Source organism: Melitaea cinxia, chromosome 25 (genome assembly GCF_905220565.1).
Source record: "Melitaea cinxia chromosome 25, ilMelCinx1.1, whole genome shotgun sequence".
NCBI lineage: Eukaryota > Metazoa > Arthropoda > Insecta > Lepidoptera > Nymphalidae > Melitaea > Melitaea cinxia.
Genome location: NC_059418.1, coordinates 11,893,699 through 12,037,877, shown reverse-complemented (window position 1 = coordinate 12,037,877; position 144,179 = coordinate 11,893,699). Strand labels below are relative to the sequence as shown.

The window sequence follows — 144,179 nt, the reverse complement described above, 5'->3', positions numbered from 1 at the left end:
CGGCCAAGGATCAGGAGCTGGTCAAGGCAGCGGCCAAGGGCAAGGATCAGGAAACGGTCAAAGCGGCGGCCAAGGATCAGGAGCTGGTCAAGGCAGCGGCCAAGGACAAGGATCAGGAAACGGTCAAAGCGGCGGCCAAGGATCAGGAGCTGGTCAAGGTAGTGGCCAAGGACAAGGATCAGGAAACGGTCAAAGCGGCGGCCAAGGATCAGGAGCTGGTCAAGGCAGCGGCCAAGGACAAGGATCAGGAAACGGTCAAAGCGGCGGCCAAGGATCAGGAGCTGGTCAAGGTAGTGGCCAAGGACAAGGATCAGGAACCGGTCAAAGCGGCGGCCAAGGATCAGGTGCTGGTCAAGGTAGCGGCCAAGGACAAGGATCAGGAAACGATCAAAGCGGCGGCCAAGGATCAGGAGCTGGTCAAGGCAGCGGCCAAGGACAAGGATCAGGAAACGGTCAAAGCGGCGGACAAGGATCAGGAGGTGGTCAAGGTAGTGGCCAAGGACAAGGATCAGGAAACGGTCAAAGCGGCGGCCAAGGATCAGGAGCTGGTCAAGGCAGCGGCCAAGGACAAGGATCAGGAAACGGTCAAAGCGGCGGACAAGGATCAGGAGGTGGTCAAGGTAGTGGCCAAGGACAAGGATCAGGAAACGGTCAAAGCGGCGGACAAGGATCAGGAGCTGGTCAAGGTAGCGGCCAAGGGCAAGGATCAGGATACGGTCAAAGCGGTGGCCAAGGATCAGGTGCTGGTCAAGGCAGCGGCCAAGGACAAGGCTCAGGAAACGGTCAAAGCGGAGGCCAAGGATCAGGAGCTGGTCAAGGCAGCGGCCAAGGACAAGGATCAGGTAACGGTCAAAGCAGCGGCCAAGGATCAGGAGCTGGTCAAGGCAGCGGCATAGGACAAGGATCAGGATACGGTCAAAACGGCGGACAAGGATCAGGAGCTGGTCAAGGTAGCGGCCAAGGGCAAGGATCAGGATACGGTCAAAGCGGTGGCCAAGGATCAGGTGCTGGTCAAGGCAGCGGCCAAGGACAAGGCTCAGGAAACGGTCAAAGCGAAGGCCAAGGATCAGGAGCTGGTCAAGGCAGCGGCCAAGGACAAGGATCAGGAAACGGTCAAAGCGGCGGCCAAGGATCAGGAGCTGGTCAAGGCAGCGGCCAAGGACAAGGATCAGGAAACGGTCAAAGCGGCGGACAAGGATCAGGAGGTGGTCAAGGTAGTGGCCAAGGACAAGGATCAGGAAACGGTCAAAGCGGCGGCCAAGGATCAGGAGCTGGTCAAGGCAGCGGCCAAGGACAAGGATCAGGAAACGGTCAAAGCGGCGGACAAGGATCAGGAGGTGGTCAAGGTAGTGGCCAAGGACAAGGATCAGGAAACGGTCAAAGCGGCGGCCAAGGATCAGGAGCTGGTCATGGCAGCGGCCAAGGACAAGGATCAGGAAACGGTCAAAGCGGCGGACAAGGATCAGGAGGTGGTCAAGGTAGTGGCCAAGGACAAGGATCAGGAAACGGTCAAAGCGGCGGCCAAGGATCAGGAGGTGGTCAAGGCAACGGCCAAGGACAAGGATCAGGAAACGGTCAAAGCGGCGGACAAGGATCAGGAGGTGGTCAAGGTAGTGGCCAAGGACAAGGATCAGGAAACGGTCAAAGCGGCGGCCAAGGATCAGGAGCTGGTCAAGGCAACGGCCAAGGACAAGGATCAGGAAACGGTCAAAGCGGCGGACAAGGATCAGGAGGTGGTCAAGGTAGTGGCCAAGGACAAGGATCAGGAAACGGTCAAAGCGGCGGCCAAGGATCAGGAGCTGGTCAAGGCAGCGGCCAAGGACAAGGATCAGGAAACGGTCAAAGCGGCGGACAAGGATCAGGAGGTGGTCAAGGTAGTGGCCAAGGACAAGGATCAGGAAACGGTCAAAGCGGCGGACAAGGATCAGGAGCTGGTCAAGGCAGCGGCCAAGGACAAGGATCAGGAAACGGTCAAAGCGGCGGACAAGGATCAGGAGGTGGTCAAGGTAGTGGCCAAGGACAAGGATCAGGAAACGGTCAAAGCGGCGGCCAAGGATCAGGAGCTGGTCAAGGCAGCGGCCAAGGACAAGGATCAGGAGACGGTCAAAGCGGCGGACAAGGATCAGGAGGTGGTCAAGGTAGTGGCCAAGGACAAGGATCAGGAAACGGTCAAAGCGGCGGCCAAGGATCAGGAGCTGGTCAAGGCAGCGGCCAAGGACAAGGATCAGGAAACGGTCAAAGCGGCGGCCAAGGATCAGGAGCTGGTCAAGGCAGCGGCCAAGGGCAAGGATCAGGAAACGGTCAAAGCGGCGGCCAAGGATCAGGAGCTGGTCAAGGCAGCGGCCAAGGACAAGGATCAGGAAACGGTCAAAGCGGCGGCCAAGGATCAGGAGCTGGTCAAGGTAGTGGCCAAGGACAAGGATCAGGAAACGGTCAAAGCGGCGGCCAAGGATCAGGAGCTGGTCAAGGCAGCGGCCAAGGACAAGGATCAGGAAACGGTCAAAGCGGCGGCCAAGGATCAGGAGCTGGTCAAGGTAGTGGCCAAGGACAAGGATCAGGAACCGGTCAAAGCGGCGGCCAAGGATCAGGTGCTGGTCAAGGTAGCGGCCAAGGACAAGGATCAGGAAACGATCAAAGCGGCGGCCAAGGATCAGGAGCTGGTCAAGGCAGCGGCCAAGGACAAGGATCAGGAAACGGTCAAAGCGGCGGACAAGGATCAGGAGGTGGTCAAGGTAGTGGCCAAGGACAAGGATCAGGAAACGGTCAAAGCGGCGGCCAAGGATCAGGAGCTGGTCAAGGCAGCGGCCAAGGACAAGGATCAGGAAACGGTCAAAGCGGCGGACAAGGATCAGGAGGTGGTCAAGGTAGTGGCCAAGGACAAGGATCAGGAAACGGTCAAAGCGGCGGACAAGGATCAGGAGCTGGTCAAGGTAGCGGCCAAGGGCAAGGATCAGGATACGGTCAAAGCGGTGGCCAAGGATCAGGTGCTGGTCAAGGCAGCGGCCAAGGACAAGGCTCAGGAAACGGTCAAAGCGGAGGCCAAGGATCAGGAGCTGGTCAAGGCAGCGGCCAAGGACAAGGATCAGGTAACGGTCAAAGCAGCGGCCAAGGATCAGGAGCTGGTCAAGGCAGCGGCATAGGACAAGGATCAGGATACGGTCAAAACGGCGGACAAGGATCAGGAGCTGGTCAAGGTAGCGGCCAAGGGCAAGGATCAGGAAACGGTCAAAGCGGTGGCCAAGGATCAGGTGCTGGTCAAGGCAGCGGCCAAGGACAAGGCTCAGGAAACGGTCAAAGCGAAGGCCAAGGATCAGGAGCTGGTCAAGGCAGCGGCCAAGGACAAGGATCAGGTAACGGTCAAAGCAGCGGCCAAGGATCAGGAGCTGGTCAAGGCAGCGGCATAGGACAAGGATCAGGAAACGGTCAAAACGGCGGACAAGGATCAGGCGCTGGTCAAGGTAGCGGCCAAGGACAAGGATCAGGAAACGGCCAAAACAGCGGCCAAGGATCAGGCGCTGGTCAAGGCAGCGGCACAGGACAAGGATCAGGAAACGGTCAAAACGGCGGACAAGGATCAGGCGCTGGTCAAGGCAGCGGCATAGGACAAGGATCAGGAAACGGTCATGGTTGTGCAAAATTTAGAGAATATGGCCATTACCAAGGTTATGGACAAGGGTATAAAGTAGGATATGAACAAGGTTTCGAGCAGGGATATCAAACAGCCATCTACGAATTAGCTCAAAATTACCATTGCGATTATCATTACAATTCCCAACATAGTTACGCCTACTAGATTCTACCAAATTCACCGCTTGCAAGCTGCGAGCCAGTTATGTTGTAATAAAAAATTGTCATTGCTTTTTCTTTAAATTTGTTATCTTGAAATTTTAATAAATGATTTGTCATTATATGTTTGTTTCATTTTTCTTACATTTGTTTTCCTCAAAATCTCTTTTGAATATCTTTTACGGCTTCGTCACGTGATATTTAGGAAACTAGCCAACCTGTCGAACTTTTTTATTATTATTTTTTTTCTTGAATATAATAATTATATATGTATATCGAAATAAAATATAGGCTATGTATCAAACTGGACCAAACTGCACACAGTTTGCAAATTAGATTAAAATCGGTTAAGAAGTTTAGGAGTCCATCGCGGATAAACAACGTGACTAATTATTGAAGTGTATTCAGAACAAGCTTAAATACTGTGCCACCTTTGACAAATGACACAAGTCGAAAATCATCATTTTACAGGCGAGCCAAAAAAAGATTTCGAAAACTTCCAAGTTCACTAACTAAGCGGGCCACAGGTTCAACCAGAGTATCCTCATTTATAGAGTAAAAGATTATCTTTCAATACACATTTAAAAAGTTTTTGTAAATATGTAATTTTAACAGTACTTTACGAAAAACACTTTTGAGTTGTATATCTTTTCACAATTAATTCATCCTTAAATTAGAAGAACCTTAAAAGTAAGGTTCTTCTAATTTAAAGTTCTTCTAATTTAAGGTGCTAGTACCGCAAATTCCAGTGATTAATCTCTGGCAGCGGACTGCTACTTCGTACATTCAAGTCATTAGTATGGAAAACTCTTGGCTTGCTCCTAATTGAACTGGTAGTTCTAGGCATGGAGCGACTGAAGACACAGTTCCATAGAAAAATTATTTTCCATGGGATCAAGAAGGGTGGGGATAAGAATGAAAATGTGCAGAGGTTCATTACATTGTTATCCAACCAGATGAAGATATCTGCACACCGTATGGTAGAATATGTTTAGACTATAATAATGCTAATCTTGTACAACTTCAACACAACCTTCTTGCAAATAAACAATCATCATAATTATTATCTTATACTATTAAACGAGCAATTCTTGTTCGCTTGAGCATTTATTTGAGCAGTTTATATATATATATATATATATATAATAAAATTCTCGTTTCGCGGTGTTTGTAATTAAACTCCTCCGAAATGGCTTGACCGATTCTCATGAAATGTTGTGTGCACTGGGTAGGTCTAAGAATCGAACAACATCTATTCTTCATCCCCCTAAGTAATAGGGAGAGGGGGTTTAAGGGGGTTAATAACATATATTCCAAAACAACGTTTGCGGGGTCAGCTAGTATATATAGTATATATACATATAGAATCTGAATCTCGGAAACAGCCTACAATTTACATGAAATTTAGTATGCGGGGAATATCGGGGGAGATAAATAAATCTAGCTAGGATTCATTTTTAGAAAATATCGTTTTATCTCAGTTTTTGGACAGTGAAAAAATGGCTACAATATCGTTAGAATACGAAGGTAAATTTCACACTTGTCAAGAAAGTTGTACTAGCTCAGGTGGAAAATCGGCTGGTCGCGACCGACCGTAAAGACCACGGTTCAAATCCTCAAATTTTCAGATTGATTATTATCATTTTTTTTTTTCTAATTGCATTCGTTATTTTTTATTTAAATAGCCAGTTCTTATTTTTTATTATTATATTGGTAAAATCGAAAAATATTATTCATATTTTATCATTATTATTTTTTAATTATTTTTTATTTTCTTTATTTATTTATTGATTTATTTATGGACAGCCAGTAGCTAATACAGCAAATCTTATATCTAATACTAACACTAAATAACAAATAAGGTAGCTGTACTGCCTATGAAGGTGTCACAGCATGCTTAAATCTATGAAATTTTAACTATGCCTTAATCTATAAAATTAATTAAATAGGTATATTTTACTTACAATTTCTGTTTTAACGTCATTTTTATTAGACTCTCTTAAAAAGGTTAACACACTCTTTCTGAAGCTCTGGACACTATCATTATAAATATCGACACTGCCACATAACTGGTTATGTCCTAATTAGTCGGACGGTTAAAGTGTGCTTTTGATTTTTTATATTTGTTTATATTTTTTTATTATTGTCAGTTAGAAACAAATTTTATTCATATTTTATAAATGTGTAATTCGTATTTAAATATGATTTCCAAAAAACATGATTTACTAAAAATACCGAGCTAAACTCGGTCACCCGGGTACTTATCATTATATGTAAGAACAGAACACCTGGTTCTTAGTAGTTGAGCTTTTCTAGTTAGTTGAGTATGAAAAGAGAAGCAGCTCGCCCTATACTTGTTAGCTTTTCCGATTCGCAACTTCGTTCTAAAGCATGGAAAGAGAAAACTAGCTTGATGGGGGCTAAGATCACAATAACAGAACGGCGCCACGGTTCGCTTAAACCGAATATAAAAATCATCGTATCAAAAATTTCGATCTAGCGGGTACATCGTTCCATAGCTTAATTGGCTAGAGCGCTGATACGGTCAGTCGGAGACGCGGGTTCGAACCCCGCTGGAGCGGACAGTTTTTGATATGATATTCAACAATGTTAAGAATTCCTAATGTGTGGGTAACACAAAAATAAAATCGCACATAATAACAGTTTTTCACGAAACCCCGTCAAGAGATCTTTGTGACGGCTCGCATTCATTTCGATATGAAGAAACCCTGGACAGCTGAAGGTGTTTTTGTAATTTTGCTACCAGATAAGTTCCGGAAGAAAGTTACCACTTTATCAGAGTTGAAACAAATCATGTCGCAACATCCAAACAGTGAGCAGTCTTGCGATAATAATAAATGATTACCTTGTATATGCATAGTTCATGCAGTCGTCTTATATATCGATATTAAGGGATAATCGATCACTTGGTAAATGTAAGTATAAGGTAATCGTAATATTTTAGTTCCTTTTTTATCTTATTGGTTACCTTGCCACATTTTAATTTACGGTGAATATCGTACGAAATTGTATATAACAAAACATGAAAATTGTAAACTTTCATCTGTCAGTTGTCAAAATAGTTGAGGTAGCGTCATGCAAATTGCGTTTCGTTTCACTGTAAATTTTATGTCGCTTGAAATGTAGTAGTTACTATATCGTATATACTCTATACATAAAACCCTACGACTCTTATATAAACTGTAATAATTATCAATTAAAGCAGTAATAAATCATCTTTGTAAAGAGTAACTTGCTTTATTCATAACCACCTCCCTTCGAAACCTAACCCCGTAACGAATTCCATAACTACTACACTTCAGCCCATAGTAACCACGCTGGGCAGGCGGGTTGGTGACAGCAGGGCTGGCTTTGTCACACCGAAGACGCTGCTACCCGTCTTGAGCCTGTATATTTCAAAGCCAGCAGTTGGATGGATATCCCGCCATCGGTCGGCTTTTTAAGTTCTAAGGTGGTAGTGGAACTGTGTTCTTCTACCTCTTACGACAGCCTATGGAAGAGAGGGGGTAGCTATATTCTTTACTGTCGTAACCACACAGCAGAGAGAATGTTTCTAATGTGATGTTGTAATTAAACACATTTTTTGCGCATATATTAAATTTATTTTATTTTGTATTTAGTATCAGCATTGCACCCGTATTCTTTTTTTTTAAATTATTAGTTAAGAAACGACTAGTATGACATGACAGTTTTTGAAACCTTTTTCTACTCTCCTGATCTTTGGCCGCCATTTTGACCATTTCATGATCCTTGTTCTTGGCCGCTGCCCTGACCAGCTTCTAATCCTTGGCCACCGCTTTGACCGTTTCCTGATCCTTGTCTTTGTCCATCACTCTTATCTCCATCGCTTTCATTGGATTCATTCCTCTCGTCTGAGTCGTTGTCTCCTTGATCATCATCAGGCTTGTCAGCATCCTGGTCTTTCACTGGACTATAGCTAAGACTTATGGTGTTCTTGACGTAGCCTTTCATGTCGATGACTCCTTAAAATTCGTGAATCGTTTAAAGGAGATGGATACGATTCCATACATTCTTGGGCCAAAATGTAATGAAATGAAAATGGTATCAATTAATGCATTTAGGCTTATTGATCCCTCGCTGGAAATTATCTATATTTTGGCTATCTGAGAGTGGAGTTATTAGACTTTTTGTAAAAGTGAGGTTATGTTACAATGTCTATAAAAACCCCGATCGCTAAGTTCTTGTAGCATTAATGTTTGTAATATTTAGTAAAGACTATTTGAAAACTCATTACAAATATTGATATACACTTGAAACCATAAATAAATATCAAGAATGGACTCAGAATGCAACGGGAAACAGTAAACACGAAACGAGTGACGGACAGTCGGACACAGTATTACTTACCAGTATATAAGTGTATAATCTATGGTATTACTGTTAGTAAGCTGTCAAAGCTGTCATTAAAAATATGATTTATTTTAAATCGATACGAAATCGATAATCATTTTGGTTTATAAAATATTATATGATATTTTCGATATTAATGTAACTTTATTTAAATGCACATAATTGTTTACAGCTTTAATTATGCATCTAAATATCTTGAGTTAATTAACTAGTGCAAACATTTTCTTTTTGAATTCTGTAATCGATTATAGTGGAATCGATACCCAAATAATTTGATGAAAACTATCTTTCTCAATTTTCTCCGCTTCTAGATTCAGAATTGAGCTAATATTTTATATTTTAAAATAAAAAAATATGACCAATTTTTTAAACAATATCTCTTACTCATTACATTTTGGCCCAAAAGTCCCCATCTCCTTTATGAGCTTGTAAATTTATTTGTTACAAATGACTACTACTACTTTTAATTATGCTTAGGTACGAGTATTCGTTTGTATTATAGATATTTTCTAACCAATGAAACCGTACTTGATGAGGATTGGGTGGCAGGTCTTGAGGACATCGACTCCGATTTCATCGCAGACTGAAAAAAATAACTTAAGCTAAGTAATAAAAATATAGTTAGTCTCCTTCTAAGTAAAGGCATATGGGGGGTCTTCTACTAATCACGTGATATTTTCAGCAATTTTTAACCCCCAACCCCACCGTCAGTGATGTGTGGTGAATTTTTAGGCTACCAAAAAAATTCGTGTATATTTGAGAAAGGTATTGAAATTTCTAGACTATAATCTTTAAATACAGATATAATATGATTAAATTTTGGTAAATAAAGTATTGTGAAATTAGGGTTGCGTTTAAGCAAAAACAAAACACGTGGTATAAGCATTACAGCCCTCCTTTGATATATTTCGGAGACATGCACAAAGAGAGAATGATTTGACTTATCCTTCAATTTCATGCCTCCGACTGCATATTATCTACGACGTTGCATAAAGTTTCGAAGGACTACCGTATTATTATATTTTAAATGTACAGCACAAAATGTTTAATATTGTTTCTATTTATTTTGCTGACTTTGTGTGCATATTGAATTTTTATCTTGTTCCAGCTTTTTCAGTTGATTTTCTATTAGTTGTTCTTCACGCAGGTGGGTTTTTTGTTTTTTTTTTAATTATTATTTTATTTATGTCTTTTTAGTCAGACAAATTACGTAATCGGTTCAATTCATTAAAACAGTTTACATCATGTGGTTGATTAAGTAATTTTTTAGGGTCAAGAGAACTGATAGCAAGCCCGGAGAAAGATCTCACTCTGCTCAAAGCAACGTAAGCCTGACCTTTAGCAAATAGGTGACTGCTTAAGTCAACAACTATAAGTTTTAATATAATGAAATTATTATAAAAATTATTTGTTTGTATTTGGTATTATGTATTTGTTATTGATTTTATTAATGAAATTGTAAATTGGTGTGACATTTATTAATTTTTATTTGTAATTTTAATTGTATGTTTTTTTTAACCATTGTATTTTATTAGAAAGGCTACACCCCGAAGTTGATCTTCGCCTAGGAGGCGCGTTTGGCATGGCATAGGCGTGGGAAAGAGCAAAGTCCACATTTTTTAAACTTTAATATTGTATTTCTTTGTTAGTATTACGGTAATAATAATCATGATATACCTTTTTAAATCCTTGTATTGTGCCCTTCAATTTGATACCCATATTGTAGTATTCGAGAAAAAAATTTTTTTTTCATTAACTACAATGGCTTCGCGCAGCCGCCATGTTTGAGTTTTTTTAATGTCACCTATCTAAGAACACTTGGGCAGCTAAGACGAACTTAACGATACCTCAATTATGTAAATCTGTTCAGTGTTTCTGGAAATATGAGGTAGTAAAGAATATTACATACAAACATACATACAAGATACGCGCGAAAAACATAACCCTTCCTTGGCAGTCGGGTAATAAAGAAATTGACTAATTGTTTGATTGATTTATTTAGTGGCTGTGCGGTTGAATCATTGTTGGTTGATCGGTCGGTCAGTTGATAAGTTTGTTGGTTGATAGGATGATTGGTTAACTAAATTGTATTAATTAGTTGATTTAGGTTCATTTCACAAAAGAATACATCAATTACTCACGAGAATATTCTAATGCCTTTCCAATAACTCCGATGGCGATTGATACTGAAAGCAAATAGATTCGTTTAACTGTAAAGGCTTGTAAATATTCTGCTTTCTTGTTACAACTAGGATGGCAAACAAGGTTCTGGTCTGCCTGATGCTAAGCGGTTACCGTATACTATGGATGCCTGTAACAAGAAGGATCACAAACGCGCTGCCGACTGTATCCAGACCCTCCCCAGGAGCTCTCTACCTTACTCAGAGGAACACAACACGACTCAAGAACTGGATTACTTAGCTGTGATCTTCTGTCATCATTCCAGCCTATCACAGTCCACTGCTGGACATAGGCGTCAACAACTTCACGCCAAAAATGGCGTGAACTCATGTGTTTTGCCCTTAGTCACCACGCTGAGCAGGCGGATTGGCGACCGCAGGGCTGGCTTTTTCGCACCGAAGACGCTGCTGCCCGTCTTCGGCCTGTGTGTTTCAAAGCCAGCAGTTGGATGGCTATCCCGCCATCGGTCGGCTTTTTAAGTTCCAAAGTGGTAGTGGATCTCCTAGTCGCCTCCTACGACACCCACGGGAAATGAGGGGGTGGATATATTCTTTACTGCCGTAACCACACAGCAAATCTTCTGTAAGGTCTAGGATATTCTGCTATGCCAAACTTAATTGGCTTTCTTTGTATCCGTTACCATTATATATTTTTCATATTTTATTTAACAATTCTTTCGGGAAATGTTCATTACATTTTAGTTATTCATCAAAGATGCTTATCCTACTACATTAAGCTGTATGTTATTATAACAATATGCAGCAAGTTATACAATAAAAATAACTTCCTCCTACCTTGTATCACCAATTTGCTGAAGGTGTTGGCGTTTAAGCTTACACGATCTGAAAAACAATAGAAATGGTTTTAATATTACATAAGCGGTATATGGGTTACAAGATTCCCACTCTTTAAGAGGGTAGTATAAAACGCCAAACACGTAAAGGCACCCAGTAGTAACGGCCTACACTTTTAAATGAGGTAGGGCACAGCAGGAATTTTTATGCAAGCCCTTGTGGAAAAATTTATCTCAAATTTAAACTTTATATATGAAAACTAGCTGACCGCGCAAAAGTTGTTTTGCCATATATGTTATTAACACCCCTGTGAAAAATAAATATTGACCGATTCTCAGACCTACCCGATATGCACACAAAATTTCATAAAAATCGGTCCAGCCGTTTCGGAGGAGTATTGTAACTAACATTGTGACAAGACAAATTACTTAGTATAAATAATAATTTTAAATTTTTTATTTTCTCTTCAAAACTGAAAAAAGTATTAACAAGTCAAAGAAATGTTTAATATGATTTGATAAGTCAGAGTTATTGGAATATTTGGGACTCTGTAAGGAGAGTTATTAAGAAGAACTGTTATTGGTATCGTTGCTCGGCTACGAAGAGAGCTATTAAGAGTTTTTCTGAGTTATCAAAACTTTGATTTAATTTGACAGTAGTGTCGGAGACTAGCCCGATCAAATACACGAGATTTATATAATTATGTACATAGATCTATAAAAATAAATAAAATTGGAGTGTCTGTTTGTTATATTAAAATAATCTCTTTTAAACTAAATGAATATGGATGTATAAACGGTACGTATACCAAAATAACATTTTTTACAATTTTTGTCTGTCTGTCTGTTTGTTCCGGATAATCTCTGAAACGGCTGGACCGATTTTGACGGTAGTTTCACTGGCAGATAGCTGATGTCATAAGGAGTAACTTAGGCTACTTATATTTTAGAAATTTATTTATTTTATAATTCTGCGAACTGAATAATATTTTTTTTTTTAAGTTTCACGGTCACGACTCGCGGGCACAGCTAGTATATACGTAGCTATATAAATATATATGTACTTACCATCAATAAGGAATGCAAGATTCCAGCTGATTTGGAATATTACCCTTTCCCTTTCGTAAAGCGGTGCACCTGAAAATGAAACAAATTTTTTACTTTATAATAAGTGAAATAGACAAAATCCCCTTAATGTTGTTTAAAGTTATATCAATAAACTATTTTGTATTGAATATTATTTATTTAGGCTAGACTTTAGATTAAGTGCCGCCATTTTGAAGTTAGTTAGGTTAGGTTAGAGTTTTTTTTTTTTTGTAAAGAAATTATGGCGATAAAAGATCAATTTTGAGCTTATATAATTCGACGGCTCTTAATCTAAACTTAACTTTATTTATATAATAAGAAGCATCAACAGAATTACATTAAAAAACTTACATGCAGTCGCATAAGCAAGTGGTCTTTTTTTTTTTAAATATATAGACTAGCGCTTGACTGCGATCGCACCTGGAGTCAAGTGAAGATGCAGCCTAAGGTGGTGCGCGCTTGCCTAGAAGATGCCTATTCACTCTTGATTTAAAGATACCCAAATTATAGTTCGTTGGAAAAACGGAAGCCGGAAGGGCATTCCAAATTTTCGCGGTGCGTATTAGGAACGAGGTCTGACTATTCTAAAAGTTTCAAGGGGTTTGAGAAAAAAAAACAAAATAAATAGCGTAAAATTTTGACTAGCCCGTTGGCGCAGTTTGTAGTGACCCTGCTTTCTGCTCCGGAGGCTGTAGGTTCGATTCCCAGCTCGAGTCTGAGTGTAGTATTTATACATGTATTTTTATAAGTAAGTTTATCGAAAAAAAATGTACCTATACCAGTCGGCTGCTACCTATAACACAAGCATTAAGTTGCTCACTTTAGGAACAGACGACTGTGCGTGGGTGTCGTAGATATTTATTTATTATTTATAGAATGAATGGAAATTCATACTAGAAATGATAGCTTTAATTTGGAAATCAAGCGATTTTAACAGTTTTTTTTTCTTCCAATAACATTTAATTGTTTAATATTCATAATTTCTTTAAAAAAATATATGTATATAGTATCGAAGAAAACTTTGACGTAACAAAATCTAATAAATCAATGAACGCCGGCTGCATGCACGAAAATCAAAAAGCAACACGGAGGAGAGTAGCCATGTACAGGCGTTCCCCTCTGTCAAGGTATAAGGCCAAATGGCCATATGCATACAATAAAACTAGTTGCAGCCGCACTGATCACTAGACTAAATCTAGTTGCGCGATTGAAACAACGTCTTTCAAAAAATGCGAAATTGTTCTGTTTTTTGCTACAAAAAAAGATCTGCCACGTCAAATTTACTAAAACATGACGTTACCTTTCATACGTAAGTATTTTTTAATCACATTATTACTTGTATACTTCTTTTAAACCTTTTTTAAACTTAAAAATTACAAATATTATCGGTCGTGTTGACTCGATTTGTTTGCCAACACCGGCCGCTCGCCCTCATACAATATGCGGATCGGTCGAGCGACTGATCGGAGTCTATTTCCGAGAAGTCACTGTCGCCGAGCGATAGTGTTGTTACCGGTTTGTTTGTAGATGGTTATCTATAAAAACGGCAAAGGCAAAAGAGGATACAGACATTTTTTAGATTTTGATTTATTTAAAATATTATATTGCTAGCTTTTTTTAATAAACATAATTATATAATAAAATTGCATTAAATTAAATATAATACACGTATTATGAGTATTAATACATTTTACTAGAATAACTTAATGTGAACTTCGACCATAATGTTCTACATAAAAATTTAGCAGGTTTTCTAAAAATCCAAATTTAAGGGATACATGGAAAAAAATGTAATAACAGATTAACCTGGACGCCCACAAAAAATAGTGTAATTTGTTCTGATCATATCATATCAATACCACTTCAATAACTTTCAAGTGTTGGCGAACAATAGAAGGATTAGTCGAGTGCACCAAAGCAACACTAACGCCACACTGTTTTTGTCCCGTAAGTTTTTTTTTTGTTATATGTAGAAGGTGATCAAGACATAGTTCACCTTAGTCATAGTAGTGAAATGAAGCTTAGATTTATCAACTTTGAAAATTAACAATGTCCATCCTTTCAGAGTCATCAACAAATCATTCAATCTAGCAGATGACAAGCTATCATCTTATGATACCATTAGTGCTACGCTCCCTATTCCTGATTCGTTGACATCACCGTGTACATCATCAACTCCTCAAAATGTATGTTAACTATAAATCGTTTATTGTAGACTGGCATTGTTTGGCACAACAACGTTGCACCAAACGTATTGTGACATAATTATAATAGTTAGACATATGCTGTCGCGACACTTTTTAACCGACTTCCAAAAAGGGAGGAGGTTCTCAATTCTACTGTATTTTTATGTATGTTACTTTAGAACTTTTGACTGGGTGGACCAATTTTGATGATTTTTAATTTAATAGAAAGCTAATGTTTTTTATGTGGTCGCGTTCAAATTTCATCGAGATCTGATAACAACTTTTTGAGTAACCTTTGACAAGGCGTATATATTACGTATATTGTATTACTTGTCGATGTAATTGAAGTCAGTTTTTTTTTTTTTTGTTTGCGAGCAAATACAATTATTGTAGATAATGATGTGTTCTACAAAGTCTTACTACATTATATATTTCTATTATCAGTAATTTTTGCAGCGTACACAATGTAAGGAATTTTTAGGTTATTTTTTTATCCCTTGGGTTACATTATTGGAGTTTTAGTAAGGATCCCTAATATTTTTGAAAATATAGTATAACCTATATCGCTCAAGGATAGTGTAGCTTCTCAACGGTGAAATAATTTTCTGAATCGGTCCAGTAGTTTCGGAGCCTATACAATGCTAACAAACAAACAATCAAATCTTTACTCTTTATAATCGTTTATTTTACATGAAGATGTTTGATTTGTAGTATATAATAAATTAAGTCTATTTTTATAATAACATCTTACCTTTGTATCACTTTAAAAACCTTATTTTCCTAACCGAGTACTTGAATTTATCGATAATGGATATCGACAGTTGTTACAACCACGGCTGTAAGCAACTTGTCAGTGTAGTTGCGGCGGGTACTGTAATGACACAGAATGTATCTATGTGTGTGTGAAAAATGTAAGTGTTATTTTAATTTAGTATGTGTGAGTTTCGTAGTGACAGACGATTATTTTTGTGTGGGAATTAGAAAAAGTGTGCATGTGTGTAATTTCCCCCCGCAAAAAATGACAGACAGTTTTGTATCGGTAACAAACGCAATGGCTACTCCCCTCCGTGTTGCTCTATGACGAAAATAGATGACTCGTTGTAGCGTTTAGCTCATTGTCTCGTTACGCTCATTATACGATTGCACTGCATCTATCTCTCTTCCACTCCATTGGCGTACGCGTCCGAGAAGATGTTTTGTTATGACACTGTCACGTTAAACTATCGTCCGTCAACCAACTTTACAGACAACCAATTTTTTTTAGAAAAAAATGTAATTGAACTACCCACCTTTTTGTTTAGTGAAATTACCAATGTAAGTGTTTACTTGTTCAACTGCCTTGTTCACTTTTAATTCGTTACATATGTCGTCCACATCGTGACCGATACCTTTGACTCCGAACTGATCGAAGTTTCGGTAACAAAGGTACGGTTGCTTATGGAACTCTGGAAAAGAAAAAGAAAAATAAAAGTGTGTGCGTGCAATGCATACACGACAGAAGTGTAACTTCTGAAACGTCGCAGGAAGGTGGGCCGTTAAGAATTGTTCTTTCGATGATTTTCACGGTCTCGTGTCGTAAGCGCCTGAAAAACGCGTCGCGTACGCGTTTTGAGCAGTAATGTATTCTATCACATTATCACCCCACATTTGAGTTTGTTTCTTTATTGTAACGTATTTTTGTTTTATCGCGTTTCAGATCAGGACTCCAAAGAAGTTTCACTTCAAAAATTATTTACTCAGAAAATGTTTACATGTAATGAAACGCTTGTTCGAACATTCTTTTAAGTAAATGATACATCTGTGTCAGGATGTCCTGCTCTTCCGTAGACAAACACAAAGAATTTAAATTCAACATTATAACGATATATTTTAGAAAAGAGTTCTAGACAATTGGAGAAGAAATTTGATTATATATTTGCACTATTGTAAAGAAAAGGAAAATTAAAGAGAAAAAAGTATACAGTAATATGATCCTATTTGTTACAAGCACACCTATGTCCGTCTGTATTCACGGGTCATAATATCCTCCCCAACACCGTTGCCTAGTAGAGACCGCTTGTTAGCGATAAGACCGCCAATTGTACAGAGCTAAGACTATATTTGAGATTGCTGTACAATAAGGAATACTTATAGATATTTTCATTAAATATTAAAATCCTTTCAACGGAACTTTACATTGACAATAATAAAGAGACTTACTGTTGGAACCATATTTGCAGACACTTATTCTGGCGAGAGCGATACCAACTGTAAACAAGAAGTTGGTTAGTTAAAAAGAAGAATGTGTTACTATTTCATAAGTAGTGCACTATTATTTGTCTGTGGTCTTCTGTCAGGTGCCACAGTGACCCAAAAACACTTAGAGCAGTGTTATTTAACTGTGGTCTGTCGTAAGACTGAGGTACTTCCCCAGTCGAGGTGCTCCATACTTTCAGCAAGATATTATCAATAAAGATTAGTTACTTATTACGAAAGTGATTACTTACTTCTGGCTACGAGTGATCCCACTGAAATAGAAAAATATATTTTTAATGATCAATATGTTTAATTTGGCTGACGACGCGTTGACGTAACGGTCACAGCACTGGTTTGTGGTTGTTGCGCTGGCGGTTGGGGTTCGATCCCCGCACATGACAAACATTTGTATTTGCCATACAAATATTTGCTGTGGTCTAGGTGTTGGTGCAGTCCTTGTGGGTCTCCCCATCGTGCCTTGGAGAACACGTTTAACTGTCGGTCCCTGTTGTTATCATGTACACCTGATAGCGATCGTTACTCATAGTAGGGAATTTATCCTCCAACCCGCATTGGAGCAGCATGGTGGATTAAGCACTGATCCTTCTCCTGCGTGGAGAAAGATGCCTTTGCCCAGCAGTGGGATATTAGAGGCTGAAGCATATATTTATTGTGTATTGGACATATATATTTGTGTATGATAACATTGGCTATTGTTTTACTCTACGTCAAATCATGATATTTTTAACCGACTTTAAAAACGAAGGTGGTTCTCAACAACAACAACACTCAATTAGACCGTATATATATTTAATGTATGTTTATTTATTTATTTATTTATTTATTTATTTAATTTTGAGGAGGAACAACAGCTAAAATACTTTCACAAATACAAAATTTACATAGAGACATAAAGCCAATAATAGTTCCCCACATATAGAAACAGAAATTACCACAGAAATACATCACTAACCACATATCACATTTTATCTCTAAGACATATCAATGTGTCTTTAATAGTGTTGTTATCACAATACCAACAAAATTAAAGAGAGTCAAAGAATGAGTCGCTAATCAACTTTCTAACAGACGCACAGCTAGTGTCAAAGAGGTCTATATCAAATTTATTCGCAAACATATTGAATTTATTACCTGCTCGCCAGAGAAAAGTATTTTGTTTATAGTTTGAGGAGACGGAGGGTAGGTAAATTAAAGGATTTTTTCGCAATGTTTTTGATGTAATATTAAATGTAATTTGTGACAAAAGTTCAGGACAGTCTATTCGATTTGAAGTAATATGAAACAGATAAGTCAGCGATTTCTCTTCTTAGTTCAAGAGGAAGAATATGGTATTTTTTACATAGGTTTACATAGTTACGAGAATCATACGGTTGATTTGATTTAAAACAAATGTACTTTAGGAATTTCTTTTGAATATTTTCGAGGCGTGCAATATAAGTCCCATACCTAGGATTCCAAATTTGCGAGGCGTACTCCAAGTGACTACGTACAAGTGAACAATATAATATTTTTAATGTTTTGATTCTAATAAAGTCCACCGAAGTACGCATCACAAAGCCCAAAGCTTTAGTGGCTTTACTAACTACACTATCAATGTGGGCATTGAAGAGGAGTTTGGTGTCATGTACCCAGGTCTCTAATTGTAGAACTCCTAGGGAGCTCTTCACCTTTTAAAATGTAATTGTGTGATATAATGTTACGCTTTCTTGTAAACGTGACGACGCTACACTTAGCTGCGTTAAGGTCCAAAAAATTAGTATTACAATAGTGTTCTAACCTATATAGGTCAGCTTGAAGCTTTTCAGCATCCGCACTATTTCCTATTTTCGCAAAAATCTTCATGTCATCAGCAAAACAAAGTATATGGGACGAATAAAGACATGAACTAACGTCGTTTACACTGATCACAAACAGAAGCGGACCTAACAACGATCCCTGAGGGACTCCACTAGGAATGGTTACCCAACTAGATATGTAATTGTTAATGACTACTGCCTGAGAACGGTTATCAATATAGGAAGAGAACCACCTTAATAGATCATCCCTAATGCCTACTTGACTTAACTTTTTTAATAGGGTTCCGTACTGGATACGATCAAACGCTTTGCTGTAGTCAGTGTAAACTACGTCAACCTGGACACCATCCTCCATAGCATCGGTTATAAAGGAGTTAAGCAGTATCAGGTTCGTTACAGTAGAGCGGCCCTGTAGAAAGCCATGTTGGTAAGGGCTGAAAATAGATCGCAGAGCCTCCGATAATTGACTGTGAACTATTTTTTCAAGCATTTTAGCTAGTATACACAACTTGGAGATCGGCCTATAATTAGTTATTTTCTGCTTATCACCCTTTTTATGAATAGGGGATATATAAGCACTTTTCCAAATAGCTGGAACTACACATTCATCAAGGGATCGCTTAAACAACAGAAAAATTGGTAGTGTCAGGGACTTGGAGCAGTTCTTTAAGAAATGAGCAGGTAATTTGTCCGGGCCTGCCGATTTAGAAGTATCTAAGCCTAGCAGTAATTTTTCAACCATATCGGATGTTACACATATTCCAGATATATCCGATACGCTTGTGCTTGAAGTGACGGGGGAATGATAATCACAAGAAGTACCTGGTGTTAAAAAATTTGAATAGAAATAAGAAGAAAAGGCGTTGCATATAGACTCGCCAGTGTGATAAATATTATTATTATATTCTAGCATATTAGGAATGCCGGATGATTTTGATTTAGATTTATAATAAGACCAAAAATATTTTGGGTTTTCCATTATTGAATCTTCAATAGATCGAATGTAACGATCAAAGCAATCTTTTTCCATATGTTTAGCAGTAACTCGTAATAATTTAAAGGATTCCTCGTCATACCTGTTTCCGTACGCTTTAAACTTCCGATGGTATTTGGCTTTTTCTTTAAAAACTTTAACTAGTGACCGCGAATACCATTTGGGGTATTTTTTGTTACCAGACCATTTTGTAGGTATGTATTTTTCGCGTACTGAGTCAATTACAGTATAAAAATACGCAATGGATTCATTAAACGTCATTGATGAGAAAGTTTGGTGCCAATTGACACTAGATAATTCCGAGTTAATTTCGTCATAATTAGCACGAAAATATAAATACTTTTTATAACTACCATGTCCCAGTACAGACTCACAGACAGACGCCAAATCGATTGTCAATGCACCGTGGTGATGATCGATAGGTACAAGGGCCTCACTAGAAGCATCTAGTACTGTGACAGAGATACTACATAAATGTTCGGGGATAACTTCGTTGTTTAAGTACCGATTTGGATAATTCTTTTTTTTTTGTTGGAAAGGATGAAGATATCCCAAGTGTGGTACCATGATAAGGAAACCAGGATCTGATGATGGGATCCCAGAGAAATTGAGAAAAACCCTCTAAAATCCGCATTACTTGTTACTCAGTGAACCAATTTTGATGATTTTTAATTGAATCGAAAGCCGGTGTTTATCATGGGGTCACATTTAAATTTCATCGAGATCTGATTACAATTTTTGGAGTAATCTTTCATAATGCGTATTTATTTGCCGCCTTGTCTTACTTTTCGATGTAATTCAAGTCTGTTTTTTTTTTCGTTTGCCAGCAAACAATTATTAAGAATTAATATGTATATTAATAAATATTATTAATATTATATTACTATTATTGTTGTGTGTGCGTGTGTTCTGTGTGGTATATTGGAAATTTTATTATTTTTTAGGTATTATAGACTTACATCCATCGACATGGTTGTCCATATAACCGCCAAGTCCTTGAATTACTGTAATTAAATAAAAACTCTTTCTACACTTCTAATAACTAATTTAAAAAATCAATGAAAATAAAAAAAAATACTCTGTTTTAATTTTTGTCAATACTATTAATATGCCTTTAGTTGAATGAGTACTCAAATGAGTGTGCTTTAGACCACACGACTGAAGTAATACTTCTTTAGCTCCATCTAACTGATATCTCTCTCTCAACTTCCGTTCGCCTCACCTGATCACACTTTTCGTAACGCTCTCGTCATATATTCACCAGCTCACTCCCCAAGTCAAGTGTGCGGAAAAGAGTTTTACTTCAAAAAATTAATACCCATTTTTATTATTTAAGTACTTCATAATAATCTTTTTTTTTTATTAGTTTAATAGTCTAGTTATATGTACTAAATAGTCGTAAATAATTACTCACAGTGTGTCAAGAATTCGATGATACCATAAAGGTCTTTCGGTTTTCCTGAAAACAAATATTAATAGTTTAGTTAAATCGTGTTTCACCAATCCTGTCTACACTGCACTGGTAGAATTAATTCATGCTTGTATTTGCGATTCAACACGGAAGTGATGCAAGGGTTCTTCTCCATATGGATACGATTCATTAAATAATTGTATTCATATAATAAATTATTTATTTAAGAATCGTATTGTCATAAGTATTGATTATAATTAATTATAATTTGAAATGCATTTATTTTATTTTCCATACACATATGTTCCGTTGAATCAATCCATTCGATGGCATTATTAAAGTTGCTGATACAAATTGTTACACGGACAATTGAAAGCGATATTTTATAATTTTGTTTACAGGCAAACGAAGAAAAACCGACTTCAATTATATCGACAAGTAATGTGATAAACATCGGCTTTCGATTAAATTAAAAATCATTAAAATCGGTACACCCAGTAAAATTTTATGCGGATTTTCGAGAGTTTCCCTCGATTTCTCTGGGATCCCATCATCAGATCCTAGTTTCCTTATTATGGTACTAAACTATGGATATCTGCTTTCCAACGAAAAAAGAATTATCGAAATCGGTTCATAAACGACGGAGTTATCCCCGAACATACATAAATATATATATATATATATATACGGTCGAATTGAGTAACCTCCTCCATTTTTGAAGTTGTTAAAAAACAAAGTGCGTTTAACGTAGTAATTTAAGAAAATTACTAAATTTTTAAATTATACTTCTATATATATAATATAATAATGAATATATTTGTCAAAAGAGTAACTGCGGAGTTTCTTGCCGATTCTTCTCTGCGGAATCTAGATTCCGAATCGGTGGTAGCTTTACTTCTACAAATATAATAATTTATTTTAAAGTTTTTATTTGTACGATGTACTTGACGATTCAAAAGTGCTTAGGGGTGTGAAAATTAGATGTTTGCCAATTCTTAGACCTACCCGATATGCACACAAAATTTCATGAAAATCGGTCGATCCGTTTCGGAGGAGTATTGTTACTAACATTGCGACGCGAGAATTTTATATTTCAGTAATAACTCTAACACACGAGTATATTTGTTCACTTACCTGGCTTTAGAAGTTCCTTTTGGGCGTCGGAGTCACATATTCGTGGTGATGCTGTAAAAATAATTATTTAAATTGATTTATCAAGACATTGTTTACTTTACTTTTTTTATGTCACCTGGTCGGCAAATAAGCGTAAGGCTCACCTGATGGTAAGCGATTACCGTAGCTTATACACACCTGCAACACAAGAAGCATCGCAAGCGAGTTGTCGACCCAATCCCCAATCCCCCCAGGAGCTCTGGTCACCTTACTCACCAACAGGAACACAATACTGCTTGAAAGCAGTATTATTTAGCTGTGATCTTCTGTAAGGTCGAGGTACTACCCCAGTCGGGCTGCTCCATATTTTGAGCAGGAAATTCCTGCTGTGCCCTACCTCAGTAAGTATTTACACTATAATGATTTATTAATATTTGCTGCAGATCGAATTGAGGTAAAACTAATAAATAATAATAATAATATTTATTATATACTAGCTGCCCGGACAGACTTCGTTCTGTCAAAAGTTAATAGTATTTTTTTTTTTTTTTTTGTATTAAAACCTTCCGTGGGCCTTAAGGAACATACAAAAAATAAATTAGCCGAATTGGTCGAGCCATTCTCGAGTTATGCGCTTAGCAACATTTACTTTTATTTATATAGATAGATTAAGCAGGTGGAGTGACATTCAGTGAAATAACAATAATACACTTTAGTATACACCATTAAAATATTTAACAAAAATAATAACATAAAATGAAAGATGTACAAAGGCGGTCTTATCGATGAAAGAGCGATCTCTTAGATAGAAACTGAGGTAGGGCACAGCAGGAATTTCCTGCTCAAAATATGGAGCAGCCCGACTGGGGTAGTACCTCGACCTTACAGAAGATCACAGCTAAATAATACTGTTTTCAAGCAGTATTGTGTTCCTGTTGGTGAGTAAGGTGACGAGAGCTCCTGGGGGGGCCCCCGACCCAATCCCCAACCCCCCCGGGTTGGGGATTGGGTCGGCAACGCGCTTGAGATGCTTCTGGTGTTGCAGGTGTCTATAAGCTACGGTAATCGCTTTAAAAAACTTTGTTCAATTACTCAGCCCAATCTCTCTTCTCCTTCAAAAAATATCTTAAAGTACACTATTTGTCACTAAACACGTCATGATCGCCTTTATAGTATTTGTATGATATATTATATATTATGTAAGTATATCGTATGTTTATTATTATATTTATCTATATGTACTTCATTTAAATATTCTAATTCGCACACCAATTATTTGTTTACTTCCTAACTGTAGTATCTATTTTTTTTTATGTCACCTGGTCGGCAAACAAGCGTACGGCTCAGCTGATGGTAAGCGATTACCGTAGCTTATGACACCTGCAACACCAGAAGCATCGCAAACGCGTTGCCGACCCAATCCCCAATCCCCCCAGGAGCTCTGGTCACCTTACTCACCAACAGGAACACAACACTGCTTGAAAACAGTATTATTTAGCTGTGATCTTCTCTAAGGTCGAGGTACTACCCCAGTCGGGCGGCTCCATATTTTGAGCAGGAAATTCCTGCTGTGCCCTACCTCAGTTAAGTAAGTTGACGAAAATTTTCAGACACTTAATGAAACAATAAAATAAATTAAAATAAGATACTCACGTTTTATGTCTTCAAATGCTTTACTTATACAAGTTGAAATGGTGAATTTCTGTAAATAAAATATTTAAATTTTTTAATAGTTTAGTTAAAAGTGCGAACAATCTTCGTTGTTTGGTGGCGAAGGTGTACGTTTGTTAGCTGCACCAAAATGTAATCAATGTAAAATAAAAATATGAACCATACGAAAATTTGTACCAAAATGGCGACTTGTAATCTTTTTGACTGAACTTGCAAAAAAAAAATAACAAACGCGTGTTGTTCATTATTCCAAGCTTTGTAAATAAACTTTAAATTAATTTATTGATAACAGTAAAATAGTGGAATTTAATTACACACGCCAATTCCGTAGCTAAGAAATGAAACGGAAGATGGATAGGAGTTGATGGTCCGGGAGCCAGATAATATTTAAAAATTAAAATTTAAAATTAATGTCAGCTGGCTGTATCTCGGTGGAAAGTTCGTCAGCTGGTACCTTGAAAGATATAACAATAAAAGTGTATGTGTCAGCTCCGAGACACGACTGATATTTACTCCTTCAAATCGACTGTCTAAATAGGCACAAAAAGGTTTACTAGTCTAAGGAAAAGATTAATACCATATCAAATGGTAAGTAAACGAATCAAATAACGCCATCTATGGGATGACGATGGCTAGATGGCGCTATTAAAAAAAGATGTAACAAAAAGGTTTTTATTACTAATTTCCTCCCACTATTACACATTAATTTTCATTCATAGTAACATATAAGCTTATCATCAGGTAAATTTTTAGTTGATAGGAATTCATTGAAAATATAAATTTTTTTTCGTGTTCAATCAGCCAGCTGATGTATAATCCACCATATTATGGTCAGCTGACTTTATTTTTCCTTCAAGATAGGAGGTAAAGTATCTATACATATAATAAAATGGTAGGAAAGTCAAAACTGTGCATTTTTTTAAAAGAATACTTGGGGTGTGATCTACAATCGATACCGAAGACAAAAATATAGTTTTTAGAATTTTTGTCTGTTTGTCTGTATGTATGTCCGGGATAAACTCAAAAAGTACTGCATGGATTTGCTTCAAATTTGGCACCAATATTATTAAGGAGTCGGGTCAACATATAGGCTACATATTATCACGTTATCACCTACGGGGAACGAGCAGTGAGCCTTTATTTCTTCAACGCATTCTGTAACAACGTGTAATCTAAGGACGCATATTTGAATTTTGTTGTTATTATGTTAATAAGCATGCTATATAAGCTAAGTAACTTAGGCCGATAAACATAATTAAATGAATATAAGGAGAAAAGACAATTTTAAAGCAGCGCCAGCTATGAGATTTTTCTGTAGATATGAAATGTAAAGAAGAAACGGGTAAATGGATGTTATTTTAAAAGGTATAATCGTAGGTATTTTTGGTGCTGTATAGCGTTCACGCAGACGACGTCGCGGGCAGCAGCTAGTTCATAATATTAATAATATAATTCTAATGCATTTTACGAAGTTACGATTGGGAGGAAATTGGTCATGAAAATCTGTCACTGGCTCCCGGACCATAACGATTTTGTCTGCTCATTGTATTACCGCGTTTAAACGTATGAGGGTAATAATGATGGAAACTTTTTAGAAATTTTGAATTAATATAATTGTGTTTACACGCAAAACGTCGGCTTCAATTAAATCGACAAATAAGACGAAAATCTAGTCAAGTAAAAAGGCGTTATCAAACATTCATCATAAAGTAGTTATCAGATCTTAATCAAATTTAAATGGGACCGCAAAACAAGCATCGGCTTTTGATCAAAATCGGTTCACCCAGTCAAACGTACTGAGGTAACATACATAAAAAAATGCACACGAATTGAGAACCTCCTCCTTCTTTGGAAGTCGGTTAAAAAAAACCTTTTTCTCTTACCACTTTCTCGATTTCGCCACGATCGTGCCGGTAGTGGGAAATGCAAGATACCGTAGCAAACTGAAAAAAAAATGAAAAAATACTTGAAACATAAAACACGAAATTCTGGAGAACATCTTCATCACCTTTTTTTATGTCACTAGGTCGGCAAACAAGCGTACGGCTCACCTGATGGTAAGCGATTACCGTAGCTTATAGACACCTGCAACACCAGAAGTATCGCAAGCGCGTTTCCGACCCAATCCCCCCCCCCCCCCAGGAGCTCTGGTCACCTTACTCATCAACAAGAACACAACTTCTGTAAGGTCGAGGTACTACCTCAGTTTACCTAGAGGCATAAAGGTTTACGAACTATTTCTACGATCTTTGATTGACGAAGCATTGACCGCTGGTCACAGTACATGATGACACTGCACTGGCTGTTGCGCTGGCGGGCACGAGTTCGATCCCCACACACAACAGACATTTGTTACGGCCATATAGTTTGCCGTGGTCTGGGCGTTTGTGCTTGTGTACTGTGTCTGTTCCGGGACCCCGACACAGGAGAAAATTTAGAGGCCGGTGAGTGTGAAGCATTTTTTTATTTGTTTCTCAGACTAACAAATATACGCAAAATAATTGTATTTGCTCGTAAACGAAAAAAAACCGACTTCAATTACATCGACAAGTGATACAACGTAGATCGACGAAAAAATAGTCAAGTAAATACGCGTTATCAAAGATTAATCAAAATTTTCTGGGTGTACCGATTTTGATGATTTTGAATTTAATAGAAAGCTGAAATTTATCATGCGGTCACATTTAAGTTTCATCGAGATCTGATTAGGTACAACTTTTGGAGTAATCTTTGATAATGCGTATTTACTTGACTATTTTTTCGTCTACCTACGTTGTATTACTTGTCGATGTAATTGAAGTCGGTTTTTTTTTCGTTTACCAGCGAACACAATTATTATATACCTATATAGATATTAAAATAAAGAAGTAAATAAGTTACTTACTAAGGCCACCAAAACTAGAAGCTTGTCTGAAACCATTTTCACAATCACCACGTGAACATTTTTAAGAGAGGAACACAGCGTCGTTTTTATACTCTCCGTAACAATAAAATGTATGTTTATTTACATGCTAATGTTTAATTAAGTGTCCCTGAATAAAAAGTCAATGTTGAGTTTCAAAGATATGGCATGATAGAAACAGTTTACAATGAGTAGACGGCGCACGCGACATCACTTGTTTATTATGAGGTTTTAAATTGTTAACATTTTTGAAAGAAAACTTCTTTAAACTTCACTTGGGGACTAAGCTGGTGAATGCGTGACGTTAGCATTACGAAAAGCGTGATCGGGTAAAGCGAAAGGAGCAAAGAGGTGCGAGCGCACATTTTATTTCTCTCTTCCTCTCATAGCCAGTTACGTTTCGTATATCTAAGACAGTGCAGGCCTGTTGGGCAGAAGTTTTACTTCAGTCGAGTAGTCTAGAGCAAACTCGTTTTTCATACCTTTAAGTCTCAAGTAGTCTCGTGTTGCACGCGTGTGTTGCGTGTTGTGTGAGTAAGGAAGAGAATCGCTGGGGAGTTGGTGGGGGGGTCGAGAACGTTAATGCGATATTTTGTAATGTTCGTTTGCTACCTCTGTAATTAAAAAAATGCCCTTACCAAATTAAAAAATACTAACAGCATCGTGTTTCTTTCTAAGCTTTAAATACCTAAGTACGTAATAAGTTTACGCCCCATTTGTTTACATCACTTTGTGTGCGTTCCACTATACGGCCGCAACGTTTATAATGCCTATTCTATCGTTCCTTTTAAGTGACTTTAATCAAAACGTGGCGAGAATTTGAAAAAAAAACAAACTGTCAATGTCAAATTGTAAATGTTCTCTCATTCGATTCGTCAAAAACGCAACGATAAATTCACGGGAATCCATCTTGAATTAAATTTTACTCCAATTCATGCGACATAATATTAACTAACAATCCCCACAGCTGCCCGTTTTCACCATGCCGCCATATTGCGAGCACAGCGCTGACCTGACAGCGCACAAATATGCGTTCCAATTATAAAATTCGCCTACAAAGCCCACGACGTTTTTTTCGTGGTCGAGTGGTCGACGGCGTTGCAAGCCTTTAGTGGAACGCACACATTAAACGTTTCTTCACACAGAGAAAAGTTTTAAAGTATAAAAAACCGAGTTTCTGCATGGAAAAATCAAAATCAAAAATCACTTTATTCAAATAGTGTTCCAACAGCTGTGAATCGTCATTTCACATATAAAAACCATATTTGTCTTAATTTTTTAATTAATAGTTAAAAGCGAAGCAACCATCGATTCGGAATGTAGATTCTGCAAAGAATAATCGACAAGAAACAACGAAGTTACTCTGAAAAAAATCAGGACCATGACCCTTTTAAATCCTTTTTATTTTTTAATATACATATGTCAATGATATTTAAGCTATGTTAAAGAAATTAAAACATTTATATAGTTTTTAAAATAATTTTAGGGACTTTTGTCCTACACGGACACGCCAGTCCCATTGTAACTTAAAAAAAATTGTAATATGAATCGCTCGCTTCAGCCTGTAATATCCCACTACTATAGGCCTCTTTCCCCATGTAGAAGGATCAGAGCTTAATCCACCACGCTGCTACAATGCGGGTTGGCGGATATATTCCCTACTACGAGTAACGATCGCTATCAGGTGTACGTGATAACAACCGGGACCGACGGCTTAACGTGCTCTCCGAGGCACGATGGGGAGACCCCACTAGAATTGTACAAAATACCCAGACCACGGCAAATACCTGTATGGCCAATACAAATGTTTGTCATGTGCGGGGATCGAATCCGCAACCGCCAGAGCGACAGGTACAATCCATGTAATGTGAATAAATGAACATATTACGCTTCAGCCTGTAATATCCCACTACTGGGCATAGGCCTCTTTCCCCATGTAGGAGAAGGATTAGAGCTTAATCCACCACGCTGCTCCAATGCGGGTTGGCGGATGAACATAATACCATATGTAATATGAACGAAGATTCTACCGACCTATTTCAGTGAAGTTATTTTTCTTTTGGCGCGATAGGGAATAATGATGAGTAAATTTTTACGATGCGCCCGCACACTGTTCCAAAAAAACGGACGTCCTGAAGTTAGCTAGTCAACGAAGAAAAGGTTAGCAACGTAAAGTTAGTTAGACAATGAAGAAGAAGTTAGCGACGTGAAGTTAGTTAGACAATGAAGAAGAAGTTAGCAACGTGAAGTTAGTTAGACAATGAAGAAGAAGTTAGCAACGTGAAGTTAGACAATGAAGAAGAAGTTAGCAACGTGAAGTTAGACAATGAAGTATAACTTCTTACGTGCGTACATAAGTACACACACACTTTTTTTGCTTATTTTTAATAGCATAAGATTAATATGAAGGTTTCTATTAGTTTATCAACCTACTTATTAATCAAGCTATTAAATATGTGTGCCAAGGGTAATATATGTTGAGTTATACCTTTTTTGTGGTTTCAATGTTGTCATTATCATCATTACATAACCTTGCCCTAAACATTGTAACAAAGAAAAAAAAACGAAGTTCCTTATTATAAAATACTTACTAGCTGATCCCGCAAACGTTGTTTCGCCATATATATTATTAACCCCCCTTAACCCTCCCCCCTTTTAACTGTGTGGTTACGGCCATACAGAATATAGCCACTCCCTCTTTTCCCGTGGGTGTCGTAAGGGCAACTAAGGGATAACACAGTTCCACTGCCACCTTGGAACTTATAAAGCTGACCGATAGCGGGATAACCATCCAACTGCTGGCTTTAAAATACACAGGCCGAAGACGGGCAGCAGCGTCTTCAGTGCGACAAAACCAGCCCTGCGGTCATCAACCCGCCTGCCTAGCGTGGTGACTATGTGTAAAACACATGAGTTCGCGCCATTTTTGGCGCGAACTCGTGGAGGCCTATATCCAGCATTAGCTGCTAGCTAGTCAACTAAGAAGTTAGCAACGTGAAGTTAGCTAGCCAATGAAATATAACTTCTTACATACCACGTTGAATACACCTGTTCTCGTCCGATCACCGAAGTTAAGCAACGTCGAGCGCAGTCATTACTTGGATGGGTGAACACCTCCTCCGGTTTTTGTTTGTTTTCTAATTTTTTACATTTTACATATGATAAATTTGAAAATAAATAGAAAACTCTAATTTTAACTATTTACGGAAACTACCGTGATATTTTGAATTTATTTTAATTTAAATACAAAATGTATGTTGTTTTTGGTAAGTAGAGCTACCTAGCGCCTGCTATAAAAAGTACAAAGGCAGTTAGTTACATTATATCGATAGTATTCATTGCAATCTGATTAGATGACGCTAAAATTAAATATTTATAAAATGTCGTTAAAAGAATTTTGACGATATAATTTATTCTCATTGTAAGTTTTTTATAATTTAGCTTAACATAGAAATTTATAGATTACATTATGAAACTCAATGTTTATTAGAATAGATACTTAAAGTAAAGCAAGTAAAGCGTATTAAAGAAATTCGAGATACGAAATGTGGTCTAGTTAACGATAGATGGCAGTAAATAGTTCGTACAATTTCTTTTTTCAATTATTCAATTCGTTTTTTTTTTTAATTAGTTTGCCAAAGAAGTTTCCCTTCTGACATGTGTACTTTGTACGCATGCAATTTTTTTTTTTTTTTTTGAGTCATGAAACTTAACTTAGAAGCCTATTGAAAAGTAAAAATCCTTGAGTGTAATATCTGACAGTCACCGCTCGTGGACACATTAACCGAGTTAAATTGCAAATTATTCGCAGCTATCGGATCCCTCCTCCGCCTTCAATACTTCCTTCCTATACCTACCTATAATTGCGTTAGCACAGTCACTTCTACTACCAGTTCTTGACTATGCTGATCTTTTTTTTTATTTAGAAAACCAACAGCTTTACAAACAATGAACCTTACAGCTAGGTATATGCTATATAGTATAGCCAATAACAGATTTCCCTTAGATAATATTGATTACCTAGATCTTAAAGAGGAGCAGTTAAATAAGCTTGAGCTTTTCAAGAATCTCATCCTCTTAACTTTATTGTGTACTTTTCCATCCAAATACTCCTCCTTACCTAAAAAATCGGTTTGAGTTTCTGTGTGACACTCATGAGCGTTCACTCAGGTCATCTTCAACCTTAATACTCAAAACTCCTTTCCATACTAGTTCATTTTATTCAAACTCCTTTTCTGTTAAAGCTGTACAGCTTTGGAACTCTATTCCCCTTTCTATAAGGCTAGTTTAATCTTTATCCTGTTTTAAAAAATATCTAGAGGCTTATTTTTGTCACTTAAATCTTAAATTTCATCTCCGCAATATATTATGTAGTACCTATTTGTTTATGTAATATACAGGGTGTCCGGTAAAGAGTACGACGAAAAAAGGGGGAATTAGATGATTGGCTGACCTACAACATATTAAAAATTGCTTTAGTAAAAGTTTCACCGTTTTTAAGATATTAATTTTTTTGTACTTTTTTGGAAAAAAAACATTATCTATTTTTTGTTGCTGTGCATAAAAAATACTACATATTTTTATTTTTATGTCAAATACTCTCAAGCGGTTGATTTATTATTTCAAATACCATTTTCGGTAAATACAATTATGGAACGTCGATAAAAAGAATTAATACTTTGTATTTTATTTATTGAACATTGATTTACTCAACTTTGGTCTCCAGCCCTGAGAAAAAATGTACTAGACTGCCACTGCCTATTATAGCAATAAATTACCTGTTTTATTGGGAACTTAGAAAGGAATAACAATGGCACCTATTTTGAAAAGTAAAAAAAAAGTTAGAGAATTTTTACTGCTGTAAGGGAGAGTTTACCAATAACGATTAAATTTGATCAATAATTTAATTTCAATGCATAACAGTGTTACTACTGAAAACTTAAGTCAATTTAAGATTTCTTTGAGATTTAAAATAACATTTAATATTTATTTGTTATTTTCGGTATTAAAAGTCATGAATTAAACGGTATATTACTCAAATGAATCAGTGCGCAGTGAATGTGCTCAAAAGAGTTAAGTAACTAAAAGAAAAGTTAAATAAAACACACATTTAAGACAGGCAAACATTTTATAACAAATACTAAATATCAGTAACATTTAATAAGTGTTCAAATTGGTGGCCCTCCACACTGATACAGACTCTGCACCTTTTTAAACATTGTCGTTTTAATTTTCTAAGATTTAATGTTCAAATTTCTTGAGCAGCTGTAAATATTTGCTCACGTAAGTGTTCTTCGTTCTGTATTGTTTTATTATAAATTTTATCTTTTAAGCAGCCCCAGTAAAAAAAATCAAGGGGATTTAGATCGGGCGATCGTGGACTCTATTGCGCCCGATCGGCCAAGCCATCGGCGTGGTGCCGTTGGTCTGTGTTCGGCGTGGTGCCGTTGGTCTGTGTTCTCACTTGACGGCCGTAGTGAGCAGGGCAGCCATCGTGTTGGTACCACAACGTACGCCGCAACTCCAGCGAGACGTCTTGTAACAAATGTGGTAACTATCTCTCCAAAAACTCTAAATAATTCTCAGAATTAATAGTTAGCGGCAGTTCGACGGGTTCTAAAATTTGACAATTATAATCCCCGTCCACAAATTTATTTTAAACTGTTATTGTGACCGACCTTCTTTCATTTCATGCGGATTAAATGTCTGCCAACTATGGAGATTGTGAATATTGAAGTAACCGTCCTGCTTGCATGCAGATTCGTCGCTCCAAATGATTTTATTAAAAAAGTCTGGATCAGATCGGTGCCTGTCTAGCATTTCGCGGCAAAATGTTACTCTGTCGGGGTAATCCCTTGATTGCAAAGTTTGAACTTTCTGTACGTGATAGGGGTGAAACGCATGTCGTTGCAAGACTCCGTGGGCTGTGGATTTCGGTATCCCTGTACGTCTTTCAATAATTCTCACTGATGTTGATGGATCTGTTTCGACTTCGCTTAAGACAATATCATCGTCGAACAATGCAAGCCAAGTAATACAGCCATTACGTTTTCCAGGAATCCTTCCTTCAGAAATTGCAATATGCACCGAGCTTCACCATAAATTAAGTGCATATCCGCATATTCATGCGACGTGTACATACCGGATGGTGATGCCATGGCCAAAATTTAACGGAATCCAATCACAAAAGTAAAACAAAGTCCAAAGGTGTGCAAAACGTAGGTAAGTAAAATCACTTTCAACAATATCCAAATAGTTTTACAAATCAGAGTCCAAGTTCAAAGCAATTAGTTAATATGGAAACAAAACACGAGAGTTGCGAAGAGAATGAGCGCACAAGTCACCGGTATGAATCGTAATGACTAATTACCCCATACATACACTTAGAATTACCCTTTTGGATGTGAAGCCGTTTTGACTACGGTGCGAGCAAGACAGCAAATAAAATTTACACACGCAAAGAGAGATAAAAATAGTCATCGGTGTTTTAGTTTTGATAGTCAAGGTGAATGCAGGTAGTAGCGTAGCCTCATTCCTTTAAGTATTGTCACTAAATTATGCGCAAATAATATTTTTTGAGATTATTCAACGCTTTTGTAGATTTAAGCACGTAAATAATCAGTTAAAGTTTTCATTTTAATTTCAATTCCAATATCGGATTTAATTGTTAATGTCTTTCTACAGCCGAAAAATTACTTTTTTACTTTTCAGAATAGGTACGATTGTTATACCTTTCTAAATTCCCAATAAAACAGGTAATTTATTGCTATAATAGGCAGTGGCAGTTTTTTTGACATTTTTTTTTTTTTTAGGGCTGGAGACCAAAGTTGCGTAAATCAATTTTCAAAAATAAAATACAAAGTATTAATTGTTTTTGTCGACGTTCCATAACTGTGATTACCGAAAATGATATTTGAAATAATAAATCAACCGCTTGAGAGTATTTGACATAAAAATAAAAACAATATGTAGTATTTTTTTACGTACAGTAACAAAAAATAGATTAAAAAAATGTCTTTTTTTCCAAAAAAAGTACAAAAAAATTGAATATCTTAAAAACGGTGAAACTTTTACTAAGGTTATTTTTTAATATGTTGTAGGTTAGCCTTTCATCTACCTCCAGCTTTTTATGTCGTACTCTTTACCGGACATCCTGTATATCGTATATGTATGAAATAATGTATATGTAGTGTATATATTATCACTACATAATATAAAACAAAGTCGCTTCCCGTTGTCTGTATGCTTAGATCTTTAAAACTACGCAACAGATTTTGATGCAGTTTTCTTAGGTAAATAGATTCCACAGGAAGGTTTATGTGTATAATATGAGTACATGCATAATATAATAGAGGCTACCATGAAAAAAAAAAAAAAAAAACGGCATGTTTTTAGAATAAAAATGAAAGGACATGGGTTCATAAGCCCGTGGATGTATATCACTTGTAAAAAAAAAATATATATATATATATAATAGGGGAACAGTGATTGTTTTAGAGGTTTCTAATGTGATATCGTAAATAAACACATTTTTCTGCGCATATATTATATTTATTTTATATTTAGTATCAGCATTGCACCCGTGCGAAGTTGGGGCGGGTCGCCCATATGTATATGTGTAATTTACATTTTTTTATCTTTGAGCTAGTAACTCAACTGTCAATACGAAAGCTCAGTTATAAATAATATTTTTATGAGTGGTAAACTAACAAGGTATAAATAATCTAAGAAACAAAACTTGGAGGCGTGCCTTTACACTAACTTATGAATTTTTCTTTGGATTTTTCAAATTTTATTTCAAATGTCGGAAAATGTACCAAAGTACAAATATATATACAATAATAAAAATAAATAAAAAAAAAGATCAACAGATTTACAATTAAAAAAATCATTATTAACAATCGGTGTCCTCGAGTCGTAAGTACTATAAAATAGCTATACTCTAAGATCTCAGTCACAATTACATTAAATATTATTATACTTAAAAATATTTTAAAAATGTGTGTCAGCTCCGAGACACGACTGGCATTTACTCCTTCAGATCGACTGTCTAAATAGGCACAAAAAAGACTTACTAGTCTAAGAAAACGGATACCATATCAAATGGTAAATAAACGAATCAAATAACCCAATAGGGTTCCGATAGATGGCGTTATGAGAAACGTAACGAAGTCATTCATTCGGTATATAGTACTTTTTATATTATTCTCATACCTTATATGAAAATCGATTTGTAAGGAGTAGAATCCAATAAGGCCTAACAGGATATAACAAGTTACACTACTGATTACTTTCTAACTATTAATCATGTCCATATCTCTTTACCGACGAAAAGTCACTTGTTATGGATACAATTGGTGTTGTGTGGCACATGAGCCGAACTAACACTAAACCTAGTTAGCTATACGTTACTCATTACATTACAGTGAAATTTTGAAGTGAAACTTCTTAGAATCGCTGTGATTCGAATTTTTGATGAAACGTAAATGCGTCACGGAAATGAAACAAACAGATAAATGTATAGAAGAGAATGAGATAGAATACATTATGCTGGCCTACCTTTCTATGATTTTAAAGAAGTTTCGCTTCTGCCGTGTGTGAATTGCATGCACACACTTATTTTATTTATATATAAAAGCACCTCAGAATAAAAATAAAGGGCTCTACATAAAAAATATTGGCAAATTGATCTTAGCTTAGTACGAGATACGACGAATGAGAAGATTTTCAACAGACTTCGAAAAAAGGAACAAGTTCTTAATTCAAATGTACTTTGGTAAAAGTTGCTTATGAGGCATTGCAGAGGGGTACCCTAGGCCACAAAAAACGTCCGTAACGTTTAAAAAAAGCGTAAGATTTTTATGTATAGTGGCTATACAGTGTCTAATGTATAGTCTACGTGATGACTGTTATTATTATTGCAGTTTGATATTATTATTATATCATTCGATAATTATAATATATTTTTATAAATCATTGTAAATAAAGGTGTTAAGATAATTATTATGTAAAGTAGTTTTTTTGATTTTTATCGATAAAAAAATCATAACAAAAAATGTATATCCGAATAATTATTTTCTTTATACCTCGAATAGAACTTGAAATTAATATTTTATAATAAGGAACTTCGTTCCTATCTGGTGTCCCACGACACCACACGGTTATTTTTCACTACCCACATTGTATTACTTATCGATGTAACTGGAGTCACTTTTTAGTAGCTTGTGAGCAAATAATTATAACATACAATATTGATGACCAAACTTAGTACTCCACGGAGACAAATCTTTCCCAAGTCAACGGCTCATTTTCTTTCAAAACCCTGTGATCACCTTTCTCTTTAAAAATATGATGCGTCAACAGAACTTTATTACTGTAAGCAAGACCGCACGAACATTTATATTCATTTTTCAACGGTACGTCCTGCGTAAAATGATCGTACATTATGTGATTCATCATATGCCGCTGACGGACACAAATCTCCCTACAGAGTATACATATTTTAACCCGGTTACCGACAGACACACCACGGAATATCGTCACAATCTGACCCTTGCCGGCGATGACATCGTTTCTCGGTATGAAATACTTTTTATAGTCTTCCGTTGTTGCAGCGTTTGGATTTTTTCGCTTGTGATTATCCGCGATGTGCTGATTGAATAGTTCGGATTTTTTTGAGTTGTAACCGCACATATCGCATTTGAAGCAGTGCCCGCGGGTACTAAGGTGACGTTTCAATTCCCGTCTGTTCTTACACTTTGTAAAACATAATCGACAAGTAGAAATACTCTGAGCCATGTGCTTGTGGAAGTGTATCCACATTTGTTTGAGTCTTAATTTCACACTACATCGTGGACATTCTACTTTCTGTGTATTCTGATTTTTTATATGTTTCCGTGCTATGTGCACAATGAGGTGGGATTTATTAAAGAATATATCGCAGCAGTAATCGCAGACAAATATTTCACGTTCAACTCGGTAAGCGTTCTTCGAACTGTACAAATGATCAGTTTTTATATGGTTGACTAGATCTTTGTTGTTTTCGAACTCCTCTATGCATATCTGTAAATGAAAATTAAATTAATTAATAAGCGCTTCACACTCCACGGATCGCCCAGTAGTATTTTCTCCTGTGTTGGGGGTCCGGAAACACATACAATACACAAGCACAACACCCAGACCACGACTAACATCAATATGGTCGATACAGATGTCTGTCGTGAGCGGGGATCGAACCCGCGACCGCCAGCGCAACAGCCAGTGCTATAACCGCTGCGCTAACGCATCGTCAAATTGAAAAAGTTTTATCTATTCATGTATCATCATTACAGTCCACTGCTGGACATAGGCCTCCACAAGTTTATGCCAAAAATAACGTGAACTCATGTGTTTTGCCCATAGTCACCACGCTGGGCAGGCGGGTTGGTGACCGCAGAGCTGGCTTTGTCGCACCGAAGACGCTGCTGCTCGTCTTCGGCCTCTGTATTTCAAAGCCAGCAGTTGGATGGTTATCCCGCCACCGGTCGGCTTTTCAAGTTCTAAGGTGGTAGCGGAACTGTGTTATCCCTTAGTCGTCTCTTACGACTCCCACGGGGAGAGAGGGGGTGGCTGTATTCTTTAGTACCGTAGCCACACAGTACACATGTATACAAATAAATAAAATTGGAGGTCTGTTTGTAATATTAAAATAACCGCTTTTTACTAAATGCATATGGATGTATACACCGTACATACCTATACCAAAATATTTTTTTTTTTACAATTTTTGTCTGTCTGTCTGTTCGGCTAATCTGTGAAACGGCTGGAACGATTTTGACGGGACTTTCACTGGAAAATGGCTGATGTAATAAGGAGTAACTTAGGCTACTTTTATTTTAGAAATTTATTTATAGCCCTGCGAAGTGAACAATAACTTTTTTGTTAAATTCCATATGGACGAGGTCGCGGGCACAGCTAGTTAATAGTTATAAATACAATTATTTTGATTAAAAATGTTTATAAAAATATAATCTAGCCGGTGATTCGAAATACATAACACCAAAACAAGTGAACGTTGAAATAGCTTCCACAGAGTGTTGTGCGGTTAAGAGAGGGCTTGGCTAGTGTATAAACACATAATTGTGTTCGCTCGCAAACGAAAAAGAACCGACTTCAATTACATCGACAAGTAATACAACGTAGATCGACGAAAAAATAATCAAGTAACTGCGCGTTATCAAAGATTACTCAAAAAGTAGTTATCAGATCTCAATAAAATTTATATTTGACCACATGACAAACATCAGCTTTCGATTAAATTAAAAATTATCAAAATCGGTACACCCAGTAAAAAGTTATTGCGGATTTTCAAGAATTTCCATCAATATCTCTAGGATCCCATCATCAGATCATGGTTTTCTTATCATGGTACTAAACTTGGGATATCTCCTTTCCAACAAAAAAAGAATTATCAAAATCGGTACATCCAGTAGAAAGTTATGCGGTATAATACAACGTAGGTCGACGAAAAAAGCGTCAAGTAAAAACGCATTATTAGATATAGCTTGAAAAGTAGTTGTTAGATCTCAAATAAATTTAAATGGGACCAATTGGCACACACCACCTTTCGATTAAAAGAAAATTTGTCGAAATCGCTCCACCCAGTCAAAAGTTCTGATGTAACATACATCATCATTACAGCCTATACAGTCCACTGCTGGACATAGGCCTCCACAAGTTTACGCCAAAAATAACGTGAACTCATGTGTTTTGCCCATAGTCACCACGCTGGGCAGGCGGGTTGGTGACCGCAGTAATGGCTTTGTCGCACCGAAGACGCTGCTGCCCGTCTTCGGCCTGTGTATTTCAAAGCCAACAGTTGGATGGTTATCCCGCCATCGGTCGGCTTCTTAAGTTCCAAGGTGGTTGTGGAACCTTGTTATCCCTTAGTCGCCTCTTACGACACCCACGGGAAGAGAGGGGGTGGCCAAATTCTTTAGTGCCGTAGCCACACAGCACAGTAACATACATAAAAAAAAAAAAAAAAGAAAATAGTCGAATTGAGAACCTCCTCCTTTTTTGGAAGTCGGTTAAAAATGTAGCTATTAATACTGTATCAATATGATTTTTTTTATACAACTAGGTCGGCAAACAGGCGTACAGCCCACCTAATGGTAAGTGATTACCATAGCTTATAGACGTCTGCAACACCAGAAACATAGTAAGCACGTTGCCTACCCTATCCCCAATTCCCCCAAGAGCTCTGGTCACCTTACTCACCAGCAGGAACACAACACTGCTTGAAAAGAGTATTTGTTTAGCTGTGATCTTCTGTAAGGTCGAGGTACCACCCCAGTCAGGCTGCTCCATATTTTGAACAGGAAATTTACTGCTGTGCCCTACCTCAGTTACTCAGTTCTATAAAAAAGGTACATAATAGCCCTAATAATATTATAAAGAGGTAAAGTTTCTAGCTATGTTGGTCTGTAGGGGGTTATCTTCGCAAATACTGATCCGATCACGAAAATTCTTTCAACAACAGAAAGCTACATTATTCAGGAGTGCTATAGACTATATTTTATTTTTATATAACAAAAATTTAGTGAAAAATAATTGTATATGTAAATCAAGTCGGAGAAATACGAGCGAGATGAAAACTTTACTATAATAATTTATATTTGCATCACAATAATAATTAACGCCCAATGAAGTGGGCACGGGTCGGCTAGTGTATAATAAAACTCCACATATTAACATTAAAATAACGAAAATAGACTTCACTGTTTCTTAATTCGTATTATTTATACAGACTTAATATTGACTTACGCTACACACAGTTTTTCTTTTATTGAGCTTGTGTTTTAAATCCTTCATGTGTAACAATGATTTGTGTATTTCGACTTCGGTTTCACTGCTCCAGCCGCCTTCTGAACAATATTTGCAGCCGTACAATTCATCGCCACAAATATTATTGTGTGTATTGCCTTCAACTCTAACAACATCTTTTCCCGAGCGAAACATAATAAGGCTATGAAATTTATCAAATTAATCGTTATTTACTATTAAACGTAACTATAAAATATTTTTTATTGTTATAGACATAACTGTCCTAATTATTTTTTGTTTTTAATTAAGTTTAAGACCTTTTAGAATAGCTTCACATTTTATTGAATTTATCGGAATTAAATGACGTATAGGACTATACGTATTTATAATAGTGTTATGTTGTATTTTTTTTTTTTTTTTTTTTTTTTTTATGGACTGCACGTTAGTGCATTGCCAATGACGAGCAGGAATTAAGAAAAATGTTCAAAAATTGTGGATAACGGACAAGAGGAATTTATGAGAGGATTCAGAACAGGATAGGAAGAAACAAAATAATATATTTTATGATGAAAAGGAAAAAATAAAAATAAATAAAAAACATATACAGTATATTAAATGTCTATATTATTAAGAAATATATAATCCAATACAATTTTATATATATCATACTTTCTAGAAGACAATAAACAATTTATAGATGTAGGAAAAGGAATTTTATATTTAATCAGTGACTCTAGGAAACGGGTGCGGTTGAAAAGTGGACAAGAGAATAAAATATGGTTAATATCCCCCGTTTCATAACCACAAAAACAGGACGGACTGGAAATAATTTTAAGTCTAGCCAGATGGTGTGGAGAACAAGTGTGACCAAGTCTTAGTCTCGATATTATGCTACAGCCTTTTCTATTAAAATCCATATTATAAAACCATGGTTTTACCAAAATTTCAGATTGTAAACTATAATAATACGTTCCTTTTTGCCTACTACTATGATCATAGGACTCTTGCCACGACTTATCCATACAAAGTTTGGGCAAAGTTAATAAATCTGGGTAGGAAATTTTATATGGAAAAAGGTCACCACTTATTGTAGCTTCTCTAGCCAGAGTATCTGCTCTAACATTTCCCTCTATTCCACAATGGCTAGGGATCCAAGCAAGCGTTATTAAAATACCTTTCTCAGTGCACTCAGTTAATAATTGTCTAATGCCAAATATATAAGGATGCTGTTGTTTAATTTTAAAAGGATTCTTGACAAGAGCTTGAATAGAACTTAATGAATCTGTGAAAACTATGGATTTTTTAAGTTTAGCTAACCTGATATATTCTAAAGCTTTAAAAATGCCTAAGCATTCCCCAGAGAATACTGTACATTCAGGAGGGAGTTTGATTTTTTGAACAATATTATATTGAAAGTGAAAAACTCTTACTCCGACATTACTATTGGCAAAATGTTTTGACGCATCTGTGAAAATATAATGATAATCGCTAAATCCTGTTTTAATTATTCTTTTAAATTTTTCATCAGCCCTACAAGAATTTGTTTTTTCTATGTCAAAGTTTACAACATTAGGAATAGAAATAAGGGCATTGTATGAACAAGAGAAAATTGGTAAATTACAAGAGCTTTGAATTGGAGCGGAAAGAGATTTCAATTTAAAATAACTTGTAACTAAACACGGGTTTGGTTTATTTGTCCAATACGAACTATTAGAAACAAAGTAAGCAAGTTGTTGGAGCTTTGCAATAATTGGATGATCAGTGACTTGAAGGCAGCGAAAAAGGTATTTGTCTGCCAAATATTGACGACGTAAATGCAAAGGAGGGTCACAGCATTCAGCCTGTAAAGCATTGATAGGGCTAGTTTTCATGGCCCCACAGATGATCCTAAGACATTTACTTTGAATTTTGTCCAATGCTTTAAATCCCGACATAGACCCAGGTTCTAGCAAGAAGGTGCCATATTCTAATATGCTACGTATTAATGCGTTATATATCAATTTTAAGTAAAAAGGATGGGCACCCCACCATACACCTGCAAGACATCTCATAATATTTAAATTTCTCTCACATCTATTTATAATAAAATTAAAGTGAGGAGTTCCTGAAAGCTTTTCGTCTAAAATAATACCTAAAAATTTATGATGGTTTTTTTGCGGTATAATACTGTTGTCATAAGTCACTTGAAGTAATGGAGCTCTACGCATTCGATGAAAAAGAACGACGGAGCTTTTTGATGGTGATAAATCGAGACCATGATTATCTAACCACCGTTTAAGATAACACAGAGATTCCGTTAATTTCGAAGACGCATCATCAATATTATTTCCTTTTATGTATAAAAGTAAGTCATCCGCATATTGCAAAACATCAACATTCTTGTCAATTGCTAAGTCTAAATCATGGGTATACAAATTGAACAACAAGGGGCTTAAAACTGACCCTTGAGGTAAACCGTTGGTGAGGATTCTTAAATATTTTTGGTTATTGTTGTAAAAAATAATTGATCTATCAGTAAGCATATTTATTATAAATGAAATAATTTTGCTGGGGATTTTAAGACTAAATAATTTTTGTCTTAGTATTGATACAATTACATTATCATAGGCATTCGACAGATCTAGGAAGGCTGAAAGCACAAATTTATTTACAGAAAAAGCTAATCTTATATCCGAAGTATATATACCTATATTGTCGTACGTGCTTTTATTTCGCCGAAAACCAAATTGGGACGAAGAAAGAAGAGAGTTACTTTCTACGAACCACTCAAGGCGATTTTTAACTAAATGTTCAATTATTTTTAGAAGGACTGATGAAAGAGCTATGGGGCGATATGAGGATGGGAGGAGAGGATCCTTGTTTGTTTTTAATATAGGGATAATAAGTTGACATTTCCATTCTGATGGGATATTGCCAGACTGAAAAATAATGTTTATTATTTTTAGGTATATTGTCAAACTATTGTCATTAAGATGGGAAATAAATGAGTAATATATACCATCAGGTCCAGGGGCAGAGTCTGAGACATAAGATAATACATTTTTTAATTCCGTTTTGCTGAAGGAAGAATTTAATCCTGGAGATTCGTCATGTTCGTCTGCTATGCTATTTTTGTCTAATAGGTTAATATTTATGTTAACTGTTGGAGGAGCAAGTTTATCAAGAAAATCATTTGCTATACTACTGGGGAGTGATACAGAATGGGTTGTATTATATGCTGACTTGAATCTTCTTATCTTTTTCCATACATCTGATGGAGGAGTATGAGGAGATAAGGAGGAGCAGAAATTTCTCCAACCATCACATTTTTTTCTTTTGAAAAGTAATCTAGTACTATTTACAATATTTTTTAATGACAGATAGTTTTCCAAACACATATTGTTATTATATTTTTTTTCAGCCTGTTTTCTTTTTTTTATAGCTTCCGTACAATCTTTATCCCACCAAGGTGGACTAGGAATATGAGAAGGTTCATTTTTCACTGGGAAGATTTCATTAGCACTTTCAATCAAGACATCCGTGAAAACAGGAGCATCAATAAGTGTATCATTAGACAATAATTGTAGCAATTTTGTATCTACTTTATTACTAAATTGCTCCCATGTTTCTGATGTAACATTATTAAGATTATATCTAGGGAGCAGTTTTATGTTCTGTTTTGGTACATTTACATTATTAAAAGCACAAGAAGTGATTACAGGAAAATGATCACTTCCATAGGTTGAACTTAATACAGAACAAGTTAATTGTGGCACAAACTGTGGTGAACAAATAGTTAGGTCCACCACGCTTTTACCTTCAAAAGGCAGAGTCCGCCTTGTAGGCTCTCCAGAATTTATAATACACAAATTATTTACATCAAGAATATCTAAAAGCTTATTACCATAACTGTTACTAACTGAACTACCCCAGGACTGATGCTGGCAGTTAAAATCCCCTGTTATTATTAACGGCTTTGGAAGTGATGCTAAAATATTATTTATTTCGTTTAAAATATTATTAGAAATATGAGAAATATATACAGACACAAAACATATGTTATGTACACTTATAGCTAAAATAGAAAGTTCAGAACTATGTACAGGAATATTAATTAAACTAAAAGGAAGGTTTTTCTCAATGAGAAAGGCTACTCCGCCAAAACCATCTAGTCTATCTTCTCTGATGGTATTGTAATTTCGAAACCTAAGATTATTACTTGGCCTAAGCCAAGTTTCTGAAATACTAAATAAAAAAGGTTTATAATTATTTAATAAATAAATTATGTCGTTTTTTTTATTAATTACACTTCTGGCGTTCCACTGTATTATTATCTGGGAACTGTCCATTTTGAATTATATTTACGATACACTGTATTAAAGGGGCAACGATGGACGGTAAACTTTTGTTGTTTTGTAAATAACTCTGTAATAGTGAAAGCACATCTGAAATTTTAGCAAAATCATTTTTAGAGTTAATAATATCTATTGGAGTTGAATTTTTTTCAAATTCATTGAATGAAAATTCTTTTATTATATTTTTATGAGCAATTTTATCATAACCTATATTAGGCTTAATAGGATCCCGAGGTCTAGATATAAATGTTTTTTTGTATGATTTATTAGGATTTTGGCTAATATTTACTTCTTTACTAACTTCTGAATAAGATTTGTATGACGTTGGTATCTCTTTATTAGCCTCAGCATATGATACACACTTTTCAGCCATATGTACTTTAATGGATTTTTGCCTATTGAATTCAGGGCACGCTTTACTATTTGCCATATGGTTGCCAGAACATAAACAGCAAAAATAATTATCATCATTGGCATTGCATGACTCTGATGTGTGCTCCTGACCACACTTTAAACACCTAGGCTTAGACCTGCACTGCAATTTTGTGTGTCCATAACGACAACATTTGTAGCATTGGATTGTGGGAAAGATGTAAAGCTCGACTGGAAGAGAATTGTAACATATAAAAATTCTTTTTGGGAGGACCCTGCCATCAAAATAAATTACTACTGATTGTGTGGGCTTCCACACAGTAGCGCCTTCAACAACAGTTTTGTAATTTAAACGTCTAACCTTTACAACTTTACCACAACCAATAGGTGTAGAAATATTTTTTAAAATTTCTTCTGGGGACCATTCTATTGGCACACCCCTAACGATACCGATTCTAATAACATTAAAAGATGGTATAAAAGCGTGATAACTATTTTCAAGAAGCAGGCTATTATTTAAAAAAGAATTCGCATCTTTAAAATTATTAAATGCTACAGAAATTCGGTTTCGTCCTATCTTTTTCAAGCTGCCGTTAATAATATTATATATTTTATTTTTCATAAGGAAATCTCCGAATGTGATTGGGTGTAAAATCGTTCCATCGTTATCACCTTTTGTAATTTTTTGAACATGAATTAAATATGGAGACACGTCATTTTCATTATAAATATTTCTGCCTATGGGATTTTTAGAGACAGTGTTATCAGATTGGAGCTGTGATTGTGGTACCGAAACGGGGACATTTTTATTAATTTCATTTTTATTCGTCTCATCTGATTTCTCAGACTCCGAACAATGACAACCAACTTTTTGGTTTCCCGCGTTTTTTCTAACTTTTTTATTACATTGTTTGCAAATTTTATGAAGACGAGATCTCTTAAGTGGCTTTTTAGTCATAGAATGATCAGTTTCAATACTCGATTCATCGTAATCAATGGTAATAAAATTGCTAGGTTGCGGAATATATTGTGCATTAAAATCATTCCCGCCACCCGGGTCCGGAGGTTCGTTCATTCTATAAATATTTACATAGACTTACCAAAAATAGAAGAAACACAAACTAAATACAAAACTTAAACTAAATAACTAAATATATACACTTTACACCTGATCTGAACTATATTTAAAATAATTTTAGCAGTAGCAAGAAAAAACACAACCGCGCGCGTTTAAGTTTCCCGCTCGTCCCTTTTGGAATTTGATTTAATAACGTGTTATGTTGTAGGATAAACATTTACATTTACACCACAGAGTATAGTAATACTTACAGATTTACACTGAAGCCAGTGAAGCCTATAGTAGCAATGTGAATTGTGAAGAAATTTGCGGTTAGTTCTTCACATAATCGATTTTTGAATATCGATTATTAATGAATAGATTTATTTAAAAAATAAACTAACAATTTATTTTTGTAGTACATGCATATCTCACCTATGTAAAAAAAGTTCAGCATATATTTATTTTTGATTATTTTATTAATCACTTGTAAATCATAATTTGATAATAAAATCGATATCCTGCTTAACGATCTATAGTAAAAATAAAAATAATCGATTATTTATTAGACGATTTTAATGAAATATCATATCCCAACACAGACAAAAAATAAAAACAAAATTATTGGAATAATATACATATTTACAATTGAATAAACAAATAAAATTATTCTTAATCCTTTACTGTACATTCCGTTAGACTTTGGAATTCCCTACCATATGAAATTTGCGATTGCAAAACACTATCGTTACCTACGAAAAGAGTGAGATAATTCTACCTTAATCAGTCCTAGTCTAAAATCAATTTAATTAAGTGTTCTTATGCGTATTGGAATATATTATCGTATGTATTATATTATGTATCATATATGTGTATGCGTGTATGTATAAGTATCATATTATTTGTATCTACTTGTGTATACATTATTAAGTATGTGTGCATTTATATATTGTATAATTATTGTCACGGTTCCCCTGGTCTATTAAGGAAGTAAATAAAACCAGGGTACCATGAACAAAAAAAAACTTATTAGATTAATTAACCCGGTGAGGTAGAATAAAAAAAATGTACGTATATGGGCGGGGTCGAGCACCCAATTCACACAAGCTCCAAATGCAGTTCGGCTCAGGTACTCTCCTGGTTCGCCGTGCAGGTGATATTCCCGGGAGTCGCGTGGCAGGATTCCGCTATCGACCGGGGGCGGCAGGAACGGGTAGTTCAAGACCCGGCGGAGTGCACTCTCGTCGTTGGGGTTAGGTGGAAACGTTGAAATTGGTGACCCAATCGTCGAACTTGGTGACCCAAACGTCGAAATCGGTGACCCAATCGTCGAAATCGGTGACCCAAACGTCGAAATCGGTGACCCAATCGTCGAAATCGGTGACCCAAACGTCGAAATCGGTGACCCAAACGTCGAACCCTGGAACGCGCCATCAAAATATAAAAATAAGCGTTCCAGCACTATTTGCAAACATCCACGGCACTGCATTACAAAAGAAAGCACCTAAATTGTAGCAGTAGTGCCGTGGAATCATAAAGCCAGAAGCGGAGATAAATATTTTTTAAAAGTAGGTTAACTTATATTTAAATATACAATTATAATAAAAAATATTAAAAATGAGGGTAGACTTGAAAGATGAAATCTAAGAACATAATTGAGATGAGATTTATGCTACTGAATACAAATATTATATTTTACAATAGGCATGATTACTTGCATTAACTACATAAATTGCCTGCTATATAAAAATATACCACTTACCCAGTTTGGGGGCGATAAACACTGACACTTTAATATTTGTTGAATCGAGACAACGCTAAGCAAGGATCACACAATTTTATAAAGTACGGTTACGATGCTTAAATATATATTAGCCACCGTATAGAGACCGTAATAAAAGGTGTGATGTGCGTTAACTATTTCTTGAGACAAAATTCCAAAAATGAATGACGCGGCGGCGACCAGTACTGCCGTTTTTATAAGCCGAGACAAAAGATTCATTTGAATTTTTGAAAAAGATAAAATGTTGCCCGCGCGAATATATAAATGCCGGTTGATGAATTTATTATTTTTTTTTTGTAGAAAAAAAAATAATTTATGATAAAATAGTGTATCATAAATTACTGTAGATTATCGTTTCATTTAATTATAATAAACTAATGTTTTTTTTTTAAAGAAAAATCATTTCACGTATTTAAAATATTAAATTTAAGCATATTTATTAATAATGTACGTATATTTATTAATAATGTACGTATAACGTTACATTATGTATTTACAATATATTATATTTTTACTCTCAATATGTTTAGATTATAGACGCTAATTTTGCGACTGTTTTATAAGTTTCCTGTGGCAGGACTACTGGAAGAGATTCCATCATGGGATAAGTAGTGCCTTTGTACCAGCATTGTTTATAAGAGCTATTTCCTTTTGCTATCCTAGTGTACATAAATTGTTAAATAAAATAAATAAATAATTATTAATCATAATGTCATTATAAAAGTTATAAATTTATTTTAAAATGCAAAGGAGAAAAAAAACAGCGCTTGGTAACGATAATGTTACCGGTGACGTCACTAAATAAAGATGTTTTACCGACACCTCTTAGACGTTGCCGCTCCGTGCAAAAATAGTCGCGTGTTATTAGGGATAACTATAGATGCGAAGCCCGTTATTATTATTTTTTAACCAAGCACTTAAAAATTGACACACGAGTATCACGAGTATCACTTGTATCACGAGTTGCGCGATGTTGCTTGATGTTGATGATGAGCTTGTCGACTGGTGGGAAGGGGACGGGACACAAATCCGGATCACAAATTCTGAGGTGACATACCTACATAGAAAAATACAATCGAATTGAGAGCTTTCTCCTTTTTTTGGAAGTCAGTTAAAAATGTAAAAAAAATGGAATCTCTATGCTACGGATATCGGTTTTCACCTCACCTTGGAGTTGACTACACAATAAAAAGACAATTAACTAAAATTAATTTACCTTTTTTCTTAGTTGCAGTCGGATAATTAACCGTTAATAATCACATTTTATCAGTAGCTAACAATAAATTTAGTTAAATATCGGTAATTAGCGGGTTTTTTACTACTATGGGGATAGCTCAAAAGTTCTAGTCGAGTCTCAAATTAATTTAAATGGGACCACATGAAAAGCACAACTTAATAAACACAATAAAAAGTTCTAAGGATACACCATAAAAAAATTGTCGACGTGACAACCTCTTCCTTTCTTGTATTTATTAAAAAGTTGATAATTAACTAAAAACTCATTCATCATTACATCATCATTATTTCATCATTACATCATCATTATTTCATAATTACATCATCATTAAAGCCTATACAGTCCACTGATGGACACGGGCCTCCACAAGTTTACGCCAAAAATAATGTGAACTCATGTGTTTTGCCCATAGTCACCACGCTGGGCAGGCGGGTTGGTGACCGCAGGGCTGGCTTTATCGCACCGAAGACGCTGCTGCCCGTCTTCGGCCTGTGTATTTCAAAGCCAGCAGTTAGATGGTTATCCCGCCACCGGTGGGCTTTATAAGTCCCAAAGTGGTAGCGGAACTGTGTTATCCCTTAGTCGCCTCTTAGAACACCCACGGGAAGAGAGGGGGTGGTTATATTCTTTAGTACCGTAGCCACACAGTACAAAAACTCATTAATCACTCTTTACTCTTTATAAATTAATTTTCTCATATATAACCTTTAATTTAAGAAAGTTATATGGGGATTAAAATAAAAACAAAAATAGAATGGCAAGAAAATTTATTTAAAAAAAAAACGAACAAAATTTACTCAACCAACAATATACATATAAATTTTTAACTATTTTTTATCAGAACATGCAACACATTGCCTAGACGAGCTCATTCTATTATGTTGTTTGATTCCGATTTACATCCCACAGCTGGGCATAGTCCTAATTCCCCATGTAGAAGAAGGACCAGAGCTTAATCCACCACGCTGCTCCAAAGCGGGTTGTATATATTCCCTACTATGAGTAACGATCGCTATCAGGTGTATATGATAACAACCGGGACCGACGGCTTAACGTGCTCTCCGAGGCACGGTGACGACCCCTTGACTTACCAGACCGAAAAGATATATTTGTACAAGCACACACACCACCACACCACTTTAGGGGCTATCCATTAATTACGTGACACGAATTTCACAATTTCTGACCCCTCCCCTCCTTCTCACATATGGTCACACTTCAGAGACTGCCCCGTAACTTGTGTGACGTCACACATTTTTTAATATTTACACATTCGTTTCGACGATACAATTTTTTCCGTTTAAATTATTCATTAATCAAACATAGGTATGAAAATTTATAAAACAAGAAAAAAAATGAAAGGCCGTCACCTAACATTAGCCTCTGTCCTAAGTTAATCGTCAATGGGTATGTAGTTCAAATATTATGTTTTATTATTGACTGATTGATTAGTTTAATGGATTTCAGTTGTGACAGGAGGGCGCGGTTAATTCCGCCAATGTCACGTAGAGTGAAACACGAAGGAGATTGGTAGGTGCGGTTGGGATAAGTCTCAATTTAATTTTGAAAATAGGCAAAACAGACAGACTAACATTGTTAACCTTACCCTAAAACAACAAAAACATTCAATGTCAAACTGACAGTTAACATTTCGAAATGAGATGTCACAAAATTTCGGACTCCTCCCCACCCCTTGTCACGCAATGTCAAACTACGTCGACCCCACGTGTGTTGTCTTAGTTAAGTTTATTAGAATCAATGATATAAAATTATAATTTACCAATAAATTAAAATTAAATAATCATGTCAAATATTTTCAACCAACTGCAGTTTAAGCGACCCCACTATTGTACTGTCAAAAACGGACCGTTCCCGGACTTATACACTTTCAGTAGGTACTTGTCACTGGCAAAATCATCGGCGAAAAGCTGATGGAGCCATAGTCTTTAAAGAAGAAGAAGAAGAAGAAGAAGAAGTCGACCCCACCCCCCTAAAACGTATGACGTAATTTATGGATGGTCCCTTACCGGTAAAATATTTAAAAAAAAAAACAAAATTAAAATAACAATATTTAAAACTATCCTAACACCGATGTCACATGACTAAGATCACCATTTAATATGTACAAATTAAACTAATTTTTGGTAAAACCATTTCAAATGGAACTAACTTATAATTTACAATTTTAGAACCCGTTTCGCCGGTATCTGATATAAGGCGTGACGTGACGCATATCACGTAAGATATTACTAATTTTGTACTAAAACACAGTTTATATATATTACTAGCTGACCCCGCAAACGTTGTTTTGCCATATATACGTTATTAGCCCCTTAATCCCTTATAACTTAGGGTATGAGAAATAGATGTTGGCCGATTCTCAAATCTACCCAACATGCACACAAAATTTCATAAAAATCGGTTCAGCCGTTTCGGAGGAGTATGATAACTAACATTGTGACACGAGAATTTTATACATAAGATTTTCAAAAGAGTAACTGCGGAGTTTCTTGCCAATTCTTCTGCAGAATCTACATTCATATCGGTGGTACCTTTACTTCTAAAAATAATAATCACTTAAATGTTTTAATTTGTAAAATGACGATTCGAAGGTGCTTTTGAAGTCTAATTGAATAGTTTTTTTTATTTGCTTATCCAACAGATAAGTTTAATCTATAATATAAAAATGAGTCGCTGAATGTGTTGCTAAGCGCAAAACTCGAGAACGGTTGGACCGATTTCGCTAATTCTTTTTTTTAAATATTCCTTGAAGTACGAGGATGGTTCTTACGGAGAGAAAAATTCAAAAAAAAAAATTTTAAATTTCCTGAAAAAGTCTAAAAACAACACTTTTCTATACTCCCATACAAAAGATTTGTGATAATACTTAAAAGTCACTGTTAGGCGATACGAAGTTCGCCGGGTCAGCTGGTATATTTATATTTTTATCCATTAAATACCACTTTTAACTGTATAACGGTTGTGGGTAACTTTTTGATGGATTATGGGGATCACCATCGATTTGGACGATATGTTGAGATATTATATCAATTCGCATATATCAATATTAAAGCAATTTATTAATTGGGGCCGAAAATTTGCAGGATAAGCATTATCAGATATCAGTGAAATAGGCGAGTAACCCTTAAAAAAATTAAATTATTATATTTTGTTCTGAACAAAAGCTTATAAAATTACTTTGTATTGTGTAAATTCTTGCTGTGTTAAAAGGAACGTATTTCAAATACTGTACGACGGATTATATTTAATTTACAATTATTGCACAATCGTTGTGCGATAACACTGACAATTATAATCTTATAATATATATATATAAGAATTGTTGAATGTAACATTTGTTACTAAGACACGCAGTTACTGGGTAGCAATATCGATTGTTTCATTTGCACCTTGACAGCAATAATTGCACAATTGTTATCACTTGGTCATTGCAATTTTATAACAATATGGTTTTTTTTTACAATTATTAATAAATCTTATTCTTACTAAATACAATCACAGCCTAAACAAAAATACTAGGCCATTATCGATGACACTCTTACACACTACTTTGTTTTTACAATTTTATTATACAGTATGTTCGAGTCCTAACTGCGTTCCTTGAAATGGTGTTGTAATAGATAATGTTCCACGTGAAAAAATAATTACTAGCCCTTTTTTAAATTTTACTTTGCATGCGTTCTGCATGATACCTTCCGTGAACACGTAAATACGACTTTAAAAGGAAAATGAAAAGGAACTGCGCATTAGAAAGAATTTTTAGTCCTTGTTGAATGTTATTTATTGTAAACTAGCTGACCCGGCGAACTTCGTATCGCCTAACACAAACTTTATCGTATGGTATTAAAGTTCAAATTGACTTTTAAGTATTATCACAAATCTTTTGTATGGGAGTATAGAAAAGTGTTGTTTTTAGACTTTTTCAGGAATTTTTAACTTTTTTTTTTAGAATTTTTCTCTCCGTAAGAACCATCCTCGTACTTCAAGGAATGCTTTAAAAAAAGAATTAGCGAAATCGGTCCAACCGTTCTCGAGTTTTGCGCTTAGCAACACATTCAGCGACTCATTTTTATATTATAGATTATAGCCGTTCTTACGCTTGGACGGTTATGCAGAAGTATGTTGCCAGAGCAGCTCGTATATGAAAACAAAGTAATATTTAATAAAGGGTTAGCAATATTTTTTTTACACGGAACGTGACCTACACCTACAGAAACCCATATTTCAAGAACGCAGTTAGAAGTCGAACGGGTTGTATATTAACTGACTTCATACCGCCATTTTTTTTTCGTTAGTATAATAATATAGTTTTGTTTTTTCATTTTCCATTCTGTAATCTTTGTAACAATAACAACAGTCGTTCAGAGGTAAGGCGAACGTACGTTTCGGGGATTTATTTATATTTGCAAGGGGGTCGTTCAAGTATTACGTAAACACCGAGGAGGGTTAGCTGTGTGGCTACGGCATTAAAGAATATTGCCACCCCCTCTCTTCCCGTGGGTGTCGTAACTACATTACTACCTAGGAACTTAAGAAGCCGACCGATGGCGAGATAACCATCCAACTGCTGGCTTTGTAATACACAGGCCGAAGACGGGCAGCAGCGTCTTCGGTGCGACAAAGCCAGTACTGCGGTCACCAACCCGCCTGCCCAGCGTGGTGACTATGGGCAACACACGAGTTCACGACATTTTTGACGCGAACTTGTTGAGGCCTATGTCCAGCAGTGGACCGCAATAGGCTGTAGTGATGAGGGGGGTAGGACATTATAATTCGCTTATTTTTGATGACATGGGGGCCGGGGGGGGGTCTAGCTGGTGGTTAAGTCAGCAATATTTATTTATTACTAGCTGAACGTACAGACTTCGTTCTGTCAAAAGTTTATAGTATTTTTTTTTTTAAGTAATAAAACCTTCCGTGGGCCTTGAGGAACATACAAAAAAATAAATTAGCCGAATTGGTCGAGACATTCTCGAGTTATGCGCTTAGCAACAACCATTTTTATTAATATAGACTTCTGAATAGATATGCCAATAGATATATATGCCAGTGTTTATGTAAGCATAGGGGGGGGGGGGTGATTAAAAAAAAACTTAAAAATTACTAAAACTCGGCTTACGTAATACTTGAACGACCCCTAGATATACATTTCCTCCAAGGTACCATTATTGACTTATAAATTTATATATATTAGCTAAAAAAGCAACTTCTAGTGATACTGAGGTCTTCTTTACCGCGATGTTTCTGCCTATTTTCCACATACTGCTGGTAGCCACCTCCTAGAATGCCTAGTAATATTATGAGACCTACCGTCGAGTTCGATTTGAATTTCTTCGCGCAGTCCTCTGGATTGTCCATGTTTAGGGTATAGATCTGAGAAGGAAAGATTCTTGTAATTTTTTTTTTGCCTATTTGCGCAATTTGCTCTGTCCCCAATATCCCCGTTTTCTGCCCCAAAGGTTGTGTGCTCCGCTTCCTGCATACAAGCGTACGGCTCACCTGATGGTAAGCGATTACCGTAGCTTATAGACGCCTGCAACACCAGAAGCATCGCAAGCGCGTTGCCGACCCAATCCCCAATCCCCCCAGGAGCTCTGGTCACCTTACTCACCAACAGGAACACAATACTACTTGAAAGCAGTATTATTTAGCTGTGGTCTTCTGTAAGGTCGAGGTTCCGCCGTGCCCTACCTCAGTTAACATGTATGAATATAGTAATTGTGATTACTTACAGACAACGATATCGGGTATTTTTATTATTATACTAGCTCACTCGGCAATCGTTGTCTTGCCGCTAAACGCTATTTAAAAATAGGAGTTGGTGGTAGAAGGGTGAATATTAAGGGTTGTATGTATTTTTCAACGCCAAATCATAATAATATAAAAAATAAATAATTTATCTGAAAATTAAAAAAATAATTTCTGGGGTGGACTACCCCCCCCCCCCCCTACCCTACTTAACATTTAGAGGGATGAAAAATAGATGTTGTTCGATTCTCAGACCTACCCGATATGCACACAAAATTTCATGAGAATCGGTCGAGCCGTTTCGGAGGAGTTTAACTACAAACACCGCGACACGAGAATTTTATATATTAGATATAAAAATAAATACATTATTTTTAAAAGTATGGAAAAAAAATAGCTATAACGTCAGTCTCGCCCTCCCTTTTAACCCACCATCTTCTCAACCCCCTACTTTTAACATTTCAGATCCTTAACCCCTCCACCCCTTAATTTTAACCAATAAACTATATAACTATTTCCTCAACCCCACTTCCTTTGAACCCTACACCTCAACCCTCCCTTCCACTTGCTTTGTAAGCCATTACGTTGTCACCCCCCTTTAAATTATCACTCAACCCCCCCTCACCTGCCTCCCCGCGTGTCCCGCGTACATCGCCAGTCCAATATAATACGGCGGCGCCAGGCCGGCAGCTTGGCCTGCCATAATAAGGCCTGTCAGACTGATGGCCAGGGCAGAGGTCAGCGCCGGTTTGTTGTACTGACCGAACGTCAGGGCCGTTGACTTCATACCTATTCGGGCGTCGTCTTCTTTATCCTGTAGAGGCGGATTGGATTACTTTACTATTCCGTCTGCTGTGTGACTACGGCAGTAAAGAATATAGCCACCCCCTCTCTTAACTAAGGGATAACACAGTTCCACTACCACCTTGGAACTTACAAAATAAATAAAGCCCACAGATGGCAGGATAACCATCATGAGTTCACGCATTTTTGACGTGAACTTGTGGAAGCCTATGTCCAACAGTGGACTGCGATAGGGTGACCTGACTATTCAGTGTCACTTATAATGCTTTTGTAGCCTACAAGAATAAGCAATCTTTTATTTTATTGGAATACCAAGCAAATATGCGTATTTGTTTGTTGGTCTTTTTGACCGACTTCAAAAAAAGAGGAGGTTACTTAATTCTACCGTATGTATATATATGTATGTTCGGAGATAGCTTCGTCGTTTATGAACCGATTTTGATAATTCTTTTTTTGTTGGAAAGGAGATATCCCTAGTTTGGTACCACGATAAGGAAACCGGGATCTGATGATGGGATCCCAGAGAAATCAAGTGAAATTCTCGAAAATCTGCATAACTTTTTACTGGATGTACTGATTTTAATGATTTTTAATTTAATCGAAAGCCGATGTTTATCACGTGATCACATTTAAATTTCATCGAGATCTAATTACAACTTTTCGAGTAATCTTTGATAATGCGTATTTACTTGACTATTTTTTCGTCTACCTACGTTGTATTACTCGTCGATGTAATTGAAATCGGTTTTTTTTTCGTTTGCTAGCAAACACAATTATTCACTTTAAAAAAAACGAGTGTGCTTTAGACCACACGACTGAAGTAAGACTTCTGCACAATAGGCCTGCACTGTGTCTTAGATATACGAAACGTAACTGGCTATGAGAGGAAGAGAGAAAGAAAATGTATGCTCGCACCTCTCTCCTTGCTTCGATCCCCTCACCCGATCACACTTTTCGTAACGCTCTCGTCACGCATTCACCAGCTTACTCCCCAAGTCAAGCGCGCGTAAAGAAGTCTTACTTCAAAAAGCTAGTAACGAAAAAAACTCACCTGATGCGCGTATATAGTATCGTACAACACCGTCCAGGCTATACCGGATACGTACAGCGGTAGGCATATTTCCGTCACGATGTGACCAGCTATGGCAGAGTACCCCAACAACGCTCCCCAGTTGAAAGCAGCGCCCAGCACTATTTGAGGGTAGTTTGTGAAGCGTTTCGCGAGGGGGTAGGTTATAACTAGGACTGCAATCAAAAAATATATATATTTATATATACTAGCTGACCCCGCAAACGTTTCTTTGCCATATATGTTATTAACCCGTTTAATCCCCCCCCCCCTTATAACTTAGGGGTATGAAAAATAGATGTTGGCCGATTCTCAGACCTACCAGATATGCATACAAAATTTTATTAAAATCGGTCGAGCCGTTTCGGAGGAGTTCAATGTTTAACACCATGATACGAGAATTTTATTACGGTAATCGCTTACCATCAGGTGAGCCGTACGCTTGTTTGCCGACCTAGTGACATAAAAAAAAATAATGTCGGGATGAAAATTAACCTGTATTGTTCCGTACTGACTTTCATTACAATTGATACAAATGAAAACGTTAAAAAGTTGTCAAAAAAATCACGCGATTGACGGACGACCCATAGAAGGTAACGAAACAAGCATACGGCTCACGTGATGGTAAGCGATTGCCGTAGCTTATAGACCCTACCCCGAATCCTTAAAACCTTAAAAAACCCCAAAACCTTACCCACCACAGGAACACAACACTGCTTGGGAGTGCATTTATCTGATCTGTTTATCTATATCTATATACATTTATACAAATAAATAAAATTGGAGTGTCTGTTTGTAATATTAAATTAACCGCTTTTTACTAAATGCATATGGATGTATACACGGTACATATACCAAAATAACATGTTTTACAATTCTCATCTGTCTGTCTGTTTCGGATAATCTCTCAAACGGCTGGACCGATTTTGATGGGACTTTCACTGGCAGATAGCTAATGTAATGTGCTTCGGAGAGCACGTTAAGATAGCGATCGTTACTCATAGTAGGGAATATATCCGCCAACCCGCATTAGAGCAGCGTGGTGGATTAAGCTCTGATCCTTCTCCTACACGGGGAAAGAGGCCTATGCCTGAAGTAAAAAGGCGTAACGTAGGCTTTTATTTCTGAAATTAATTTGTTTAATAACTAACTTTGCGAACTGAACAATACCTTTTCTGTTAAACTCCACGCAGACACAGTCGATGGCACATCTAGTAGTAACTAAAAATATTATTATAATTCATTTAAATAACAAAAATATAAACAAAAAACGAACTCACTCATACTAGACGCTCCCAGAACCACACTGTAACAGTTCAACTGAAGTAAGACAGCTAAACCTAGGCTTAATTGCAGCGCTAGGAATTTTATCGCCTGCCTATGAGTTATTTCTCCGGAAACCAATGGCCTATCTTTTGTTCGCTCCACCTTGAAAAAAAAAATGTGTGACTGTCTAAATAGGCACAAAAATGTCTTACTAGTCCTAAGAAAAAGATTAATACCATATCAAATGGTAAGTGAACGAATCAAATAACGCCATCTATCGATGATCGTTACGACAAGATGGCGTTGTTAGAAAACGTCGTTACGCCTTTAGACTTTACGCGATAGATGGCGTTAACAAAAACGTAACGAGGTCATTCGTTCAGTAGATTTTACTCGTCATATTTTTTTCATACCGGGGGCCTTGTATGAAAGTCAATTCTTAAAGAGTACACTCACAAATTAAATTATCATATTATAGAACTGAAACAGCAGCAGCTGAAAAACAGTAAAAAAAAAAAAAAACAAGTACCAACATTAGCTAAAACAGAGAACCTCTTTTTTTTACGTCCGTTAAAATACTAATGTAACAAACTCCATACCCGTGCATCGACATCTTTATCCCACAGGTCGTTGATGGTACACCCAGCGCCTCTCATGACACCGGCCCCGATGAGGAACAGGCCAGCGGTCTGGAGGCTCGTGGTCAACGGTACGGTCCCGGATAGGGACGCTAGGGCTATGGACCAGGAACATGGCCAGTAGAGGAGGTGGATACCTGGAAATGAGAGACATTTTTAAATCATTTTTAGGTCAATTATAGGTCATTTTTAGGTCAATTTTATGTCATTTTAGGTCATTTTTAAGAGAACTAAAATCAAAATCCAAAACAAAAATTACTTTATTCAAACAAGCTTCAAAAGCACTCTTAATTCGTCACTTTACAATTTAGAATAACACTGATTTTATAAAAATTTGACGCTTAACTTTATGAGTTATCCGTAATGTTGAATTAGTTGACTTCAACTACGTTGTATCATTCTTTTTTGGTCATTTAAATAAAAAACACTATTAAAAATTTATTTTCAAAATTTACTAAATAAAATAATACTGCTTTCAAACAGAGTTGTGTTCCTGTGTGAGTAGGGTGACCAGAGCTCCTGGGGGGGGGGATTACGGTCATCAACTTATGAAGCTTCTGGTATTGCAGGCGTCTATATATTATTAGCTACGGTAATCTCTTACCATCAATGAGCTGTATGCTTATTTACCGACACCTAGTTGTACAATAAAAAAAAATCTAGCTAAACTTATAAGTATACTAACCGATAGGCCTGTCCCACCTCGCCAATTTAATATACGGAACTATTTTATCCTTCCAAACACTCAAGCTTGTTGCTTTTTTACTATCGGCATCGTCATTTTTAATTTTATCGATAGTTATTTTAGGAGTTGACGTCTCTATAACGACCTTCTGTCGATGTTGATCACTTTGCGTTGAATGTACTCTCATATTCTTAAAGTATAATCTTTGGTTTTTTAAATATGGCTGTCCGCACAGACAAGTTTTTGGGTAGTTCGATTGTCTTGAGGTATTTTTGATGAATAGTAACATTTTCACAGTTTTCGTTGGTCGTAAGCTTGCGGTGAACATGGTTATCTGTGAAAAATCAAGAATTTTTTCAATCAAGTAAACTTCATATATAATAACAATAATAAACGCTTAACACTCAACAGCCCCCTGTACGATTTTCTCCCGTGTTGGTGTCCGGGAACACACACAATACACAAGCACAAACGCTCCGACCACGACAAGCATCTATACAGCTAATACAAATCTGTTGTGTGTAGGATCGAACTCGCGACCGCCAGCGCAACAGCCAGTACTCTGAGCGCTGCACTAACGCGTCGTCATATATGGATTAACTTTCGAATGAAAAATGCGAAAAAGGTGTTTGATTTCGTTAACTATATTTCTCTACAGTTATAGCTATTGTCCACATGATAAGCAATCAACAAACTTTTATTTTAATATAAAACGAATTTTTAATATCAAACAGAAAGAGAATCATTGATGAAACATTTTAGTATAAATAAAATTTGATATGCGTACATTTATCTGTGTTAATAGAACCTTTGTCTGATGCAGAAAATTTGTTAGTTAATATGACCTTACATCATCAATGATTCTTTCTTCATTTCTTAGACATAGTGGGAATACGGTATGATGGGGCTGACATGTCTGTGTAGAGAAAAGCCCCTAAAAAAGAAAAGAATTAAAAAGAAATCATAATGTTATAAATAATTTACTGCATGTGAAGCTACCACCAATTTGGAATAACTGCTGATATACAATTATTACTGCTGAGAAGATCAACAAGACAACTATAAAGCTCAGCAGACAATATAACTAAATATAGACATATAATCAAGATGATCAGAACGGAGGTAAGGCATAGTGGGAAATTACCTGCTCAAAATATGGAGCAGCCCGACTAGGGTAGTATAACGATCTTACAGAAGATAACAGCTAAATAATACCATTTTCAAGCAGTGTTTTATTCCTGTGGTGAGTAAGGTGACCAGAGCTCCTGGAGAGGAGGTCGAAACACGTTGGGGAAAAGGTCGGCAACGCGTTTGCGATGCTTCTGGGGTTTCAGACTTCTATAAGCTACGGTAATCGCTTACCATCAGGTGAGCCGTTCGCTTGTTTGCTGATCTAGATACAAAAAAATATGTAAAACAGATCCGAACGAAAAATTGCAGTCCACAATCAAATTTATTTAAACCCACACACATTGAGAAAATTACTCTCATTAAAAGAAATATAATTAGAATTCGAATGTACAAACTATTGATTACGATATAACTACATATAAATTTCTCTCTTAAAACATACATATAAATTCTAAGAGTAAGTTCAATTTGTAAAGAAACAGGAAAACACGTTAATGAAACAGGTTATTTATATTTATATTAAAGTTACTCACGGCACAAAATTATCTATTAAACAATTTAAGATTTTTACGTAAAAACCAAGTTAAGCAATTTCAAATTATGAAAAAAAAATAATAAAAACACGTAATGACATAACATATAACCTCAATAACAAGTTATTAAGTAATAAAAATGTAATAAAATTCTAACCTTCGTTTACAAGTTCAAGTTACACTTTTTAATACTATTTAATAAAATGTAGCAAGAATGTTTATTTCTCCTTACAAGGTTATGTTTCCGACACAAAAATCACTATTTTTACATAAAATATTTATAATAATACATGATTTTGTATGTTACGTAAATGTATTAAAATTCGCACTTTTGGGTGTTAATGTTTTTTTTAACGTTTTATTGTAATTTTAATTATTTTCGATATATTTTTCATAATAAAATCGAATGAACGGCGTTATACCAATGCCATCCCACCACAGACTATCGTCGTCACAAAATAATTGGCCCGTTTTGACGTTTGTCATCAGGACGTAAATAGTGAGGTTCGATACGACTCGGTATTCGTAACTCAAAATAAACCGATTCAAGTTTTTACAAGTATTTGATCGATTTGGTTATGTAACGTAAAGTGCATATGATTACTTAAAATAATCATCAGATCTAAATCAAACATAAATGGAACTACAAAACAAGTATTCGATTAAAACAAGAATAATCTAAATCGTTACACCGAGTAAAATGTTATGAGGTATAATATAACATAGGTCGACAAAAAAAAAATAGTCAAGTAAATACGAATTATTAAATATAGCTCCATGTGATACGCTAAGGTTTCTTTCGATTTCTTCGGGATGCCATCTCAGATCCTGCTTTCCTTATTACGGTACCACCCTTTTGATATCTACTTTCCAACAATAAAAGAATTAGCGAAATCGATTCATAACCGAGCGAGTTATGTTGGACCAAAGTATAAGAACAATAGAAGTAAATGCATGATCAGCGGAATAGGAATAAGAAATGAATTCTCACGTTGTCTCATGCTTTGGGATCAAAGAGCAACACGGAGGGGAGTAGCCATTGCGTCTGCTACCGATACAAAATTGTCTGTCATTTTTTGCGGGGGGAAATTACACACATGCACACTTTATCTAATTCCCACACAAAAATAATCGTCTGTCACTACGAAACTCACACATACTAAATTAAAATCACACTTACATTTTTTACACACACATAGATACATTCTGTGTCATTACAGTATAATAACACGCCGCAACTACACTGACAAGTTTCTTACAGCCATGGTTGTAACAACTGTCGATATCCATTATCGATAAATTCAAGTACTCGGTTAGGGAAATAAGCTTTTTAAAGTGATACAAAGGTAACATGTTATTATAAAAATAGGCTTAATTTATTATACACTACAAATCAAACATCTTCATGTAAAATAAACGATTATAAAGAGTAAAGATTTGATTGTTTGTTTGTTAGCATTGAATAGGCTCCGAAACTACTGGACCGATTCAAAAAATTATTTCACCGTTAAGAAGCTACATAATACTTGAGCGACATAGGTTATACTATATTTTCAAAAATATTAGGGATCCTTACTAAAACTCCAATAATTTAACCCAAGGAATAAAAAAAATAACCTAAAAAATTCCTTACATTGCGTACGCTGCAAAAACTAATGATAATAGAAATATATAATATAGTAGACTTTGTACAACACATCATTATCAACAATTATTGTATTTGCTCGCAAACGAAAACAAAACTGACTTCAATTACATCGACAAGTAATACAATATACGTAATATATACGCGTTATCAAAGGTTACTCAAATAGTTGTTATCAGATCTCGATGAAATTTAAAAGCGACCACATGATAAACATCAGCTTTCTGTTAAATTAAAAATCATCAAAATCGGTTCACCCAGTCAAAAGTTCTGAAGTAACATACATAAAAAAATACAGTCGAATTGAGAACCTCCCCTTTTTGGAAGTCAGTTAAAAAGTGTCGCGACAGCCTATGTCTAACTATTATAATTATGTCACAATAAGTTTGGTGCAACGTTGTTGTGCCAAACAATGCCAGTCTACAATAAACGATTTAAAGTTAACATACATTTTAAGGAATTGATGACGTACACGGTGATGTTAACGAATCGGGAGTAGGGAGCGTAACACTAATGGCATCATAAGATGATAGCTTGTCATCTGCTAGATTTAATGATTTGTTGATGACTCTGAAAGGATGGGCATTGTTCATTTTCAAAGTTGATAAATCTAAGCTTCATTTCACTACTATGACTAAGGTGAACCATATCTTGATTACCTTGTACATGAGACAAAAAAAAAACTTACGGGACAAAAACAGTGTGGCGTTAGTGTTGATTTGGTGCCCTCGACTAATCCTTCTATTGTTCGTCAACACTTAAAAGTTAGCGGTATTGATATGATCTGAACAAATTACACTATTTTTTGTGGGCTTCTAGGTTAATCTGTTATTACCATTTTTTTCCATGTATCCCTTAAATTTGGATTTTTAGAAAACCTGCCAAATTTTTATATAAAACCTTATGGTGGAAGTTCACATTAAGTAATTCTAGTAAAATGTATTAATACTCATAATACGTGTATTATATTTAATTTAATGCAATTTTATTATATAACTATGTTTATTAAGAAAAGCTAGCAATATAATATTTTAAATAAATCAAAATCTCAAAAATGTCTGTCTCCTCTTTTGCCTTTGCCATTTTTATCGATAACCATCTACAAACAAACCGGTAACAACACTATCGCTCGGCGACAGTGACTTCTCGGAAATAGACTCCGATCAGTCGCTCGACCGATCCGCATATTGTATGCGGGCGTGCGGCCTGTGTTGGTAAACAAATCGAGTCAACACGAACGATAATATTTGTAATTTTTAAGTTTAAAAAAGGTTTAAAAGAAGTATACAAGTAATAATGTGATTAAAAAATACTTACGTATGAAAGGTCACGCCATGTTTTAGTAAATTTGACGTGGCAGATCGTTTTTTGCAATAAAAAACAGAACAATTTGGCATTTTTTGAAGGACGTTGATTCAATCGCGCAACTAGATTTAGTCTAGTGATCAGTGCGGCGGCAACTAGTTTTATTGTATGCATATGGCCATTTGGCCTTATACCTTGACAGAGGGGAACGCCTGTACATGGCTACTCCCCTCCGTGTTGCTCTTTGTTTGGGATCATATGTCTTGGAAAAGTTTTATTAGAATTAAATCTAGGATTAATCCAGAGCATGTTATTCTGTTCGGACGTGTCCATTGTAATTTTAAATAATTTTTAATTAAATAGTTTTAGTTTAATTAATGTAATATTTTTTAAAAAGCTCTTTCGCGCTCCCGTAAACTTGTCTAGCTTCGTCGTTACACACACATGAAGTCTTGAGAAGTCGGTTAAAAACAACGCATGATGGAGTTTTCTTCTAATTCGAATTTTAATTTTTTTTTTTTTTTTTGTACCCTTAAAGTTAATAAATTAATTTACTTGTCCATCTCAAAGTAGACAAAAATATACTTTTGTATATACTGGCAACATTTTTACCTGGTTATAAGATCAAAACTTCAAATTCCAAGAGATCTTGATTGACGTTATTGACATATTGGTTGAATAAAAAAACTAAAAAAAAACTAAAATCTTCGCCGAGTACTACCTTCACGTAATATTTTAAAATTAAATAAAAAAGTTTATTTAACAGAGTTGATCATAATATTGTTTTTACGGGCTTTATTTCTTATTATAAAATGATGTGATAATATTAATTAATTCGAGGTGTTAAGTATAAATATTAATTTAGTGTAAAGGAATAAAAAAAAATACCTAGTTGATATATAGTACTAAAATATTAGTGCGTTTGCGTTACACCTTTTCCTTTCGTGAAATAAAAAAAAAATTATAGGAGAAAAGATTTTTAACCAAAATGTATGCTATGTAAATAAACTATTGTGGATAAAATGAACACACAGGCGAAGAAAAATGTTAAATCAACTAAAAATACGTTTGGAGAATACAAGTGTAAAATATGTACCAAGGTATTTATATGCCTATCTTATTATTTTAATTAGAATTAAAAATTCAAGATAAATATAGGTGTTTAACATATTTAAATATTGAAATCCTGAAATAGTACGGAGACTAACGTTTTTCGTAATATCATAAATATTTCATCAATAATTGCTATGATGATATAATATAAATATATTATTTTGCTACTTTTTTTTTGTTATTTATTTATTGTAACAATTTTTAATACATTGTAACATTCATGTTGTAATTTTTTTTTTAATACAAATCGTATTTACTGAGAATTGTAAGTATAATACAATTTAACATCTGTCGAGACTTATGTTTTAATTTATAAGATGACAATTAGAAGGTTCTTATGAAGTGTATTGGAAAGCTATGATGTTGATAATGAAAAGAAGGTTTAATATTACTGGCTGTTATGTTAGATTTGTCGACTTTTATGGTTTAAAAATGTCTTAAAAGAGTAACGTTTGAGTACCGGTCCATGGACCTAAAACCAGTTGCTCCAATGGGCCGGTCAAACTTAACTTTAATATTTTTATGTCACATTCATGATATAATAGGAATGTCATGTCTACCGAGATACTAGGATCTACGCTTCAGCCTGTAATATCCCACTACCGGGCATAGGCCTCTTTCCCCATGTAGGAGAAGGATCAGAGCTTAATCCACCACGCTGCTCCACTACGGGCCGTATATATTCCCTACCATGAGTAACGATCGCTATCAGGTGTACATGATAACAACAGGGATTGACGGCTTAGCATCTAGTGTGCAGTAAATATTGTGACTAAGTTAAGGTTTCTACATAACAGTGATACGTTACCTGTGTTTGTAATGTACTTAATGTTCAGATGTTGAAGTTTTTAAATTCATTATTGTTTGACCCTGTCTTTTTGAGAATGTACATAACTTAGTGATATTCTACAAGTGTGAGTAGCTTATGGTGAAATAAATATTTTAATTTAATTTCAAACAGCTAAATAAGCTTTCAAGCAGTTTGGTCTTCCTGTATCAGTTAAGTAGGGTCGGCAATGTGCTAGCGATACTCCTGGTACAAGCGTCTATAAGCTATATAGCTAGTTTGCCAACCCACAAAAAAAAATTATTCCAGGATTCGTCAATGAAACAATCAAATGTTACAGCTTTATAAAAATATTTTCAGGTATTCTCCGATAATTCAGGACTCTCCCACCACATCCAACTCCACAACACAGACCGTCCGTTCTCGTGCAAGCTCTGTTCGTACACGTGTAAAACAAAGAAATACTTGACGAAACACGTCAAGACCGTCCACCAAGCGGCAACGGAGCACGAGTGCACTTACTGTGATAGAAAATTCCACTACAAAAGTCTGTTGGACCAACATATGTACATACATACCGGTAATCCATGAATTATATAATTTTATAGAAGTCGAACTTCTTTAAGCATTCTTGGCTTGGTAAGTTGGTGAATGTGTGACGAGAGCGTTACGAAAAGTTTGATGGGGCGAGGGGAACGGAAGTTGAGAGGGAGATGTAAGTTAGTAAAGATAGAATGAGAGAGTTTTATGTATGGTAGGTACCCCATACAGTGACGTAGCGAGCTTTTTAGCGCCCCCCCCCCCCATTCGTAAACCATATATGTCCAGCAATTTTTTGTTTTGTGGACATTTCGCGGGTTGTGGGTTCGATTCCCGCCTGAAACTGGATGTAATACTTGTATTTATATGTCTTACTTCCATGCATATTTTTCAACTTTTTTTGGTTTGCGAGCAGACACTTATTGTTTCATATTGGTTTACATACTTAAAAAAAGTGTGTTTACGTATGAACTCACTTAAGAAGTTATACTTCATTGGCTAGCTAACTTCACGTTGCTAACTTCTTCGTTGACTGGCTAACTTCAGGGTGTCGATTTTTTGTGACGGTGTGCACGCGCATCGTAAAAATGTACTGTCATCATTATTCCCTAATGCGCTAAAAGAAGTATAACTTCTAAAATTAGATTCGTCATTCGTCGTTCATAGTTAATGATATAATGTAGGCTATAATTCGTTTCAGATGCGAGGCCTTATAAGTGCGATGTGTGCGGTAAAGGCTTTAATACGACGTACTCGTTGAACACACACAAATACATACATTCAGGTATGCTTCGATGTTACATCTATTATTGTATTATATACATTTTTATATGAATATGGTATCGAAATTGAACAGTAGCTAGCTAGGATGTTTGAGGTGTGCCTGTGCTTAAAAATTTCTAAAATATATACTATTCAGCCTGTAACATCCCGCAGCAGGGCCTCTATCTCCGTGTAGGAGAAGGGTCAGAGCTTAATCTACCACGCTGCACCATTGTGGGTTGGGGGATATATTTCCTAATTCCGTACTGTGAGTGACGATCTTCAGGTATTTATGATAACAACCGGGACCAACAGCTTAACGTGTTATCCGAGGCACTGTGAAGAGACCCACAAGGACAGACATCCAAACGTGGAAGAAATGTTTGTCCAAATATCCAAAATGTATACAGAATGGTATTTATGATTTTAACTGAAATAAATGAAATGCTGATAGTAATGTCATATATATATCATATGTATGTCATTAGGTAATGACAATTCTTTTCAAATATTTAACATAGTAGTCGTCATCGATACAATCAGATGGCCTCACGCATTGTCCAGAACTTTCGACGAATCTGGAATAGAATAAAATCAAATATATAAAATTCTCGTGTCACAATGTTAAGGGACAAAACTCCTCCAAAACGGATTGACCGATTCTTATGAAAGTTTTTGTGCATATTTGTTAGGTCTGAGAATCGGTGAAACCCCTAAGGTATAAAGATGGTCCACCCCAATTTGTTTTTTTTTATGACATTTTTTAATATTTATTTTGTTATGATTTGGCTTTTAAAAATACATAAAACCCTAAATTTCCACCCTTTTACTACCAACCATTATTTTTAAATAGGTATTTTAATATTTTAGAAATAACATATATAGAAAAAAACGTTTGCCGGGTCAGCTAGTATGTATATAAACATGGGCCATAACCAGAACTTTGCAGTTGGGACAAAGCCAAATAAATGTAAAACTCGATAAGTAGAAGAAAAATGTAATATTTTTCATTTATAGCACATTTTCATTTCCTTTCAATATCTACACTACTTCAGTAATAAGGTTTTGACTAAATCTACCTAAAATTATCTATTACTAGCGACCCGCTCCAGCTTCGCACGGGTATTCAATATAATTATAGCCTATGTCATTCACTGAAAAAATGATTAAAATCGATCCAGTAGTTTTGATTTATTCATTACTGCCCGTGGCCCGCACGCGTGGAACCGCCGCAAACGCTACGTACCGCAATTTTTAAATCTGTAATATCTTCGAAAATATTCATTTAAATCATATGCTGTAAAGAGCCATATAGATCTATATTAAATCAACAATGTATTTAAGGTAATTAATTAGATAAGGATAAATGCTGTATTGGTTAAAATCGCTTCGAATATTAGCAATTATTTGTCGCAAAAAGTAAATGACAAAAAAATGTTATTGTGGGATATCCATAAGGGATAGGGATATACCATAGCGGAGTTTTCTGTAGACCTTTTCAATGTGTACAATACTTTGTACATTATTTTGATAAATCTCGTAGGGTTCAGGCTGCGTTTGCAATGTAAGCGGAAAAAATGTAATTATTTACGACATCACATTAGAAACCTCAAAAATAACAGTATTTTTCTACTATTTAATGGATGTTATTATACATATAAACCTTCCTCTTCGATCACCCTATCTATTAAAAAAAACTAGTAGTTTTAAAGATTTAAGCATACATAGGGACATAGAGACAGAGACTTTGTTTTATACTATGTAGTGATTTGTTATTATTTGTATTTGTTGTTATTCCACTTCCACTCCACCACCACGTGTGAGCAGTCGTCGTCGTCGTCTTGGGTGAGGCGAGATGGGGTCGCTCACAACAAGGCTACCCCTCAAACATGTGGGGTTCTGTCGTCCGGCCGGCGACCCCACTATTACGAGGGGGGGGGGGGAAGGAGATGGGCAAATCGTCTCCTCCTTGCCCCCGTACCTCTGCGCCGGAGTGGGTCAGCGGAGACGTCATTCTCCCTGGCCCGCCCCGCGTCCTCCGTCATTACCTCTTCGCAGAGGGAGAGCGCCGCCTGCCACGATCTCTCACGGTCGAGCATGGCTTTTACGACGCTCGGCAGTGAGAGATCCGTCAGAATTCCACTTTCAATCCACTTCAGCCTAATACAGTCTATTGCTGGACATAGGCCTCCAAAAGTTCGCGCCATAAATGGCGTGAACTCATGTGTGTTGCCCGTAGTCGCCACGCTGGGCAGGCGGGTTGGTGACCGGGCTGTTTTTGTCGCACCGAAGACGCTGCTGCCCGTCTTCGGCCTGTGTCTTTCAAAGCCAACAGTTTGTTGTTATTAATACAGTCGAATTTAGAACTTCGTCTTTTTTGGTGGGATACAGGCTTTCAACAGTAGTATAAGAAAATTTAAAAGAAAAAGGACCTACCCTCGCTTGCAATAACAACCAGGAACAGATATAGTCAGACACTGTCTAGACTTCAAAGTTATGACATGGGAGTGACTCTTGTGTAGGTCGACGGACTTCCGCAAATATTTTAAAAGTTTATTTACGTCGAGTATATTGTTGCGCAAGTCGGTGTTTTGTCCGAATATATTGTCCAGAAGGATCTGAAATTATTCAGAAAAGTGTCCAAAAATTAGAAATTAATTGGGTTACGAATGTCCCCTATAGAATCATACGATATCTTCTACTTTAGTCCTAATTTTATATCGATACAAAATATCTGATAAAGTATATGATAGTCTATCAGCAACTTAAATATGTGATTTAAGAGATTACAAATAGAAATATTTCAGGCCAAATATAATAATATGGTGGCAAAAAAGAAAAATCATATAATAAACTTTAATCTGTTAGATAAAGCTATATATATATTTATAAAATACTGATGAATTGGCTTTAAAAGTCAATTCACTTACCGAAGAAATTGTTTTTAACGTACTCAATGAAAAAGTAGGTTACTGGGTGTGCCGATTTTAATGATTCTTTGCACATTCAAAAGCTGATGTTGTCGTGTGGTTCCATTTAAATTTGATCGAGGTCTGGCGAGTTGTTTTTTAGTTATCGCTAATAATGCGTAATCATCATCATCATCATCATCATCATCATCATCATCATCATCATCATTGGCCTTAGTCCGTCTATTGCAGACGATTTAGACAGTGTCAGACAGACACTGTGTCGCCTAGGACACTCTTCAGGAAAACACAGAGTTGCCTAAGCTCTGCGCCACCCTCTCGACCTCACTGGCTAGGTCCACAGGAACGACGAGTCGATACGTGTGGAGCCAGTTCGGCTGCAGGAGTCTTTCGCATTTTAGAGCCACGAATGCTTGACGGAGACCCCATTCCGGGTTTCAAGTGAAGTTTTCCTTCTCCAGGACCCTGATGATTTTGAGCCAGGTTTATCCCTCGGTCGCCTTTTACGAGGGAGTGGTGCTATTCTACTCGGCCGACACCACACGGCACTAATGCGCAATATAACGGTGACGACGTTCACATTTTATTGTTTACTAGCTGCTGCCCGCGACGTCGTCTGCGTGAACAGCACCAAAACTACCTACGATTATACCTTTTAAAATAACATTCATTTACCCGTTTCTTCTTTATATTTCATATCTACAGAAAATTCCCATAGATGCTTTAAAATTGTCTTGTCTACTTATATTCATTTAATTATGTTTATCGGTTTGGTTATTTTATTGCGTGATTTTTATAGTGTGAAGCTAGCTTATATAGCATGACTACTAACATAATAATAACAACATTCAAATATGCGTCATTAGATTACACGTTGTTACAGAATGCGTTGAGGAAATAAAGGTTCACTGCTCGTTCCCGGTAGGTGATAGCATGATAATATGTAGCCTATATGTTGACCCGACTTCTTAATAATATTCGTGCCAAATTTGAAGTAAATCCATTCGGTACTTTTTGAGTTTATCCCGGACATACATACAGACAAACAGACAAAAATTCTAAAAACTATATTTTTGGCTTCGGTATCGATTGTAGATCACACTCCAAGTATTCTTTTAAAAAAATATTCAATGTACAGTTTTTATATATATATATATATCACTAGGTCGGCAAACAAGTGTACGGCTCACCTGATGGTAAGAGATTACCGTAGCTTATAGACGCCTGCAACCCCAGAAGTATTGCAAACGCGTTGCCGACCAAATCCCCAATCCCCCCAGGAGCTCTGGTCACCTTACTCACCAACAGGAACACAATACTGCTTGAAAACAATATTATTTAGCTGTGATCTTCTGTAAGGTCGAGGTACTACCCCAGTCGGGCTGCTCCGTATTTTAAGCAGGAAATTCCTGCTTTGCCCTACCTCAGTTACAGTTTTGACTTTCCTACCATTTTATTATATGTATAGATTAGCTGTGCTCCGCGGTTTACCCGCGTTAGTTTGAGGAATAAACGATTTCAAATATTTAGTCTATAGCCTACCTCGGTGAACGGACTATCAAATAGGATTTATCAAATCGAACCTGCAGTCCCTTACATTAACTCGTTCAAACATGCAAATTCTTTAGTTTCATACAATTTGTATAGATTTGTCTTTGTGTATAGGATGCTTTGGAGAGTAAAACTTCCTTACACACGCTTGGGGAGTAAGCTGGCTCCTTCATGGGCGAGGCGGACGGAAGTTTAGAGGGAGATATAGGTTAGTGAAGATAGAAAGAGAGAGAGTTACGTTTTTACGAAGTTTTACTTCAGTCGTGTGATTCTAAAGTACACTCGTTTTTATTTTACTCGGTTTTTTTTTTGGAAATTATTCACGTACCTCAGTCATTTCCTCGGTAAATTTAAAGGCAGTGTCAGCGTATTCATTTAAAACATTGGTCATAATGGATAGGAATTTTCCATCGAAATTCGATCTTCTAGAACATTCTCTACGAACGACTTTACCAAGCAGTAATTTTTTCTTGAATTTGTCCAAGTACCAACATTTTTTCTTTCCCTCACCATCATAACCCTGACCGATTCGGGTGGCATTTTTGCCTAAGATTTTATATGGACGCAGTATATCTTCTGAATTTTGTAGGCTTTTAAATATTTCATTCTTATAAACGCCTATGTTTTCCTTGGTGTGTTTACAAGGTTTCTTATTTTCTTTTTTGATATTTTCATCGAGAATGGAATTTTTTCGTAAAACCTGATTTTGCGTGTGAATATTTCCCACAAAATATTCTTCTTTTAAGAATCTACTGTGCTCGTTCTGACCGAACTGCTCCTGTATTGATTTCTTGTAATCCAACATTATTAATCTGAAATGCGTTCATTAAGGAATACGATTATGACGTTATTTTTGACTGCACAACATTAGCGAACTGAAATAATAAATCTGCGCGATTTTGTGAATTAAATGTCTAGTTAAAAAAAGTAAAAAGAGTCTAGGATAGCTCACGAAATACTTGTGTGATTTAAATTAATTTCAGTCAGTCAGTCGGTCAATTCAGCCTATTGCAGTCCACTGCTGGACATAGGACTCCCAAAGTTCAGACGTTAAATAAATATCTTATAACATACACACACGGTCGTCTGTTCCTACGGTAATACAATATAATACAATACAAATATACTGTATTGTACAACCAAAAACAATACAAGTAACTTAAAAGAAAAAGAAACAAGCGAGAAAAAATAATAATAATAATAACAAAAAAAGGAATGTACAAAAGGCGGTCTTATCGCTAAATAGCGATCTCTTCCAGACAACCTTTAGAAAAAGGACATGAATAAGAATAAAGCGGTAACCAACTTAATGCCTGTGTGATAACAGACGGCTGACATAGCGTCATATATATGTTGATAAATACATATAAATAATATTTATATAAATTAATAGGCCAGAACTCCTGGAGAGAGTCAAGGGTAGGATCGCCAATACGCTTACGATGCTCTTGTGTTGCAGACGTCTATAGGCTATGGTACCTACCATCCGGCTTGCTTGCCACCGTAATGATATATAGAAAATGAGAATCGTTTACTGTAGGTATGGAAACTGGGTACTGTTTGTATTACCTTTCGATGGCATCTCGTACGCTAGCACATAACACAGGGCAGGAGTACCCAGTAGGTACCCAGCTCATCGCGTTTGAATCCTCGCAGAATACCCTCGCTTCAACGTATCCCAATAATATTAGTATGGAAAACATTAACGCTTAGTTTCTAAAAATATATAAAAATATAATACCCCAGTGAACACATGACCTATAACTGACGTCACATGTAGATCATATAAGTATAGTGATCTACATGTGATGTAAGTTGTAGGTAATGTCATTTGTGGTGCAAGACGAAGATACAAAATTAAAGAAAAAAAAACAGGTGTGCTTTAAACAACACGACTGAAATAAAACTTACGAAACGTAGCTCTGTTTCTCTTTCTCTTTCTGTAGGTATATAAGTTAGTGAAGATAGAGAAATAGAGTTACGTTAGTTAAGTTTTACTTCAGTCGTGTGGTCTAAAGCACTCGTTTTTTATACTAACTACTATAGAACTGGTCAACAATATCGTCACTTACGAAAGTAATACAACTGTAGGTAGCCGTGTTATCTTTCAGTAAAATATTTAAAAATTACGTATGTCTGAATTAAGGAGTTAATTTTCAGAAACGTCGCTTGTGATAGAACTAATAAAACTGAAATTAAAAATGTCTGTTTAAATGTTGCAAAGATATTCTATTCAAATTGTTATCATGTACGCCTGATAGCGATCGTTACTCATAGTAGGGAATATATACAACCCGCATTGGAGCAGCGTGGTGGATTAAGCTCTGATCATTCTCCTACATGTGAAAAGAGACCTATGCCCTGCAGTTGGATATTACAGGCTGGAGCGTAATTTAAATGTGCTTTTTTAAATCTAACTATTATCTCTTTTTTTTTAATAAAAAAAAAAATACCAAAAATTATTGAACAAGCAAACCCAAGAAGCGTAATAAGAGAAACGATAAAATTAAATTATCCGTAACCGATTGCTACTTTCGTTCAAATTATACGGTAACTGATAGTTATTAACCGATTTTGAAAGAAGGAGTTGATTTTCGCAGAGTTCCATTTGACTAAGCTTATTGTACGTAAGTTCTATCAACACTGCCAAAATTCTACCAAAATTTAACCCGTAAGTTTGAAAAACGCTACGCGCATTTTGTTTATTTACCTAAATCTAAGTCCAACCCCCCAGTTCCAGTGACCAAGCGTGGTATTTTTGAAGACCCCCCCCCCCCCTGAAAGTGCCACGTGGTATGATTACGTCCATATAATGTTCAGTTCAATAAATAATCTTGATAATTGAGGCATTTTAATTGTATAATAAACTAGCATCCCGCCTGGCTTCGTACGGGTATTTAACAAACTATAAAAAGTATTTAAAAAAACCGACTTCAATTACATCGACAAGTAAAATACAACGTAAGTAGATGAATATGCTGTGTGGTTACGGCATTAAAGAATATAGCCACCCCCTCTCTACCCGAGGGTATCGTAAGAGGCGACTAAGGGATAACACAGTTCCACTACCACCTTGGGACTTAAGAAGCCGACCGATGGCGAGATAACCATCCAACTGCTGGCTTTGAAATACACAGGCCGAAGACGGGCAGCAGCGTCTTCGGTGCGACAAAGCCAGCCCTGCGGTCACCAACCCGCCTGCCCAGCGTGGTGACTATGGGCAAAACACATGAGTTCACGCCATATTTGGCGTGAACTTGTGGAGGCCTATGTCCAGTAGTGGACTGCGAAAGGCTGATGTGATGAGATGAATATAGTCGAGTTAATACGCGTTATCATAAGGTACTGGTCAGATATCGATTAAAATGAATTGAGACAACTTGACACGCACCACCGAAATCAGTTCAAAGTTCAGTTTAGTCAAAAGTTCTGACGTAACATACATAAATAGTGTGTGTGTACTTATGTACGCACGTAAGAAGTTACATTCATTGGCTAGCTAACTTCAAGTTTTTAACTTCTTCGTTGACTACCTAACTTCAGGGTGTCAGTTTTTCGTTGCGTGCCAAAAAAAGTATAACTTCTAAACTATAATCGAATCCGAGCACCTCCCGATGTTTCGGAGGTCAGTTAAAAACCCAGCAGACAGCTTCAGCCCTTGAAACATTTCGCTAGTGACTATTAACATCGTCGGAACTGCAAAATTGCATTTTTTTTGTTTATTTCATAAAACGTTCCCAAATAACCAAGTCTATCATCAGCTGAAGAGATTTTTTTTATTTTATGCATATATTATTTAGTTGTGGTACTTCTGACAAATCAGTACCTATCTATAGTCTTAATCTATATCTATAATCTATAATAATATATATAAAAGCGAAAGGTCACTCACTCATCACGAAATCTCCGAAACTATAACACCTACAAACTTGAAATTTAGCAGGTAGGTTCCTTATAAGACGTAGGCATCCGCTAAGAACGGATTTTACGAAACTCGACCCCTAAGGAGGTAAAACGGGGGTTGGAAGTTTGTATGAAAGTCTTATGTTTTTGAAGTAAGAGACTTGAAATTTAAAATGTAAGCTCTATAGATGGTGAAAAGGTCTCCAAATAATGTATCTTTAGAAATCAATCCCTATTTAAGGTTAAAACGGGGGATAGTATGTTGGCTCACTGATCACGAAATCTCCGAAACTATAACAGTTACAAACTTGAAATTTGGCAGAAAGGCTCCTTATAGGGTGTAGAATCCGATAAGAACGGATTTTGCGATATTCCACCGCTGAGAGGGTTTAATTGGGGTCGAGAGTTTTACTGGAAGTTTACCGGGAAAACGTTGTGACTCACTGATTTCAACGCGGGCGAAGCCGCCGGCACTGCTAGTCTGTTAAAAAAGTAACAACTGACTTTTCTAATATTTACACATTAAATACCGGCTAGTAATAATATTAAACATAAATAGCCTGTACAGCATTACTTTAAAATTTCATGATCCTGCTTAAAATAAGTAAAAAGATACACGCAATGTACACTTTGAATCGCTCTCCTGTAAAGTTGCTGTTTTTCACATCCGACGTTTTTAATAGTTATGGGCGATTTATTTGCAGATTTGAAACCGTTCAAATGCAAGTACTGCGATTACGCCTGTAGGGATAGTTCGACGCTACGCAAGCACGAGGAGAGACACGTGGGCATATCGAGGCGTTATCAGTGCAAAATGTGTGATAAGAGGTATGGAAATTGCTTTTTTATTTATTTATTTACGACGCCGCGTTGGCGCAGCGGTCACAGCCATGGATTGTGCCTGTTGCGCTGGCGGTTGCGGGTTCGATCCCCGCACATGACAAACATTTGTATTGACCATACACGTGTTTGCCGTGGTCTGGGTGTTTGTGCAGTCCTTGTGGGTCTCCCCACCGTGCCTCGGAGAGCACGTTAAGCCGTCGGTCCCGGTTGTTATCATGTACACCTGATAGCGATCGTCACTCATAGTAGGGAATTTATCCGCCAACCCGCATTGGAGCAGCGTGGTGGATTAAGCTCTGATCCTTCTTTTACATGGGGAGAGAGACCTATGCCCAGTAGTGGGATATTACAGGCTGAAGCGTATTTATTTATTTATGTACTAAAACAACGTTAAAGAACAAGTTGCGCAAAAGGCGGCGTTAAAGCCAGTCTTATCTAATAATTAAAATAATTATTTGTACACTTCCTAACCGCTTTTCTATGCGCTGTCCTATACCCAAAGGTCGTCTGGAAGAAATCGCTCTATTAGCGATAAGACCGCCTTTGTGCATCTTCCTCTAATTGTACTACTTTTGTTTGCATCTTTTAATGGTGTGCAATAAAGAGTATTATTATTATTATTATTATTATCTAGAACAGAATTAAGAAAAAAAAAATGGCAGTTATAGAGACGGCCGTGGAAGTGAAAACTTAGAACATTTAGTGTTAGAATTTGTATGTCGGTGACGTAGATTTCACAAATCAAAAGAGCGTCTAAGGCGCAGCGCATGTGACGCGAACCCATAGGATATTACCCTTTTTTTACGTGGGGAAAATCCATCATGGATACCCTCCAGCGCAGAGGCGCCAGAGGGTTATGTCAGACTCCTACTGACTACAAACCACCACGTGTGAGCAGTCGTCCGCCTGGGTGTGGCGAGATGGGGTCGCGCTAGCATTCGCCACCTCGCCCCGGGATAAGATATTCCCCTACCAAAAAGTGTCCAACGCGTCTCTAAAGAACTTTCCACTTCAAAAAACGTGTGTACCTTAGACCACACGACTGAAGTAAACCTTCTTTAGCTCCATCTAACGTATATCTTCCTCTCAACTTCCGTTCGCCTCGCCCGATCACACTTTTCATAACGCACATCGTGCAATCACCAGCTTATTCCACTAGTCAAGCGTTCGTAAAGAAGTTTAACTTAAAAAAGATCGGTTGATAATGTAATATACATTTTTAATTTGATCGATTCATTGATTCAGCCTGTAATTGTAATTGGCCTCTTTCTCCGTGTCATCATTTCAGCCTATCACAGCCCACTGCTGGACATGGGCCTCTACAAGTTCACGCCAAAAATGGCGCGAACTCATGTGTTGCCCATAGTCACCCCGCTGGGCAGGCGGGTTGGTGACCACAACCTGGCTTTGTCGCACCGAAGACGCTGCTGCCCGTCTTTGGCCTGTGTGTTTCAAAGCCAGCAGTTGGATGGTTATTCAGCCATCGGTCGGCTTTTTAGGTTCCAAGGCGGTTACGGAACTGTGTTATCCCTTAGTCGCTTCTTACGACACCCACGGGAAGGGAGGGGGTGGCTATATTCTTTAATGCCGTAACCACACAGGGAAGGGATTTTCTCCGTGAAGAAGAAGGATTTTTGAAAAACTACTTTCAAATTTATACTAAACAATCGGTCGCGACATATGCGCGATTATCGCTACTGATAAATCTTTTATTCCAGTTATAAAACGAAAAGTATCCTAAAGGATCACATTTCCGAAGCGCATTTGGACGTCGAAGTTAAGAACAGACCGTGTGACGAATGCGGGAAGTTGTTCAAGTCCGTTACGGCTTTGAATACTCACGTTGTAAGTACGATATGATATAAAATATTATCATCATTACAAGCTTACAAAATCAAATCTACACTAAATATTATAAAGCTGAAAATGAGAACAATGTTTTTAATAATGTAAAATAATCGATAATATTGACGTGAAATAAATGTTTTCCGTTTGATCTTTGTAGAAATTGGTTCACGACAAGATATATTCTTGTAAGTGCGACATATGCGGGGTCGAAATAAGCAATAAGTACAACATGGCGGCGCACCTCACCAAACACGTACACTTTAAACCCTTCGAATGCAGCTTTGATGGCTGTACAAAGAGATTTAAGGATAAGGTATGTGTTTTTCTCTCTCTTTCCTGTTCCCCCCCCCCTCTGTTACAGATGTACACAAAGATTTATGGATTCGGTATGTATCTCCCTTTCTCTTATTCCCCTTCTCTTTCTCCAACTTTCCGTTGCGCATTTACAAAGACGTTTAAGGTTAAGGTATAACGTTTGTTATTGAATTATTGGGTAGTATTTTCAACCGACTTCAAAAAAAGGAGGAGGTTACTCAATTCGACCGTATATGTTTTTTTTTTTTAAGGTATGTTCGGGGATAACTCCGTCGTGTATGGACCGATTTCGATAATTCTTATTTTGTTGGAAAGGAGATAGCCCTAGTTTGGTACCATGATAAGGAAACCAGGATCTGAAGATGGGATTCCAGAGAAATCGAGGGAAACTCTCGAAAATCCGCATAACTTTTTACTGGGTGTACCGATTTTGATGATTTTTAATTTAATCTAAAGCCGATGTTTATCATGTGGTCACATTTAAATTTCATCGAGATCTGATTACAACTTTTGGAGTAATCTTTGATAATGCGTATTTACTTGAAATTTTTTTCGTCTACCTACGTTGTATTACTATGTCAATATAATTGAAGTCGGTTTTTCTTCGTTATTCACACACACAATTATGTTGTGTGTTGTGCATTCTGTCGGATAGAGGGTAGAGAAAAGACCTGTACAAAATGTGAGTTTTTTTTAATCGAAGGGTGGTGCGCGTCATGTGGTCCCATTTAAATTTAATTGTGACCCGACAATTATTTTTCGACTTATATGTAATAACGCGTAGTTACTTGACTATTTTTTCGTCTACCTACATTGTATTACTTGTCGATGTAATTGATGTCGGTTATTTTTTCGTTTGCAAGCGAATACAATTATAATATTTATTATTACTCAATATCTGGAGCAGTTGAACTGGGGAAGTACCTCGACCTGACAGGAGATCACAGATAAATATTACTGCTTTCAAGCAGTGTTGTGTTCCTGTTGGTGAGTAAGGTGACCAAAGCTCCTGGGGGGATTGGGGGTAGGGTCGGCAACTTACGATGCTTCTGTTGTTGCAGGCGTCTATAAGCTACAAGCTACGGTAGCCACTTACATTCAGGTGAGCCGTACGCTCGTTTGTCGACCAAGTTGAAATGAAAGATTTTTTTAAATAATTCCAGAGTACCCTCAAAAAGCACAGTATAATACACTACCCAGACAAACAGTTCACTTGCAACTTGTGCGAGAGACGCTTCACACGGATCTGCCGTCTGAAGGTTCATATGAAGCAGCATCAGTACAAAGAGAAGTGCGTTGTTTGCGACTACTGTGGGACTAGGTGAGTTTTTTTTAACCGCCAACCAGCAATGGTGCATTGTGGTGGACTAAGCTCCAATCATTATGCAACGTGGAAGAAAGAGGCCTACGCCCAGCTGTGGGATATTACAGGCTGAATAGAGTAGGTGAGCTTAGAAACTCAACAGACTCAAAGTCCTGTTCACATTGACTAGTTGAAGTGCTTGTTGGCAATTTAAAAATTTAATTTACCTTAGAGGCCATCCATAAGTTACGTCACATGTCTTCTCCTACATTTGGAAGAGGCCTATGCCCAGCAGTGGGATATTACAGGCGGAAGCGAGCGTTTCGACACCAACAATTTATACTACGCCAACTCGAATTTTCGATAAGTTGGTTTTCTTAATGCAACTTGAATAAATGTGTTTTTTTTATTTTGTAATAATACAAATTGTGAAATTGCAATGAATAAATTAACTATTAAAGACACCAAATTTCAAATAAGTTTCCTAATTAATATAAAAGGTATCACGTTTTTCCCTTTTATAAGCCTCAATTGTAAAGTTCACTTTTATGAGCTAGCTTAGTATAAATTGCTGGTGTCGGTTTGTGCTTGTGTATTGTGTGTGTTTCCGGACACAGGAGTTAATCCTAGTGGGGGACGTTGAGTGGGGGGCGTTTATTTACTTCTTTTTATTCCATTCTTTCAGTTTCTACAATAAGAACTATCTCCGTAACCACATCAACAAGAAACATTGCATACGAGAGAAATTCATTTGCGACCACTGCGGGTTTCTTTCATACAACAAGCCGAGCATTGTGATGCACATCAAATACGGTCACGGCTCTGAAAATGTGAGTTACGTTCTACCCTCGTAACGTTCATAAAAAAAGTGTGTGTGTGTGTGTGTGTGTGTGTGCAATGCACATGGTACGCAAAGAACCTTCTCTGCCTTATTTAAATTATTTTATGGATAACCCTCTGGTATAGGATAGCCATAAAAAACACTTTTTTATATTAAATAATTTTAATTAGTAACAGAGCGCGCACATTCGGTTCGACGTCTAGGCGAGAAGAGAAAGTTAGTGTTGCCAGAGATGACAGGCCACTAAACATTTTAGTCTCTGATTCCACAGACCACACAAACACAATATATTATTTACATTACTATAAAACCATTCAATTTTTATGTTAGAATTTTTATAATGTAACACCCTCAAGGGCCTGCAGTAGTGAGTGCAGGTGTCAAAATTCTGTGTGACGCTTCAAAGTGACACTTTTTCAGAATCGTGTTATTTGAAACTCGATGAAACGAAAACACGTCATGATAGTAAAACAAATTCATAAATGTAGAGGAGAGAATGAGATGGAATACATGACTGTTCGAAACGCGTAAACTTACGACCTTTTTCACGTCTCGTCTCGGGACATATCGCAACGACCTACCTTCCTACGTATTTTCAGAAGTTTCACTTCTGCCGAGTGTCAATTGTACACACACACATACTTTGTTTTGACATTATATATATAACTCGCTGTATCGTGTGTGCGTTGCTACGCTTTTCTTGTGTCGTACCAACTCACAAACCTTTGTGGGCTCACGCACAATACTTCGCTGAAACTCCTGACATGATCAAATACAAGCAGTATTGTGTTCCTGTTGGTGATTAAGGTGACCAGAGCTCCTGGGGGGATGGGAAATAGGGTCGGCAACGCGCTTGCGATGCTTCTGGTGTTGCAGGCGCCTATAAGCCACGGTAATCGCCTACCATCAGGTGAGCCGTACGCTTGTTTGCCGACCGAGTTATATTAAAAAAAAAACATAGTTTACGATTATATATATAGATTATTTTAATGAGAATACGTTTTCAGGACAGACAGTGCAAGATATGCAAGAAGATATTCAAACTGCACAAATATTTGAAGTTGCACTACTGGAACACGCACTGCATCAAGTACAACATGGCGCCGAGGAAGCCGTAAGTGTTCAAAGTTTATAGCCATATTTATTTTAAACCATCTGACACGATGGACCATTTTTCACCAGCCCGCAGTGCAGCAGCGTGGTGGATTAAGCTCCGATCCTTCTCCTACACGGAAAAAGAGGCTTATGTCCAGCAGTGGGATGTTACAAGCTGAATCGATCAAAAACAATTCTATAAGCAATATTGGTCCAGCCACAGTCGAACCCCATTGGATTACAATACACTCCCACGGGATTAAAATGTCGAATGATTTTTATTTATTCCGTTGACTTATATTTAATAAATAATCTAAAGAGTTTTTCTGTGTTATTTCAGGAAACAAAAAAGGCAGAAATTGATAATAATAAAGGAAGAGGCCAGCGATACTAAAGAGATGGAACTGCTGCATGAAGTCAAAGTCGAACCTCTCAGCGGTGAGTTTAGTGATTTCCCGCGGTTTCCCTTGCTTCGCTTCAGCATGTAACATACCACTACTGGGCCTCTTTCCTCATGTAGGAGAAGGATCAGAGCTTAATCCACCGCGCTGCTCCAATGCGGGTTGGCGGATATATTCCCTACTATGAGTAACGATCGCTATCAGGTGTAGATGATAACAACCGGGACCGACTGCTTAACGTGCTCTCCGAGGCACGGTGGGGAGACCCACAAGGACTGCGCAAACACCCAGACCACGGCAAACACCTGTATGGCCAATACAAATGTTTGTCGTGTGCGGGGATCGAACCCGCAACCGCCAGCGCAATAGCCACAATCCATGGCTGTAACCGTTGCGCCAACGCGGCGTCCCTTGCTTAAAAGTGTGTTAATATCTCAGGGCCTGTTTGATCGGTTGTGGATAACGCTATTTGACAGTTGACGATCTCCAACAGATAAGTTTTTCTACTATATTTATGAGATATTTCTGTTCGCAAGTATGAATCGTAAAGTTGTAGTTAAGTTGTTGTTTACGTTAGTCTAACGACCCGTATGGTACAGTTTATGGAGCTTGGAGAGAATGAGGACGATCGCTGTAGAAAATAGTGTCCCGGAAATATCGACGAAATAGCGTGGCGCTGCGAGCGCTGAATTGTGTGAAAATTTGTACAATGTACATTATTCAACTAACTTATAATAATAATTATAATAAAAATAATAATCGTTTATTCACACTCACATACATCGATACACAGACAACTTAAAGACTAGACAAAAAAAAACCAAATTACAAGATAACTGCTCCATTGAACTATAACCGTGTAGTTGTTACAATTAATTAATTAATTTGGAAACAATGTGCATACTACGCAACTAAGATAAAACACAATAATTTTACAAAAAATAATATAATTATTATAATAACTTCATCTACTTGTACTCATAAGCACATGGCATAAATAACTAACTTCACAGACAATACTTACCGACCGTAGCGCGACTGGTGGCTGAAAAATGAACTATAATTATGTACAAATTTTCATGGACAGGCGGGCTATGCTTTAGTACGTAGCGATCGTTTTTCTCTCCAAGCTCCAGCCTCCATGGTACAGTCTGTGTTGAGAGATGACATGTGAAGAAAGGTCACGAGGGATATAGACGAATCAAATAACGCCATCTATCGGAACCCAATAGGGTTACATCTCGTTCAACACATTTGTCTCCTCATATTTTTCTCATACCTGATATGAAAATCGATTATTAAGAAGTAACCTGCTGTGTGGTTACGGTACTAAAGAATTTAGCCACCCCCTCTCTTCCCGTGGGTGTCGTAAGAGGCGACTAAGGGGTAACACAGTTCCACTACCACCTTGGAACTTGAAAAGCCGACCGATGGTGAGGGAACCATCCAACTGGCTTTGAAACACACAGGCCGAAGACGGGCAGCAGCGTCTTCGGTGCGACAAAGCCAGCCCTGCGGTCACCAACCCGCCTGCCCAGTGTGGTGACTATGGGCAACACACATAAGTTCACGACATTTTTGGCGCGAACTTATGACGGCCTATGTCCAGTAGTGGACTGCGAAAGGCTGATGTGATGAAAATTACAGTTATTTGTATACAAATTTAGTTAGCAACGGTGGACTTATCTCTAGGAGCGATCTCTTCCAGCCAACCTGTGGTAGTGGAACTAATGTCACATAGCAGGCTAAGAGAGTGCAGTAATGTAGACATCGTACAGATTCTTGAAAATAAAAACCTAATTAAATAATATTCATAACATCATGCAATATACATATACATACTACATATAATATACTATCATACACACCACTACTTATATAAGAATATACACATAAATATTACATATATATTTATATAAAATACATAAATATTATACAATACACAATCACAATCTTAATAATCAAACTTTAATAACATTTTAGATTCGGAACAAGGCTCGGGGACAGAGAAACGTTCGAAGAACTTTGGCGCGGACGCTTCGAGAGTCAGACGCGACAAAACAAACAAACGGTCGATAAGGTTCGAGGACTTCTTCATCGAGCATATTATGAAGCCGAATGATAATGTTCAAGGTGAGATTTGTATATCAAAATCTTGTGTTAGTTAAACAGACAAACAGACAAAAATTCTAAAATCTATATTTTTGGCTTCGGTATCGATTGTAGATCACACCACAAGTATTCTTAAAAAAAAATATTCAATGTACAGTTTTGACTTTCCTACCATTTTATTATATGTATAGATATCTTATATATAAAATTCTCGTGTCACAATGTTAGTTAACACGCTCCTCCGAAACGGCTGGACCGATTTTTATGAAATTTTGTGTGCATATCGGCCAACATCTATTTTTCATACCCCACAGTTATAAGGGAGGGGGGAATTAAGGGGGTTAATAGCATATATGGCAAAAAAACGTTTGCGAGGTCAGATAATTAAAATGTATGTATAAATAAATATGTATGTATGTTTAACACACACATGTGTCGTCTGTTCTTAAGATAAGCAACTTAATGCTTGTGTTATGATAACTGGCCTAATAGAACCACATCCCAGACCTGCCAGACCTTTATTTTTGTGATAGATAAAATGTATACGTTTCAGCCTGTAATATCCCACTACTGGGCATAGGTCTCTTTCCCCATGTAGGAGAAGGATCAGAGCTTAATCCACCACGCTGCTCCAATGCGGGTTGGAGGATATATTCCCTACTATGAGTAATAAACAACCGGCACTGACGTGCTCTCCAAGGCTTAAGAGTTTTAAATAAATAAATTTCTAAAATAAAAGTAGCCTAAGTTACTCCTTACTACATCAGCTATCTGCCTGTGAAAGTCCCGTCAAAAGTCAGACAGGCAAAAATTGTAAAAAATGTCATTTTGGTATATGTACCGTGTACACATTCATATGCATTTAGTAAAAAGCGATTATTTTAATATTACAAACAGACACTTCAATTTTAAAATATTTAAATTACAAAATGTATTCTATTTCTAGCAAAAATCAAAATCGTAAACGGTAGACAGTTGGACGAAATATACAATAATTTAATTATAGAAGAGAAAATGGAAACCGCGAAAGAAAATACGAAAGAATCTATAGAAAATAGTTTAGAAATGATTGAACGGAATAATGAATCAAGTGCCACAGGAAGAATTGATACCAACAATGAATCAAATGGCGACGAAAGAATTGAACAAAATAATGATTCAAATCGCAGAGAAGCAAATGAACATAAAAACGAACCAAGTGTCAAAGAAGTAATTGAACAAAATCGCGAATCAATTGACAAAGACGGAATAAATGAAAATAATGATTCAATTTTGGGAAGTGATCGAGGCGATGATGATAACGTAGGAAACGATGATTCGGATTACGTTAATGAAGATCGTGAGAATAAAGATTTAGTTGAAAATGATTCTTCGAATCCAGATCACGTTAATGATAAAAGCGCACAGTCGAAGAGAATCAAAATCAATACGCACCAGTGTTATGTTTGTTTTAAGGTGAGTGTTGTTGCTTTATATACGGTAGGAGAGAGAGAGGGTAAGAGATATTTCAGCCTATCGCAGTCCACTGCTGGACACAGGCATGTGTGTTGCCCATAGTCACCACGCTGGGCAGGCGGGTTGGTGACCGCAGGGCTGGCTTTGTCGCACCGCACTTCAATTTTATTTATATGTATAGATAGGATTACATTTGCACTTTATAACCGACTTCCAAAAATGAATGTATGTTTCTTCAGAACTTTCTACTGGACTGGACCGATTTCGATTATTCTAATTTCAATCGTAAGATGGTGCGTATCAAGTGATCCCATTTAATCTTAATTGAGATCTAACAAGTACTTTTCGCGTTATATCTAATATCGTGTATTTACTTGATAATTTTTTCGTCGACCTACGTTGTATAATATCGCGTAACTTTTCACTGGGTGCACCGATTTTGATGATTCTCATTTTAATTGAAAACTGATGCTCGTCTTTGATAACGTGTATTTATTTGACTATTTAATTGAAGCCGGTTTTTTTCCGAGCAAACATAATTTTTTCTAATTTTTTTTTTTTTTCTTTCTACAGCTCTACGAAACTAAGGACAAGTTAATAGCTCACTGCCAGGAACATTTCGACGTTTGCAACATTAATATGCTAAAGAAGTGTCCGCTATGCGACTATGTCACCCAACTGAGTCTCCCGAGGCATATGTTACTAGTACACAAAATAAATATCAAAATTAACTACGGAAAGATCAGGGAGAGGAAAAATAATAATAACGGCTCGAGATTCTATTACAACGTCGACAGTGAAAAGATTAAGGAAATTGAGATTATACCAAGTATCAAGAATCTTAACAGACGAGCTTATGTCGAGTTGGATAAACGAAAAAGGGAAATGAACAACAAAACTATTACGAAGACTAAATTAGTGAAGAAAAAAGGTGAATGGATTGTCGAAAAGGTGAAAATCGATGCTAAATCAAGCGAAGTAGTCTTGCCCGAAATGGAAAATTCGGATTATTTGGGGGAGATGAAACTTTTGTACAGAAAAGCGAAAAATAATGGACAGAAAATGCTCTTTCCTTGCAATAAGTGCGAGAAAGTTTGTCAAACTTTGAGCGCTTTAAAGTTGCACACGAGAAAACACGATCCAAATAAAAAGCCGTTCAAGAAAAAAGTTTGGAAGCACAAACTAAGTGAGGAGCAATTGATGAAAATGAACGAAAAACCGGTTTTATCGAATACGAATCGATACGAAAAACCGAAACCGATAATAAACAAACATAAATGCGATCCGAAACTGAAGGAATTCTACGAGAATAACATCAAAGGCGGCGACATCGAGTTTTGGCATTTTTTGAAGATTTTCAACAAAATGTCGAGAGAAAATGTCAACGATTTTACCGATTTGGAAAATCGTAGGGAATACGGGATACATTTGAGTGTACCATCGAAAGATTCTCTCAAAGTTAAACGGAAGACAATAATAAAAGATCGGCCAGTTAAAAATGCCTTTGAGCGTAAAGTTATGATTAGTAAAAAAGATTATCAAAAGAGAAAGGCTATGATTGATATTTTGAGACGAAATTTACCTCAAAATAAACCCAATTAACTACAGCTTTTAGTACCTGTCTGATAAGTTACTGATACGTCTAATATCGTGTGTGATACTGCAACGACGCGTAACACTTGCTTACACCGCGTAAATGCGAAAAAATCAAAAGTGAGATTTCGTACGTAGAAGCTCTTTATAGCAGTTGGAATCGTCGCATGAGTCAGAGTACTTTCTTCGAGAAAACTGTTTCAAATAATAAATCGGGACCAGCCCGACTGGGGCAGTACCTCGATCTTACAGGTTACAGCTAAATAATACTGCTTTCAAGCAGTGTTGTGATCCTGTGGTGAGTAAGGTGATCAGAACTCGTGGGATTGGGGATAGGTTCGGCAACTTGCGATGCTTCTGCTGTTGCAGACGTCTATAAGCTACGGTAATCGCTTACCATCAGGTGAGCCGTACGCTTGTTTGCCGACCTTTTTTTATGTCACTAGGGACCTAGTTACCTAGACCTAGTCTGTTAGAGGCCTCGCGACCTGGACCACGCTAGATTCAGTAGCCTGGGAAGGTTCAGCATCTCAGTCATAAAGATTTCAGTATGAAGTCTATTAAAAGAATTCTAACATGGCGGCCCTTCGGTTACGCGGTATTGCGGTATTGCAGTATCGCCGACGATACAGTTATCAAAAGCTACTGATAAGTCACATCTGAGACATCATAGCCTAAGTAACTATCTAGTTGTCAAACATACTCGTATAACGGAAACTAAAAGTAACTAATGTTTTTATCTGTTACAAAATCAAACACCACTGTCTGTCAGATTAAACAAAAAAGCTGTATTATTAGGTTAACAGTCCCTGATAGACTATCAGTATGATACGATATGCAAATAGTTTTAAGAATACTAATATTTGTATATTGGCAATATTATTTGTACCAGTAAATAATTATAACAAATTATTTAGTTACGTTGTAAGTGCAATATAACACTGAGGCCAAATTACATAAGTTATTGATAAAGTCTCAGATATTTTATTATCTTTCTGCAATTTGTATTTTATCAAATATTTCATACTAGCGACCCGCCCTGGCTTCGCACGGCTACATAAAAATCCGTATCCTTTACTATATTATGTATGTATTATACATATATATCTGGATTCCAGATAGATTCTCCCTGGAATCCAGATATATTTTTATTTGGAATTTTCAGCACGGAAACTACATCACAATCAGTGAAATTATTTACGTTTATTAATTAGGAAATGCTTTAGGTTTAGTTTTTAATACGTTGTTATTAGACATAGTAAAAATATATTTTTTTTGTTGATTTTTTTTTGTAACTACCCTCAGTACCTCATATCGAAATAACCTAAAATAAATATCCTGACTGTCACAAATATGGTAAATATTCCGTTTTTAACCGACTTCCAAAAAAGGAGGAGGTTCTCAATTTTTTTTTTTTTTTTTTATGTATGTTACATCAGAACTTTTGACCGCGTTGACCGATTTCAACAAATTTTGTTTTAATCGAAAGGTGGTGTGTGCCAATTGGTCCCATTTAAATTTATTCGAGATCTAACAACTACTTTTCGAGTTATATCTAATAATGCGTTTTTACTTGACGCTTTTTTCGTCAACCTACGTTGTATTATACCGCATAACTTTCTACTGGATGTAACGATTTTGATAATTCTTTTTTTGTTGGAAAGGGGATATTCCTAGTTTGATACCATGATCCAGGAAAAAGGAAACCAGGATCTGATGATGGGATCCCAGATAAATCGAGGGAAACTCTCGAAAATCCGCAATAACTTTTTACTGGGTGTACTGATTTTGATAATTTTTAATCTAATCGAAAGCTGATGTTTATCATGTGGTCACATATAAATTTTATCGAGATCTGATAACTACTTTTTGAGTAATCTTTGATAACGCGTAGTTGCTTGACTATTTTTTCGTCGATCTACGTTGTATTACTTGTCGATGTAATTGAAGTCGGTTTTTTTTCGTCTGCGAGCAAACACAATTATTTGAATGAATTTTAGTTATAAAATAACCATGTTAATTTTAAAATCGTATATTCAAATTTTTATTCTTATTTATTATTATGTTTAGTCTCCATGAATCTGTAACAAAAAACATGGATTGGATGTAATAATATATGAATGAACACCCAGACCGTGGCAATCGTCTGTATGACCAATACAAATGTCTCTCGTGACCGGGCATCGAACCCGCGACAACGTCGTCAAAATTATTGAATAGTCAATATCAATGCCTCCTATACATATGAAGATTATAAAAGAAGAAATAAAAGAGAATATTAAATGAAAACAAAGATCTGATCTTATTATTTAATGAATACTAATATTATAAAGCTGAAGATTGTTTGAACGCGCTCATCCCAGGAGCAACTGGTTCCAATTGAAAAAAATTTTTTTTTATACATCTAGGTCGGCAAACAAGCGTACGGCTCACCTGATGGTAAGCGATTACCGTAGCTTATAGACGTCTGCAGCACCAGAAACATCGAAAGCGCGTTGCCGACCCAATCCCCAGTTCTCCCCAGGAGATCTGGTCACCTTACTTACCATACTCACCAGCAGGAACAACATACTGAAAGCAGTATAATTAAGCTGTGATCTTCTGTAAGGTCAAGGCACTTACCCAGTCGGGCTGCTCTACATTTTGAACAGGATATCGCCTGCTGTACCCTACCTCAGATTGTTTTTGAACAAAGGAACGTATTTGAATATAGGAATTATCGATTTTTATAATACTCACAGCTTCAGCAATATCAATCCATTCCATAGCTCTGAACAAATTGTCATTTTTTGATGGTTTTTTATCCCAGTTCCAATAGTTTAGTTCTTTGAAACCGCCGGCCACCTGTGGATTTAGAATTTTGTATTGATTTATTATAAAGCTATGGTTTGCTTATTGCGATGTTTCCGAGGGGAAGAAAGGTGAATTTCATTAATTTAGGAGGCTGCCTTCTGTGTATGGTATGCGGATGGTAAGCCATTACCGTAGCCTGCCGCCTGCAACACCACAAGCTATGCAAGTCGCCGACCCTACCTCCAACCCTCCCCAGAGCTCTGGTCACCTTAATCGCACAGGAACACAACTGCTTGAAAGCAGTATTATTTTGCTGTGATCTTCTGTAAGGTCGTGGTACTTCCTCAGTCGGGCTGCTCCAGATTTTGAGCAAGCCCTATCTGTTGAATTTTGTGGTGTACCTTACTTGAAATTTTCGTTCAGCGTCCTCAGCGAGGGGCCTCTTTGCTTCGGTGACTACAATAGCCCTGTAACCGTCTGGTAGATTCATTTTGACTCCATCGAGATTGTGTCCTCGGAAGGTAGCTGTTAGTTCTGTAATATAATTATTTGTAATATAACCAAAAAAAAATATAGAAGAAATTAAAAATTACAAATCATATCTTTTCATTACTTAAACTTTATAAATTAAAAAAAAAAACCTTATACTTTTCAAGACAAGCAACAAAAATTTTACAATGTTGAACAATGGGCTGTATGGATTATAGTCCTTTGCCTTTCCCTATTGGGGATAAATTTTAAAACAACATGTTGAACAATGAAAAAGCAATCAAATTATTTTTATAATATTTCAGGGAATATGAATGCTTTATTTACTATTTACGTAAGTTTTTCTTTCTATTACCAAATTCATTGAAAGTCTGGCCCCTAAGCAAAATCTAATTTAGGTATTAAAAACTGTTTGATGGCTAATAGGGCAAAAATATTTCATCCTTTTATTATAGCTTGTAACATCCCACAACTGGACATAAGCCTCTTCCTCCACGTAGGAGAAGCATCGAGCTTAATCCACCACGTTGCTCCACTCAAGTGGGCGGATCAATTTACGCAACTTAATACTGATTTAAAATTAATTTCACCTCCTCCATTATCCGCGACGTACGGCTCGAAGTATTTGCTAACATTAGCGGGTCCGTCTTCTTCTATATTACACGGTACGAAGTGAGCGCGTTGCTCGAACACTTCTTTATTTTCACTTTTGTTCAAATTATTTTCAACTTGTATCGACATTTTGTACCAAGTACCAACACTAAACTTTACACATAAACAGTACTTATTGTTTATTCAATAACTTACTTGAGATATGAATGAAAATGGCTTTCAAATGAATTAGAATTTTTCGCGCGGAAATTCATTCAACTCAAATGACAGTTTTGACTATTGACCACAGAGTACTTTGTATATATACTTATACTAGCTGACCTGGCGAACTTCGTATCACCTTATTTTTTTCTGAAATATAATAATAACATAATATATCAAAATAAAATATAGCCTATCTTTTAAGTTGGATCAAACTGCACACGGTGTGCAAATTTGACTAAAATGGGTTAAGTAGTTTACGAGTCCATTGAGGACAAACATTGTGACACGAGATTTATATATATTACTAGCTGACCTGGCGAACTTCGTATCACCTTATTTTTTTCTGAAATATAATAATAACATAATATATCAAAATAAAATATAGCCTATCTTTTAAGTTGGATCGAACTGCACATGGTGTGCGAATTTTATTATAATTGGTTAAGTGGTTTAGGAGTCCATTGAGGACAAACATTGTGACACGAGATTTATATATATTAAGATATAAGATAAGATATATAAGTTTCTGTGTCCAAGTGTATAGGAAACTATTGACTGTTGTATTGAGAGCAAGAAGCTTTTATCTTCTTAAACATTTCTTGATTGAGAGCAAATTGAGAATACGAATTACAGATATAAATTTAGTGTATTTCTACAGATTATAATAAGAAAAAGAAACAGAAATGGAAGAACATTTTTATTTTATTTTCAATAAATGTTGATAATTTATAAATATTTAACAAGAAATGTAATAATTCTCAGACCATTCTCAGGCATAGTAAGTTACAAATAATATAAAATAAAACTAAATAATTAATTTAATGATGAGGTTCTTTCATGTTATTTTATTATGGGCAAAAATTAATAGTGTATTATTTAAGTAATTTAAAGTTAAGAAAAACTTTAACAAATTTTAATTCTGCAAACATGATTACATAATATAAATGTTTTAGTATTAAAGTTTTCAATAAAATGTACAAGAAAATATAACATTGCCTTTTGTGTATGGTATGCAGCGGCCATGCAGCGGATGGTTAACTTTAAGGGTTGCCACCGCAAATATTATCGATTCAATATTTTGAGTCAAGAAAGTTAGGTAGATTAGATGTCAAAATATTTCATCAGCCGAAGTGGGGATTTCAGAAATTTCATAATATGAACAATAATTACAATATTGTGTAGGTAATTGTAACAGCTAAATCCTGACATTACAAATAAAATGTAAGTGTGAGACCGTCACTATCACAAAATCAATACCAGTTGTATTGTCTCAATTTGTTGTTTGAACAGTTGAAAATATTATTGTTATCGTTACATCATTGTACATAATTTGGCAACGGTAACGCTTGTGTACAGAAATTGTTTGTTCGCATAGTGTTGGCGAGTGCAAAAGGTTTAATGTGACCTTGAACTCGGATCCCAACAGCTGTTAAGTGTGAGTACCTACTTTATTACTTATTTATATTTTGAAAAAGACTTTCTTAATGTCACCTTTACTTATTCATATTCTAGGTAGAATGAAAAAAAAAATTAAATAAAGATACTGACATTATGCCAATTTTCGTCATTTTTTTTTTATATTTTTGGTAACATCTAATCGTAAATCTGCAACAATTAAATTCCCTCTTACATTATAATATATTTATACGACCTCCTAACTTTGTTTTCAAGTAAATACTCTTTGTTCCTACAATTACACAAATAAGTTTGTAATTAATTAAAAAAAAAAAAAACTAATTTTTAATATATAAAGTTCATAAAGTAACAAAAGAAAAGTTAAATTGTTTACATCTTAAATAATTACAACAATAAATTAAGTATTTCATAAACAACGAAACAATGAATATAGTTTTTTAAGGTTTTAAATGCATTGAAAAAATCATCAATATTTCTCCTTAGTCTGACATTTCAATGCTTAAATGAAATACAACAAAAAAAAATCAGGTATAAAAAAACAGTTTTTTTAAATGATTAAAACTAAGAATACTATTCTATCCTAAATAAAATGCATTAACTAGCAAAATGTAATTAAAATGTATTTTTATAATTAATTAAAATAAGTATGTATATGTATATTTTGAATTTTTAATTTAAAATAATGTATTATCATATTGTTGGCAAGTTTTAAATAATGCTGAGGTAATTGCTATCTAACAGAATCTACATTCTAGGCAGGCTTTCAAGTGATATTACAATAAAATGGTGAAATATTACAGTTGTATTTATTGCATCATATTTTAATTTTTTTTTAAACAAATTAATTTAAAAAAAACAAAAAAACTACACGTCAAAAAACTTAATTTTTTTAAAAATATAAATTCTTATTTTAAAAAGTAGACAAAGAAAAGATTTTTTTTTTTTTAATTTTAAAGCATTCAGTTTGTTCATTTGATCATAATTTAAATTATATATTAAAACTAGCTGACGTGGAATATTTTGTTCTGCCACATGGGACACATTATCACCTAAGGCTATATTAACATTGCCTATGACCTATTCTCAGACCCAACAAATATACACAAAATATTTCATAAAAATCAGTTAAACTCTTTTAGAGGAGTCGGATAAGAAAAACTATGCAGATAATAAATTAAAATATAATTACCATATTTATAAATAATACACAATTATTTTGAAACGGCAATTAAGTTTGCAGTCAGGATGTTGAAAAGAAACCAAATAATTATTTATTGATTTCATACCGCCGCCATGGTATAAGTCATGGATTGTGCCTATTGCGCTGGCGGTTGCAGATTCGATCCCCACACATGACAAACATTTGTATTGACCATACAGGTGTTTGCTATGATCTGGGTGTTTGTGCAGTCCTTGTGGGTCTCCCCACCGTGCCTCAGAGAGCACGTTATGCCGTCGGTCCCGGTTGTTATCATGCACACCTGATAGCGATCGTTACTCATAGTAGGGAATATATACAGCCCGCAGTGGAGCAGCGTGGTTGATTAAGCTCTGATCCTTCTTCTACATGGGGAAAGAGGCATATACCCAGTAGTCGGATATTACAGGCTGAAGCGATCATATTAACACAAAAATTATCTTATAACAAAGACTGTTTTACTCGAAGTGGGACTAAAGAGTGATCAAAATAATGTTACAATTAATAAAGTTAGAAATTAAAACAATGGGCCATTGAAAGGCCAATACAGGGAACTCGTGAGGTCGTCGCCTGGGAAACTATCAGTTTGTTACATCAGCGTATTCGTGGGATTAGGGTTCCGTAATTCGGCAAAACAGTACAAATAATCATTTATACTACAGATTACATCTATATAGACCGCTACTGTGCCGCGTAGGGTCCAAAATTATGTTTGTTTTCTAAGAAAAAGAAAAATTAACTTCAATTTACTTATGCAAGTAATAAAATGAGAACACCGTCAACATTGTCCTGGGGGGAATTGGAGGTAGGGTCGGCAACGCGCTTGCGATGTTTCGTGTTGCGGACGTCTATAAGCTACGGTAATCGCTTACCATCAAATGAGCCGTATGCTTGTTTGCTGACCTAGTACCATAAAAAAAAAACCTTTTTTGCCGACCTAGTCATAAAAAAAAGTTATCAGTCGATTAAATATACATTATTAGGGATGAGTCAAAAACCTACTTGTCAGATTTCGACTTGGGACTACATGATAGGCACTAGCTTCCGACTAGAAAAAGAATTATCCAAATCGGTCCACCCAGCAAAAAGTTATGAGGTACCATATAAAAAAATACAGTCGAATTGATAACCTCCTTTTTTGAAGTCTGTTAAAAAGAGGTAAACACACATTAAAACACACACATCAGCCTATCGCAATCCACTACTGGACATATAGGCCTCCCCAAGTTCGCACCCAAAATGGCGTGAACTCGTGTGTTTTGCCCATAGTCACCATGCTGGGCAGGCGGGTTGGTGACCGCAGGGCTGGCTTTGTCGCGTCGAAGACGTTGCTGCCCGTCTTCGGTCTGTGTATTTCAAAGCGAGCAGTTGGATGGTTATCCCGCCATCGGTTTGCTTTATAAGTTCGAAGGTGGTAGTAGAACTGTGTTATTCCTTAGTCGCCTCTTACGAAACCCACGGGAAAAGAGTGGCTGGCTATATTCTTCGCTGCAGTAACCACACATGCTACACATTAAAAAAATGCAACCAAATTGAGAAGTTGCTTTTTTCTTTAAAGTCAGCCAGTAAAGTAAAAAACACAAAACAAAGAACCTTTTTCATTTTATCTTTATTATGATTATAAAAGTTGAATATTTGTTTGAGTTATCTGTAGATTAGTGTTTAAGTAATAATTCCGTTCTGCTGACTAAAATTACTGTAACAAAGTTGCGTCATAACGAAATATGATCTTAATATTAATCATAAAATATAATCTACATTGTATGTAACATACTGATTAACTAACATCAAAAAAGGAGGTTTGGTAATCTTTAGTACCTATATTGTTTTTGTTCGATTCATCATCATCATTTAGCCTATCGCAGTGTACTGCTGGACATAGTCCTCCAAAAGTTCGCGCCAAAAATGGAGTGAACTCATGTGTTTTGCCCATAGTCACCACGCTGTGGCGGGCTGGTGACTAAATTAATAATAATCAACTTCTAAGGGCATAAGTTGCTGTTATATGTAACGAGAGGACACTGGCTTCTGCAATACAGCACTGCTATTGCAGGGGCCAGGGTAATTTTTTCGTTGTATGAATTCTGATTGTGTCCAATAAAAATTATTATTATAATAAATTGCATTATATATTTAAAACAATACTACGAAGAATTAGGGGAAAGAAAGTGCCTTAGCATGTCTATGTCCCTTTGAACTAGAACTGCCGGACGTCCAAGATAGCGATGTCTAGATGTCATGCAAGAGATCGCGCGAAGTGGAGACGCGTTAGTTGGAAGGCAGACCCTGGCAATAAAAGTCGGTAATAATAATGCCAAGCAAATGAAGTTTCACTTCAGCCTGTAATATCCCACTACTGGGCATAGGCCTCTTTCCCCATGTAGGAGAAGGAGCTTAATCCACCACGCTGCTCCAGTGCGGGTTGGCGGATATATTCCTTACTATGAGTAACGAGCGACGGCTTAACGTGCTCTCCGAGGCACGGTGGGGAGACCCACAAGGATTGCACAAACACCCAGACCATGACCACACACCTGTATGGCCAATACAAATGTTTGTCATGTACGGGGATCGAACCCGCAACCGCCAGCGCAACAGGCACAATCCATGACTGTGACCGTTGCTCAACGCGGCGTCAAATGAAGTTTATTAAACCAATAACAAAGGCTACGTAAGGTTTGGAGTAAGAAGGAAGGGGGGGGGGGGGGGGTAAATAGAGGTTACCTCGCGTTTTGTAGGACGGTCAAAAATATTCAAAATTTGCGTTATGTACTTGGATGGATAAACATTACGACAGTATAAATGAGAGGAATTTTGTTATGTAATAAATATATCTCAACGGCTAAAACGGAAACACGAGTTGGCAACATAACATATAAATAAAAAGAATTTACAAATCGCGCCAAAAACGTTAATACGTCGCCATGGGTGAAAAAAGCCGAGTGTGCTTTAGACCACACGAAAGTAAATCTTTAGTTCCTACAGTAGATATACGAACGGGGCGAGGTGGCGAATGCTAGCGCGACCCCATCTCGCCACACCCAGGCGGACGACTGCTCACACGTGGTGGTTTGTAGTCAGTAGGAGTCTGACATAACCCTCTGGCGCCCACTCGCTGGAGGGTATCCATGAAGGATTTTCCCCACGTAAACAAAAAAAAAGGTAATATACGAAACGTAACTATCTCTCTATCTTCACTCACTTCTATCTCCCTCTTCAACTTCCGTTCGCCTCGCCCGATAACACTTTTCGTAGCTCTCTCGTCACGCATCCACCAGCTTACCCCCCAAGTCAAGGAAGAAGTTTTACTTCATAAATGGCTTTTTGAACCGACTTCCAAAAAAGGAGGAGGTTCTCAATTCCATTGTATTTTTAACCGACTTCCAAAAAAGGAGAAGGTTCTCAATTCGACTGTATTTTTTTTAACCGACTTCCAATAAAAGGAGGAGGTTCTCAATTCGACTGTATTTTTTTTTTTTTTTTTTATGTATGTTACATCAGAACTTTTGATCGGGTAGACCGATTTCGACAAATTTTGTTTTAATCGAAAGGTGGTGTGTGCCAATTGGTCCCATTTAATTTTTATTTGAGATCTAACAACTACTTTTCGAGTTATATCTAATAATGCGTTTTTACTTGACGCTTTTTTCGTCGACCTACGTTGTATTATACCGCATAACTTTCTACTGGATGTACCGATTTTAATAATTTTTAATTTAATCGAAAGCTGATGTTTGTCATGTGGTCACATATAAAATTTATTGAGATCTGATAACTACTTTACTTAACGGTTTCTTTTTCGTTTGCGAGCAAACACAATTATTGGTCCTTCTAACTGTACTGTTACTGATATAACGCCTTGCAGAGCACAGAAGGAAATTTGCGGCTCAAAATATGAAGCAGCCTGACTGGGGAAGTACCTCGACCTTACAGAAGGTCACAGCTAAATAATACTGCTTTCAAGCAGTTGTGTTCTGTGGTGAGTAAGGTTATCAGAGCTCCTGGGAATTGGGGATAGGGTCGGCAACGCGCTTGCGGTGCTTCTGGTGTTGCAGACGTCTATAAGCTACGGTAATCGCTTACCATCAGGTGAGCCGTACGCTTGTTTGCCAACTAAGTTATATAAAGAAAATGAATTTCGTTGATACATTTCTACCGTTCATTTTTACTAGCCAATAATTCGCAGATAACATAAGCAACATGATAGCATGTTGACGTTGTTACAAAATTAAAGCCGTCATATACAGGGTTCGGCACTCGAAGTGTTACTAATACAAAATGCTGTAATTTTGTTAATTATGAGCATATTTATTTTAAAACTTTAGTATCGAAAAGAAAACATATAAAATAAATAAAAAAGAAATTATTGTTCAATATGACCACCTTTAGCGCGGATAACAGCATCGAGTCTGACCGAGAAGGCTTCACACGCTTCACGAATGTGGTCTGCTGGTATTTTGTTCCATTCTCGGCGGAGAGCAATCTTTAAGGCGTCGACCGTCACATATTTTTTTGTTGATACTTTGGCTTCTAGAATTGACCATATAGAAAAATCCATTGGGTTTAAGTCCGGGGAATATGGTGGCCATTGTTGCGAAGAAATGAAGCTCGGAACATTTTCTTGTAAAAAAATTTGGGTTTCACGTGCTTTGTGGGATGGTGCCGAGTCTTGTAGAAAGGTCCAATGATTTCTACCAAATTGTTTACGTGCCCAAGGTAACAAAGCATCGTTTAAAATGTTTTTACGGTAGATCTGCTGGTTTATCTTTACACCCTGGTCAATGAAAACAAGAGGTGAGCGTCCCGTGGCAGTTACCGCAGCCCAAACCATCACAGATGCTGGTGCTTGCTTTCGCAAGGCAATTCGTTGGTCTAAATTGTCATTTGATTTACATTTTAACCATACGCGATCATTTTGTTTGTTCACATATTGCTGAACCGTAAAAAAATTTTCATCGGAAAATACCAAATTTTCAAGCATGCCACCAACGTGCAAGAACTTTAAGTTCTTAGCTCTTTTTAGACGAGTTGCCTTTTGTGCAAGTGTTAGGTCTTGCACTTTTTGTAATTTGTAGGGCTTCAGTTGAAGTTTATTTTTCAATATGTGTCCTATGCTCCGGGCAGATACATTAAGACTTTTCGCCAATTTAACTGCGCTTTGTCGTGGATTTCGTTCAATTCTAGCCTTTACCTTTCGAACCATTTCTGATGATGTTGCTGTTGTTGGATGTCCACCTCCATGGCGTTTTTTAATGCTATCCGTATCATTGTAACGCGTGATGGTCCGATACACAAACATTTTGTTCAAATGTAAATGTCCTAGCTCATTAACGATGACTGACTGCGATTTTCCAGCCAAATACAAAGAAATGACACTGTTTCGTTTGACTTCCATCTGCAAAACTTTTTTTAACAACGACGAAAAATAATAGGCTTTTGTAAGTTTATTAACAATACAATAGACTAAGGAATGTGAAAAAATGGGCGGCATACTGTATATCTTGTTTTTTTGGAAGAGTCCTAATTGGTAAACAAACCGCTGTCAATCGTAATTCACGTTTTTTCCGCATTTATCACTCACTTTCACAACATATTAGCTTACGGACATTTGTAAAACTCCATTTACTATTTATTTCACTAAAAACAAATATCAATTTATCATTTTAAACACATAAAAACTACAAAATACGAATTCCGAGAGTACAGATAACTAATATTTTCGAATATGACATTTCAATATCTTTTTTTATAAGGCAAATAGGGATGTGGTCATAATATTTTTAGAAGTGAATGAGTATAAGTGAATGAACAGCATGAGCGATAAAATAGGCCATGTTCTTTATCTATATTGTAAAATTTCACGAATTATAACTTGTTAAATAATATTACAGTAAAGCGATTTGTTATTTATTTGTATTTTGTTATTAATTGTTTTTTCTTCTTCTTTTTTTATGTTGAGCGCACAAAAAAAATGCTAAAAAATATTGCAAATGTCAATCATTTATGGTAAAGTGTTCATTGTAAAGGTTTTATTTTATATTATGAATATTTCTGAATATCAATTTCATCCTGAACATTTTTAATGCTATCCCATATAATATTAAAGTATACCACATAGCAACGGCATAAACGTTTACTGTAGTTCACAGGAAAAAAATTTGAGACTTTACGATGAGACTTAGGATTACTCAATGAGAGCTTCGTGGAGTACAATGTTATTAGTCCTTTTTTTAGATGTTAGAGAGAGTGTGCCGCCGGCGCAAGGTTTTTTATTCATAGTAAATACAAATAATGTGACTATAATATTAATAGGGTCGACTTTTTTTAGACACAGGCGGCCCCCTTATTTTGTTGTAAATTTTATTTTTGGCATCTTTTTTACCGATCATATCACATAAACGAAATATATAGGGGACTGTCCACTTTGTATGGGGGTTTCGGCCCCGAGTGGACAGTCACTGAGAATAATAATTATATATTAAGTTAGTAGTACTAACAAGTATGAATTAGAAAAATGATATAGTTTTGTATCCAGGTGTTTCAATTTTTGTTTTTTTGTGGATAATTACAAGAAGGTTTCTGAAATAAAAAATCATTGTTTTGTTATTTTTGTTTTACTAATCGGATTCGTACGTTAACAGAATGTTATCTAAAAACTAGGCAGGTAGATTTATAAAATCTTGAAACCTTTTTCAGCCCAAAAACCAAATAATTTCATGATATGGCCACAACAACCTACTGTCCGTCGACCAACCATGCAGTTGCAATAATATTTTTTTATGGCTTCTCTGCCTGACCTTTATTGTTTACATATAAAATAAATACAAAATATATTTTCCTACTTATGAATATGCCTACTGTGTATTTTACGTCGCAGTAAGCAGTCGCTCGGTTGACGAAAAACCTTACAGCAGGTTGCTATATCACCATGAAAGCAACATCGAAGTCAAATGAATGTATGAAGCAAAAGTCTGTAGTTTAGGGTTGCCATAATAAATAATATTTTCAATAAACAAATAAATCGATTAAATCGATAATCGAATTTAATATAATTAATTGCTTGCTTTTTATTTAGTCAATAAAAATGTTTCTAAAATAGTTTATTTTTCACCAAAGTTAAATGTTTTTTTACTAAATACACTTTTATAGACTTTTTTTAGACTTTTTTCTTATTAATTCGATTTAACAATACTTTTAATCGATTTTAACAAATAATTGATTTAAAAATATTTTAAAATCGATTGTTTGTTAATAATAATTGTTTGTTTAAGACTGGCAACGTGTTGTAATCAAATCACCAACCGAAAATAAACTAGAAGTATATAATTAATGAATTAAAATACTTATTAAATAAACTTTTCATCAGTTTATATTGATAAAACTGCAATTCACGAATAAACATGATTTAATTTATGAAAATTTGGGATGACGCATTGCTGGATGTGAAGAATCTCGAACTGCTACCTAAGGAAACAACCAATCTGATCATAGCTCAAGGGCTGATTGCAGATAGAAAAAAAAAAAAATAAAAAAAAAATAAAAAAAAAATTATGAAAATTATTGGTATATTTGTTTTTTTGTATGAATTCTGTTCACCTTGGGCCAAAATGGACAGTCCCCTTTGTTGCCTTTTATGCTCGATGCTCGATTAATATTTTTTTTCGTAATTCTGTTCCTCTACTAATTCTTAGCAAAAATATTCAATATATTATTAGGTTTTGAAATAATTTTAGCAATATGCTAGCGTTCAATATTTGAACATAAAATGAATTTTATATTCGTCTATGTCTTACTAATATTGTTCATTCATTTGCTCTTTGTGTCACTTTACTATATATTCCGTTTTTTTTTGGAATAGTCCTATTTGGTAAACAAACCCCTGTCATTCGTAATTCATTGATTTTTATGATTAGATTTGCTGCAACTCGCTCGAAATTTCGTGACCTTACCAAGAGATGGCTCCTTGAGCAGTAAAAGTCAGAATCAAATTGGCAAAAAGTGAAGCTATCAATACTTTGATATAGGCGGCTATAGCATTTCATCAGACAGTTGATACGAAATGCTCACTGAGCTGGATTTGTAGTAGCTATGACTTTATTATAAGCGTATAGTGTGTCTCACATGGCTCGCTATTTTGCCTACTTATACCTTCGGCAACATACTTCATTTGGCTAAGATTTAGATTAGGTAAAACCGAATTAGAAAAACCGAATTATGGGGTTTTTGGGTGTGGAGGGTGGAGGGTGTAGGGGAATCTATACAAGGTAACACTGTCACACCTCAAAACCCCATGGTTATGGAGATATCCATGGTTAAAGTTTTGAGTCTGTCCTACCCCTAGAGTGTTTTTTTTGTGCCGCGGAGGCTCGGAGGGAGGGCAGCCCTCGCACGCAAGGGCGGAAGGGCTGCACTTCCCGCAGCGCCGGAGCCAAGCGTTCCTCTAACTTTCGAAATTCTTCTTCTAACCTCAAAACTTTAACCATGGATATCTCCATAACCATGGGGTTCCGAGGTGTGACAGTGGTACCAGGGGAAGCGTTCCCCACCCTCTCCCCCCCCCATCCCCCCACGGTCCCGAAATTCGGTTTTACCTAATCTAAAGCTTTACCCTTCATTTATTAATCCTGGTTTTTTTAAATTATTAAATACTATTTTCATATACTTTGTTAATGCTATCTATATATGTTACTATATCTAGTTTTTAAATGTAAATCTAACGTCCTGTGCTGGCAGCATTTGTAAAGATGCGGACTGAAAAGCAGCTATAAGCTGAGTCTACGACCTTTTCACCAGCATTTTTTTTTATAAAATCTCTTTAAATTAGACTAAGAAATCTTTTGTTTTTTTATGCTTGGTGAATAAACGTCTTTATTATTATTATTATTATTATTATTATTATTATTATTATTATTGTTATTATATGACACTTCAAAATCTTTTTTTCTAAGGCAGATAGGGACGTAGTCACTATATTTTTAGAGATGAATGAGTATAAATTAATCAACAAAATGAGTGATAAAATAGGTCGTGTTCTTTACCTATATTTTAAATTTTTACGAAATATTTGTTAATAAGTTATAAAACAATGTTACCGTAAAGCGATTTGTTATAAAGTTGTTATAATTACGTTTTTTTTTTTGTTGAGCGAAAAAAAAATTGTTACAAAATATTACAACTGTTAAGGGGCCTACTCAAAGCACTGCCTGCAGGGCCTGCTTGCAGTTACTGCCGCAGAGGATGTTGCTCCACAAAGCACTGCAAATCATTTACGCGGCATACGTTGTCGTGTTCGCTTGTGTTCTCTTTGTCCTTGCCTAAATTCGTCAATTTTTATAAATGGCTCCTACATTATTCAAACACCAAAAAATAGCATTGGGTTTGACTGTATTGAGTACTTGTAGCGTTCAAAAGAAAAAAAGGAAGCACTGGTGTAAAAAAGTTTTATAATTTTCATGTAAAAGCGACATAGCCTGCGACCGCATATCTTTGTTATGATAATGATCGTGGTTAGTTTTCCAAAGACATGGCAAATCCCTATACAATTAGATTACGTCCCTCCACACGTCTTTTTCTCGCTGGCTCATTTTTCTTGAAGAAAACAGAGCCAAACAAATAATATAATAAAACCAAACCAACTAACCACCAACTAACTGATTAATTGCTAAATGACAACCACTGACAAGACAAACCCCAGGTCAAATTAAGTAGACAAACGTCGCAATGTACCGACGTAAACAAAATGGTGGTCTAAATCGGCCCGACCGAGCTACACATGTCCCTGATTGCAGTTTACGGAGTGGGGAGATCGTGTGTCGGGCTAGCAGAACGACACTGCGGCCCTGCGACAGGGTGAACAATTAAAATATCGGCCCTGCATGCATACATACAATACGATCGGCAGTGGCACTGCAAGCAGGGCCCTGCAGGCAGTGCTTTGAGTAGGCCCCTTTAATCTTTTATATTAAATTGTTTATTGTCAAGGTTATATATTATAAATATTTCTGAATATCAATTACAATAATTAATTTTCGTAATTTTATACCTTTACTAATTATTAACAAAATTATTTAATATATTATTAGTTTTTGAAATAATTTCAGCAATATGGTATCATTAAATATTTCGATGTAAAATTAATTTTACTTTGTCTATGGCTTATTGATATTGTTCATTCGTTTGCTCTTTGTGTCACTTCACTAAGCTACACTATACTCTAATTGTCTGTGGTCATAAGTACGCCATATTTGTTTACCAATTAGGACAATTCCAAAAAAACAGACCTTAAACAGTTTAGTTGCAATGGCAACGTAAAGTTAGTAACACTTCGAGTGCCGAACCCTGTATATAAATCGTATATATACGTCATAATATAAAAACTATTTATTTATTATTATTTATTTATATAATTTTAATAATTAATTAATTTACAAAAAACAAATCATTAATAAATTTTTTAGTCATTAATGCTGGCAGAGCAAGCAATTATCTATAAAATGATATATAATTTATGTGGAGTAAATGTGAGGTTTTTTTCTAAAGAGGGAGGGCAAACATCTTAACCTTAGCGTAGGTATATGATATATTGATTAATATTAAAAAACGAAATATGATATCACATAATGAACGAAACGTGATATCACATAGATGTGATTAATAAATCTTATCTAATGATTCCCGTCTATATCATCGTCGTGTCATTGAACTTGACTCTTTCCAAGTATTTATAGATATACACTGCGCTGTTTCACGGAAGGCTGATCGTTTTTGTTACTGAGAAAAATGTTAATATTATTAGTCGACTTCGAAAAAGAGAAGCTTCATAATTCGACTATATTTTTATGTGATAACTTTTTACTGGTTATACCGATTTTGATGATTCTTTTCAAGTGAAAACTTCTTTTGGCGCACCGAACACTCCGAGGTTACTCAATTCGACCGTGTGTATATATATATATATATATATATATATATATATATATATATACTAGCTGACTCGGCAAACGTTGTCTTGCCGCTAAACGCAAAAAAAAAATAGGGGTTAAAAATAGGGGTTGGTAGTAGAAGGGTGAATATTTAGGGTTGTATGTATTTTTCAACGCCAAATCATAATAAAATAAAAAATAAATTATTTATCTAAAAATTAAAATTTTTTTTTTTTTTTTTTGGGTGGACTACCCTTACCCCCGTTGTTCGATTCTCAGATCTATCCAATTTGCACACAAAATTTTATGAGAATCGGTCAAGCTTCGGAGGAGTTTTTAATTTTTTTCGTCTACATACGTTGTATTACTTGTCGATATAATTGAAGTCGGTTATTTTTTCGTTAGCGAGCAAACAATTATGAAGTGAAAACTTCTTTTGGCGCGCCGCACACACATTTTTTCGTAAGTAGTAAGTTAGGCTGATCCGTCACGCTCTGAGGTGAAAGGCTCGATCGGCTGAACTGGGAACTACCGAGTGTACTCGAGCGAGTAAGATACAGTCAACTGCGCTTAGCTGTTGTGTAGCTGTGTTTAGTATATTCACAATGAAGTTTTCACTTCTGCCGTGCGGTCTTAAGCACACACTGTATTTAATTTTTAATCGAAAGCTGGCATTTGTCGTATGATGCCATTTAAATTTGATCGAGGTGTGACGAGTACTTTTCGAGCTATCTCCAATAATGCGTGCTTGCTTGTATGTATTTTACGTGGACTTAAGTTTTATTACTTCTCTCAAAGATAGGATTAGAAATGAGACTACCCGCGAGAGACCGAAAGTAACCGACATAGCCCACAGAATTAGCAAGTTGAAATGGTAGTGTGCTGGTCATCTGTGTCGCAGGACCGATGGTCGTTGGAGTAGACGAGTCCTGGAGTGGAGACCGCGTGTTGGCAAACGCAGTGTGGGATTGCCGGTGTAGGCTGGATGAGGATTGCGGAAAACCGGCGAACTTGGGGAGGCCTATGTCCAGCAGTGGACTGCCATAGGTTGAAGTGATGAAGTTTTATTATTTACCGATGTAAATACAATTATTAACTGACTATTAAACTTTTATTTAATACAATTTTTTTTTATTTACAGACAAGATGGATTCCTTCTTCAGTCTCTTCGATCCGTCGGACGGGAATCAAAGTAAACAGAATAATAAGAAAAGACATAAAAACGATCAGGACAACGCCAGGAAGAACCCTGACGCTCCCAAGGGTAAGTTATGGGCGTATTTATCATAGGGCTAGACTGGGGTCAAGAGTAAGCCCATAACTGTCTGTCTGTCTGTCTGTCTGTCTGTCTGTCTGTCCGTCCGTCCGTCCGTCCGTCCGTCCGTCCGTCCGTCCGTCCGTCCGTCCGTCCGTCCGTCCGTCCGTCCGTCCGTCCGTCCGTGAATTTTGTATTTTTTATGTTCTTTTTTACCTTTTTTTATTTATTTTTAACTCCTGTTAAAGTCTATTCGTAACTTATCTGCAGGATAAAAAATTTATTCACAACCGATGAAACAGTCTCTAATTGTGCCATGTTTACAGGTAGACGGAGAGGAAGGCGATCTCAAGGGAAGAACGAAACTCTACCGGAGGAATCGTCGTTCCTCTGCGAACCGGACCTCAGTACAGAGATCTTAGTTAAAGATTACAGTTATATAGAGAATTATATAGAAGTGAACAAGCGGGATGATGGTAAGAATCAGCTTAATCATACTTGTCTATGTATAACAAGCGTAAAGTTTTGATGGTAAGGGGTTGGTATGGTATGGTATGGTAACACGGGCTGGTTTCCGCAACTCGACGATTTTCGCGTGTGTGGGAATAATCTATTCACTCCTGCCACCCAAGCTCCTCCAGAAACTTCAGAAGTGTTTTTGGCTTTTTGAAGATCTCCGGAATCAAAGATTGGTGGTAATGATTCTCTTCGATCTGCGCTGATCATCTCATACACCTAAGTCGTAATCAGGGGCGGATCGTTGGTGGCACGGTGGGGATGCCGACAACCTACAGTCGAAAAATTTACCCATTATTTTCCCACATCACTTCAGCCTATCACAGTCCTCTGCTAGATATAGGCCTCCCCAAGTTCACGCCAGATATTATGTCGTGTAACTCATGTGCTTTGCCCATAGTCTCCACGATAGGCAGACGGGCTGGTGACCGCAGGGCTGGCTTATTTTCCTTTGCCTCGATTATTTTATAAAATTATGGCCTAACAAAAAAGGTCAGACAAAAAGTTTCATTCCTCTATCCTTAATTCATAGGGCGGCAAATGCAAATGGTCCCCACGTCTGCCTATAACCCTAAATTTGGTATGACTTCTTTGGGGTGGCGAATCCTAGCGCGACCCCATCTCGCCCCACGCAAGCAAACGACTGCTCACACGTGCTGGTTTTTTTAGTCAGTAGGAGTCTGACCCCTTTCGCCACGTAAAAAAAAATTAAAAAAAAATTACGACTTCTTTGAATGATTATTTCCATATCTAAGATGGGTGGTAAAAAGGAAATAATCACATTTAAAAGTCGTTTATCAGTCGTGATTGCTTATGAGCGACTCCTGACTAGTACTTCGCCGATTTTCCGATGGCTATGACCACAATCTTGTTTGAAGGCTAGTTCCGGCCCTGTTCATAATAGCCTTTCCCCCAATCTCTACTTTTTTCCTTACTTTTCCATAACATGACCTATATGGTTACTGCTAAAATATTTCAGATAACAAAGGTGACGACAAGAGACCGCGCAGACGTAACTCCGGACGCAAGAACAGAAGGAAAAAGAACAAAATATCACCAGCCAAAGACCAGCCCAACGCCGCCTGGCAGGACGCCCAAACAGAAGTACCGGAAACCCTGAACAATCAGTCTTCTATACCCAAGATCTGTGACGAGAATATAGGCAAGAACGTGAATGATCTGAAGTCGGACGACTTCAAGAAGACCAGGAGGAAATCCTTGAACGATGAGAACGAAGATACCAAGTTTGCGGACAGGGTGTACAATGTTATAGACAAGTTGGAGAAGGTCAGGATCAAGGATGACATGTACTTGGCTGGGGATTTTAGTTCTGAGGATCTGGAGAGCGACTTCTTCTACAGTTCCGATGATATGGGGGAGTACGGCGACGATACGTGAGTTGCTTTAGATTGGAATGTTTAATTGACTTCAAAATCAAAGACTTGTCTGCTGGTGCAGAGTGTTGTGGGTTCGATCCCCCCCCCCCCAGGAGTTTGGGTGTAATATATGAAAAAATTAGTAGACATAATATAAAAATCCGAACTAATCCTCGAATCTATTGAACAGATTTTAATGAAATTTTGCACTGATGTGTAACTTTGTCAAACAAAAATATAAGTTATATTTTATTTCCATCAATGACTGCGATATTTTTATTGCAATATTAAATAAAAGATGGCGCTACGAAGTTCGCCAGATCAGCTAATAAATAAATATAAACTTAAGTGGCTTTCTTATTTTTTATTTTGATAACAATTATCATCACCTCCAGGTCCGATGGTGATGACTCTGGTGATGAATGCTACGGGACTCTACCGCCGGAACCGAGATTCGGTAACGTGGAGTACAAGTTGCAACTCGTCTCGCCTTGCGAGCGACGCTTCCAACATTTGGTGACTCAGGTTCGTACATTATTCGTCAAAATATATTAGTCGAAATAATATTAAGTACTGGCTTTTTTTTACACAACAAGTTCGGCAAGCGTATGGCTCACCTGATGGTAAGCGATTACCGTAGCTTATAGACGTCTGCAACACTAGAAGCATCGCAAGCGCGTTCCAACGCTATCCCCAATCCCCCAGGAGCTCTAGTCACCACTCACACAGCAACACAATACTGCTTGAAAGCAGTATTATTTAGCTGTGATCTTCTGTAAGGTCGAGGTACTACCCCAGTCGGGCTGCTCTATATTTTGAGCAGGATATGTTCTGCTGTGCCCTACCTCAGTTCATCATCATCATCATTCCAGCCTGTTGCATTCCACTGCTGGACATAGGCCTCCACAAGTTCGCGCCAAAAATGGCGTGAACTCATGTGTGTTGCCCATAGTCATCACGCTGGGCAGGCGGGTTGGTGACCGCAGTATGGCTTTGTCGCACCGAAGATGGTGTTGCCCGTCTTCGGCCTGTGTTTTTCAAAGCCAGCAGTTAGATGGTTATCCCGGCACCGGTCGGCTTCTTAAGTTCCAAGGTGGTAGTGGAACCTCGTTATCCCTTAGTCGCCTCTTACGACACACACGGGAAGAGAGGGCGTGGCTATATTCTTTGGTGCCGTAGCCACACAGCACACCTCAATTAATGATTTGTTTAGTTGCAAAAAAAATATCACGTGATCAATGGACGATCCTCGACTACAAACTATATACATGTATTTCTAATACCAAATGGTAGTCAAAAATATCGATTTTCCGTAGTTAAAATGGCGACTACGTTCCGGAGGGGGAGCGGCGGTGTACGTGGTGGGGGTGAGGGACTGCGGGGCGCTGAGGGGGCTGCGGCCGGGCCCTCTGAAGGCTTCCCTAAGGGCATTAAGAGACATGGCGAGGGCTTTGGGGGCTGTAATCGTCAGTGCTAAGGCGAGGAGAGTGGCGCCGGGGAGGGCTGTGGCAGAAGTGTACATAAGAAAGGTGAGTGTTTGTCTGTTAATAAGCACGGAGTGGTTTTATAGTATTTTTGTTTAAATTTTTTAAGTAAATCGTTCTTTACGCACGCTTTATTACTTGGGGAGTAAGCTGGTGAATGCTGGACGGGAGCGTTACGAAAAGTGTGATCGGGTGAGGCGAACGGTAGTTGAGGGAGATATAAGTTAGTGGAGATAGAAAGAGAGATAATTACGTTTCGTATATGACTAGGAACTAAAGAAGTTATACTTCAGTCGTGTGGTCTTAAGCACACTCGTTTCTTATAATGCCCTTCGTTGCCCCCTCGTTTTCTTAAACCTCCAGAAAAAAAAAATGACATTACACGCCACTCTTCTATGTGAATTTATTATTCTTTTTTTTAAATTCAGTTAGCGGACACCCAGCAGAGCGTGGAGCTAAGGGTGGCTGTGATGGGAGCCAACGAAGCCGGAAAATCCACACTCATAGGCGTTTTAACTCAAGGTAATAACAAAAAGTGTGTCCTTAGTGTTTAATGTAATAATGTAACTGAGGTATGGCACAGCAGGAGATAGATATCCCGCTCAAAATATGAAGCAGCGCGACTGGGGAAGTACCTCGACCGTGGTGGATTAAGCTCTGATCCTTCTTCTACACGGGGAGAGGCCTATGCCCAGCAGTGGGATATTATAGGCTGTAACAAAAAAAAAAATTTAATTATCATAATAAAATTTTCCATTTATAGGTGAACTAGATAACGGTACGGGTAGCGCACGTCTGAACATGTTCAGACATTTACACGAAGTTAAAAGTGGACGCACGTCTTCCCTCAGTCACGAGATACTGGGGTTCGATGCTCAGGTAACATATTTATTAATTGTATTTGTTAGACATCACTATTTAGTACGGCTTTCCGAACGCATGGAAACGGACATCGCCCTACTTCCTTGCTTACGTCACTTCCATAGATATGTTTGCTTTGGTTGATTGCAATGCTTGTTACAATTCATTTTATATAAAACTTAATCAAAATCAAAAACAGCTTTATTCAAATAGGCTCCAAGAGCACTTTCGAATCGTCATTTTACAAATTAAAACTTTATAAATCAAGATTATATTTGTAAAAGTGAAGCTACCACCGATTCGGAATGTAGATCCTGCAGAGAAGAATCGGCAAGAAACTCCGCAGTTACTCTTTTGAAAAATAATATATAAACTGTGTACACTTAAATGTCTATTGTTTCTTATAACATATTTGTTCTCAAATAATATAATAATAATAAAAAATGTGTTTGTCAGCTTCGACGTACGACTAAAGTTCACTCCTTCAGATCGACTGTCTAAATAAATAATAAATAAATATCTACACACTACACACACGGTCGTCTGTTCCTAAAGTAAGCAACTTAATGCTTGTGTTATAGGTAACAGCCGCCTGGTATAGCTACATTTTTTTTTTCGATACACTTACTTATAAATAATACATATATAAATATATAAATAAATATTTATATTACACCCAGACTCGGTGATGATTGATCGGTGGGAATCGAACCCACGACCCTCGGAGCGGAAAGTAGTGTCACTTTAAACTGCGCCAACGGGCTAGTCTCAAATACAATAAGGCACAAAAAAGGCTTGCTAGTCTAAGAAAAAGATTAATACCATATCAAATGGTAAATAAACGAATCAAATAACGCCATCTATCGATCTATCTATGGCGTTACTAGAAAACGTCGTTACGTCTTTAGACTTTACGAGAAACGCAACGAGGTCATTCATTCGGTAGATTTTACTCATATTTTTTTCATAGCGGGGGCCTTGTATGAAAATCAATTCTTTAAGGAGTTAACTTCATGGACCAGTCCTCAATCTCGATCACAATGACCACGCGACAAGCGCCAGCTTTCGAATAAAAAAAGGAATCACCAAAATCGGTACAGCCAGTAAAAAGTTATGAACTGGCAAACGAAATAGTACTATCGAATTGGGAAGTCTGTATAGCTTGAGAAAGACCGTCTTCTCAAAATATGTTGTTTTTAATTGTGTTAAAATGTCAAAGTACCCTCAAAATTAACAAAACACACAACTCTTTCAGGGTAACGTGGTAAATTACGGATGTTCGGAGCTAATGACGGCGGAGAGGATTGGTGAACGAAGCGCCAAGCTGGTCTCGTTCCTAGACCTGGCGGGTCATAGCAAGTACCAGCGGACCACCCTCCACGGACTCACGGGCTATTCCCCGCATTACGCCATGGTCGTGGTGAGTTTTGCCATATGAAAAATTTCATAATTAAAATATTTGTGTATATATTTATATAATGTGTATAAAAACAAGTTTGTTGATTTGTAAAGAAATATTCGTAATATAAAAAATTACTAATAAAAAAAAGTCGTTTTCTATGTCTCTATATCCCTATGTCCCTATATATGCTTAAATCTTTATAACTACGCAACGGATTTTGATGCGGTTTTTTTTAATAGATAGAGTGATTGAAGAGGAAGTTTTATATGTATAATACATGCGTAATATAATAGAGGAACATTGATAGTTTTTGCAACCGTGCGAAGCCGGGGCGGGTCGCTAGTTAAAGATATGTAACTAATATTTACTAGCCTATGTGTACACACACACACACACACACACACACACACACACACACACGAGATATAAGTTTGATGGAGCTAAATAAATTTTACTCCAGTCGTGTGGTCTAAAGCACACTCGTTTTTTTTATACGAATACAAAATCTGTTTTACAGATCTCGGCGACAGCGGGTGTAACGAAAATAACAGAAGAGCACATCGGGCTGCTCCTAGCGCTGGACATGCCTTTCTTCGCCGTCATAAACAAGTGTGAGCTGGCGAATAATATCAACCACGTGGTAGAAAGGTTGGCACAACTGCTGGAGCCGGCGAAGAAGGTTGGTATTAAGAGTAACTGCGGAGTTTCTATTGTGATTCTTCTCTGCAGAATTTACTATACAATAATATTATCATTTCATTATCATCATTATACTATCACAGTCCACTGCTGGACATAGGTCTCCACAAGTTCGCGCCAAAAATGTCGTGAACTCGTGTGTTGCCCATAGTCACCACGCTGGGCTGGCTTTGTCGCACCGAAGACGCTGCTGCCCGTCTTCGGTCTGTGTAGAATAGTATTAATAAAATTAATATTCTAATTTGTTATTTGACGATTCAAAGGCGCTTTTGAAGTTTATTTGAATGAAGTTATTTTAATTATTGATTCCGACAGAAACCCGTGCTGATAACGGATGAGAATATGGCTAGGAATTGCGTCGCTCCACAGAAGTCTATTTTGGACACCATTGACGATGGTGATGAGGACAACAAAAAAGAAGAAGAGTAAGAGATTGATTGCTTAAGATAATAGATAAGAAGTATCGCAAGCGCGTTGCCGATCCTAACCTCAGTCCCCTTCCCCCCAGGAGCTTTTTTTTTATGTCACTAGGTCGGCAAACAAGCATACGGCTCACCTGATGGTAAGCGATTACCGTAGCTTATAGACGCCTACAACACCAGAAGCATTGCAAGCGCGCTGCCGACCCAATCCCCAATCCCTATTTTGGGGGATTGGGGGCTGGTCACCTTACTCACCAACAGGAACACAATACTGCTTGAAAACCGTATTATTTTGCTGTGATCTTCTGTAAGGTCGAGGTACTACCCCAGTCGGGCTGCTCCATATTTTGAGCAGGAAATTTCTGCTGTGTCCTACCTCAGTTAAGCTCCGGTCACCTTACTCATACAGGAACAAAATACTGATCGACAGCAGTGTTATTTAGCTGTGACGTTCTGTTCCGTTGGAGCGGACTTGTCCTGGAGCGGAGACCATGTCTTGGCAAATGCAGGGTGGGACGTCCTCCGGCCCGCTGGACCGACGGTCTACGTAAGATTGCTGGTGGAGGCTGGATTAAGTTTGTGGAAATTCAGAATCATTGTAGTTACCACGCTGGGCAGGCGGGTCGGTGACCGTGAATACTAGGATGTCTGATGCGAATTCGGGGAGGCCTATGTCCAGCAGTGGACTGTGATAGGCTGGGGTGGCGGTCTGTACGGTCCCGGCACTGGGTCGTAAGCCACAGTGAGGAGGTTCTCCGCGCCAGTAACTCCCCTGTACGTCCCGGCACGGGGCAGGGGGCTGGTGAGGTCGCTCTGCCCCGTGCCCCACTAACTGCCCCGGCCGCAGGGTGGCGCTGTTCCCGGTGAGCTGCGTGCGCGGCGCCGGCCTCAACGCGCTGCACGCCTGCCTGCTGGCGCTGCGCCCCGCGCCGCCCGCCGCCGGGGACGTGAGTCGCCGTCACTGAGCCCGCACTCGACACACACCGCTACACACTGCGCCACACTGCTACACGCTGCCTGCTGGCGCTGCGCCCCGCGCCGCCCGCCGCCGGGGACGTGAGTCGCCGTCACTGAGCCCGCACTCGACACACACCGCTACACACTGCGCCACACTGCTACACGCTGCCTGCTGGCGCTGCGCCCCGCGCCGCCCGCCGCCGGGGACGTGAGTCGCCGTCACTGAGCCCGCACTCGACACACACCGCTACACACTGCGCCACACTGCTACACGCTGCCTGCTGGCGCTGCGCCCCGCGCCGCCCGCCGCCGGGGACGTGAGTCGCCGTCACTGAGCCCGCACTCGACACACACCGCTACACACTGCGCCACACTGCTACACGCTGCCTGCTGGCGCTGCGCCCCGCGCCGCCCGCCGCCGGGGACGTGAGTCGCCGTCACTGAGCCCGCACTCGACACACACCGCTACACACTGCGCCACACTGCTACACGCTGCCTGCTGGCGCTGCGCCCCGCGCCGCCCGCCGCCGGGGACGTGAGTCGCCGTCACTGAGCCCGCACTCGACACACACCGCTACACACTGCGCCACACTGCTACACGCTGCCTGCTGGCGCTGCGCCCCGCGCCGCCCGCCGCCGGGGACGTGAGTCGCCGTCACTGAGCCCGCACTCGACACACACCGCTACACACTGCGCCACACTGCTACACGCTGCCTGCTGGCGCTGCGCCCCGCGCCGCCCGCCGCCGGGGACGTGAGTCGCCGTCACTGAGCCCGCACTCGACACACACCGCTACACACTGCGCCACACTGCTACACGCTGCCTGCTGGCGCTGCGCCCCGCGCCGCCCGCCGCCGGGGACGTGAGTCGCCGTCACTGAGCCCGCACTCGACACACACCGCTACACACTGCGCCACACTGCTACACGCTGCCTGCTGGCGCTGCGCCCCGCGCCGCCCGCCGCCGGGGACGTGAGTCGCCGTCACTGAGCCCGCACTCGACACACACCGCTACACACTGCGCCACACTGCTACACGCTGCCTGCTGGCGCTGCGCCCCGCGCCGCCCGCCGCCGGGGACGTGAGTCGCCGTCACTGAGCCCGCACTCGACACACACCGCTACACACTGCGCCACACTGCTACACGCTGCCTGCTGGCGCTGCGCCCCGCGCCGCCCGCCGCCGGGGACGTGAGTCGCCGTCACTGAGCCCGCACTCGACACACACCGCTACACACTGCGCCACACTGCTACACGCTGCCTGCTGGCGCTGCGCCCCGCGCCGCCCGCCGCCGGGGACGTGAGTCGCCGTCACTGAGCCCGCACTCGACACACACCGCTACACACTGCGCCACACTGCTACACGCTGCCTGCTGGCGCTGCGCCCCGCGCCGCCCGCCGCCGGGGACGTGAGTCGCCGTCACTGAGCCCGCACTCGACACACACCGCTACACACTGCGCCACACTGCTACACGCTGCCTGCTGGCGCTGCGCCCCGCGCCGCCCGCCGCCGGGGACGTGAGTCGCCGTCACTGAGCCCGCACTCGACACACACCGCTACACACTGCGCCACACTGCTACACGCTGCCTGCTGGCGCTGCGCCCCGCGCCGCCCGCCGCCGGGGACGTGAGTCGCCGTCACTGAGCCCGCACTCGACACACACCGCTACACACTGCGCCACACTGCTACACGCTGCCTGCTGGCGCTGCGCCCCGCGCCGCCCGCCGCCGGGGACGTGAGTCGCCGTCACTGAGCCCGCACTCGACACACACCGCTACACACTGCGCCACACTGCTACACGCTGCCTGCTGGCGCTGCGCCCCGCGCCGCCCGCCGCCGGGGACGTGAGTCGCCGTCACTGAGCCCGCACTCGACACACACCGCTACACACTGCGCCACACTGCTACACGCTGCCTGCTGGCGCTGCGCCCCGCGCCGCCCGCCGCCGGGGACGTGAGTCGCCGTCACTGAGCCCGCACTCGACACACACCGCTACACACTGCGCCACACTGCTACACGCTGCCTGCTGGCGCTGCGCCCCGCGCCGCCCGCCGCCGGGGACGTGAGTCGCCGTCACTGAGCCCGCACTCGACACACACCGCTACACACTGCGCCACACTGCTACACGCTGCCTGCTGGCGCTGCGCCCCGCGCCGCCCGCCGCCGGGGACGTGAGTCGCCGTCACTGAGCCCGCACTCGACACACACCGCTACACACTGCGCCACACTGCTACACGCTGCCTGCTGGCGCTGCGCCCCGCGCCGCCCGCCGCCGGGGACGTGAGTCGCCGTCACTGAGCCCGCACTCGACACACACCGCTACACACTGCGCCACACTGCTACACGCTGCCTGCTGGCGCTGCGCCCCGCGCCGCCCGCCGCCGGGGACGTGAGTCGCCGTCACTGAGCCCGCACTCGACACACACCGCTACACACTGCGCCACACTGCTACACGCTGCCTGCTGGCGCTGCGCCCCGCGCCGCCCGCCGCCGGGGACGTGAGTCGCCGTCACTGAGCCCGCACTCGACACACACCGCTACACACTGCGCCACACTGCTACACGCTGCCTGCTGGCGCTGCGCCCCGCGCCGCCCGCCGCCGGGGACGTGAGTCGCCGTCACTGAGCCCGCACTCGACACACACCGCTACACACTGCGCCACACTGCTACACGCTGCCTGCTGGCGCTGCGCCCCGCGCCGCCCGCCGCCGGGGACGTGAGTCGCCGTCACTGAGCCCGCACTCGACACACACCGCTACACACTGCGCCACACTGCTACACGCTGCCTGCTGGCGCTGCGCCCCGCGCCGCCCGCCGCCGGGGACGTGAGTCGCCGTCACTGAGCCCGCACTCGACACACACCGCTACACACTGCGCCACACTGCTACACGCTGCCTGCTGGCGCTGCGCCCCGCGCCGCCCGCCGCCGGGGACGTGAGTCGCCGTCACTGAGCCCGCACTCGACACACACCGCTACACACTGCGCCACACTGCTACACGCTGCCTGCTGGCGCTGCGCCCCGCGCCGCCCGCCGCCGGGGACGTGAGTCGCCGTCACTGAGCCCGCACTCGACACACACCGCTACACACTGCGCCACACTGCTACACGCTGCCTGCTGGCGCTGCGCCCCGCGCCGCCCGCCGCCGGGGACGTGAGTCGCCGTCACTGAGCCCGCACTCGACACACACCGCTACACACTGCGCCACACTGCTACACGCTGCCTGCTGGCGCTGCGCCCCGCGCCGCCCGCCGCCGGGGACGTGAGTCGCCGTCACTGAGCCCGCACTCGACACACACCGCTACACACTGCGCCACACTGCTACACGCTGCCTGCTGGCGCTGCGCCCCGCGCCGCCCGCCGCCGGGGACGTGAGTCGCCGTCACTGAGCCCGCACTCGACACACACCGCTACACACTGCGCCACACTGCTACACGCTGCCTGCTGGCGCTGCGCCCCGCGCCGCCCGCCGCCGGGGACGTGAGTCGCCGTCACTGAGCCCGCACTCGACACACACCGCTACACACTGCGCCACACTGCTACACGCTGCCTGCTGGCGCTGCGCCCCGCGCCGCCCGCCGCCGGGGACGTGAGTCGCCGTCACTGAGCCCGCACTCGACACACACCGCTACACACTGCGCCACACTGCTACACGCTGCCTGCTGGCGCTGCGCCCCGCGCCGCCCGCCGCCGGGGACGTGAGTCGCCGTCACTGAGCCCGCACTCGACACACACCGCTACACACTGCGCCACACTGCTACACGCTGCCTGCTGGCGCTGCGCCCCGCGCCGCCCGCCGCCGGGGACGTGAGTCGCCGTCACTGAGCCCGCACTCGACACACACCGCTACACACTGCGCCACACTGCTACACGCTGCCTGCTGGCGCTGCGCCCCGCGCCGCCCGCCGCCGGGGACGTGAGTCGCCGTCACTGAGCCCGCACTCGACACACACCGCTACACACTGCGCCACACTGCTACACGCTGCCTGCTGGCGCTGCGCCCCGCGCCGCCCGCCGCCGGGGACGTGAGTCGCCGTCACTGAGCCCGCACTCGACACACACCGCTACACACTGCGCCACACTGCTACACGCTGCCTGCTGGCGCTGCGCCCCGCGCCGCCCGCCGCCGGGGACGTGAGTCGCCGTCACTGAGCCCGCACTCGACACACACCGCTACACACTGCGCCACACTGCTACACGCTGCCTGCTGGCGCTGCGCCCCGCGCCGCCCGCCGCCGGGGACGTGAGTCGCCGTCACTGAGCCCGCACTCGACACACACCGCTACACACTGCGCCACACTGCTACACGCTGCCTGCTGGCGCTGCGCCCCGCGCCGCCCGCCGCCGGGGACGTGAGTCGCCGTCACTGAGCCCGCACTCGACACACACCGCTACACACTGCGCCACACTGCTACACGCTGCCTGCTGGCGCTGCGCCCCGCGCCGCCCGCCGCCGGGGACGTGAGTCGCCGTCACTGAGCCCGCACTCGACACACACCGCTACACACTGCGCCACACTGCTACACGCTGCCTGCTGGCGCTGCGCCCCGCGCCGCCCGCCGCCGGGGACGTGAGTCGCCGTCACTGAGCCCGCACTCGACACACACCGCTACACACTGCGCCACACTGCTACACGCTGCCTGCTGGCGCTGCGCCCCGCGCCGCCCGCCGCCGGGGACGTGAGTCGCCGTCACTGAGCCCGCACTCGACACACACCGCTACACACTGCGCCACACTGCTACACGCTGCCTGCTGGCGCTGCGCCCCGCGCCGCCCGCCGCCGGGGACGTGAGTCGCCGTCACTGAGCCCGCACTCGACACACACCGCTACACACTGCGCCACACTGCTACACGCTGCCTGCTGGCGCTGCGCCCCGCGCCGCCCGCCGCCGGGGACGTGAGTCGCCGTCACTGAGCCCGCACTCGACACACACCGCTACACACTGCGCCACACTGCTACACGCTGCCTGCTGGCGCTGCGCCCCGCGCCGCCCGCCGCCGGGGACGTGAGTCGCCGTCACTGAGCCCGCACTCGACACACACCGCTACACACTGCGCCACACTGCTACACGCTGCCTGCTGGCGCTGCGCCCCGCGCCGCCCGCCGCCGGGGACGTGAGTCGCCGTCACTGAGCCCGCACTCGACACACACCGCTACACACTGCGCCACACTGCTACACGCTGCCTGCTGGCGCTGCGCCCCGCGCCGCCCGCCGCCGGGGACGTGAGTCGCCGTCACTGAGCCCGCACTCGACACACACCGCTACACACTGCGCCACACTGCTACACGCTGCCTGCTGGCGCTGCGCCCCGCGCCGCCCGCCGCCGGGGACGTGAGTCGCCGTCACTGAGCCCGCACTCGACACACACCGCTACACACTGCGCCACACTGCTACACGCTGCCTGCTGGCGCTGCGCCCCGCGCCGCCCGCCGCCGGGGACGTGAGTCGCCGTCACTGAGCCCGCACTCGACACACACCGCTACACACTGCGCCACACTGCTACACGCTGCCTGCTGGCGCTGCGCCCCGCGCCGCCCGCCGCCGGGGACGTGAGTCGCCGTCACTGAGCCCGCACTCGACACACACCGCTACACACTGCGCCACACTGCTACACGCTGCCTGCTGGCGCTGCGCCCCGCGCCGCCCGCCGCCGGGGACGTGAGTCGCCGTCACTGAGCCCGCACTCGACACACACCGCTACACACTGCGCCACACTGCTACACGCTGCCTGCTGGCGCTGCGCCCCGCGCCGCCCGCCGCCGGGGACGTGAGTCGCCGTCACTGAGCCCGCACTCGACACACACCGCTACACACTGCGCCACACTGCTACACGCTGCCTGCTGGCGCTGCGCCCCGCGCCGCCCGCCGCCGGGGACGTGAGTCGCCGTCACTGAGCCCGCACTCGACACACACCGCTACACACTGCGCCACACTGCTACACGCTGCCTGCTGGCGCTGCGCCCCGCGCCGCCCGCCGCCGGGGACGTGAGTCGCCGTCACTGAGCCCGCACTCGACACACACCGCTACACACTGCGCCACACTGCTACACGCTGCCTGCTGGCGCTGCGCCCCGCGCCGCCCGCCGCCGGGGACGTGAGTCGCCGTCACTGAGCCCGCACTCGACACACACCGCTACACACTGCGCCACACTGCTACACGCTGCCTGCTGGCGCTGCGCCCCGCGCCGCCCGCCGCCGGGGACGTGAGTCGCCGTCACTGAGCCCGCACTCGACACACACCGCTACACACTGCGCCACACTGCTACACGCTGCCTGCTGGCGCTGCGCCCCGCGCCGCCCGCCGCCGGGGACGTGAGTCGCCGTCACTGAGCCCGCACTCGACACACACCGCTACACACTGCGCCACACTGCTACACGCTGCCTGCTGGCGCTGCGCCCCGCGCCGCCCGCCGCCGGGGACGTGAGTCGCCGTCACTGAGCCCGCACTCGACACACACCGCTACACACTGCGCCACACTGCTACACGCTGCCTGCTGGCGCTGCGCCCCGCGCCGCCCGCCGCCGGGGACGTGAGTCGCCGTCACTGAGCCCGCACTCGACACACACCGCTACACACTGCGCCACACTGCTACACGCTGCCTGCTGGCGCTGCGCCCCGCGCCGCCCGCCGCCGGGGACGTGAGTCGCCGTCACTGAGCCCGCACTCGACACACACCGCTACACACTGCGCCACACTGCTACACGCTGCCTGCTGGCGCTGCGCCCCGCGCCGCCCGCCGCCGGGGACGTGAGTCGCCGTCACTGAGCCCGCACTCGACACACACCGCTACACACTGCGCCACACTGCTACACGCTGCCTGCTGGCGCTGCGCCCCGCGCCGCCCGCCGCCGGGGACGTGAGTCGCCGTCACTGAGCCCGCACTCGACACACACCGCTACACACTGCGCCACACTGCTACACGCTGCCTGCTGGCGCTGCGCCCCGCGCCGCCCGCCGCCGGGGACGTGAGTCGCCGTCACTGAGCCCGCACTCGACACACACCGCTACACACTGCGCCACACTGCTACACGCTGCCTGCTGGCGCTGCGCCCCGCGCCGCCCGCCGCCGGGGACGTGAGTCGCCGTCACTGAGCCCGCACTCGACACACACCGCTACACACTGCGCCACACTGCTACACGCTGCCTGCTGGCGCTGCGCCCCGCGCCGCCCGCCGCCGGGGACGTGAGTCGCCGTCACTGAGCCCGCACTCGACACACACCGCTACACACTGCGCCACACTGCTACACGCTGCCTGCTGGCGCTGCGCCCCGCGCCGCCCGCCGCCGGGGACGTGAGTCGCCGTCACTGAGCCCGCACTCGACACACACCGCTACACACTGCGCCACACTGCTACACGCTGCCTGCTGGCGCTGCGCCCCGCGCCGCCCGCCGCCGGGGACGTGAGTCGCCGTCACTGAGCCCGCACTCGACACACACCGCTACACACTGCGCCACACTGCTACACGCTGCCTGCTGGCGCTGCGCCCCGCGCCGCCCGCCGCCGGGGACGTGAGTCGCCGTCACTGAGCCCGCACTCGACACACACCGCTACACACTGCGCCACACTGCTACACGCTGCCTGCTGGCGCTGCGCCCCGCGCCGCCCGCCGCCGGGGACGTGAGTCGCCGTCACTGAGCCCGCACTCGACACACACCGCTACACACTGCGCCACACTGCTACACGCTGCCTGCTGGCGCTGCGCCCCGCGCCGCCCGCCGCCGGGGACGTGAGTCGCCGTCACTGAGCCCGCACTCGACACACACCGCTACACACTGCGCCACACTGCTACACGCTGCCTGCTGGCGCTGCGCCCCGCGCCGCCCGCCGCCGGGGACGTGAGTCGCCGTCACTGAGCCCGCACTCGACACACACCGCTACACACTGCGCCACACTGCTACACGCTGCCTGCTGGCGCTGCGCCCCGCGCCGCCCGCCGCCGGGGACGTGAGTCGCCGTCACTGAGCCCGCACTCGACACACACCGCTACACACTGCGCCACACTGCTACACGCTGCCTGCTGGCGCTGCGCCCCGCGCCGCCCGCCGCCGGGGACGTGAGTCGCCGTCACTGAGCCCGCACTCGACACACACCGCTACACACTGCGCCACACTGCTACACGCTGCCTGCTGGCGCTGCGCCCCGCGCCGCCCGCCGCCGGGGACGTGAGTCGCCGTCACTGAGCCCGCACTCGACACACACCGCTACACACTGCGCCACACTGCTACACGCTGCCTGCTGGCGCTGCGCCCCGCGCCGCCCGCCGCCGGGGACGTGAGTCGCCGTCACTGAGCCCGCACTCGACACACACCGCTACACACTGCGCCACACTGCTACACGCTGCCTGCTGGCGCTGCGCCCCGCGCCGCCCGCCGCCGGGGACGTGAGTCGCCGTCACTGAGCCCGCACTCGACACACACCGCTACACACTGCGCCACACTGCTACACGCTGCCTGCTGGCGCTGCGCCCCGCGCCGCCCGCCGCCGGGGACGTGAGTCGCCGTCACTGAGCCCGCACTCGACACACACCGCTACACACTGCGCCACACTGCTACACGCTGCCTGCTGGCGCTGCGCCCCGCGCCGCCCGCCGCCGGGGACGTGAGTCGCCGTCACTGAGCCCGCACTCGACACACACCGCTACACACTGCGCCACACTGCTACACGCTGCCTGCTGGCGCTGCGCCCCGCGCCGCCCGCCGCCGGGGACGTGAGTCGCCGTCACTGAGCCCGCACTCGACACACACCGCTACACACTGCGCCACACTGCTACACGCTGCCTGCTGGCGCTGCGCCCCGCGCCGCCCGCCGCCGGGGACGTGAGTCGCCGTCACTGAGCCCGCACTCGACACACACCGCTACACACTGCGCCACACTGCTACACGCTGCCTGCTGGCGCTGCGCCCCGCGCCGCCCGCCGCCGGGGACGTGAGTCGCCGTCACTGAGCCCGCACTCGACACACACCGCTACACACTGCGCCACACTGCTACACGCTGCCTGCTGGCGCTGCGCCCCGCGCCGCCCGCCGCCGGGGACGTGAGTCGCCGTCACTGAGCCCGCACTCGACACACACCGCTACACACTGCGCCACACTGCTACACGCTGCCTGCTGGCGCTGCGCCCCGCGCCGCCCGCCGCCGGGGACGTGAGTCGCCGTCACTGAGCCCGCACTCGACACACACCGCTACACACTGCGCCACACTGCTACACGCTGCCTGCTGGCGCTGCGCCCCGCGCCGCCCGCCGCCGGGGACGTGAGTCGCCGTCACTGAGCCCGCACTCGACACACACCGCTACACACTGCGCCACACTGCTACACGCTGCCTGCTGGCGCTGCGCCCCGCGCCGCCCGCCGCCGGGGACGTGAGTCGCCGTCACTGAGCCCGCACTCGACACACACCGCTACACACTGCGCCACACTGCTACACGCTGCCTGCTGGCGCTGCGCCCCGCGCCGCCCGCCGCCGGGGACGTGAGTCGCCGTCACTGAGCCCGCACTCGACACACACCGCTACACACTGCGCCACACTGCTACACGCTGCCTGCTGGCGCTGCGCCCCGCGCCGCCCGCCGCCGGGGACGTGAGTCGCCGTCACTGAGCCCGCACTCGACACACACCGCTACACACTGCGCCACACTGCTACACGCTGCCTGCTGGCGCTGCGCCCCGCGCCGCCCGCCGCCGGGGACGTGAGTCGCCGTCACTGAGCCCGCACTCGACACACACCGCTACACACTGCGCCACACTGCTACACGCTGCCTGCTGGCGCTGCGCCCCGCGCCGCCCGCCGCCGGGGACGTGAGTCGCCGTCACTGAGCCCGCACTCGACACACACCGCTACACACTGCGCCACACTGCTACACGCTGCCTGCTGGCGCTGCGCCCCGCGCCGCCCGCCGCCGGGGACGTGAGTCGCCGTCACTGAGCCCGCACTCGACACACACCGCTACACACTGCGCCACACTGCTACACGCTGCCTGCTGGCGCTGCGCCCCGCGCCGCCCGCCGCCGGGGACGTGAGTCGCCGTCACTGAGCCCGCACTCGACACACACCGCTACACACTGCGCCACACTGCTACACGCTGCCTGCTGGCGCTGCGCCCCGCGCCGCCCGCCGCCGGGGACGTGAGTCGCCGTCACTGAGCCCGCACTCGACACACACCGCTACACACTGCGCCACACTGCTACACGCTGCCTGCTGGCGCTGCGCCCCGCGCCGCCCGCCGCCGGGGACGTGAGTCGCCGTCACTGAGCCCGCACTCGACACACACCGCTACACACTGCGCCACACTGCTACACGCTGCCTGCTGGCGCTGCGCCCCGCGCCGCCCGCCGCCGGGGACGTGAGTCGCCGTCACTGAGCCCGCACTCGACACACACCGCTACACACTGCGCCACACTGCTACACGCTGCCTGCTGGCGCTGCGCCCCGCGCCGCCCGCCGCCGGGGACGTGAGTCGCCGTCACTGAGCCCGCACTCGACACACACCGCTACACACTGCGCCACACTGCTACACGCTGCCTGCTGGCGCTGCGCCCCGCGCCGCCCGCCGCCGGGGACGTGAGTCGCCGTCACTGAGCCCGCACTCGACACACACCGCTACACACTGCGCCACACTGCTACACGCTGCCTGCTGGCGCTGCGCCCCGCGCCGCCCGCCGCCGGGGACGTGAGTCGCCGTCACTGAGCCCGCACTCGACACACACCGCTACACACTGCGCCACACTGCTACACGCTGCCTGCTGGCGCTGCGCCCCGCGCCGCCCGCCGCCGGGGACGTGAGTCGCCGTCACTGAGCCCGCACTCGACACACACCGCTACACACTGCGCCACACTGCTACACGCTGCCTGCTGGCGCTGCGCCCCGCGCCGCCCGCCGCCGGGGACGTGAGTCGCCGTCACTGAGCCCGCACTCGACACACACCGCTACACACTGCGCCACACTGCTACACGCTGCCTGCTGGCGCTGCGCCCCGCGCCGCCCGCCGCCGGGGACGTGAGTCGCCGTCACTGAGCCCGCACTCGACACACACCGCTACACACTGCGCCACACTGCTACACGCTGCCTGCTGGCGCTGCGCCCCGCGCCGCCCGCCGCCGGGGACGTGAGTCGCCGTCACTGAGCCCGCACTCGACACACACCGCTACACACTGCGCCACACTGCTACACGCTGCCTGCTGGCGCTGCGCCCCGCGCCGCCCGCCGCCGGGGACGTGAGTCGCCGTCACTGAGCCCGCACTCGACACACACCGCTACACACTGCGCCACACTGCTACACGCTGCCTGCTGGCGCTGCGCCCCGCGCCGCCCGCCGCCGGGGACGTGAGTCGCCGTCACTGAGCCCGCACTCGACACACACCGCTACACACTGCGCCACACTGCTACACGCTGCCTGCTGGCGCTGCGCCCCGCGCCGCCCGCCGCCGGGGACGTGAGTCGCCGTCACTGAGCCCGCACTCGACACACACCGCTACACACTGCGCCACACTGCTACACGCTGCCTGCTGGCGCTGCGCCCCGCGCCGCCCGCCGCCGGGGACGTGAGTCGCCGTCACTGAGCCCGCACTCGACACACACCGCTACACACTGCGCCACACTGCTACACGCTGCCTGCTGGCGCTGCGCCCCGCGCCGCCCGCCGCCGGGGACGTGAGTCGCCGTCACTGAGCCCGCACTCGACACACACCGCTACACACTGCGCCACACTGCTACACGCTGCCTGCTGGCGCTGCGCCCCGCGCCGCCCGCCGCCGGGGACGTGAGTCGCCGTCACTGAGCCCGCACTCGACACACACCGCTACACACTGCGCCACACTGCTACACGCTGCCTGCTGGCGCTGCGCCCCGCGCCGCCCGCCGCCGGGGACGTGAGTCGCCGTCACTGAGCCCGCACTCGACACACACCGCTACACACTGCGCCACACTGCTACACGCTGCCTGCTGGCGCTGCGCCCCGCGCCGCCCGCCGCCGGGGACGTGAGTCGCCGTCACTGAGCCCGCACTCGACACACACCGCTACACACTGCGCCACACTGCTACACGCTGCCTGCTGGCGCTGCGCCCCGCGCCGCCCGCCGCCGGGGACGTGAGTCGCCGTCACTGAGCCCGCACTCGACACACACCGCTACACACTGCGCCACACTGCTACACGCTGCCTGCTGGCGCTGCGCCCCGCGCCGCCCGCCGCCGGGGACGTGAGTCGCCGTCACTGAGCCCGCACTCGACACACACCGCTACACACTGCGCCACACTGCTACACGCTGCCTGCTGGCGCTGCGCCCCGCGCCGCCCGCCGCCGGGGACGTGAGTCGCCGTCACTGAGCCCGCACTCGACACACACCGCTACACACTGCGCCACACTGCTACACGCTGCCTGCTGGCGCTGCGCCCCGCGCCGCCCGCCGCCGGGGACGTGAGTCGCCGTCACTGAGCCCGCACTCGACACACACCGCTACACACTGCGCCACACTGCTACACGCTGCCTGCTGGCGCTGCGCCCCGCGCCGCCCGCCGCCGGGGACGTGAGTCGCCGTCACTGAGCCCGCACTCGACACACACCGCTACACACTGCGCCACACTGCTACACGCTGCCTGCTGGCGCTGCGCCCCGCGCCGCCCGCCGCCGGGGACGTGAGTCGCCGTCACTGAGCCCGCACTCGACACACACCGCTACACACTGCGCCACACTGCTACACACTGACCCCCGCACTGCGCCCACACTGAGTCCACTCTCAACCCACACTGCGCCCACACGGAACCCACATCGCGATATTATAAAAATAAATATACAAATTATATTAGCACACGTAGACGAAATAAATAAATAGTATAGTTTAATTTTTTTATTTATGAGTTAGAATAAGAACCGGTCGATGGGCTCACTTCTCTTTTAGAGACATTAAGATAAGTGTATCGAGTAATGATGTTGTTGAAAAACACCTATTTCGATAATAAGTAGAATCATTTAAAAAAAGGATATGGGATCAAAAGCCCGTGGATGTATATTTAATTTATAAAAAAACTCCACACTATACCCCACACTGATTAACACACGCTTCACTTTTATTGATAACTACAATTTAAACTTATAATTATAAGATGACGCCTGTTTGAATGAAGATAATTTGATCTGATTTTGACACCATACTGACATTGAGATCACAGTGTCAGGACGTGAGTAAACATTCATTCATTAAAATGATGGCTACCAACCACGGTCTTATATACAGGTCTTGCAACGGAGCCCAATTTCAATGGTGAGAGATTAGTAGGACAGTGTCATAACTTTTCGTTCGCGTCAACGCCGCTGTGTTATAATTGTTTATATTTTAAAACACAAATGCGTGACGTTTGATATGAAAAGACAGAGTGGTATTGTCTTCGTTGCACAGCACACCCAGCGATCGTCACGCCACTGGCGGCCGTAGATTGAAAAGAAACACGTAGACATTAAGCTGACGTACCTCCACTACTGTTGTTACACGACCTGTGTATAAGACCGTGCCTCCAACAGTGCCAAGGTAGCGCAGATGTAATCTTTACTGTCACATTGAATGGAGAAGCCACAAAGGAAATTATGATAGAAATCAATTGGTACGTTCAAGGACGTGTGTACCGCGACACCTCGCACTGACCTACCGAGGATGTAATCTCGATCATTCTCTCTCTCCTACACGGAGAATGAGGCCTATGCCCAGCAGTGGGAAGTTACAAGCTGAATCAACCATCAAAATGTATATATACTTGTATGTAGTAATTTTTATGGGAAACGTACGCTTGAATATATTATTCCTTTCTTAATAAATAATCTGCCATCGAATTTAAATAAAAATTCAAAAACACAACTATAAAAACATATTTAAAAAATTCTTTTTAGACCAACATATAGAGAGAGATTGACATGACCGCATTTATTATTTTTATTATGATTATTACTATTTTTTAACCACTTAATGTTATTTTTTTTTCTTTCCAATTATATTCACACGTATAATCTATATTTGTATAGCTTTATATCATATTTTTATGTTAGCATATAATATCGTGAGTGCACTGTTAAACTGTTCATTATTTTTGCTGCACTGTTTATCACATAAATTGTATCTTTTTGTTTTCTTCTGTAAATAAACAAATAAATAAAATTTCAGGAAACATGCGAGTTTCAAATAGACGAGATTTTCCACGTCGGCGACTCGACCGGCCCCGTCGTTGGCGGCCTGCTGGCGAGGGGGCAGCTGTTCGAGGGTGACAACTTGATTATAGGTCATAAGAATAATAAATAACTTTATTGCAAACATTTTTGAATATCATATCAAAAATTGACCGCTCCAGCGGGGTTCGAACCCGCGTCTCCGACTGACCGTGTCGATGCTCTAGCCAATTAAGCTACGGAACGATGTACCCGCTAGAGCGAAATTTCTGATATGATGATTTTTATTTTTCGGTTTAAGCCTTAACTTTATTGCACACAGTAACATATAACAATTACATAAGTATAAAGCTTAAAGGGAAAAAAATAATTACGTCGCATGCAACGGGCGGTCTTATCACTAGATAGTGATCTCTTCCAGACAAACCACCAGAAAGGAGCTTGTTGAATTTAAGGGCTTGTTCAGCTAGGTCGGCTAGGTTATTTTATATTATTTTATAGTAATACAAACGCCTCACTCAACGGCCCCCACTAGGGTTTAATCCCGTGTTGGGGGTCCGGAAACACACACAATACACAAGCACAAACGTCCAGACCATATGGCTGGGCATAGGTCTCTTTCCCCATGTAGGAGAAGGATCAGAGCTTAATCCACCACGCTGCTACACTACGGGCTGTATATATTCCCTACTACGAGTAACGATCGCTATCAGGTGTACATGATAACAACCGGGACCGACGGCTTAACGTGCTCTCCGAGGCACGGTGGGGAGACCCACAAGGACTGCACAAACACCCAGACCACGGCAAACATCTGTGTGGCCAATAATGTTTGCCGTGACCTGTGCTAACGCGTCGTCATTCAAGGGTTCTTAAAGAGTGATTATTTATTTTATTAAGGTTTAATCTATCTAATATATAAAATTCTCGTGTCATGGTGTTAAAAATTGAACTCCTCCGAAACGACTCGATTTTAATAAAATTTTGTGTGCATATCTGGTAGGTCTGAGAATCTGCCAACATCTACTTTTAATACCCCTAAGTTATAGGGGGGGATTAAGGGTGTTAATAACATATATGGCAAAACAACGTTTGCGGGGTCAGCTAGTTGTTTAATATATTAAGCGTTAGGACACAATTAATTTAAAGGAGTAACTCGTATACTAAGATAATGTAAAATTTAAAAATGCTTTATAATTTTTTTTCGCGTCCAACGTGGTCATAACACCTAAACCCCCCCCCCCCCCTCTATTTGAGGGAACGCAGTTATTTATTTATTTTATAGGTACATTCACAAAATACATACAAAACATTATATATGAATCATTACTACATTATTATAAGTATCCCATTACGGAGTACACAACATTCCACCATATATTAATGTCATGAAGCAAGTATAATTAGGATAACATCACATAAAAAAATTTAAAGTAAAAGTAAAAATCCCACTCACTAACAATAAAATTCATTTTAAAAGATCAATAATCAAATTTATATAAAAAAGTCAAAGGTAAGTCAAGAGAAGTCAGTTAGGAGTACAGGTTATATGTAGAGTGTATTTTAGATGTTGTTTTTGAAGTAAAACTTTCTTACGCATGCTTGGTGGAGGGTGAGATGGTGAATGCGTGACGAGAGCGTTGCGGGAAGTGTGATCGGACGAGGCAAACGGAAGTTGAGGAGATATATAGAGGGATTTAGTTGGAGTTAAATAAGTGTTATGTTAGTCGTGTGGTGTAAAGCACACTAAAACATAGCTTATATTTTAAGTTGGAGAAACGTATTTGTGCAAATTTTCATTAAAATCGGTCTATTATAGTTTAGTATAATTTTGGAAATTAGCCCGGTAGAACGTCTTGACATGAGATCTTTATGTACAGGGTGTTTGACTCCTAACTGCGTTTATACAAATGAGGGGGTTCTGGAGGTGTAATGTATTACGTTGAGTTTAAGAAAGTAATTCCTACTCTTTTATTAAATTCTACTTTGTCTTGATATACAAGTTACTTTCGCAATATATTGGTGCATAATTGTTCAATACGATTTCCTTCGCCCTAAAAACATCGACGAAGAGAAATATTAATATAAATCGTCGCATACAACTCAAGAACCGCACACGGTAACAAATTATTTTCCTCCGAGAATGTTTTTAATTGTAAATTATAGTCGAACACACACACACGACACACGAAGGGTGTACGGAACGAGCCTATCAAAGTGGCTCGTCCATTGAAACGAAGTGCGATATACGAGTGGTGTAGGAAGACGTTTTACGAACTATAACTTGGGTATCTTTAAATACGAACTATAACTTGGGTATCTTTAAATCAAGAGTGAATAGGCATCTTCTAGGCAAGCGCGCACCACCTTAGGCTGCATCTTCACTTGCCTTCAGGTGAGATCGCAGTCAAGCGCTAGTCTATATATTTAAAAAAAAAAAAACGTATTCTGGCAGGCCCGCTGCCGGACGGCTCGTTCGCGCCGGCGCTCGTGCGCTCGGTGTACCGCAACCGCGTGCCGTGCGGCCGCGTGCGCGCCGGCGAGAGCGCCTCGCTGGGGCTGGCGGTGGGCGGGGCGGGGGGCGGGGACAGCGTGCGCGCGCGGCCCGGCCTCGTGCTGCTGGCGCCGCCGCGCGCGCCCGCCGCCGCGCCGCGCCCCGCCTTCGGCGCCTGCCGCCCGGGCCGCTGCCGCGCGCAGGTGAGCGGGGGCGGGGCTGGGGAGTTGAGGGAGGCTCTGTCTGGCGGGCTGGGGCCGCGGGTGCGCGCGACTGCAGACGGAACGGGGAGTGGCGTGTGGCAGATGAGAGGGGAGAGAGGAAGGGCGGTCGCCTGAAGCGGGGGGGGGGGTAATACAGTGAGACCAACGTAGCACATGATTTCTAAAATATCCAACCGAGTCCTCTTTCCACATATCGAGTCCATTATAATATATATATATATATATATATATATATATATATATATATATATATATATATATATATATATATATATAATAATAATAATCACGCCTCTTTCCCGTAAGCGTAGGCAGAAACCACTTCATTCCACTTGCTACGATCCTTACATACTTCTTTCGCTTCGTCCACTTTCATTATTCCCTTCATACACGCTCTTCGGTTTAGGGTACTCTTGACCTGGCGTTTTTTCAAGACGTCCCTTATTTGGTCTCGAAACGTCCGCCTAGGTCTACCCCTTCCAACCCTTCCATCCACGCTCGCCTTATACACTTTTTTCGTCAATCGTTCTTCACTCATTCTCTCGACATGAACAAACCATCGGAGCATACCTTTCTGTCGCCTTATATCTGAGCATCGTCTATTATTTTACAATATTTACAGCCTTATCATAAAGATAGTTCTAGTCAATGTAAAAGTCAATCTAACCTCTTGATACATTGTAAGGGTGTCGACGGTTATGGATTTAGTGTGGATAAAAAATAAGCGGAAGGTGGACTAGACAATTAGAGGCTGTTCCACCTCAATCGATAAAATATATTTTAGATTCACATTTACGAATTTGGTCACCAACCCGCCTGCCCAGCGCGGTGACTATGGGCAAAACACATGAGTTCACGCCATTTTTTGGCACGAACTTATGGAGGCCTATGTCCAGCAGTGGACTGCGATAGACTGAAATGATTTACGAATACAAATATATCAAAAAAATTTACCTGTCAGATAAATTAAATAGCGTTATCCATATTCATATTATCATTTACAACGTAATTAGGAAAAAGATGTCGGACAACCATCTCAAGAAAAAAAAGTGTAACAAAAAGCTCCGACGCACGACCGAAGCTTACTCCTTCAGATCGTCTGTCTAAAGTCTAAATAGACTTAAAAAAGGTTTACTAGTCTAAGAAAAAGATTAATACCATATCAAATGGTAAGTAGACGAATCAAATAACGTTATCGAGTTCCGATAGATGGCATTATGAGAAACGTAACGAGGTCATTCGTTCAGTAAATTTTACCCCTCATATTTTGTTCATACCGCGGTCCTTATATGGATAAAAATGTATCATAACTAATGATACATTAAATTGGTCAAAATTCAAAACCACATAAATCATTTCCAGATCAGCGAATTGGTCCAGACGTCACAAACGTCGCAGAAGAGCCGTAAGAACGCGAGACGCCAAAACAAGAACATCCTGCAAGACATAGCGATGGCGCAGAACGATCTGACGAAGTCTTCGGACACGAAGAACGAAAACGTGTACGTGTCGGATGATGAGGACAAGTTGAACATGCGGATTTCTGAGGCCGACATGCGCATGCCAGATAAGGGTGATAGGGACTGTGTCTGCGGCGATGTAGTGTTTCTAGAAGATCCGAACGATCCAAGGGGATGTATATATTTTCAGGTAGGTTTCGAAGTTGTCGTAAGTACATTTATTTGTTTTTTTTAATAATTAATTAAATATATAATTAGGTCGACAAACAAGCTTATGAATCACCTTATGGTTAACTGAGGTCGGGCACAGCAGGAATTTCCTGCTCAAAATATATATGATGAGCAGGAAATTCCTGCTGTGCCCGACCTCAATGAAACGGAACTACGCGTTATCAAAGATTACTCAAAAAGTAGTTATCAGATCTCAATAAAATTTATACTATGTGACCACATGACAAACATCAGCTTTGGATTAAATTAAAAGTTATTAAAATCGATACACCCAGTAAAAAGTTATTGCGGATTTTCAAGAGTTTCCCTCGATTTCTCTGGGATCCCATCATCAAATCCTGGTTTCCTTATCATGGTACTAAAGGAGGATTGGAGTTATATAATTGGAAAAAAAGCGTCAAGTAAAAACGCATCATTAGATAAAACTCTAAAAGTAGTTGTTAGATCTCAAATAAATTTAAATGGGACCAATTGACACACACCACCTTTCGATTAAAAAAAAAATTGTCGAAATCGGTCCACACGGTTAAAAGTTCTGATGTAACATACATTTAAAAAAATACAGTCGGATTGAGAACCTCCTCCTTTTTTGAAGGCTACTCATCATTGCCCGGGCAGGGTAATATATGGTTTTTAAATGGGGGAAAGCGCTAAAAAGGTATTGTGCCCCGGGCACGAGTTAAGCTCGCTACATCACTGAAAGCGATTAGGGGATTGGAAAGTGAACAATTGTTCTCAAAAAGAAAACTCCATAGATAGTTGGAGCATCTTTCTTGTTGGTAACTTTATTTTCGCATAAAATATACAATAATACTAGCTGACCCCGCAAACGTTTCTTTGCCATATATGTTATTAACCCGCTTAATCCCCCCCCCCCCTTATAACTAAAGGGTATGAAAAATAGATGTTGGCCGATTCTCAGACCTACCCGATATGCCCACAAAATTTTATTAAAATCGGTCGAGCCGTTTCGGAGGAGTTCAATGTTTAACACCATGAGACGAGAATTTTATATATTAGAAGATATGTATATTTTTTTTTTCATTACAGGCATCAGTACATGTGCTGAGGCACTCCACCGCGATATACCCGGGCTTTCAGTGCTCAGTACACGTCGGCAATGTACGGCAGACTGCCATCATAGAGGTGAGACAAGCGAACTCATTGCATATAAAAATTAGCGTGCTTTAGACCAACGACTGAAGTAAGACTTCTGCACAATATGCCTGCACTGTGTCTTAGATATACGAAATGTAACTGGCCATGAGAGGAAGAGAGAAAGAAAATGTGTGCACGCACCGTTCGCCTCGCCCGATCACACTTTTCGTAACGGTCACACATTTACCCCAAGTCAAGTTTACGTAAAGAAGTTTTACTTAAAAAAATGATGTTTACACTCAACATTTGGGTGTTTCATAGACTCTACATTTGTTCCAGGGTATAATGTCACCGAACAACGTCCTGAGGGCCGGTGAAGCGGCCTCAGTGCTGTTCAGGTTCTCGAGATGCCCCGAGTACTTGGTGAAGGGAAGGAGGCTGATCTTCACAGCGGGGTTGGGGACCCGGTTAGTATGGGTTACGGGGTACGCCTGAAGGGTATTCACACTCACACACACTTCAGCCTATCGCAGTCCACTGCTGGACATAGGCCTCCCCAAGTTCGCGCCACACATCCCGGTCTTCCGCAATCCTCATCCAGCCTACACCGACAATCTTACGTAGATCGTCGGTCCAACGGGCCGGAGGACGTCCCACACTGCGTTTGCCAAGACGCGGTCTCCACTCTAGGACCCGTCTACTCCAACGGCCATCGGTCCTGCGACACAGATGACCAGCCCACTGCCACTTCAACTTGCTAATTCTGTGGGCTATGTCGGTTACCTTCGTTCTCTCGCGGATAGTCTCATTTCTAATCCTGTCTTTGAGAGAGACCCCAAGCATAGCCCGTTCCATTGCACGTTGAGCGACTTTAAAGGGTATTACTTTGAAGGGTATTACATTGTATTTATGTTTCAGATTTATTTGACAAAATTCTTTAAATATTTAACGGTCTACAGAATCGTCCAATCCCCAATCCCCCCAGGAGCTCTGGTGACCTTACTCACCAACAGGAACACAATACTGCTTGAAAACAGTATTATTTAGCTGTGATCTTCTGTAAGGTCGAGGTACTACCCCAGTCGGGCTGCTCCATATTTTGAGCAGGAAGTTCCTACTGTGCCCTACCTCAGTTAAATTGGGGATAAGGTCGAAAACGCGATTGCAATACTTCTGGTGTTGCAGACATCTACAAGCTACGGTAATCGCTTACCATCAGGTGAGCCGTACGCTTGTTTGCCGACCTAGTTACATGAAAAAGAAAAGCCGGACGGGTGACAGCCCTACTCTCAGCCTCACCAAATGTTAGTGTCATAATTTAAACGATTGCCAATTATACAAATTTATAAAATTATTTTGTTTCAGAGCTATCGGACGAGTAACACAGACATTTCCGTACATACCGTGAAGATAATGTTCTAAGTACAAGATCTCTTGAAATATCTAGATAAATTTAATTTGTAAAACTTTTTGATAATCATTTTGCAACAATCAGTCGTCTTTGACTCGAAGATTTGAAATAATTTAAAGAGAACCCTTGTCTTCTCGATTAGGTTTAAATAAGTTTAAAAAATAAAATAACAAGAATTATAAATTTGTGTTCTTTTATTAATAAAATATTTGAATAATATTCTTTTAATAGTTATTATTTATGGTGATTGACTTTAAGATTCTAATTAAAGTAATTAAAAAAAAGACGGGAATATTTAGTGATTACTGTCAAATATTTAGGGACAATTTCAATATTAATAAATGTTTTTTTTTTTTCAAAATTTATTTAATACAAACTATTTTCTCTTCATCGTAAACTTAACTTGTCTATATTTAGACAAAATGACAATTTGTAATACCAAAAGAGTTTTTAAGAAATTTTAATTTAATTTCTGTAGTAAATACTATTAGTAAAATTATAAAAAAAAATACATAGAAAATATATGATATGTCCTCATTATTTAGATCTGCGTTTGTACAATAACTAAGACACCTTGACTATCCAGTGTTAAATTCTGTAAAATACCATAACAAAAAAAGCACGCATACAAAGTACACGTCAGAAACGAAACTTCTTTGGCAAACTAATTTTTAAGTCTCGTTTATATTTATACAAATCTAAAGCTTTAGATTTCCGTTCCAGCGCCATCGACAAAAACATTGCCGTTTCATCCGTAAAAATTTTACGATCATGCGCCTACAGAAGTTTCACTTCAATAAAAAAAAACTGAAAATATAAACTTTTTTTTATGTCATAAGGTCGGCAAACAAGCGTACGGCTCACCTGATGGTAAGCGATTACCGTAGCTTATAGACGCCTGCAACACCAGAAGCATCGCAAGCGCGTTGCCGACCCAACCCCCAATCCCCCCAGGAGCTCTGGTCACCTTACTCACCAACAGGAACACAATACTGCTTGAAAACAGTATTGTTTAGCTGTGATCTTCTGTAAGGTCGAGGTACTGCCCCAGTCGGGCTGCTCCATATTTTGAGCAGGAAATTCCTGCTGTGCCCTACCTCAGTTCAACTAAATAACTCTTTTTTTTTGCTTTAATTTTACTAAAAAATAAATTTGTTATCAAATGACATGTTGTTTTATTTTTCTTATTAGACTACCCGGACAGACTTCGTTAAGTAAAAAGTTAATTGAGTTTTATTTATATAGATATTTCTTATTTTTTAATATTAAAGCCTTCCGTTGGCCTTGAGGAACATACAAAAAAATAAATTAGCGGAATCGGTCGAGCCATTCTCGAGTTATGCGCTTAGCAACATTCATTTTTATTTATATAGATTTTATTGATGAAGATAATGAAGTCTCAAGCGGAAGATGCACATAAGTTAATAATAATCATGATATACCTTTTTAAAATCCTTGTATAGTGCCCTTCAATTTGATACCCATATTGTATTATTCGAGAAAAATTTTTTTTTTCATTAACTACAATGGCTTCGCGCAACCGCCATGTTTGATTTTTTTTTAATGTCACCTATCTAACAACACTTGGGCAGCTAAGACGAACCTAACGATACCTCAATTATGTAAATCCGTTCAGTGGTTCTGGAAATATGAGGTAGTAAAGAATATTACATACAAATATACATGCATACAAGATACACGCGAAAAACATAACCCTTCCTTGGCAGTCGGGTAAAAATAGAACTTGAGAGCCTAAATCTATTAATTAACAGCAACTCTTCCATTCATCATTGCGAAAAGAAATATGCCATATGTGAAAAAAAATAAATGCTTTCAATTTAAAAAAAAAAACATCAAAATCGGTACAACCAGTTGTAGCGATATTGATGATAGATGTCGCTACACAGTAAAAAGTTATAACACAAAAAGTTAAAAGATACTGAGTCAAATTGAAAACTTTCTCCTTTTTTGAAGTCTGTTAAAAATAGAAATTAATTATCCTAAACAACAGTAAAATTAGAAAGTTAAGGCCCTGTTTCACCAGCTGTGGATAACGCTGTTTGAGGAAAGACAATATCTGACAGTAAAACGTTTCTGATTATTCTTTTTTAAAATCGAGTTGTACTATATTAATGAGATATTTAAATTCGCACATATTAGTTTTAAGGTTGCAGTTTATTCAATATTAATTGAGACCTGCGGTCACCAACCCACCTGCCCAGCGTGGTGAATATGGGCTATGGGACTGCGAAAGGCTGCTGTGATGATGATGATGATGAGGAATAAGGAGATTGCTCTATCCATGTTCTCGTTTCCGCTCGCGCTGTGAAAGTCTATTTGTATCACGGTCTTATATATAGGTCATTCTGGCCAAAATCAGAGTTCGTGAACACTCTTTGTGTGAATGTGACCTTGACGAAGGCACCAATTTTGACGGGACTTTTACTGGCAGATAGCTGATGTAATAAGGATTATCTTACTTTTATTTTAGAATTTTATTTTATTTTATAACTCTGCGAACTGAAAAATAACTTTTTTGTTAAATTCCACGCAGACGAAGTCTCGGGCACAGCTAGTTATTCATCATTACATCATCATCATATCATATATATATTTATATATATATATATATATATATATATATATATATACAAGAATCGCTCGTTGAATAGTACTAGATAACGGCACAGCAACGGTTTTTTTTAATACCGTAAAGATAAATACACCGGAACGCATATCAGAACGTAAAATTATGGTTATAATCTATGTTATAATAAAAGACAGATCATACGTCAAAACAAACATTTTTCAGTTTTCTCTCAAACACATAAAACGTAACTATTAACTATAAATTATAAAAGCCATTATAAGCAAAGAATTGAACTGAACTCTTAAAACGATTCTATTTTTAAACCGTTTCTGTACTTAAACAACAGTTAATGCGTTGATTTTGTATATTTTTTTAATCATAAACATTAATAAATCGAGATCAATCTCTAGAAATTAATAGTAAACAAAGTTACGTTAAATTTTCGTTTATTATGGTTATTTTGAGTAAACGTATTTCTTGTAGCGTTAAATGGACGAAAATATTTAGTATTAAGAGTGCTGTTTATAAAACGTGAGTGGAATATAGAAAAAACTCGTCACTGTACGAAATTACGAAGTCTTATGAAGACGTAAGTAGGTTTTTGATTTTTGTTTATTCTTATTATCCTTTATTAGCATAACAGACGCAAGAAATCATACTGAGTTTTCGTTATTTAAGTTAGTTTTTATTATAATAGGTTAATGTATTATTTAAGACTAGCTTGTACTTAAGTGTAATAATTATGATTTATAACTGAGGCAGGGTACAGCAGGTAATATCCTCCTCAAAATCTGTAGTATCAACTGAGGTAGGGCACAGCAGGAATTTCCTGCTCAAAATATGGAGCCCGACTGGGGTAGTACCTCGACCTTACAGAAGATCACAGCTAAATAATACTATTTTTAAGCAGTATTATGTTCCTGTTGGTGAGTAAGGTGACCAGAGCTCCTGGGGGGATTGGGGATTAGGTCGGCTATGTGCTTTCGATGCTTCTGGTGTTGCAGGCGTCTATAAGCTACGGTAGTCTCTTACCATCAGGTGAGCCGTATGCTTGTTTCTCGACCTAGTGGTATAAAAAAAAAATAGCTCAACTGGGAAATACCGCGATCTTACGGAAGATCACACCTGAATAATACTGCTTTCAAGCAGTGTTGTGTTCTGTGGTGAGTAAGGTAGAGAGCTCCCGAACAGGGTTGGAAATGCGCTTGCCATGCTTCTGGTGTTGCAGGCGTCTTTAGGCTACGGTAATCACTTACCGTCCGTTGAAGTGGGGTAGGTTTGTTGATTCTTTATTTAATTGAAAACTGGTGATTGTGATGAGACCCATTTTAGATTAATTGAGGCGACCCTTTGGCACAATGGTCACACGGCAAACATTTGTATTGGGCATACAGATGTTTGCTGTGGCCTGTACGTTTGTGCTTGCATGTTGGTTCCGAACCCCTGACACAGGAGATAAATCGGCCAGAAGCCGTTGAGGCATTTATTTCTTTGTTTATCTGTTGAGTGCTTTTAACAAGTTAAACAAAGTCAGTTTTGTTTTGTTTGTGAGTAAACAGTTAATATATAAAAGTCTATATTTCCACAGGTTCAGACTCAGGCTATAAAATGGCTGACGACATAGACATAGAGGAACACGACGTGCTGGACAATCCGAGGATCAAGATGGAAGTGATTGACTATAAGGACGAAAGTAATAATTTTTTAACTTTGTACTTTACTAATATGCCTTGGTAGCAATAACAGAATGACTTACCTTAGTTAAATGTGTCACTACTGATTATTTTGACGACACTGATGTCTGGTGAAACTCGAATGAGTTTAGTAAGAGTTAATAATAATAATAAAATTACAAAAATAAAAACAGGAGATAAGTCCAAAAGGCGGCCTTATCGCTAATGAGCGATCTCTTCCAGGCTCTTCCAGGCAGGCAGAGTTCTCACTGATGTTCCAAAATCAAAATCAACTTTATTCAAATAAACTCCGCAGTTATATACCTTATATTCATAAAATGTCTCTTGCCTTACGGCGTAGGCTTCCTCCAGCATATATTTTTGGATTTGTATTGAAATTGAAGTTTTATATTGTAGTAATGTCGCTGCATAGCCTTGCCCTATTTGTCATAATGTGAAATGGCGTAACGAGGGGAGGGGGGGGGGGGGGGGTAAGAGGGGGCATTATGCCCCGGGTGCTATTCACAAAGACGCGCCAAATGGTCCGCAAAACAAAAAATTGCTGGATATAATATTCAATATATAATATTAATTACAATATAATATTAAAAGTTATTGTGCCCCGGGCGCGAGACAAGCTTGCTACGTCATTGATGATTGTGGTATGTTTCCATCTGGATATACCCAAGTTCATTTAGTTTCTTTTGTGTTTTTACGAAATATGGAATTTGAGCAGTGTTAAAAAAGAAAACTCTAAAAGAAACTGTACCAGTATTTCGCCATTTTCATTCTTTTTGCCGATTCCATATTTTTCCTATGCATTAAAATCTCCCACGACTACCACATTATTAGTAATTTCGCTGACATCGTTATAAAACTTGTCTATTTCATTGTTACTAGCTCGTTCTGTTTGTGAATTAACTTGTCTGATAATCCAGTGTTTTGGTAAATTCCAGTAATTGCATATGAAGAATTGCTATTCGATCAGATGCTCCTTCAAACCTAATGATTTGGTTTTTCTGTTTTGACTTTATGAGGAATCCTACTCCTCTATGACCAGCAACTTCGCCCTTGTAACATGATGTATTGGCTCCTCTCTTCTATCTTTTCGTCTATTCTTGCATCTCGCTTATACCCAAAATATAGTTTTTAAGATATAATTTTAATTGCACAAAAAAATGTAAGCATTTTAATTAAACAATTAATTTGAATTAATTTTCAGATATCAATGATTTTGATGAAGAGAGTTATGAAGCGTACCAGCGAGAATTCACCCCCGAATACTTAGAAGATGTACCGAGTTTGTATCAAAACAAAATAATCGTAAGTTCTAAGCCCTGTGACAGTACATCAGAGGAAGAGGAACCGGAAATTTTAGAATGTTCGGTCGTTCTAGAAGATTGGGGCCACTCGCTAAAGAATAACCCGTGCTTCTGCTCCGATTGCAAAATATTATTTCCTACAGAGAACGCCCTGGACTCCCACAAAGTGACGGTCCATTCGTTTCTCGTAGCCGTCAGCAGGAATGAAGCGATAAAAAGCACAACAAAAAGCTCTATAGCGAGATTGACATTTGAAACTGATTCAAATATGAAAATATCGAAACTTAGCAACAACTGCAACCAAGTTTTTCTAGACAAAACGTCGGTTCTGAAGCAATCTGACGAGCGTCTGACGAAAAAGTTTAGCTGTGACGTGTGTGATTTAACGTTTGATAGTAAAATATCGCTAGAACAGCATTTGAGGTCACTTTTTAGTTGCCTAATGTACTGCTGTCCGGTTTGTTTCTGTTATTTCAAGTTCACGAACAAAATATTATCGCACATGGTCTACCAACATAAGATCGATGTGAAAAGTGTACCTCAACCAGAGAAAGCTACGTACAAGTGTCGGTTTTGCGCTAAAAGCTTCAGGAATACTCAGAGTTACAATGCCCACGTAAATAATGTACATACCGAACAATGCAAGAAGATTGTCGATGACAAAACTCAAACAAAAAAATTCAACTGCCAGCCCTGTAACTTGAAGTTCCCTTCAGCGTACTCAGAGGAAATACACCGAGTACCCCAACACGCGATCGAGTTTGAAACTAATTCGAAATCCGTCGATTTGGACAAGCAGATCAAGATAGAACCCCTATCGCCGAAATTATCACACCGAAAATCCCAACATGGGATTGAGTCTGAAACTAATTCGAAATCTGTCGATTTGGACAAGCAGATCAAGATAGAACCCCTATCGCCGAAATTATCACACCGAGAATCCCAACATGGGATTGAGTCTGAAACTAATTCGAAATCCGTCGATCTGGATAAACAGATCAAGATGAAACCCCTGTCGCCGAAAATAACCCCAACTGTCCCAAAACAAGAGTTAATTGGGCGACCGGTGCCTAAGTCAACTTTATTCAAATGCTCTAAGTGTCGAATACATTTTGTGTCGAGCTTAGTGGCTCTCGAGCATACGAAGAGGTGTGCTCTGAAGAAAGGCTACTGGAAGTGTAAGATATGTAGGATACCTTTCAGGCTAGTGGACCGTCATATTCATACGATCCAACACGACTGGACCGACAGATTTAAAATCCTAACTGTCTATGAAAATATGCTAAACAGAATACTCTGCAGGTGTGTGTCCTGTAAGGTGTGTTCGGACGAGAGAACGTTGATGAGGAATCACGAGCGAGGCTGTCCAAAAAGTCTTTCGTTTTTGTGCAATATGTGTAATTTGAATATACACGAAAAAGCGTTAACGAAGCACATGAAAATTCACAATAAATTGGGTTCAGAATCGTTTACGGTTGTGGATTTCGTCAAATTCGACCAATTGACTTTCGACAAACCGACTATTAAAAATTTAGAATCTAAAAATCCAGTGAACGATATTTCCTTCCTCCTCATGTTTAACGACAAGTTCAAGTTCTATTACTACTGCCCAACTTGCCATTGTTACATGAAAGTAAATAAGTTATCAGACAAACACAACATTGGTAAATGTAAAAGACACATACTTAAGCGCCATTGTAAGTTGTGCGGCTTAACATTTTCGATTAAATGTCTCGCAACCCACATGAAAGCTCACAAGAAGTTCCCACGTTTAAAACTTAAAGATCTAGCGTTTAAAAGCACGCAAAGCGGAAAGAAGGTCATCCCTCCGCCCCCCGATTTCACTAAATGTTTCAGTTGTGAAGTAAAATTCTTAAGCACAGTTGCCTTGAACAATCACGTCTGTAATGACGATGAAGCAAAAATTTGCGGATATTGTGGCGATATGTTTAGCGACCTCGCTTATAAATTGCACGTTCCCTTCCATGAATACGCGGGGGAAAGAAAGACAGTCATCAAAAACGAACGGACGAGTGATAATCCCGACAAAGAGAGGGCGCCGAAAACATCACACCGAGTATCCCAACACGCGATCGAGTCTAAAACTAATTCGATATCCGGCAATTTGGACAAACAGATCAAGATAGAACCCCTATCGCCGAACTTAACACACCGAGTATCCCAACACGCGATCGAGTCTAAAACTAATTCGATATCCGGCAATTTGGACAAGCAGATCAAGATAGAACCCCTATCGCCGAAAATATCAGAGCGAGTATCCCAACACGCGATCGAGTCTAAAACTAATTCGATATCCGGCAATTTGGACAAGCAGATCAAGATAGAACCCCTATCGCCGAAAATATCAGAGCGAGTATCTCAACATGCGATCGAGTCTGAAACTAATTCGATACCCGGCAATTTGGACAAGCAGATCAAGATAGAACCCCTATCGCCGAAAATATCAGAGCGAGTATCCCAACACGCGATCGAGTCTGAAACTAATTCGATACCCGGCAATTTCGAAAAGCAGATCAAGATAGAACCCCTATCGCCGAAAATAACTCAACAAGTATCCCAACACGGGATTAAGACTTATTCAAAATCCGTCAATTTGGATAAGCAGATCAAGAAAGAACCGCTATGGCCAAAATTAACACACCGAGTACCCCAACACGCGATTAAGACTTATTCGAAATCTGTCAACTTGGACAAGCAGATCAAGATAGAACCACTATCGCCGAAAATAACCCAAACTGACTTACAACAAGAGTTATAATAATAATAATTCTCTATTTTTTTCCCAAACAAAACATTTACATCTGTACTTAAATACAAAGCAATTTCATAGTAATTATATTTATGATGCTTCTGCTACCCGTAGCGTGCATTACACATAGGCAGAAAGGCACTGCCTACCTTGGCATGTTACTAAAAATGATATATAAAACATGAATATTACATATTTTTGAAAAAGACAAACCATAATTCAATTTAAATTCGCTTCAATTTGAAAAACCCGTCGTCATATACATATACGATATCAGCGCTTCGCGTAAATTGACGTCGGACCTTTTATGACACTTCTGCCTACTATCTCTTGACTATCGCTAGCAAAATGTTAGCAATGACAGTAGGACATTATATAATCCTACAATTTTATAATGTCGCGCGCGTCATATGGAATACGAACAAAGTGTTGTGTTTTTAACATTTGTCGGTTTAACAATGACAGGGGGCACAGCCTAACAATAACCTGTCAAATCATATTGTCTTGAATTCGACACCGTTTTTACCATTATTTGTGATTTTTGACAGGGTCGCATAATTGCATCCGCCATCCGAATCATTCCACAGAGTAATATTATGACAATTCGCTTTGAAATTTTCGTTTATTCGTTCTTGTTTTTAGTGAAAATATTAATATATTAGTTTTGAATAAGTTTACTTGTGAAATATGTATCGGAGACGTGTGTTTGATGAAAGTAAATAGTGCATCCAAATTCAACACGGATAAATTAAAATTTTTTTAGGCGTATCGATTTAACATATAAATAACAATGACGGTATAATTTTTCATTTATTAATAAATAAACAAGTACTTTCATTAAGAATACAATTTCGTAACTAATTAATAGTGTTATCAATGATTTCCTATGTTTAACACAAACGAAATTATCAGAGTGCCGGCTTTATGAGGTCACTGTGTCTATCCAGTAACTGATTTGTTTGATAAGTATCAGTTGGTTGCTGTACGTGTATTTGTATGCCTGCATTATTAGTATAAATGCACTTTACGTGTCCAATAATTTACTTCTGTTCTTGAAATTATCTAAAAGCCTCTATTCTCAACAAAATTGAAATAAATTAGGAAGAAATTGCGAGAAAGTAAGTGCAGTGGGGCTGTTCATATCTTTTTTTGGCTGCCTACTCTGTCTAAAAACTTTATGCACGCCACTGTCTGCTACCATACTAAGAAAACCTGTGTTATGTATCAGCATGCAGCGCTAATCCCCCAGAAAACGACGACAATAAGTATATTTCCTTGAACAACACATGATACACAGTATGTCCGATAAAGAATACGACAAAAAGGGGAAGATTGATGAAAGGCTGACCTGCAATCTATTAAAAAATAATTTTAGTAAACGTTTCACCGTTTTTAATCCAAATAAATACAAAGTGTAAACTTTAAATTCATTCCTTTTTGTTTAAACTAGTTAACGGAAGGGACTGGACCCACGACACAGGGAATCCTTGTGTGGGGGACCAAAGATAAATTGATTTTTTTTTTTCAGTGACTAAATATAATTGATGTAATATGTGTTTATGTGACGTACCAATGTTTGGAGGAATAAAGATTATTATTATTATAATCTTTTGAACTTTAAAAAAAAAAAGTTTTCTTATCTATCTTTTCTTGCTCTGCGTAAACAAAACTACATATTATTTTTTTATTGACGTGACAACGTCTTATAAATTGGTTTGCCGGGTGACACTTCAAGAAACTGCGTTACGCTTCGCTC

General features: G+C 40.2%; 5 protein-coding genes and 2 long non-coding RNA genes across 7 annotated transcripts; 4 read left to right on the top strand and 3 right to left on the bottom strand.

Moving 5' to 3' along the window:
• The first annotated feature begins 3,396 nt into the window (after positions 1–3,396).
• Positions 3,397–3,908, top strand: LOC123666174. Its single transcript, XR_006745163.1, has 2 exons — positions 3,397–3,458; positions 3,525–3,908. It is a non-coding gene; the product is annotated as an uncharacterized LOC123666174 (long non-coding RNA).
• A 31,827-nt stretch (positions 3,909–35,735) lies between these two features.
• Positions 35,736–39,769, bottom strand: LOC123666130 (zinc finger autosomal protein-like). The gene is made up of 2 exons (XM_045600336.1): positions 39,372–39,769; positions 35,736–36,629 (listed from the first exon to the last, which is right to left on the bottom strand). The coding sequence occupies exons 1-2, from the start codon at positions 39,564–39,566 to the stop codon at positions 35,832–35,834; spliced, it is 993 nt and encodes a 330-aa protein (XP_045456292.1). The 5' UTR covers positions 39,567–39,769; the 3' UTR covers positions 35,736–35,831.
• Positions 39,770–42,236: 2,467 nt separating this feature from the next.
• On the top strand, positions 42,237–43,632 carry LOC123665994. Its single transcript, XR_006745143.1, has 2 exons — positions 42,237–42,693; positions 42,772–43,632. It is a non-coding gene; the product is annotated as an uncharacterized LOC123665994 (long non-coding RNA).
• A 9,643-nt stretch (positions 43,633–53,275) lies between these two features.
• Positions 53,276–58,597, bottom strand: LOC123665993 (4-hydroxybenzoate polyprenyltransferase, mitochondrial). Its single transcript, XM_045600210.1, has 6 exons — positions 58,386–58,597; positions 57,662–57,837; positions 57,077–57,224; positions 55,779–55,972; positions 54,549–54,737; positions 53,276–53,548 (listed from the first exon to the last, which is right to left on the bottom strand). Exons 1-6 carry the CDS (start codon positions 58,570–58,572, stop codon positions 53,366–53,368), a joined length of 1,077 nt encoding a protein of 358 aa, XP_045456166.1. The 5' UTR covers positions 58,573–58,597; the 3' UTR covers positions 53,276–53,365.
• A 16,673-nt stretch (positions 58,598–75,270) lies between these two features.
• On the top strand, positions 75,271–86,400 carry LOC123666128 (RE1-silencing transcription factor A-like). Its single transcript, XM_045600335.1, has 10 exons — positions 75,271–75,413; positions 77,147–77,273; positions 77,434–77,589; positions 78,755–78,912; positions 79,580–79,724; positions 80,743–80,849; positions 81,171–81,268; positions 83,215–83,364; positions 84,290–84,798; positions 85,372–86,400. Exons 1-10 carry the CDS (start codon positions 75,271–75,273, stop codon positions 86,398–86,400), a joined length of 2,622 nt encoding a protein of 873 aa, XP_045456291.1.
• A 2,007-nt stretch (positions 86,401–88,407) lies between these two features.
• On the bottom strand, positions 88,408–90,576 carry LOC123665948 (ribonuclease H2 subunit C). Its single transcript, XM_045600172.1, has 4 exons — positions 90,264–90,576; positions 89,591–89,718; positions 89,131–89,235; positions 88,408–88,472 (listed from the first exon to the last, which is right to left on the bottom strand). The coding sequence occupies exons 1-4, from the start codon at positions 90,412–90,414 to the stop codon at positions 88,458–88,460; spliced, it is 399 nt and encodes a 132-aa protein (XP_045456128.1). The 5' UTR covers positions 90,415–90,576; the 3' UTR covers positions 88,408–88,457.
• Positions 90,577–96,230: 5,654 nt separating this feature from the next.
• On the top strand, positions 96,231–134,287 carry LOC123666127 (GTP-binding protein 2). The gene is made up of 19 exons (XM_045600334.1): positions 96,231–96,265; positions 105,167–105,289; positions 105,607–105,756; positions 106,776–107,190; positions 107,568–107,697; positions 108,489–108,701; positions 109,085–109,178; positions 109,420–109,535; positions 110,773–110,937; positions 111,437–111,598; positions 111,934–112,043; positions 112,888–112,966; positions 125,387–125,413; positions 127,149–127,263; positions 129,606–129,847; positions 131,231–131,518; positions 132,610–132,705; positions 132,997–133,124; positions 134,023–134,287. Exons 1-19 carry the CDS (start codon positions 96,232–96,234, stop codon positions 134,063–134,065), a joined length of 2,730 nt encoding a protein of 909 aa, XP_045456290.1. The 5' UTR covers position 96,231; the 3' UTR covers positions 134,066–134,287.
• Positions 134,288–144,179: the final 9,892 nt, after the last annotated feature.

What these genes read in the sequence shown, in the direction of transcription:
- LOC123666130 (XM_045600336.1), bottom strand. Translation starts at nt 39,566, where the DNA reads ATGTTTCGCTCGGGAAAAGATGTTGTTAGAGTTGAAGGCAATACACAC. An exon ending in AAAGAAAAACTGTGTGTAGC is followed by an intron (nt 36,630 to 39,371) that starts GTAAGTCAATAT and finishes TTTCATTTACAG; the next exon opens with ATATGCATAGAGGAGTTCGA.
- LOC123665993 (XM_045600210.1), bottom strand. Translation starts at nt 58,572, where the DNA reads ATGAGAGTACATTCAACGCAAAGTGATCAACATCGACAGAAGGTCGTT. An exon ending in TCTGGGAGCGTCTAGTATGA is followed by an intron (nt 55,973 to 57,076) that starts GTGAGTTCGTTT and finishes TTTTGATTGCAG; the next exon opens with TCCTAGTTATAACCTACCCC. An exon ending in CGGGACACGCGGGGAGGCAG is followed by an intron (nt 53,549 to 54,548) that starts GTGAGGGGGGGT and finishes TTTCCTTCTCAG; the next exon opens with ATCTATACCCTAAACATGGA.
- LOC123666128 (XM_045600335.1), top strand. Translation starts at nt 75,271, where the DNA reads ATGGGCGATTTATTTGCAGATTTGAAACCGTTCAAATGCAAGTACTGC. An exon ending in TGCAAAATGTGTGATAAGAG is followed by an intron (nt 75,414 to 77,146) that starts GTATGGAAATTG and finishes CTTTTATTCCAG; the next exon opens with TTATAAAACGAAAAGTATCC. An exon ending in AACATGGCGCCGAGGAAGCC is followed by an intron (nt 80,850 to 81,170) that starts GTAAGTGTTCAA and finishes GTGTTATTTCAG; the next exon opens with GAAACAAAAAAGGCAGAAAT.
- LOC123665948 (XM_045600172.1), bottom strand. Translation starts at nt 90,414, where the DNA reads ATGTCGATACAAGTTGAAAATAATTTGAACAAAAGTGAAAATAAAGAA. An exon ending in CGTCGCGGATAATGGAGGAG is followed by an intron (nt 89,719 to 90,263) that starts GTGAAATTAATT and finishes ATTATATTACAG; the next exon opens with AACTAACAGCTACCTTCCGA. An exon ending in ACGCTGAACGAAAATTTCAA is followed by an intron (nt 89,236 to 89,590) that starts GTAAGGTACACC and finishes CTAAATCCACAG; the next exon opens with GTGGCCGGCGGTTTCAAAGA.
- LOC123666127 (XM_045600334.1), top strand. Translation starts at nt 96,232, where the DNA reads ATGAAGGATTTTCCCCACGTAAACAAAAAAAAAG. An exon ending in TACTGGGGTTCGATGCTCAG is followed by an intron (nt 109,536 to 110,772) that starts GTAACATATTTA and finishes CAACTCTTTCAG; the next exon opens with GGTAACGTGGTAAATTACGG. An exon ending in CGGGCCGCTGCCGCGCGCAG is followed by an intron (nt 129,848 to 131,230) that starts GTGAGCGGGGGC and finishes AATCATTTCCAG; the next exon opens with ATCAGCGAATTGGTCCAGAC.